This window comes from Pistacia vera, unplaced genomic scaffold (genome assembly GCF_008641045.1).
Source record: "Pistacia vera cultivar Batoury unplaced genomic scaffold, PisVer_v2 Contig233, whole genome shotgun sequence".
Lineage (NCBI taxonomy): Eukaryota > Viridiplantae > Streptophyta > Magnoliopsida > Sapindales > Anacardiaceae > Pistacia > Pistacia vera.
Window position 1 is genome coordinate 1051762 of NW_022196039.1, and position 141464 is coordinate 1193225.

At 35.4% G+C, this 141464-nt stretch overlaps 15 protein-coding genes and 1 pseudogene across 22 annotated transcripts; 9 read left to right on the plus strand and 7 right to left on the minus strand.

The window, feature by feature from the left end:
- The first annotated feature begins 1673 nt into the window (after positions 1-1673).
- On the plus strand, positions 1674-4579 carry LOC116131394 (annotated as a pseudogene).
- A 1652-nt stretch (positions 4580-6231) lies between these two features.
- Positions 6232-9665, minus strand: LOC116131352 (putative glycosyltransferase 7). Its single transcript, XM_031417012.1, has 2 exons — positions 8161-9665; positions 6232-6553 (listed from the first exon to the last, which is right to left on the minus strand). The coding sequence occupies exon 1, from the start codon at positions 9509-9511 to the stop codon at positions 8162-8164; it is 1350 nt and encodes a 449-aa protein (XP_031272872.1). The 5' UTR covers positions 9512-9665; the 3' UTR covers positions 6232-6553; position 8161.
- Positions 9666-10961: 1296 nt separating this feature from the next.
- LOC116131422 (heptahelical transmembrane protein 4-like) lies at positions 10962-16208 on the minus strand. 3 transcript variants are annotated; one of them, XM_031417069.1, is made up of 5 exons: positions 15935-16208; positions 15781-15818; positions 15122-15381; positions 13567-13891; positions 10962-11953 (listed from the first exon to the last, which is right to left on the minus strand). In XM_031417069.1, exons 3-5 carry the CDS (start codon positions 15376-15378, stop codon positions 11297-11299), a joined length of 1239 nt encoding a protein of 412 aa, XP_031272929.1. In that variant the 5' UTR covers positions 15379-15381; positions 15781-15818; positions 15935-16208; the 3' UTR covers positions 10962-11296. The 3 variants fall into 3 exon arrangements, with proteins under 3 accessions (XP_031272929.1, XP_031272928.1, XP_031272930.1); XM_031417068.1 differs by having other exon boundaries at positions 15781-16208; XM_031417070.1 differs by having other exon boundaries at positions 10962-11950; positions 15781-16204.
- A 16819-nt stretch (positions 16209-33027) lies between these two features.
- On the minus strand, positions 33028-34602 carry LOC116131466 (cyclin-D4-1-like). Its single transcript, XM_031417115.1, has 4 exons — positions 34269-34602; positions 33792-34191; positions 33598-33713; positions 33028-33414 (listed from the first exon to the last, which is right to left on the minus strand). The coding sequence occupies exons 1-4, from the start codon at positions 34524-34526 to the stop codon at positions 33214-33216; spliced, it is 975 nt and encodes a 324-aa protein (XP_031272975.1). The 5' UTR covers positions 34527-34602; the 3' UTR covers positions 33028-33213.
- Positions 34603-45472: 10870 nt separating this feature from the next.
- Positions 45473-46580, plus strand: LOC116131395. The gene is made up of 3 exons (XM_031417041.1): positions 45473-45770; positions 46021-46284; positions 46405-46580. Exons 1-3 carry the CDS (start codon positions 45662-45664, stop codon positions 46578-46580), a joined length of 549 nt encoding a protein of 182 aa, XP_031272901.1. The 5' UTR covers positions 45473-45661.
- On the plus strand, positions 46546-47876 carry LOC116131396. The gene is made up of 4 exons (XM_031417042.1): positions 46546-46629; positions 46729-47003; positions 47121-47281; positions 47748-47876. Exons 2-4 carry the CDS (start codon positions 46754-46756, stop codon positions 47874-47876), a joined length of 540 nt encoding a protein of 179 aa, XP_031272902.1. The 5' UTR covers positions 46546-46629; positions 46729-46753.
- A 2523-nt stretch (positions 47877-50399) lies between these two features.
- LOC116131431 lies at positions 50400-55189 on the plus strand. 3 transcript variants are annotated; one of them, XM_031417081.1, is made up of 11 exons: positions 50400-50512; positions 50679-50895; positions 51137-51294; positions 51390-51535; positions 52268-52330; positions 52416-52508; positions 53370-53531; positions 53628-53734; positions 54111-54280; positions 54374-54628; positions 54780-55189. In XM_031417081.1, the coding sequence occupies exons 1-11, from the start codon at positions 50410-50412 to the stop codon at positions 54818-54820; spliced, it is 1515 nt and encodes a 504-aa protein (XP_031272941.1). In that variant the 5' UTR covers positions 50400-50409; the 3' UTR covers positions 54821-55189. The 3 variants fall into 3 exon arrangements, with proteins under 3 accessions (XP_031272941.1, XP_031272942.1, XP_031272943.1); XM_031417082.1 differs by having other exon boundaries at positions 54377-54628; positions 54780-55188; XM_031417083.1 differs by having other exon boundaries at positions 54374-55188.
- Positions 55190-57735: 2546 nt separating this feature from the next.
- On the plus strand, positions 57736-59492 carry LOC116131451 (cysteine-rich and transmembrane domain-containing protein WIH2-like). The gene is made up of 3 exons (XM_031417104.1): positions 57736-58098; positions 58186-58324; positions 59273-59492. The coding sequence occupies exons 1-3, from the start codon at positions 58044-58046 to the stop codon at positions 59316-59318; spliced, it is 240 nt and encodes a 79-aa protein (XP_031272964.1). The 5' UTR covers positions 57736-58043; the 3' UTR covers positions 59319-59492.
- A 2243-nt stretch (positions 59493-61735) lies between these two features.
- Positions 61736-70102, plus strand: LOC116131427 (probable amino-acid acetyltransferase NAGS2, chloroplastic). Of its 3 annotated transcripts, none has more exons than XM_031417076.1 (10): positions 61736-62249; positions 64553-64640; positions 64827-65035; positions 65207-65358; positions 66112-66532; positions 67633-67730; positions 68048-68159; positions 68255-68414; positions 68899-68971; positions 69626-69776. In XM_031417076.1, exons 1-10 carry the CDS (start codon positions 61911-61913, stop codon positions 69774-69776), a joined length of 1803 nt encoding a protein of 600 aa, XP_031272936.1. In that variant the 5' UTR covers positions 61736-61910. The 3 variants fall into 3 exon arrangements, with proteins under 3 accessions (XP_031272936.1, XP_031272935.1, XP_031272937.1); XM_031417075.1 differs by lacking the exon at positions 61736-62249 and adding an exon at positions 63866-64443 and having other exon boundaries at positions 69626-70102; XM_031417077.1 differs by lacking the exon at positions 61736-62249 and having other exon boundaries at positions 64591-64736; positions 69626-70102.
- A 2053-nt stretch (positions 70103-72155) lies between these two features.
- On the minus strand, positions 72156-75185 carry LOC116131437 (NADH dehydrogenase [ubiquinone] iron-sulfur protein 4, mitochondrial). Its single transcript, XM_031417087.1, has 5 exons — positions 74941-75185; positions 74596-74684; positions 74066-74195; positions 73650-73679; positions 72156-72392 (listed from the first exon to the last, which is right to left on the minus strand). Exons 1-5 carry the CDS (start codon positions 75097-75099, stop codon positions 72333-72335), a joined length of 468 nt encoding a protein of 155 aa, XP_031272947.1. The 5' UTR covers positions 75100-75185; the 3' UTR covers positions 72156-72332.
- A 1529-nt stretch (positions 75186-76714) lies between these two features.
- LOC116131420 (telomere repeat-binding factor 2-like) lies at positions 76715-84280 on the plus strand. Of its 2 annotated transcripts, none has more exons than XM_031417064.1 (7): positions 76715-76883; positions 77446-77614; positions 77821-78185; positions 78641-78725; positions 79322-79405; positions 80025-80396; positions 84142-84280. In XM_031417064.1, the coding sequence occupies exons 2-6, from the start codon at positions 77465-77467 to the stop codon at positions 80373-80375; spliced, it is 1035 nt and encodes a 344-aa protein (XP_031272924.1). In that variant the 5' UTR covers positions 76715-76883; positions 77446-77464; the 3' UTR covers positions 80376-80396; positions 84142-84280. The 2 variants fall into 2 exon arrangements, with proteins under 2 accessions (XP_031272924.1, XP_031272926.1); XM_031417066.1 differs by having other exon boundaries at positions 77454-77614.
- Positions 80437-84270, plus strand: LOC116131398 (telomere repeat-binding factor 2-like). The gene is made up of 7 exons (XM_031417043.1): positions 80437-80485; positions 80620-80696; positions 80905-81269; positions 81725-81809; positions 82406-82489; positions 83109-83480; positions 84142-84270. Exons 1-6 carry the CDS (start codon positions 80437-80439, stop codon positions 83457-83459), a joined length of 1011 nt encoding a protein of 336 aa, XP_031272903.1. The 3' UTR covers positions 83460-83480; positions 84142-84270.
- Positions 84281-85697: 1417 nt separating the features above from the next.
- LOC116131444 (50S ribosomal protein L7/L12-like) lies at positions 85698-86703 on the minus strand. The gene has a single exon (XM_031417098.1). It carries the CDS (start codon positions 86683-86685, stop codon positions 86167-86169), a length of 519 nt encoding a protein of 172 aa, XP_031272958.1. The 5' UTR covers positions 86686-86703; the 3' UTR covers positions 85698-86166.
- A 361-nt stretch (positions 86704-87064) lies between these two features.
- LOC116131354 (pentatricopeptide repeat-containing protein At5g67570, chloroplastic) lies at positions 87065-93980 on the minus strand. The gene is made up of 9 exons (XM_031417013.1): positions 93398-93980; positions 93113-93304; positions 92540-92621; positions 92235-92426; positions 92034-92147; positions 91640-91733; positions 91405-91562; positions 88712-89146; positions 87065-88201 (listed from the first exon to the last, which is right to left on the minus strand). Exons 1-9 carry the CDS (start codon positions 93946-93948, stop codon positions 87338-87340), a joined length of 2682 nt encoding a protein of 893 aa, XP_031272873.1. The 5' UTR covers positions 93949-93980; the 3' UTR covers positions 87065-87337.
- Positions 93981-96900: 2920 nt separating this feature from the next.
- Positions 96901-101793, minus strand: LOC116131355 (ADP-ribosylation factor-like protein 8a). Its single transcript, XM_031417014.1, has 6 exons — positions 101562-101793; positions 99565-99646; positions 99444-99476; positions 99182-99303; positions 97591-97752; positions 96901-97438 (listed from the first exon to the last, which is right to left on the minus strand). The coding sequence occupies exons 1-6, from the start codon at positions 101597-101599 to the stop codon at positions 97321-97323; spliced, it is 555 nt and encodes a 184-aa protein (XP_031272874.1). The 5' UTR covers positions 101600-101793; the 3' UTR covers positions 96901-97320.
- A 1570-nt stretch (positions 101794-103363) lies between these two features.
- LOC116131399 lies at positions 103364-107109 on the plus strand. Its single transcript, XM_031417044.1, has 9 exons — positions 103364-103572; positions 104753-104940; positions 105200-105475; positions 105564-105622; positions 105727-105763; positions 105920-105991; positions 106086-106236; positions 106331-106498; positions 106636-107109. The coding sequence occupies exons 1-9, from the start codon at positions 103378-103380 to the stop codon at positions 106996-106998; spliced, it is 1509 nt and encodes a 502-aa protein (XP_031272904.1). The 5' UTR covers positions 103364-103377; the 3' UTR covers positions 106999-107109.
- The last annotated feature ends 34355 nt before the right edge of the window (positions 107110-141464 follow it).

The following is a 141464-nucleotide window of genomic DNA, read 5'->3' on the forward strand; positions in this document are numbered from 1 at the left end:
CCTGACAGACACTGCAGAGCGCTTACAGCGTGGATGCAGATTCATTGAATCCTCCAAGGCACGGAAAAAGTGTCCGAAGATCCAGGTCGCTAAAATGATGATTGTCAGGTCGTTTGGGTAAATTGTGCGAGGTCGTGTTCCAAAAGTTCCTGTCCCGAGCTCCTTCCATTCAGTCGAAACTACTAGAACCTCAAATCCGGCATGACTTAGTTTCCAAGGTTCGATCCTCAAACCTTAAAAACTAGGGGACTTCTGTTATCCTGGGAATCAAGGGCTGACGTGAGTCGCGTGGCAAAACGTGGCCTGCTCCCGTCAGAACGGTAAGCGCACGTCAAGCCTGCCAAGCGCCCTGGAGCTCCCACGTGTCCGCTCCCCTGCTCCAAATCGCGTGAATCAGCTTGGATGAGCATGGGATGTAAAATCAGATAGTGTCCTGACATTCACCCAATCCAAGGATTTAATGATGATTACACGTATCAACTGGGTATAGAAGAGGAACCCCTTCATTAGAGGATTCGATCATTTCCATTGGAACTCTCTCTCTCTAAAACTTGATATTTACTTTTCAATCATTTGTAAGTCATCCGCTTTAGCACCTGACCCACCATATCAATACAATCAGTGGATGTAGGACTTGCTACCTTAGCATCCGAACCACTTTAAAAGCTCTCATTGCTATTTCATATTGATATCCATATTCATGTGCGTTCCTTGTCCAATCAATGCTGCACAATGTCGATTAGTTGGTGTCTAAATCTTGCACAACAATACTAAAGTTTGATTAGAGCATATGGGCTTACGAGGGTTGCAACTCCAACAAACAAATGCCTAACCCGCTTTGGATCAGGTTTCGTGCTTATATGGTAATTGCCATGGCTATATCAGAACTTATTATTTTTACTAATAATTAAACCGATTAATATTCATGCAGTTATGTTGGAGATTCAACTTTTACAAAAAAATGTTATATTTTTATTAATTTAATATCGGTGTATTTAGAAAGTGTTACGAAGGTTTCCTTTCTTTTATGCAACTGCCCCCACCCATATTTAAATTACATAGAAACAAAAAAAAAAAAAAAAACGAAGGTATTTATACCTTTAAAAGGTGTTTATGACACTCATTTTCTTAAAAAAATTGCTTTGATTATATTCCTATAATTTTACACAAAAAATCAGTCACTAATCCATATCAAATGTAATAGTATACTTAATAAATCATATAAATTGTTAAAATTGATGTGAAATTTTAATTATTAAATATATTAAATATTTTGTTTGTTCTTTATGAATAATATTACAGTCAACAATCCTCTCTTGTAAATTTCTTCATAATCTTAACGTGATAGTTCGTATTTGATCAGTTTATAATAAATTTTATATAAATTTATATAGATCTTACTATTAATTATATGTTTATTTACGAACTATTACGTAAATTGTGAAAAAATATATACGAGAGAATGTTTTCGTATAGATTTACTTTTAAAATGGTTGCTCGTGTCTGAGGACAACCAATTTGGCTATAAAAACACGGCGTACCCATTTACGTTCCGCCCTTTTTCTCAGCTGCATCTACATTCACCTTTTTGTCCAATCATTCCCTCAGCGCTGGTAGTTACACAGAACTACAAAACCCTAAACCCTAACCAGATTTCTGTGTCTTCGCTAACGATGGCTGAGCTGAAGCTCTCAGAATCACGAGACTTAACTCGAATCGAGCGTATAGGCGCACACTCCCACATCCGTGGTCTGGTCTTGACACACCTTAAACCGCGGGATATATCGAGGGCATGGTGGGCCAAGTTGGCCCGCAAAGCTGCTGTTGTTATCCTTCAGATGATTAGAGATGGAAAAATCGCCGGTCGGGCCATCCTCATACGGGCCAACCCGGAACCGGAAAACCGCCATAGCAATGGGCATGGCAAAATCCCTCGACTCGAAACCCCCTTCGCCATGATCACTGGCTCGGAGATTTTCTCCCTCGAAATGTCGAAAACAGAAGCTTTAACGCAATCCTTTCAAAGGCTAGTGAGTCAATTAAAAAGAAACGAGAGTCATTGAAGGGGAAGTTGTTGAGGTCCAAATTGACGCCCTGCCAGCAGGAGTTGCAGCGAGACGGGAAAGTTGACCCTCAAAACGACGGAGATGGAGACCGTTTATGATTTGGGGACGAGATGATGAGGCTTGGGAAGGAGAAGGTACAGAGTGGGGACGTGATTGCGATTGATAAAGTTTCTGGGAAGATTACGAAGCTTGGAGATCGTTTTCGAGGTCCAGAGACTATGATGCTATGGGACCTCAAACTAAGTTTGTTCAGTGTCCTGATGGGGAGCTGCAGAAGAGGAAAGAGGTTGTGCATTGTGTACGCTTCATGAGATTGTGTAATCAACAGCAGTATTTCTATCTTATTTGCTGTTTTATGCTTTGAAGTTAAAATTTTATTTGAATTGATTTGGTTGCTGTAGCTTTAGATAGTTTTAGTTTTTTTTAAGTGTTAGTATCTATAAATTAATCAGAGACCTTGGAAATTGTGGACACTCTAAAAATAAAGTTAGACTATGTTTTTAAGGTCTAATAAACAAAATAAAAGATGAGGAAAGAAAAGCTTTAAGAGATTTTGATGTGGCATCGAAATTGGAGGTAAGAGATTGGTGTTTTTGGGGTTGTTGCAGAGTTGAGCGTAATAAGATGGGTAATGCTGGGTGAGAGCAATAGGGATATCAATTTCTCTTGGTGTGTATTGACTTTAAGATTGGGCCTAGGCTGGAAGAAGATGCGAAGATGATTTAGTGTTTGTCAGTGCAAGAGAGATGGAGAAAGCGAAAAGCAAAGTTGGATAGAGATTTAATTATAATAAGGTAGTGGGGTAAATGTTGAAATATTGGAACACTAGCAGAGGATGTTGAAGAAATATTTTGCAAATGTTGATAAATAGGATAACAAAACCTTGCTAATAATCTAGAATCCCTTTGCAGTGCTTTGAGTTTGAACGAAGACATCACTGTGCCATGCAACTTTTGTAGTTAGGACTTGGTTCAAATTGGTGGACAATTGAAATATTGAAGATACATTATTGTTGAAAGTGAACAGCTTGCTTGAGAATGCACACTAACTTGGGACCATGGATAAAAGTCTAGCTGGTTAAAAATTCATAAGCATATCTTTATATTCAGAGTAATTCTATGTGCATAACAATGTGTACTATCCATACTAACTAAAATTGAAATTTTTATTCTATATTTAAATTGTCATTACTGTAGATATCAGTTTAAAGAAACAGTTAAGAAGTGACCCCCTACCAAATTGAGTCATTAAAACACTGATAGGTCCTGGGATTTTGTACATAACTGTGTGCTCAATAAATATGAAGCTCAAATTGCACAGTGACCTGAAATGAATAACGTTTTGCTGGTAAAGCTTTAACATTCCTTATTGACAGAAAGAATACGTCATAAAGTGGAGGTTAATTAAATAGACAAAATTCTGCTCTATGGATGCCTTGAAAGAACTAATTCAAACATCAAGAAAGAAAACATTGGATACCTGAGATAACAGATTCTTTAGTTTTTCTTTTGCTTACAACCTTTCCAGGTAGCTTTCTTTTACTAATAGAGCATCAGCGCTCAAGGTTCTTAAGTTGTTAGTTGCTAGGGTACTCATCAACTTAATTTCTTAAGGCAACGATGAAAGCACAGATTGACAGTGCTTAATTTATGTGATAGCTGTTTTACAATGGAATGTCAACTTTTAATGGTCACTTTAACTTTTTGTTATTCCTTCTTAACTCTATAAACTAACGATTAACAGTTATATTGTTCAACTCTCTCTGGCATGACTGTTGTAGAGGAGATATTTTGTCTAAAGTTGTTATTGTTTGACATTTGGACATAATTTTTTTGTCAGCCTAGTGTACAAGCTTCTTAATATTTAGATTTCCAGGCAGTATAGATGAGAGTCTTTGAACTGTTGAGGGCTTATTATTTTCCATAATCTTTTCTTTAACTCATTACTCTTTTTTCCAGAACACAGGGATTTTTGGCTCTCTTCCTGGTGACACTGGTGAAATTCGTGCAGAAGTACGAGACCAAATTGACACGAAGGTAGCGGAGTGGAGGAGGAAGGAAGGCAGAAATTGTGCCAGGTGTCCTGTTCATTGATGAGGTGCACATGCTTGACGTTGAGTGCTTTTCCTTCCTGAACGTGCTCTGGAGAATGAGATGGCTCCAATATTTGTTGCTACCAACAAGGGATTACTAGAATCAGGTTACTAACTACAAAGCTGCTCATGGAATTCCAATGGATCTCCTCGATCGCCTACTCTCATCTCAACTAAACCTTATACAAGGGATGAAATGCGCAAAATTCTAGACATCAGGTGCCAGGAGGAAATGTGAAATGACCGAAGATGCAAAGCAATTGCTGACTCGTGTTTGGTGAAGGAACATCCTTGAGATATGCTTCATCTCATCTCCGCTGCTGCTTTAGCATGTCAGAAACGGAAGGGAAAGATGTGGAGATTCAGGACATTGATCGTGTTACGCTTATTTTTGGATGTGCAGAGATCAACACGTATTTGATGGGTACCAGAGTCAGTACATGAATGAAGTGTCCCTCGGAATGGTGATGATGATGATGTGAATGCCATGGTTACAGAATAGTTCCTTTATACTTGGAGATTTTGTGATGATGCTTCTCTCCTGCTTTAATATGGTTAGCACCGACCTTACGAATGGACACCTGTGATAAAAGTGTAATCAGTATTCGTGGACTTTCCATGTCTTGGTATGATTCTGTAATCATTTGCAGATTTTTGCTTCAATATAATTATGTGACAGACTCGAAATTGGTGAAAATTAGGACGGGCTTTGATGTTATTTACTCTTCCTTGTGAACGTAATTGCATAATTGATGATATTAACCTCTTTTCTCTCTTTTTAAATATTTTGCAATGTGTACATCATGCATTTTATTTTGGTCAATGTTTTGAAACCAATCTGGCGCTAAGCCGTCAAAGTAGCTGGGTCTTGAGTTAACAGGTTTGACCGGCAGGTCAAATTGGTGACAACATAAAAAATTAATTTTTATTTCAGCGCATGTTAGCATGTGTGGACGCCGGCCTTTTTGCCCTTTTTCTGGTTGTTTTCTCAACCAAAATCACCCCCTCACCATCATTGGAATCCTCATTCTCTCCTCTCAAAACCTACCCTTTATCCTCTTTCATCACTTGCCGATCGTCGACCACGCAACCATGTCTATCGGCTGTATTTTGCTTAATTTTGACTGTTTTGAGCTATGACAACTCCAACAACCACCACCCTTAGACTCAGTGCCTACTCCCTTACAAACTCCCAAAGTTCACTACCATTCCCCCCACTAATTGCTGGCAATCAAAAGCTAGGGTTTCACCATTTTTTGGCCAAATTCTGGCGACTCTAGGTACTAAAACTTAATTGACAACACCGCCCGACTCACCATAATCCACCCCTCAAAACCCCCTAACCCCGATTCTTGTTTGACAATCGAATTCTGCCAAAGTCGTCGTGATTTGAAATTGGGATTCACCCGTTTCCCCCAAAACTGGTTGGACCGATAAGTTGCTACAGTAAACCTGGTCCAACCGCAGGTCATACGGGTGAATTCACACTCTGTTTTAAGGCTAGTTTCTGATCGAATCAATTCAAACCGCCCACCGGCTGGTTTTAAAACATTGATTTTAATATTACAAATACTAACGCCCAAGTGGAACTTGTGAAAGAGAGATTGTGAGCTCTGTTGAAAGGTAATAATAACTCGCTTATTATATTAAACGATGTGACTTGGATGATGATTGATGAGTACTTTTATACTAGTTAAAATTTCATCAACTGGGATATGAGACTTGAGTTAAACAAATTTAGAAAGGCAAGCACCACTCTTATTCAAAAGATGTTAATGGAGGAATTTGAGTAATATCTTAATTTGAAATCATAGAAGTTATCGTAAATAATTTATAATTAAGATTTCTTTATTTCTAATTATTATTTATAATAACAATTTGAAATGGTGATGGTCCATTTTATGCGCAGCTGAGATGATGTAATTATCATCCCATTCCCTATTCTGCCAACGATTTTTTAAGTATTGGTTAAAAGAAATATTTGTTTCACGATGATGAATCCTTCATTTCAACTAGAGTTATTGCATCTTTTATGTAGGGAGAGCAAGAGAGACTTACTACTTTCATGCAAAAGTTATAGCTGCTTCTAAGGTGAACTTTTATTAATCAGAGTCTGCATCTTCATGTTACACAAGGTGACAATTATTTTAGACGCTGAAATCTTTTATAATCTAACTGGCTACACTTCTATACATCTTTCAGCATTTAAACAACCATGCCCCATAAAGCATTACAATCGAAATAATTAACCAGAAATCCGGAAGTAAAAAGCAACTAAAAGTTGCGGGATAACCTCGTTATGCAGATGTTGATGAAGTGAAACAGGTTTTGGAAATTCTACTGCTTATATGCATCAAATTCCATGATCGTCTAGCTTAGCTCTTCTGTGATTAATCTGTCATGATTTTCAACAAGTTAAAGACCATTAAGGTTTTAAGATTTTAATACCAAAGGCCCCAGCACCTGATCATAAGATAAAAGGTGCTTCACCCAAAAAAAAAAAAAAATTGAAAAAAATGTAGCCATGAAGCGAAATAAACATAATATATTATTCCTATAGTTACAAAAAACAAGTAATACTTCACCTTTTGTATAGTTTAAGTTAAGTTTGCAGGTACTTTAGTGATATTTATAGGCTTCAGGATCAAGGGGAAGGATGATCTTCATTTGGTGATCAATGTATGTTTCTAAAAAGATATCTTGCTTTCAAACCAACAATAAATACATGTTGACAAACGAATCTCACAAATCTGACATGGTAGTTGATAATTGGTAAAATTTATCAGAAACCAATTATCAGTTGTCACGTCGGGTTTGTAGGAGAAAATTTGTGAAATTCGTTTGTCAACGTAGTATTACCCTCAAACCAATTCAAAGCAATATGAGCATGGCAAGAAATGTACATGGAGGAGCATGATCCTATGCCAATTTTGACATGAAGAGAAGAGTTGATATGTCGTTTCATTATATAACTTAATCTCCACTACCAACTTAGGCAATGCTGAATATAAATGATGGTGCGTGCTTAGTCAAGTCAAGTACCAGCAAAAGCCATTAATATGCCATTCTTTATTTACCCACCCAACATCATCATTCTTCCATCATGCAAAAGTGTTAACACATGAAGAATTATCCTTCAATCAAGCACTTTTTTATGCCCCCAAAAGAGAAGATAATAGACTACTTTTATATGTAAAGTGAAAAAAGCTAAAGCTAAAGAAAATCAAACAATTGATAATTAATCCAAGATGCTAATACTCTGTCGACACTCATACTCTTTAACTCCCATAACCTTCAACTAAAATTGAAGAATCTTATCAGTTTTTACCATCATTATTAACTCCCCACATTTTTTTCTTTTTTTCACTTGATTTGTTGTCAAAAGTAATTACCATGTGCATTATGATATATATATATATTTTTTTTTATAATCCGGTGCTCAAATCAGTTTACACACATTTCAACTAATCTTCAAAACCTATTAAACATCTTATAAACTCAATATTTCAGGTAAGCTAGAACATGGTAAGTAGACTAAGGTGGTTTGAACCTAAAGGGAGCCCCTTGGGGTTCATTATGATGCATTCAGCAACTGTAATTTATGAAATGCCACTCCTTGATGGTGTCATAACTATCATTTCTTATGAGATCTTAATAGAGATTAAATTATTAATATAAAATCACTCTCGCCTCTCTTCAGCTCCAATTTTGACAACTTCACCCATCATAACAAAGAAAAGATTAATGATATCTAGGCCCCACTCCCCACTTATAAACCCAATATCACAGTAGTAACTTAATTTAATACAACCTTAACTCTACCCAAGGGACCATAAATATTTTACCTAAACCTATTCAAACATTATATTAAGCTGTTTTTCATGAAATAGGTAAAATAATAAGAAATTCCCATTTGGGTGAAAAAACCTGTTCATAATTTTAAATGTTTTCAATACATCCCTACCTAGAATAAAATAAAACTACAAACATACAAATATTTACCTTATCCCCAGGGACCTTGATCAGGATAATCGAACGGCACAGGAGACACCAAGCTCGAATCACGTAAATTCGGGTGCACGAAACCATATTTTTTAAGCACCTGATTATCCGCAAAATTTAACGCCTTCACCATCCCGCTCCAACACGTCTCTCCAGAATACATCTGATTGTGGTCCCCACTGCACGGTTGGCACCCCGTAAAGTGCGTGATAAACGGCCTCCTCCAGCTCCATCTCCCGCTCCCGGCGTCCTTCAGATACTGTTCCCTCTCCGCACCGTAGAACTCACTCACCTTCTCCGCGTGCCTCCTCCTTAACGTGCGCGACCCTCGCTCTATCTCTATATATTTCTCCGTTATATTATCATACGTCGGCAGTATCTCTACCCAATAACCTTCGAAATAAAATACGCCTTCTAAATAAATATTGTCATAATATTTTTCTTTCTCTTTGTATAGTAAATAAATCAGAGCCGCCTGATCGTCTGATTCCGGGAAGAGTTTGTCCTTGAACGTTGATCGTTGAATATGACCCCATTTCGAGTAATCCGGGCTGATGGGACCCATGTTAGCCCATGTCTCCAAGAAATCCATAGACCATTGACAGTTCCTTATGAGAAAAACGCCGGCGTTTAAGCTGGTCCAACTTTTATCCTCGTATATCATCCGAGGCCACCCGTGAACGACGACGTTGTGGTTCTTGTACCTATGTAAGGGGAGCTTGAACTCCATGTCGGAGAACAACGCATCCGAGTCCACCCACCAGATCCACTCGGCTTCCGGGTGAGCCAGCATCGCCGCTTTGACTATCGGTATCTTGGCCCAGAACGAGTTCATCTTCGGATTCAGTAACACGTTGTTGTAAAAAATATCATATCCGTGGATCCTACAGTAATCAACCTTGTTTTTAAAGAACCTCAAAAGTAAATGATCACCAATGGGATTCGTACACGGCGACGGCTGTGATCCCGTCACCATAACAATCCTCTCAGCCGCTCCGGCGGCGAACGACGGATGATACTTCAGCCACTCTCTTCTTTTCTCGTCCCAGTTTTTAACTTTCTTCCCAATAGTGTAACTCAACTGCGGGTCGTCGTAGAACGTTTCATCCGGAGGGTCGTATCGTAAATTAACACCTCCCATATCGCAGCCTCCTTGTTGTCGATCACTTGCAGCCTTTGATTCGGAGAGAGCATCAAAACGCTGAATAGAGGAAGAAAAAGTGGAGAAAGACCAGACAAGTAGTAGAGCCACAAATGCTCCGGAAAGAAAGAGACAGCCATCTGAAAGTGAGGATTTGTGACGTGTACTTGGTTTCGCCATTGAAGAAGAAGAGTACTCTTGAGAGAACATTCTTCAGTGTAGTAAACTATATAAATCTTTGACTCAGTGAGTGGCTCGCTCAGTTGTAGAGTGACATCTGTGTTCTTTGTCTTTGCTTGACCTAAATTTAGGGGGATTTGCAGACAAGATTGGTGTGGCTAAGTGGCTAAAGTTTGGTTGTGCTATTTAAGTAGGAAGCGTCGGTTTAGTGGCGCCGTGGGTGCTAAAATGCGCGGGATGTGATTAAAAGGTTAAAGTATGGCGTGAACTCCGTTGGACTATAACTTACGTGTGGGTCAGCGGGAATGACACGTTGAAGTGGAGTGCCGACAGTTTGGACTAGGTTTTCTTCATGAACTTTGTGTTTTGCCGTTCTTTACGGTTAATTGTCTGCTTAATTGATGTGTTATTGAAATTAATTAAAACTGTGAAACATATGACTCTCTGATACACAACAAATTAATAAAATATTTATCTAAAGATTTTGTCAGTAAGAGTCGACAAAGATAATGTTTAAAAATAATCAATCAAAATCTCAATCAATGAATTTATTTATTTATTGTTACCCCCGACCCGCAGGGAATTCCAGGATTATATATTACTTTTACTCTACTTATTTTTGGACTCAAATTTTTTAATTTACAAGAATATATATATATATATAAGGTAATTATGGGGGCATAAAAAGGTAATTGAAAATAGGTTATGTAAATGGGTAGGGATATAATTATAAATAATATATAAAGATAATGACTCCATTAAGTGAAAAGTAAAAAACTATAGCTCTTTCAATTAACTGAATTTTAAGAAAAATGACTGAAAATAGAAATTAAGTTGAAAAAACTAATAAGTTGAATAAGTTTTTATCAACTAAATAAATGGAATTACACGGATTTCAAAAAACCAAATAAATTCCAATATTTGCTTCTTTAATGGTAATTTCAACAAGTTAGTCATAAATTTCATACTCCATTGTTGAAATCCAGTTCTTTTATCATCCAAGCGGGAGTCACGGTTTTATTTAATATCAGAATCTCAATCTCTACCAGAATGAGCTCATAAACCTGAGGAAAAGCACTTTGCATTACCAAGTGACCTCTTCTCAAATTGAGTTAGAAACTATTGCTTTGTCAGTTTTTTAACATCTGATAATTGAATATGTTAATAACTCAAATTAAACTATGCTATATTTTTAAAATTTGAACGTCCTGATATTGTTTTGCAGGCGTCACTTTCATTTTCAATATTGAAAACTATCACACTATCTTATTAGAGCTCCTTTAAATCTCTCCACTTATCAAACATAAAAAACGTGACTCATAATATGTCAACCATAACATTCACTCAAAAATGGTTATGTGAAATTTATTTGTATATGACGTGCATGAATCATTTAACTCCATAAAATTCCAATAAAACACAGCGGCCCAGTTTAATTTTCCATATTTCTTGATTGATTTTGCATGCAATAAACAAAACATTTCGATATAAAATGGGTGCGATTTATTTATTTAAAAAAGTCTAATCAGAGGCAGGCATCCATGTTGAGTCAATTTAATTGCAGGAAGGGTCCTTGTAGGCACCCACAGACAAAGCGACGGCTCAGAGCCTCAGACAACATTTGGGCCCCCATCATGTGATCCTCTGACAATTCTGGCTCAACTATGATATACAATTAAATTTACTTGATCAAGTCATCAAGTACTGTAATTACAGTGACAATGGGGATCCATCCACTAACAAGTTATTGCAAGATATATTTTTACTCCCTAGTTCCCAATTCAGCTACTGATCAATTATTCTAACTGCACTTCTTCAACATCCTCCCATGTCCCGCCACTTCAAGTAAACCAGGCCTGCACGATAATGAGTGTATGCCCCGGCCACAACCAATATGTGAAAGAGCTGATGGCTATGCCCAGCAATGTCAAATTTCCCAGGCATCCATCGTTCTGGAATCCTTGTGGCATAAACCAGTGCTCCAATCCCATATAATACCCCCATTAGAATCTCATACCCAGTTGTGTGGAGAGCCTCAGGCTGGTGCCAGAACATGATAACCTTGTGCAGAATTGGTGCCACCCCGGATAAGCCCATGCCGAAGAAGAGTGATGCACGAATGGTACGGAATTCAGGATTCTGAAATACTGGTAGGAGAGAAAACAAGACTGTAGCAATTCCCAGAACTGTTATAAATCCCATGTAGAGGTTGCAAAAGAAGGGATTACACATAAAAGAATAGTAGACAGGAGGGTAGAAGGAGGTAGATATAAGAGCTGCTATTCCTGCATAATCAAGCCTGAGCATAATGTATGATAATCGCTCGGAGTGGCATGAGAGAAGGTGGCACGTGCTGCTTGACAGCAAGCAAAACATGGCCCCACCCATGAAAGCAAAAAATGGCCACCTTGTTATCGGTCTGACCATCAAAGGTGCTATTATGTTCGCTACATCCTCCTTCACGGTGCGCTGCTTTAGTCAAAAGTAAAAGAGTAATTAGCTGCATGAAACTCCCTGGATGAAATAACTGAATCAATAGTAAAAAGTTCGATTTTTAAGACTAAGATCGGTTCAATAAACATGGAACCCAAAAACAATACTAAAACTCTTAACATGTCCTTTTGTATGTAACATGGATCCAAATATAATCAAAAGTACGGATACCAATGCAGACACATTCTATGAGAGCAGATTTGAGCACAAGATTTCTCAGTCAAACTGACTGGAACACCATGTAAGTAACAACTACATCAAAAAACTTAAAAGTTAGTAGATAAGTGCCGACACTAGTATATTTCTACACTAACAAGAACTCCAACTACAGAAGCAAAATTACTAGAAGGCACAAACTGCACGGGCAAGCATATCTTTCAAAGAAATTAGACACTCTTCGCATGATCCTTTAGATACATAAGCAGAAAGGTCAAAGTTGTAGCCTCAAATGACAAAGAGATCTTGCATCCAAACATCACCATTGGTAACACTTGATTAGATCTTCACATAATATCAATTCAGTAAAAGCTTCTACTAATAGTATCCAACTCCGAGCTCATAATGCCCTTACTAGAAATCATAAAGCTTCAAGTATGTGTCAATCAACACAGCCTTAATTTAAAATGCTGAAAGACTTCAATATCAGAATTAAAATGCATCCCCAATATTTCAGGATTGATTAAAAATGCCTTTCAAGCCCTTAATCATGAGAAGTTCCAAAGTCAGAAGGCTCAGACAGATGGAAAGGCACAGTTTTACACACACTTTTAGAACACAACTAATGTAACATCAGCAATACTTCAAGAGAAAAGTTACTGAGACAATGCCTACACTCTCATACAACATCAAGAAGATAAAGAATAAGATTCTTCACAGATTTGCAACTCTGATGTTGTACAATGCATGGACAGCAATCAAAAGAATTTCAACAATAAGTGACACAGCTGTTATATGCACACACCAAAGGAGACTTTAGGTAAACCTCTCAAAAGTATGCATGCACAACTCTGTGAGAAAATACAAGTTGAACTCTACATTTCCTCCAACCAATGTGTAATGCCTTAACACATCAACAAGGGCACAGTAACTCAACCTTTCCAGGCCATTTCTTCAAGTTAAAAGTCATGTTTTCCATTAAAGCATGCAATCCATGACTAATTATACAATATATAAATATTGCAAATATTATGGCACCGAATAAGCAGCAGAATGGATAACCCTGCCTGTGCTGAGTTGAAGAAATTTAGGCATGAAACCTTTTTACTATACAATAATGTTACACTGATAAAGTTGGGATCCTAATTATTCATTCCGGCTTATGTGTGGTCGTTAATATGGGAACAACACAAAGGATGATACCATAAGTGATATAGCTAGCCAAATTAGCTACCACATCATTTGGACAGAAAGTTCGATCCAAATTTTGTAAGTATTAACATTATCTTTTGCTATATTCCGCCACATCGCCAGTTTCTACAACTAAAAAGGATAATACGGAAAGTTAAAACATAAAGAATCGCAATGAATAAAATACCAAAATCATGCAACTGTATAGTAATCTCAAAAATTAGCCATCAGCCTTGAAGCATTACCAGAACACAAACTTCAGTGTTGTTTCCATGGGAGAATCTCTCGGGCAAACAATTATATAAATGTTCCATGACATGCCAACTCAAAAGTGATGGAAGTAAATCCATTGAAGGCAATGTAGTCTTTAACTCTTCCCTAAGTTTATGCAGATTGGGCATATTTGGTAAAGAAGGAAGGCATGTTGAGAGTTCTGTGCGCAATTTGTGCAGATCTGTATTTTTCAACACCTCAGGAAAATGTTGTAGAGAATGAAGATCAACCACCCTTGGAACCTTCATTGCAGTATATATAGTAAGAGCAAGGAAAATGAAGAATCCAATCAAATGCCTGCAACACATAACAAAATTATGCTTCAAAAAAGCTATAGTAGGAAAACTCATTCCCTAAACCAAGTATCAAGTAATGAGTAGTCCAACAACTTGTTTTTTAAAGTTTAAGATTACGTGTCATTGGAAGAGACACATACATCTCAATATCTCATAGCTGTTAATCCTTGGATAGCTTAAAAACTAATCTCATAGCAACATTTTAACAACATTCAACTTATAAACAAGTATATTAAATCACAAGTTTATTAAAAAAAGAAAAAAACTACAGTAGTGTTTTGTTAGAAATAACTGGAATACTTCAACCCAAAATTTTTTAGTAAAATAATTTCCTCCTAACCGTAGTTTCAGTGAGATTTTCTAGTTTCCAAGGAATCACTGAAACAAAGATTGCAAGATAAACATTCTGAACCACAATTTTTTATCTAATTTTTCATTTTAATCAATTTGAAAAATAAACAAAACTTAACATGATATGATATCTACAAATTAAGTTTCCAATTGCAGAGCGAGCAGGGGGTCCAAGTTATCTCTTATAACTTAGCCTTACAGATAAAGGTAACCAAGACCTTTGGATTCTCATAGTAATTACAAATGGTATGATATCTGGAACCAAAGACATATAAATAAAAATAAGTTGGAGCAAATGAGTGATTTGGATACAACAGTTTTCTTTTTCTTTTCTTTATGAATAAATACAAGTCACTCGAAAATTTGTTGCCACACAGAAGTTAGAGTAGGTTTCTTCCAACATTAATAGCGTAGCAGATAATGTTTAAAGATAGTCTCTGTTTCCAGCACTGAATATATCCACATTTATTTAAAGTAATGGAGGGGAAATCAATTTCCTTCACTTCCCTTGTATTATCTTACCCTCCTATGATTATCTTCTAATGTCTGATTCATCTTCCCAAACATATGTTGAAGAAGTATGAAGAAGCATAAGTAAAAGCAAAAGTAGAGTTTTTCTTTTCTTTCGGAAAATTCATTCCTTTTCTCTTGCAAATGGAAACATTCAACACAAAATTAATAAATAAATTCCTGTCCTCGTAAGAAGAGCAGAAATTAAAACTATTTGACAGATCTACCATGCCTCTTAGCTTATTATGAAATATTTTTAACAGAAAAGAATCCAATCAATTCAGATATAACAAGCAAAAAAACTTACAAGATAAATCATCCTCAATTCTGTTATAAACTGAAAATACAGATGAATAGAAGAGAAACTTACGTCCAAACGTTCAATGTCTCATTATGGATGGTGAATATACTAAGCAAAATCTGCTTCAAAGGCCACTCTGATCTATAATGACCCACAATGTACTCATTATCCCTTAAATACCCAGGCAAAGAATGATATTCTACCAGCTGGTACTTCACTTTGTTCCACAATCTTCTCGTTTTCCCTTCCTTTGAAGAAGATTCTCCATTGTGAATTGTTTTACCTGACACTTCCCTGTGCTCACAACTTTGTTGCACACCACTCATTCTCTGTTCACAATTATCAATGAAAGGCATTAGCTAAAACAAAATTACTCTCAGCTTGTAAGCTGAAAAATGTCAAAATCAGAACTAAAAAAGAAAATTAAAAATTTGAACTCCAGATTTTTTATATGTAACAAATTCGTGGCTCCCAAAAGCTTCATTTAACTAATCATCATATGCAACTTCACAGCTAGGTGTAATCAAGTTAGGATTGTCAATAATTTACAAAATCCAACTGTTTTCATCTTCAATGTAACATAAATTTATAATCAATGGAAGAATGAAATATACGAAGTATAAATGTTCTGCTTTCCAATTTACAGTATTTTTTTTTCTAATTTTCCTTGTCTTTTCAAACAACCAAACATATGATCAGCAAATAAAGAAATGGTTGAAAGAAAGTACCTAAATTGAAGAAGAAGAACAAGAACAAGAAGCTGAAACTGAAAACCCAGACGGGGTCTATTCAGAGATCATATAATAACATATATAATAAAGAAAAGAAAAGAACGTTATAGAAAGTAGAAAATATCTTGGGGCTAGATTGCAAACAACGCACGCTATTGGTATCTTAGACTGTAATCAAAGAAAAATCAAAAACAGGAGCACAATATTGAATTGTCGACGTTATGAGAGTGACAGCTTCTTCTGAAGAAAAGAGAGAGGGACAGAAAGATCCGATGACGAGATGCGGAGATGCCAATGATGTTCTTGTTCTTGTTTTAATTCTTTATTAGAGAGAGATTTTTAATTAATCAGCGTGAGATTTGCTGGACCCCTCCAAATTTGGATAATTGCAGTTCATCTCACCAAATTTGGAAGCAATTTATGAGCAGTGGGGTGCATGCATTACAGAAATCAAACATATAAGGATTAAATAAAAATCTTGGGCGTACACAAAATGGAGGTATTTTTTTTTTTCAGTTATCTCCACTGTCTCTTGCGTATGATTTTATTAATTAATACGTGTATGGCTACGAGATGCCCACCAACATCCTTATAATTTCAACCTAAATGATTGGAATGGATTAAGTTTTCCGAATTATAATAAAATATTTATTATTGGGACATTTTGTGCTCACATTGTATGTGTAATGGTGGGCTTTTGACGCATCAAGATTGTTATCATATTATAAAAATTATTTTTAAAAAATATGTTATATATTGCTTGTAAAACATAATCTGCTAGCTGCGTTATAAGAGATTATGAGTTGTAACAAAACTTCTTGGATTAACACGTACACCCTGCCACATACTGCCATCAGTGTCGTGTCGTGTCGTGTTTATAAATTAGTTTGGATGTTCTCAAAAAATAAAAACTTAAGCATATTCTGAATAGGGATGAGCCTTTCCACCAGCCCATGGGGATCTGGCCCAAATGAGGGCCGAGAATCCCCAAAAATGTTAGGGATGGTAATAAAAAAATCTATGCCATTAAGGACGGGGCCGGGAGAGGGGATTATGCAATCCCTGTCTCGTCTTTTTTTATTGAGGATTTTATGTTTTTTTTTTTTATGGGGTTGTATATAAAGTTAAAATTTAAATCATAATTTTAACTTTTAAGTAATGTATTTAAATTTATAATATTTACTTTTATAATACTTTATAATGTTTGTATTAAATTTATAGAAAAAATAATTTAAATGAGGGAGTCTAATAATTAAATATATGTATTATTACTTTGTGAGCTTCACAAAATAATAATACGTGCCTAAAAAATAAATTTGATTAGATTATTATAATTTACTAAACCAGTATAAGAATATACACAATTGCTTAACGACTTACAAATTACACAAATTCAATTATCATTATAATTGATTAATTGAAATGTTTCCCATTCGAGGATAAATCCCTTCGAAGCCTCGGTCATCGGGTTGGGTCGAGATAGAGATGGGAGTGATTTCATCCCCACGGGCTGGGCACAGTCATGAGAATTGTCCTCGCCACGGAGGATGGTCATGGGAGTGGATATCAAGGACGGGGAACAAGGTCCTCGGCGCTGACCTGGCCTGTGCCCATCCCTATTTCTGAATATACTCGGTATTATATTTTAAAAATAATATTATGAAAATGAAAATACTAAATGCATTCAGATGTAGTAGAGTTTTAGTACAATGACTATTATGCCTAAAAATAAGAGTTGACACGTGCTGACTTCATCTCCAAGGGCTGACACGCGTTGATGTCATCTCCACCAATTAGGACTGATCTCTCCACCAACCAGAATTCGACATGCACCCAAAGACAATAAGAATATTAGCTGCACATCTATCCAAGCCCTATTTAATTTAAAGATGTACATGAGAGTTCTCAACGAATGAGAAGGCATGAATAATCTTCACAACATCGGGCCACTTACAAAAACCACTCATTACCTTGAACAAAAGGGGTATAAATAGGCAGCTCTCCCTCATAAAATAGAGGTTAGAAGCAGACGAATTTCACAAAGTGATGAATTATGGAATGTTGAGGATATCTATGCTAGAATCAAGCAGTCATTGATTCTCAAATCATTTGATTGATTATTGTAATATTTTGTAATTAAGAGTTTATTGTATTTCCTTTACAGTATTATTTCCTTTCCTTTATTGTATTCAAAGCCACTGTATAAATTGGCTGATCAAATACAATTCTCTCTCTTGGCTTGATATTCTTTGGTCTTCATTTTTGCCCTTTTATCAAGCTTTCTTGTAGGCATTCTTCGATAGTCCTCTGCCTCTTTTGCCACCTTCAATCTCAAACTCTGACATGGTATCAGAGCAATCCTTTGCTTCCGCTACAAAGCCATTGTTTCTCTAAACCTGCAAAACAAGGCAACAGAATTAGTTCTTCTAAACATCACAAATGGACCCAACCAAAATACCAATTGAACCAGAATCAGCATCCACAGCCACAAGTGAAGGCCCACACAACCAAACTCCACCAGGCCCAAACACCCACATTGGTCAACATTCTCCACCATAGCCCAACCAACAACCCGGATCCAATTTTTAACCCCGTTCATTCTCATTCGGGTTTATGGGTCCAAACTCTAACCCAACAGGTCAAAATCAACCCGGATCCAATTTTCAACCTGGACCATTCCTATTCGGGTTTATGGGTCAAAACCCTAACCCGATGGGTCAAAATCCCTACCCGATTTTCCAAATTCTTCTAACCTCCACCGGTCGATCGAAACCAGGGGATGCCCTTTTCTCGCCGGTTTCCGATGGATCTGAACTCATGCTCGTCAAACAACCGTTGGCCAGATCTCAAAATTACGCCACTTGGGCCAGAGATTTTTGGTGCGCTCTGGTAACCAAAAACAAGGAAGGGTTCATCGATGGAACCCTTCCCCAACCCACTGAATCGCATTTGATCCAACATTGGATTTGATGCAACACCCTCGTTCGCGCCTGGATCAGCAACTCCCTGACCCAGGAGATTACTGTCGGCTTGCCTTAGATAAAAAACTCTCATGAAATGTGGACGAACATCCGAGAGATGTACAGCCAACTCAATCTCGCAAAGATTTTTACTTTGCGTAAAAACCTTCTTGAAATCAAACAAAACAATCAGCCAGTCACAGTTTATTTCAATCGTCTTTCAACGATTTGGAATGAGCTCGATGCCGTTGAGGAACCGATTGAAGGGCCATCCACGATTCTTCACCAGATCAAACACCTGAAAGATCAAAACAGGTTAATACAATTTTAAATTGGTTTAAATGACAATTTTTTGGCTTTTCGAATGCAGATGTTGGCTATGTCCCCTACGCCATCTCTCCGACGCACCTACCAACTGGCCGTACAAGACGAAAGCCAGAGATCGGCTTCGTCAGAACCCAAATCCAGTACTAAAGCAGCTGCCTTCGTTGTCGATTCCCAACGGCGGTAGAGTGGACAATCTGAAATGAAAGCTAGAAATGACAAGGGGAGGCTAGGGCACACTGATGGTGAAAATCATAATTTATATGGAGGATTCAACGGCCCAGATTTGACCTCCTCATCCTACGGCTCACACACAACTGGGCTTAATAACTGTTTGGGCTCAAACTCAATTACTAGCCCAAATTCCAGAAATAGCTAAATATTTGTAGCTGGCCCAAACTCAGGCAATAACCCAGTCCACTCCACAAAGTTTAATTCCTCCCATGGGCCTTTCAAGTCCAACAAAAATCGTTATTGCGATTTTTGCAAAAGGAGAAACCACACAAGAGACACTTGTTGGAAACTCCATGGCCGCACCCAAAATCAACAGTCTGGATCTACCACTGCCAATCAAGTAAGTCACCCTGTTAATTCTAAGAGTACCGCTATGGTCCCTATGTTTAGCCAAGAACAATATTGTCAGATCCTGCAACTGCCCAATCAAAGTCCGCAGCCCAATACCACATCCTATGCAGGTACATCTTTTTGTTCCAATATTACAAAAGAAAATTTTTGGATAATTGATTCAGGGGCCGATGACCACATTGGTTGCGATCCCAAACATTTTTCCAACACATTTGCCATACCCTACACATCAGTTCGCATGCCAAATGGTACACATGCACCAGCCATCAAATTAGGAACTATTCATCTAAATAAACATTTAATTCTTCATAACGTCTTGTTTGTTCCTGCTTTCCATTTCAATCTCATCTCTGTTTCAAACTTTGTCAAGATAATGTCTGTATCTTAAAATTTTTTCCTAACAGATGTGAATTTCAGGACCGTTTAACTGGGAAACTGATGGGCTCGAGTAAAGTTCATCAAGGCCTTTATTACTGGATAGGTGCTTCTGATGCTAAAAATTCAATGTCTTGTATTTCTGAAAATAAAAGTTCTTTTAATACAAACAGTAATAAAACTTATTTTATTTTGCATCAAAGTCTAGGTCATAGTGCATCTATTCCACAACCCCATTGTCCTATTTGTCCCCTTGCAAAACAGTCCCGCACAAAATTTCCCAAACACACGCCTTTCACAAACCGTAAATTTTCCTTAGTTCATATGGACATTTAGGTTCCATATCACACAGCCAATCACGATGGCTCTAGATATTTTCTTACAATCATAGATGATTACTCTCGGGGAACCTGGGTCTATCTCATGCACTCTAAAACCCAGACACTCACTCATATTAGACATTTTTTGTCCATGGTCAAAACCCAATTTGATGTTTTGGTTCAACGAATCCGGACAGATAATGCTAGGGATTTTTTCAACACCCAATGTTCGGAAATTTTTTCCTCTCTTAGTATTATCCATGAAAGCTCTTGTGTCTATACCCCTCAACAGAAGGCTAGTTGAACGGAAACATTGACATCTTTTAGAGGTCGTCTGTGCCCTTAAACACCAAGCCAACATCCCTACTACCCTCTAGGGCGAATGTGGTCACGGCCACCTACCTGATCAATAGGATGCCGAGTCGGACTCTAGATGGCAAGACATCTTATGAAGTTCTTTTTGGTAAACCACCTATAGTTATTCATCTCCTCGGGCTATTCCATGTGTTTTTATGGGTTACCCAATGTATCAGAAAGGTTATCGACTGTATGATATCACTACAGAGAAATTCCTGGTTTCTAGGAATGTGGTTTTTCCTGAAGATTCTTTTCCTTTTTTAGACAGGTCCCCCTCTAATGACTCCCTGCAGTCTCCCAATTTTTTAGAAGATCCTTCAGCAGCGGACTTATCCAGCTCCTATTACACCATGCATCTCATTCAAGACATGGGACCCTCCAAGTCATCCTTTGAACCAGTTTCTACAGAGACGCAGCTTCCTAGTCCTATCCGTAATTGGTCCCTTCATTAAATAGATGTCCATAATGCCTTTCTTCATGTAGATCTTCATGAAAAAATTTATATAGACCTTCCTCCCGGACTTAGTAGACTGGGGGAGAATATGGTATGTCGTCTATGCAAGTTCTTATATGGTTTGAAACAAGCATCACGTCAAGGGAATGAAATTCACAGAGGCTCTGACTAACATGGGAGTCACTCAATCCAAGCATGACTACTCTTTCTTTACATGGCACAAAGGTAGCACTGTCATTGCTCTTATTATTTATGTTGATGATATTTTAATCACTGGGAACAATGAGAGTGGCATTCGCACCCTAAAAGAGCATCTCAACAAACATTTCCGTATAAAAGATCTAGAGGAACCAAAATATTTCTTGGGCATTGAGATTGCACGATCCCAAGCAGGTGTTTCTCTAAGTCAACGGAAATATGTTTTAGAACTTGCATCAGATTCTGGTCTATCAGCATGCAAACCTAGCATCATTCCTGTGGATCAAAACATCAAACTCACATCACAACACTATGACCATGAGACAACCTCTTCAGAAAATGATCCTCTGTTACAAGACCCATCTCCTTACCAGAGACTCGTAGGAAGACTTATCTATCTCACTATGACAAGGCCTGACATAAGTTATGCGGTCCATATACTAAGTTAGTTCATGCATCAACCCAAACAATCCCATATGGACGTAGTAGTCAAGGTGCTTAAATATTTAAAAGGTTGTCCTGGATTAGGACTTCTCTTACCTCGAGATGGGAATTTCGACATCACAACATACTGCGATTCAGATTGGGGTACTTGTCCTATGACTAGAAAGTCCCTTACAGGATTTTGCATTAAAATTGGAGGATATCTTATATCATGGAAAACAAAAAGGCAATCAACAATATCACTTTCTTCAGTTGAAGCAGAATATAGAGCAATGACAAAAACAACTTGTGAGATTATCTGGATTCTTGGATTAGTCAAAGATTTAGGAGTAAAAACAGAAAAACCAATCACTCTATACTGCGATAACAAAGCTACTAATGATATCATGGCAAATCCAGTTTTCCACGAAAGAACCAAACATATAGAAATTGACTATCATTTCGTCAGGGAGAAAATTCAGTAAGGGATTATCAGGACTAGGCACATACGAACATCAGAAAAACCAGCAGACATATTCATGAAGCCTTTATGTAGTTGTCAGCATTCTCATTTATTACACAAGCTTGGGGTTTTTGATATCTACAAACCACCAACTTTGAGGGAGAGTGATGAAATATGGAATGTTGAGGATATCTATGCTGGAATCAAGCAGTCTTTGATTCTCAAATCATTTGATTGATTATTGTAATATTTTATAATTAAGAGCTTAATGTATTTCCTTTACAGTATTATTTCCTTTCCTTTATTGTATTCAAAGCCACTGTATAAATTGGCTGATGTATACATTACAAAATACATAGTACAAATACAATTCTCTCTTTCTCTACTTGATATTCTTTGGTCTTCATTTCTGCCCTTTTATCAAGCTTTCTTGTAGGCATTCTTCGGCAATCCTCTACCTCTTTTGCCACCTTCAATCTCAAACTCTGACACAAAGCAAATAGCAAGAACACACTAATAGAAAGACACTGACTTAACATTCTCTTAGAACACAAACACTTGTAATCCTAGATCGCAAATCGCATCTTTTGTAAACTTGTGCAATGATAAAAAATGAACACTCATATAAACAAACACAGTGGATGTAGAAATCGCTTTTAAGCATCTGAACCACTATAAAAACTCTCATTTATAATCTACTCATGTGTAATTTCTTAACACTTTATACGTGCGAAGTCGTTAGTATCAAAATCAAGCATCAACAGTAACAAAATTACATTTTTGATATATAATTATTAAAACATTTTAATTGTATTATTAATAACTTTTAAAAATATATTCAAATTGTTGATACGAAATAATAATTCAATGTTTTGATAATAATTTTTGAAAAATAAAAAATTGAGAAAGTAATATTAAAAATGCTGTAACTGCTTTCAATATTTTATTTGTTAAGTTGAAAAAACATGGTGATTTTATGAAAACAAAGAAACAAGTAATACTAACGCTCTCCTCTTCGATGGACTGCTGAGGTGATCGCAGTTTTGGCTGGCTGGGGCACGGCTTTCCTGGTTTCTGTTTTGTAAGGTCCTTCGCTGCTGCGGTGATGTTGGATCCATTTGTTTCGCTGAATGTTTGGCCGTTTTATGCGATGTCCTGTCTGAGGGATTTTTGTATAGGTACCATCGGCTAATTTTGTTTTCCTTGCGTATGTGAAGCTTTATAAAGGATTGTATATTCTTGCTCCTAATTTTGTTTCCTACAGTTAGCGTCTCCCCCTTGTTTCAAGGGTTGCTTCACTTAGGGTCTATTTAAAAGTTTTTTTTTTCACTGGTTTTGAGGGATTTTTAATTAGACTGGTTTTGAGGTATTTAAAAACCATTACTTGTTAAATTTTTTATGGACTGGTTTTAACTAGTTTAAAAACCCCCCAAAACCAGTGTAGTATATTTTTTAGGGATTTATAAAACACCCCAAATCGGGGTGTTTTGGTTGGTTTAAAAATTTTATCCCAAAAAAACCCCTTTCCACTATTATTCATATACAATAATCCCTTTGCTAGTTTAAAAAATTCTTTAAACCCCATTCAATCTTCAACTTTTAGATCATTGTTACAATGCTTTTGAATCTTTTATCTTAGGCTTTCTAATCCTTTATTAGAGATATGAAGGTTTTTCTTTCTTCTTCATTTTCCCCTTCAACTTTTTGTTCTTTTAATCTGGTAAACTCCTCTGCAGGCTGTATACAATTTAATTGCATTTCTTTACCAGTTGTTTTACAAAATTACGTGGTTTTTCCACTATTTGATTCTTTCTATTTACGTTTAGATGATTGATTGAATCCTTGTCAATTTGTTAAATAAAGATTGTTCTTTATGGCTTTGCTTCACTCATTGAAGAAAAGAACAAAAAACTGTTTTTTAGAAATGCTGTTGCGGCTGTTATATTGATAATTTGCGAAGTCCAACATTGTGGCAGCATATTTATTCTCTTAAAATGACAGATTTCGAATGATTGTGTGATAAATTAAATAATATACAATGAAAGAACTTACAAATAAATTAAACTTGGAAGGAACTTTGATACTAAGTATTGGTAATTGAAAAAAAAAAACTCCCAAATACTAGTTGAAGTTTGAGTATTTTTGTGGGCATATATGTAAATTTATCATTTTAAAAAACGGTCAGAATCGTTGGAAAATAAATTCCCAAGCATAGGTTTGGTGTTTTAAAACCGCTACTAAAACCCCTCAAAACTGTTACAGTGGTTTACCCTCAAAACCGCTACGATGGTTTATCCTCATAACCAGTACCATAAAACTCTCAAGCAGACCCTAAGATTCCCTTGCTTAAATAATGTATATTCATTTATCTTTATAAAATTATCAGTTACTTAAAAAAAGGATTATTAAGATTAAGTTTAATAATTTAATCCAATTACAGAGATAAATACAACTATTCATATTTAAGATAAATACAACTAGACCTAGCAATACACTACCCATACCCATGGGTAAACGCGTATCCGCACCCAACGGGCGGATACGGTTATCTCATAACATAACCGCATAAAATCGACCCATACTCGACCCCCCCTGAAATTTGCAAGTGGGTCGAGTAATACCCACGGATACCCACGATTGAATTTTAAAAAAAAAAAAAAAATTAAAATATCATAAACTCAAATAAAATAACTAAACAAAACAAACCCTAAGTGAAAAAATTTCACTGAAAACGCAACTCTCACTCTCTCAGACTCACAGACACAATACACACTCATCACTCAAGTCACTCAACTCTCTTCTCTCAGACTCTCACGCGGCAGTTCAACACGGTAGCGGCAGCACACGCCGACGAACTCAACTCTCTTCTCTCTCAGACTCACAGTACACACTCATCACTCAACTCTCTTCTCTCACGCAGGCGACACAGCACGACAGCAACAGCACGCTCAATCGCTCACGACTGCCTCAGAGCTGACTGTCACCGACGAACTCAGCTCTCTTCTCTCACGCAGCAGCAGGTCAACCACACGCTCACGGCTCCCTCACAGCTCACTCAAGCAGGATGCAGCCACGGTCAGATCAGAGCTCATTGTCGCCGACGAACGATAGCTCCCAAACCCAATCCTCTTGACTCTTGAGTGGGTACGTGTAATCACATGCATTTGACTAAAATATTAGCAATAAATATTAAAAATGTAATCACATGCAACTCGACTCAACTCACCGATCTGCTACTTAGTCATCGTGATGGAAATGCCGGAGAAACTTTGAGTCAGTCTTCAAACTCAAGAATTAGAAAGAAAAGAGAGAAAATAAAAAATAGAGAGAGAAAAAGGAAACCAAACACACAGTGTAAATTTATTTTTTATTTTAAATATGAAAATAATAATTAATAAATAAATGAATGAATTTACTTGTTTGGGCACTCCTTCGTGTTTTTATAATTTGCCAAACACACCCTTTCGCATTTTGTTGTCACATGGTTCTTATGCTTCATAAAATTTATGTGAAATTAAACAATAAATAAATAAATAAAAAATATCATTTTTCTCGGATGACCCGCAGGTTGACCCGTATCCGCACAAGTTGGTATGGGTTATACATATATTGACCTGTACGAAAAATCTACTCGTAAATCTGTACCCGTTGATACCCGACATGTACCCGTCGGACCTGCCCGTTTGCCAGGTCTTAATTCAACCACTCATATTTAAGATAAACACGATCCTTCATTGGACCCGCTCCTTTGTGCAAGCCAATTTTCATTCTTCCACGGTTCCACCAGGCCCAGCCAGGCAGCCAATTTTTAGTCTTGGGCCGGAAGTCAGGCCTGGTCTGCAATCAACCTAGCGGCCCAATTTGCCTTCATGCGGGCTTGAAAGCGATCTGTTCCCTGTCGCACCAGCGCCTCAAACTACAGGCATGCTATGGCCCAATTTGCTAAAAAAAATTGTTTAAAGTGGAGATTTGGGAATACAACTATACATGTTTGCTAAAATAAGGAGAAAACTAATAGGTAACGTTTGGTTGAGGATAGTAAAAGATAACTTTGGTAATCTGTCTTTTAATTCGACTATTACTATGTTTGATTGTTAAGAAATAAAATATTTTGGTATTCTTTCAATAACAATAGTGATTATTATAGGTAATATGGGAGGTCATCTGATTACTTATTAAAAAAAAAAATTTTTATTATCGTGATAATCCACTGTTCAAACCAATTTTACCCATAATTAATAAATATTTTAGACACAAATATCCTCATATGTCTACCAAATAATAATTAGCCCCAATGTGCAAAATAACTTATGTAAACTCATAAATTAATTTTTTGGACAAAAATACCCTCACTATTTACATGAATAATATCCAAATACCCTCAACCACCCAAGATAATTGTCGGTCGCCAACAACTACCACTAGCCACCGACAATCGTCTTGGGTGGCTAGAGGTATTTTGTTAAATTTTAAACTTTTGTTGTGGCTATAGTGTTTTAGCTAAATTATCAAATGTAAGAAGGTGCTTAAATATTTAAAAGGTTGTCCTGGATTAGGACTTCTCTTACCTCGAGATGGGAATTTCGACATCACAACATACTGCGATTCAGATTGGGGTACTTGTCCTATGACTAGAAAGTCCCTTACAGGATTTTGCATTAAAATTGGAGGATATCTTATATCATGGAAAACAAAAAGGCAATCAACAATATCACTTTCTTCAGTTGAAGCAGAATATAGAGCAATGACAAAAACAACTTGTGAGATTATCTGGATTCTTGGATTAGTCAAAGATTTAGGAGTAAAAACAGAAAAACCAATCACTCTATACTGCGATAACAAAGCTACTAATGATATCATGGCAAATCCAGTTTTCCACGAAAGAACCAAACATATAGAAATTGACTATCATTTCGTCAGGGAGAAAATTCAGTAAGGGATTATCAGGACTAGGCACATACGAACATCAGAAAAACCAGCAGACATATTCATGAAGCCTTTATGTAGTTGTCAGCATTCTCATTTATTACACAAGCTTGGGGTTTTTGATATCTACAAACCACCAACTTTGAGGGAGAGTGATGAAATATGGAATGTTGAGGATATCTATGCTGGAATCAAGCAGTCTTTGATTCTCAAATCATTTGATTGATTATTGTAATATTTTATAATTAAGAGCTTAATGTATTTCCTTTACAGTATTATTTCCTTTCCTTTATTGTATTCAAAGCCACTGTATAAATTGGCTGATGTATACATTACAAAATACATAGTACAAATACAATTCTCTCTTTCTCTACTTGATATTCTTTGGTCTTCATTTCTGCCCTTTTATCAAGCTTTCTTGTAGGCATTCTTCGGCAATCCTCTACCTCTTTTGCCACCTTCAATCTCAAACTCTGACACAAAGCAAATAGCAAGAACACACTAATAGAAAGACACTGACTTAACATTCTCTTAGAACACAAACACTTGTAATCCTAGATCGCAAATCGCATCTTTTGTAAACTTGTGCAATGATAAAAAATGAACACTCATATAAACAAACACAGTGGATGTAGAAATCGCTTTTAAGCATCTGAACCACTATAAAAACTCTCATTTATAATCTACTCATGTGTAATTTCTTAACACTTTATACGTGCGAAGTCGTTAGTATCAAAATCAAGCATCAACAGTAACAAAATTACATTTTTGATATATAATTATTAAAACATTTTAATTGTATTATTAATAACTTTTAAAAATATATTCAAATTGTTGATACGAAATAATAATTCAATGTTTTGATAATAATTTTTGAAAAATAAAAAATTGAGAAAGTAATATTAAAAATGCTGTAACTGCTTTCAATATTTTATTTGTTAAGTTGAAAAAACATGGTGATTTTATGAAAACAAAGAAACAAGTAATACTAACGCTCTCCTCTTCGATGGACTGCTGAGGTGATTGCAGTTTTTGCTGGCTGGGGCACGGCTTTCCTGGTTTCTGTTTTGTAAGGTCCTTCGCTGCTGCGGTGATGTTGGATCCATTTGTTTCGCTGAATGTTTGGCCGTTTTATGCGATGTCCTGTCTGAGGGATTTTTGTATAGGTACCATCGGCTAATTTTGTTTTCCTTGCGTATGTGAAGCTTTATAAAGGATTGTATATTCTTGCTCCTAATTTTGTTTCCTACAGTTAGCGTCTCCCCCTTGTTTCAAGGGTTGCTTCACTTAGGGTCTATTTAAAAGTTTTTTTTTTCACTGGTTTTGAGGGATTTTTAATTAGACTGGTTTTGAGGTATTTAAAAACCATTACTTGTTAAATTTTTTATGGACTGGTTTTAACTAGTTTAAAAACCCCCCAAAACCAGTGTAGTATATTTTTTAGGGATTTATAAAACACCCCAAATCGGGGTGTTTTGGTTGGTTTAAAAATTTTATCCCAAAAAAACCCCTTTCCACTATTATTCATATACAATAATCCCTTTGCTAGTTTAAAAAATTCTTTAAACCCCATTCAATCTTCAACTTTTAGATCATTGTTACAATGCTTTTGAATCTTTTATCTTAGGCTTTCTAATCCTTTATTAGAGATATGAAGGTTTTTCTTTCTTCTTCATTTTCCCCTTCAACTTTTTGTTCTTTTAATCTGGTAAACTCCTCTGCAGGCTGTATACAATTTAATTGCATTTCTTTACCAGTTGTTTTACAAAATTACGTGGTTTTTCCACTATTTGATTCTTTCTATTTACGTTTAGATGATTGATTGAATCCTTGTCAATTTGTTAAATAAAGATTGTTCTTTATGGCTTTGCTTCACTCATTGAAGAAAAGAACAAAAAACTGTTTTTTAGAAATGCTGTTGCGGCTGTTATATTGATAATTTGCGAAGTCCAACATTGTGGCAGCATATTTATTCTCTTAAAATGACAGATTTCGAATGATTGTGTGATAAATTAAATAATATACAATGAAAGAACTTACAAATAAATTAAACTTGGAAGGAACTTTGATACTAAGTATTGGTAATTGAAAAAAAAAAACTCCCAAATACTAGTTGAAGTTTGAGTATTTTTGTGGGCATATATGTAAATTTATCATTTTAAAAAACGGTCAGAATCGTTGGAAAATAAATTCCCAAGCATAGGTTTGGTGTTTTAAAACCGCTACTAAAACCCCTCAAAACTGTTACAGTGGTTTACCCTCAAAACCGCTACGATGGTTTATCCTCATAACCAGTACCATAAAACTCTCAAGCAGACCCTAAGATTCCCTTGCTTAAATAATGTATATTCATTTATCTTTATAAAATTATCAGTTACTTAAAAAAAGGATTATTAAGATTAAGTTTAATAATTTAATCCAATTACAGAGATAAATACAACTATTCATATTTAAGATAAATACAACTAGACCTAGCAATACACTACCCATACCCATGGGTAAACGCGTATCCGCACCCAACGGGCGGATACGGTTATCTCATAACATAACCGCATAAAATCGACCCATACTCGACCCCCCCTGAAATTTGCAAGTGGGTCGAGTAATACCCACGGATACCCACGATTGAATTTTAAAAAAAAAAAAAAAATTAAAATATCATAAACTCAAATAAAATAACTAAACAAAACAAACCCTAAGTGAAAAAATTTCACTGAAAACGCAACTCTCACTCTCTCAGACTCACAGACACAATACACACTCATCACTCAAGTCACTCAACTCTCTTCTCTCAGACTCTCACGCGGCAGTTCAACACGGTAGCGGCAGCACACGCCGACGAACTCAACTCTCTTCTCTCTCAGACTCACAGTACACACTCATCACTCAACTCTCTTCTCTCACGCAGGCGACACAGCACGACAGCAACAGCACGCTCAATCGCTCACGACTGCCTCAGAGCTGACTGTCACCGACGAACTCAGCTCTCTTCTCTCACGCAGCAGCAGGTCAACCACACGCTCACGGCTCCCTCACAGCTCACTCAAGCAGGATGCAGCCACGGTCAGATCAGAGCTCATTGTCGCCGACGAACGATAGCTCCCAAACCCAATCCTCTTGACTCTTGAGTGGGTACGTGTAATCACATGCATTTGACTAAAATATTAGCAATAAATATTAAAAATGTAATCACATGCAACTCGACTCAACTCACCGATCTGCTACTTAGTCATCGTGATGGAAATGCCGGAGAAACTTTGAGTCAGTCTTCAAACTCAAGAATTAGAAAGAAAAGAGAGAAAATAAAAAATAGAGAGAGAAAAAGGAAACCAAACACACAGTGTAAATTTATTTTTTATTTTAAATATGAAAATAATAATTAATAAATAAATGAATGAATTTACTTGTTTGGGCACTCCTTCGTGTTTTTATAATTTGCCAAACACACCCTTTCGCATTTTGTTGTCACATGGTTCTTATGCTTCATAAAATTTATGTGAAATTAAACAATAAATAAATAAATAAAAAATATCATTTTTCTCGGATGACCCGCAGGTTGACCCGTATCCGCACAAGTTGGTATGGGTTATACATATATTGACCTGTACGAAAAATCTACTCGTAAATCTGTACCCGTTGATACCCGACATGTACCCGTCGGACCTGCCCGTTTGCCAGGTCTTAATTCAACCACTCATATTTAAGATAAACACGATCCTTCATTGGACCCGCTCCTTTGTGCAAGCCAATTTTCATTCTTCCACGGTTCCACCAGGCCCAGCCAGGCAGCCAATTTTTAGTCTTGGGCCGGAAGTCAGGCCTGGTCTGCAATCAACCTAGCGGCCCAATTTGCCTTCATGCGGGCTTGAAAGCGATCTGTTCCCTGTCGCACCAGCGCCTCAAACTACAGGCATGCTATGGCCCAATTTGCTAAAAAAAATTGTTTAAAGTGGAGATTTGGGAATACAACTATACATGTTTGCTAAAATAAGGAGAAAACTAATAGGTAACGTTTGGTTGAGGATAGTAAAAGATAACTTTGGTAATCTGTCTTTTAATTCGACTATTACTATGTTTGATTGTTAAGAAATAAAATATTTTGGTATTCTTTCAATAACAATAGTGATTATTATAGGTAATATGGGAGGTCATCTGATTACTTATTAAAAAAAAAAATTTTTATTATCGTGATAATCCACTGTTCAAACCAATTTTACCCATAATTAATAAATATTTTAGACACAAATATCCTCATATGTCTACCAAATAATAATTAGCCCCAATGTGCAAAATAACTTATGTAAACTCATAAATTAATTTTTTGGACAAAAATACCCTCACTATTTACATGAATAATATCCAAATACCCTCAACCACCCAAGATAATTGTCGGTCGCCAACAACTACCACTAGCCACCGACAATCGTCTTGGGTGGCTAGAGGTATTTTGTTAAATTTTAAACTTTTGTTGTGGCTATAGTGTTTTAGCTAAATTATCAAATGTAAGAAGTTAAGAGTAATATTCTAAATAACAATAATAACAATATTAAAAATGAAAGACAATTTAATAAAAGCCTTTTTGATAATATTTTATTCCTTCGAATCAAATATATTAATTATTTATATCCACCTATATAATCAAATATATTAATATAATATTCTTAATTAATTTTTAAGATAATTTATCCCGATATTATAATATTTTCTAACCAAAAGCTACCTGGTCATGAGATATAATTGGAGATAAAAATTTGGGTAATTTTTCCTCTCCGTTTTTGTGAAATATTCCCCTTTTTCCATGTTACATCTTGTCAGTTAGCCCTTGAGTTTTGTCACATCCATGTCTGATTAGGCTTGTCTTATTGCTAGAACCAGTAAATCTATCTCTTGTTTGGAAGGAAGTCTGAATCAGACCTTGATTTTAAATTTTAAACGGCTAGTGTTAAAAGATCATAACACGAGAGATCATAACACGAGAAAAATTGTAAAAGTAACCTCTTTCTAAATTAAAATTGGATCCAAAAATCTATTATAAGTTTGCAAATAATGATGATGAAATAATTGTAGATAATACTGTCAGAGTAGCCCCACCACCACCTTATGTGAAAATGAACTTCCGATTGAGGACCTGAATTTTGACTCATCAAACACTATCCATGCAAAGAGAAACTTCCTATTTCACATCAATCTTTGTACAAAACCAACGTACACTCGTGACAGAATAAAGTGCAGTCTAAACAAGCAAAAAGGACCTTTAGATCATCATTAATCGTTGGCTCTTTACCCACGATCCTTCCTTGTTTCTGTCTTTTACTTCTCATATGTTTCATGTTTCCATCTAAATAATTTGAAACAATACCAACTTACATGATTAAACATAAACTTTTTAGTCCAAATTATTGATGCATGCAACTGTTTCTTGGTATATTGCCATAATCTTAAACGTCAGAAATTTCTGTTGTATCAGAACGCACCAATAACTGTGTACGATAATCACATATAGCACAATTTTTTTTCTGTCAGAAATGTGGATGTTTGGTCAGTTTCTTAACATTTGCCGGAACTTTGGAATAATTCATACTAACATTATTGATCATATATATGGAGAAGCATATATATGTACAGGTACCGAATTGATTTGCATAACTTTCTTGTTAATATTAGTTGTTTTCAAACATATTCATTATGTGGAAGACATCAATTTTCATGAAGTAAAACTGGTCAAGCATCAAGTGAAAAATGGCAAGCATAATAATTGTTTAATGGCAATCACCAGTTTCACTATGTCAAGTCCAACACAATCCAACACTCAAAGGTACACCAAGAAAAAAAATAAAAAAAAAATGGAGTAATACTACTGAAAGATGCACACCGAATGACGTGACGTAATCCTAATCGTTTATTTATTTTAAGTTAATATTAATCAATGATCAGGATTTTGCTGTCATTCGGTGTATAGATAATTTTCGGTAACTCTATCACTTTCCCAAAAAAAAAAAAAAAAAAATTGCAACTTTTTGGTGAAAGAATAAAACCAAATACAGACTAGATATTTATCTTCCCCAGAGTTTTAGCACTTATTTCTGAGCAAGCCTTTGTCGATTTTGTCTCATCATCACCCCTTCCCAGGAGAGACACGCCGAGCTTATCATTTGACGGTACACAATGCTCCAGTTTTTGTAGTTTAATATGCAGCAGTTGGGACATGTTCCTTTTTACAAGACTGTAACATCTTTTCACCATATCCTGTTACAATGAGATTAGGACAAAGAATTTTTATATCTGGTTAAAAGTGAAAAATAAACCAAACACATCATTGAAACAGTCTTCTTGTTTGGTCAAATTTAGTACAAACAATCAAGAATGCAACAAAACTATATGTTACTTTTGATTTTACATATAGAAACTGAAGCATAGTAGATGACTTACTTTGTTCAGTCTTTTGTGCAGGCACTCCAACTTGTGATCATCAACAGGCTGATTTGTGACCCACAGCACCACAGCTGCAGCGGTTGTAGATGGAGGATAATCCAAGAAATCAATCACTGTTTAAAAATAGCCACATTATTGAGTCTTGAGAATGAAGGACAGAAAGATTTAAATCAGTCTGGGAATTAAATCACCTCTACTTGTACTGATAATAAGATCCGAGGCAGCAGAGATCACAGAGCTGAATCCATTACTATGTTGGGGACTCGAACAATATGAAATTTTAGAAATGAAATAATGTAAAAAATCGAAAGGTGTTATGCTGCGCAATCGCCACTTGAGACTGCTCCCAACAAGAAGCTCCATCCTTTGAACCGTTTTGGGCTTGAACAAGAATCTGGGTTCTATTAGTTGCAGGTCTAAGAGAAGTGGGACACTTGTTTCCTCCATTTTTGCAGCTAGAGATAGACACGCTACTGATAAAAGCCGCCAGTGCCATTCTTTCCCAGTCAAATTATGGGACAAGACGAAACGATCCAAATAATTCACAGAAAGATACGCGGTTTCAGGCTGAAATCGATAATGAGAATGCACCTGCAATGTATATAATTTACAAAAACAAAAAGAATTCCATTCGAGGTACACAATAAATGAAGCGAAATAGCACGTACCTTCAACATCCATTTGATTGCCTCTTGACGAGAAGTGACAATCCCTGGAAGTTTACCATACTTGGAAAATAATTCATGTCCTTGCAATTGATCAAGCTCAGAGTCGAAAATACTAACAATGTAATTCTCTTCGTCGTCATCAACGTGAACAAAAGAACCACAAGATTCAAAGTCGTCACAAATGTCAGCATCTAATGAAACCAAGTCGCCGGCTTCTTCTGTGCAGTACAAGAAGTTACAAGTTGGGGACAGAGACATTGAAGATGATATGGTGAATGTGAATCTCTAGTAAATAAATATCATCTTCAATTACTTCTCTATCTTTCAGAAAAAGTTCAGAGATTTATGCAGTGATAGTTGTGTCGGGTTCCTAGCTATTTGTAGTGGAGCTTTGTTAGTCAAAATCAGAGTTACACTTAGGTTAGGTGCTGATGTGGCAGGAAGAGTAGGCCTCTACTGATTTTTGTACGAAACTTCGTTGCACTGATGCCATGTGATGTAGGGACGTCATCAATCCTGAGATGTGGGTGTTATGTAAATTCCATATCATTATCTGCTAACACAAACACAATTAACCCAAGCAACACACAATACCAATCCAACGCATCAACTCAAGAACACCAAAATACCGTGGTTCACCTTTCCACAAAGGAAAGATTACATCCACTTGAGCTCCACATGATTTTGGGCTCACTGCCTATGGAATAAAGTGTTTTACAGATTTAGAAAACTCTCACCGATTTTACCCAAAGATCAATCAGAAACTCACGTCACACAAAACCTGCCAACAATCCCGAGATGACTTGACCCAATCTCTAAAAACTTGAAGGAACAACCTGCCCTCACCCAGGATTACATAGATTTGCAACTCCAAAACAAGATTGAAACAAACTCCAACACTCAAAGGTAAACAATCTGATGCGTAAAGAGAAGAAGCAAAAAAAACTGTTTCTGTGTAAAAAGCTCTCCCTTTTATAGTTTGACCTTGTGCACTCATTTCTGCCCTTGATCTACTTATTTCAGTGGCTTGTCTGCTCCAATCTTGAGTGAAACTGCAAAGCGAGCGTTTTGCTTAATGAATTCTGCAGAAACTTGTGGTTTTGAGCTTCAATATACAATCTCCCACTTGAAGCTTAAACTTCTACAACCCAAATTCCCCTAAGTGCAGCTCACCATCCTAACTCCCTTCATAGCTCAGTTCTACCTGTCCTTGACCAACTAGGTTCAAGCAATGCTTGAACTGGCACATGACATCTTGGTACCCATACATAGGATTATCTTCTGTTGGGACTTTCTTCAAGATGATCAATCCTTGGGCAACTAGATCTCTAGCGAAATGATCTCACATCCACATGTTCGGTCCTGTCATGATAGACAAGATTCTTGCTCAGGTGAATGCGCTTTGGCTGCCTAATAAATTTTGGCTACTCCCTCATCAAATTCACTTCAGTTAGTATTCTTGGAGCCACAGTGCTTCCTTGAATACATCAGCAACAGCACATACTCTGCCTCATGAGGAGAGTGCCACACATAGGTAGCTGGGATTTCCAGCTCACACAGTTTCCTCCATGTGAGACATAAGCATGGTTGATTTCTTGTGTCTTTATCCCCTGCAAAATCAGAATCTACAAAACTCACAAGATCAGTGAATTATATCTTTACAATATTTCCAAACAATATGTGAAGTGCCATTAATATACCTAAGAACCCATTAAAGGCTGACCAGTTTTCTGACCCAGGATTTGACATAAACGACTCAACAATGACATAGAAAGGTAGGTCAGGTCTGGTGCTAATCATGGCATACATAGTTGACCCATTACATTGCATAGGGGACTTGTTCCATCTTTATTAACTCAGAATCTGTTTGGGACATTGGTGTGTTTTACTAAGTGTGAAATGACTTGCTAAGGCATAGATACAACCTTTGTCAGCCATATTAACCTTAGAAACTAATTTTTCAAGTAGGAGTTTTGAGTAATCTTAATTCATGACAGTTTCTACTCCTATGTATACCATTCTTATATCCTTTTAGCACATCCTAAGTCTTTCATGTCACAACTCGCCTTAATTTTACTCTTTAGCCCATCTATCCTAGATTTAGATTGTTAATCAAGAGCATGTCATCCACATATAAGAGTAAATACAAAGCATATCATTATCCAAAGCAAATAAAAGCAACTATCATATTTGTCCCTATTAAACCCAATCTTAAAATAAATGCATCAAACCTTTTGTACCACTGCCTAGGGGACTGTTTCAGTCCAACAATGACTTATGAAGCAAACCACATAATTTGGAGTCTTTATCAATAAATCCAGTAGTTGTCTCCTATATATTTTTCTCTTCTAGGTTTCCATGTAGAAAAGCAGTCTTAACATCTAGTTGCTTTCTAGTCTAGTCTAATGTGCAACTATACCAACATAATCCTAATTGTTTTATACAACTACTGGTGAGAAATTCATTAAAATCAATGCCTTCCCTTTGGTGTGTAACCTTTAACTACAGTCTAGCCTTATACCTAGGAGGTCAGAGAGTTTATACCTTCTTTTACCTTGAATACCATCGACTTCAACTGGTTTTGTGATCTGAGTTGGGACTAAGGACCAGGTTCTGTTAACCTTCAAAGACTTGCATTTCTTCCCCATTGCAGCCTGCCATTTGTCCTTGTCCTTTGATCTGATTGTTTCCTCATAGCTATCAGGTTCTGATCTTAGTACTTCGCTCTAGTCACCAGTCAGTGAAGATCAAATTAGCATAGGAATATCTTGCTGGAGGTCTGATCTCTCTACGAGTCCTCTCTCTAGTTAGCTGATACTGTGCTAGGGACTCTTCTTGGGTTGGTTCTAAGTTCTCAGCTGGTTCACCCTCCTGGTCATGATCCAGGCTGCCATTTCAGTTTCTTCATCTGATTTTTCTTCATCAGGTTGAATACTTAGGGGTCCACCTCATTTGTGTCCCTGCATTTGGTTCTTGACTCATAGGATCAATGCTTAGGTACCTGCATCGGTTGTAGTTTTGCAAGGAAAAATATTTTCATTAAAAATACATCCCTACTGATTATACTTTAACCCCTGGTGATGTTCTTTACTATAATCTACCCCTTTGTCCCTTCTTGTAACCGAAAGACCACTTTAGTTCCCTTCATTTGTGTGTGCATAGGTGCACACCCAAAGACCCTAAGGTGGTTTATGTTGGCTTTCTTTTGGACCATCTCTCATCGGGACAGGTGAAACCTATTGCAAAAGGGCTTCTGTTGACTAATATACTGCAGTGTTGAGGGCTTCTCCCCAAATGGTCTTAGGTAATCCTGATGTGAACAGTAATCATCTCACATTTTCTAACAATGTCCTACATTCTCCTCAGCTACTCCATTGCTGAGGAGTTCCCCTGACTTTCTGTGTCTCAAAATACCCTGATCACTACAGTATCTATCAAACCTAAATTGCAAAACTCTAGCCCATTATCTGTCCTAAGGGCTTTAAACCTTTCGGTCCATTTGGTTTTCTACATGTTTTTGCCAATTCTGGAACCTATCTAAGGCCTCATTTTTAAATCTAAGCAGAAAAACTCACACTTTCCTACTGTAGTCATCACTATCGATAGAATAGTTGCTGCCCCCTTGAGATTTTATCTTTTCTGGCCCCCAAAGACCAGCATGTAAGTATTCTAAACAGTTAGTGGCCTGTTGGGTCCCTTATGAAAACTTAGCTTTTGTTGCTTCCCCATTATACATGTTTCACAAAACTTCAGATCACTAATGACTCCCTACCAAACAACCCCTGTTTACTTAAGATTTAGGCCTTTTTTGCTCATATGCCTTAACCTTAAATGCCATTTTTCAGTGTCTCTCAGATTTGTAGTAACAAACATCAGAACAGTAACCCCCACTCAGATGTAAACCCATTCTTCTTTACCCCACTAAGTACTATGCTGTTACCCTTATAGACATTTAAGCAATCGTTTTTCTCCTTATAACAACACCCAGATTCATCAAGGTTCCTAAAGAATCAAGTTTCTCTAAAGATCTAATGTATCTAACTTTAGTAAGTTTGACTAATTTTCCATTATTCATCCTCAAGATATGCTACCACAACTCCCTGAACCTTACAAGCATCGTTATTTCCCATAAACACAGTCTCACAGTCATTTGGTTCAAAATCTGGGAACCAATTTTGTTTGGGCTCAGTGGAAAGCAACCAGATCTAACACTCATTCCCCTATGTATTAGTCTTAGACACTGTTCGACCTCTGATTCTTCAATGCTATGTTTGGTGGTGGCTAAATTGCTCTCAGTTGGATTGTTTCTGTTTCCTAATCCCATCAAAACAGTTTTTCTTTAGATACCAGCCTTATTGCAATAGAAACATTTTCGGGTTTCCCCTTTGGATTTATTAGTGTTTTTTACCCTTCTTTTTGTTCCTAGCCACTGCCGTGATGAGGATTACTATCGACCTAACTATTTCGCCCTACCCTTAACAAATAGGCTATTCCCACTCATTTTCTAACCCTAGTTTCTAACTCCCTAGCTTTTTTAAATCTACACTAAGTACAGTGCCAGTGTACTGCAAATCATTCTTTACTACCATATATTCATCATTCAAAGAATTTAAAAGAATCATGGCAAGGTTGGAATCACTGAGTTCTTGTCAGTACCCTTGAGAACCAGGGTCATTTTCAAGACCATCAAGGTTCTCCTCATAGTCCTATTACTATCCATTTATACGAAAATAAGGCACCTTTTAAGTGTCTGATAGTGGGACTGATTGCAAAGCAGGAGAGTTTCAAGCTTACCCCAGAGGCCGATTGGGGTTTTAACCCATCGACCTTACACAACACATGTTGGCAAGGTCATGATGATTAAATTGTAGGCCTCTTCATCCACTTCGACTTCTTCTCCGGCCACTTGGTGGAATCCTTCTCCAGCGCGATAGACCACTTTGTGTGGGACAACAAAGCTTTCATCTTCTTCTTCCACTGTCGCAATCGATTTTTCCATCATACTGGGTGATCTCAACCTAGTTGTACTCATGACTGAATGTGTTTGTTTGTTGTTTGTTTTTTTTTTTTTTTTTTTTTTTTTTTTTTTTTTTTTTTTTGTTTGGTAATTACTAACCAGAACAAAAGAAACCAAGATTGTCCTCTCCTTCTCAATTGATATCCCGAATTTTCAGAATTTCTAATCCTAGACTCTCCCAGCCTTTACAAGACACCCAATTTATGACCAAACCCTAGATTTCGAAAATCAAGAACCCTAGGATTGACAACACTAACCTTGCTCTGATACCACTGTTATGTAAATTCACTATCAATTATTGTCTAATCACAAACACAATTAACCCAAAGCACACACACAATACCAATCCAAAACGCAATCACTCAGAATACACAAATATACCGTGGTTCACCTTTCCACAGGAATTACATCCATGTTGAGCTCTAGAATTTTGGGGCTCACTGCACTAGGAAAAGTGTTATTACATATTACAGAAGAACTCTCACTGATTTACCCAAGGATCAATCAAGAAACTCACTCACACAAACCTGACAAAAATCCCTAAGATGACTTCACCCATTCCTCTAAACCTGAAGGAACAACCTGCCCTCCCCCAGGATTACACAGATTTGCAACTCAAAACAAGATTGAAACAAACTCTCAACACTCAAAGGTAAAACAGATCTGATGCGTAAAAGAGAAGAAGCAAAAAAAACTGTTTCTGTTTAAAAGCTCTCCCTTTTATATTTTGACCTTGTGCACTCATTCTGGCCCTTGGATCTACTTGATTTCAGCGGCTGTGATCTGCTCCAATCTTGAGTGAACTGCAGCGTTTTGCTTAATGAATTCTGCAAAGGTTGCGTTTGTGAGCTTCAATATTATAGTGGGATTAAAATTATTATTGCCGTTCGTTAATTCATTTGTGCTAATATCTGGTTCAATTTCTAGTTTTATACCGAAGTTTGATAAAACTTGTAGATTAACATTATCGAACTTGTTTTTCATCTAACATTTTTGCTAATAATTCCAGGCAAGATTCATAGAGGAGAAATTAGAAATGATGTAACATTTCATAGAAATATGATTTTAACTTTAATGATGACTTGATGGTAAAAGCAAAGGAGGATTTAATATGTTTCTCCAAGTTCGACTCCTTGATGGTAAGAGAGCAGAAGGATCTAACATGATCTTTTGAGTTCAATCTCTGGTTGCTATATGGGTAGTTATTGAGCTTTTACCCTGTCAATGTTTCAAGGTTTCAGGGAATTAGTTGAGATGCGTGCAAATTAACCTTACCCTCCCGGTCATCAAAAAAAAAAAAAATTGTGATCTCAATTCTCAATGCGATAAAATGAAGGTCTTTTGCTTAATTCAAATTCAATTCTCTGTTTGTGAAGTTAAAGAACTAGAAATTCTTGAAATATTTGATTGAGGCGTTTCTGTTTGTTTTAGTTCTGACTTACACAAACAATAAATGATTCCAAAAAACATTGTCATTTTTTTCTTGAAAGGAAACAAAGAGAAATTGTTTATTGATAAAACAAAACAAGTCCGTTTGTTTCATTATTTCCTATCCTATTTCCTCCTATCCTTAAAATAACTGTTTGTTTCATTATCCTCAAAACCTATTATATTTTTCTCAACGTTTTTAAATCCCTTAGTTTATTAATTTAACTAAACACCCTCAGAAAAAAGTTTAAAAATTAACAAAAACACCCCCACCCACCCACATTTCAGATTCCGGCCCCCACCGTCGGAAGGTGGCCAGAATCTGGTATAATGGCACTTACCCCACCGGCTGGATCTAGGTGGTAGTGTGCCAATCTGGCCTTTTCCGACCAGATCTGTGGTGGATCTGGCTAGAAAAGGTCATATTGGCACACAAACGGCCAGATCCGGTCGGTCGTGCACCGTAACTCCAGATTCCAATGGTGGTGGCCAGAATTTGGCAACTGTAGGTGGGAGTGTTTTTGTCATTTTATAAAAATTTTATATATTGGGGTGTTTAGTAAATTAGCAAACCTAGAAGGGTGTTTTTGTTAATTTTTAAATCTTACCTCGTTATTCCCACCCAACTCTAAAAATATCAAAAATCTTATCCAAAATAATGAAATAAACGGACCCAAATACGATGGTTTTAACAAGTACTACTTGAATGTACAACATAAACAAGTGCAAGCTGTTGATCTTTTGATTATAGCCCTTCCTCTGTAAACAGAACTGGAAATACAAATAGTTGTATTCCAATACACATATGGTGGTTTTAACAATTCTTGGGGCTTCACTCAATCCCACTTTTATACTTGTAAAGCTGCCAATCTGCTAAATGCCACACCAAATGATATTTACTTGTATAAAAAATTGTATCAATTAAATGATATATGAGAATCGTTAGGGTTTAGGATTTAGGGTTTAGCATTTTTGCCTCAATATCATAGTATTGTACCCTTGGTTTATATGGATAAAAGGGTCATACAAAATTAGTTTTGGGTAACCAAGGTGTTCGGACTAATTTGTGCATATCTCAACTAATCATTGGAGTCTATTGAACACCCTACAAACCCAAAAGATCAGATAAGCCACAATATTATTGTTAATGATAGTTAGATTAGATTTGATGGTGTCGATATTTGCCAATCCACCTTTTTGTTATTAATTTAATAAAATAAGTTATCTAACAATTTTCTACAAAGAGAGGGAGTAAACGTATCATGTTTTATACAATGCATCAGTAAATTTCTCATATGATAATAATTTTTAGTAATAAATTAGCATCACATCTTATACTCGGTTTCATTTACTTTTTTGATAAAGGATTTATTTTATACACCCCACTGCAGGATCATTTTGTCTTGTACAGACACCTATAATTTTCGAAAGATGTGATTTCGCACCAATGAGAAGTATGCTGGTGAGGTTCGCGCAAGGGTATGTGAGACCGAAAATATGATACTGAACCAATGAGAAAATAAGAATAATGCCAATATAAATAAAATGAATTTTTAAAGTGGTTCGTGTAAAATACAATCTTACTTCACTGTTATCTTATTACTTTACTTGTGTGTTTTTAATGTGTTTATAATTCTATTTGCTCTCAAATGAGCAATGTTATCGTTATTGAGGGAAATGAATTTTGAATTTTTTTCTTTAAGGTAAGAGACCCATTTATATTGTTGCATGACGACTTGCTCATGAAGTAAGCCTCTCATGGCCTAACATGGCTGCCAAATCGCTCTTATCGAGAATTACTAGTAAAACAATCCTTTTATGGAATGACACGCGACCTGGATGACAACTCAACCTAAACCTTCCTGTTGAAACAACCTATGACAACCTTATAAATGAAGTAATCCTTCACAGTGACATACGACTTGGACAGATGCACCGTCACAGAACACTTGATGAGAACTTATACTCAAATTGCATATTCATAGGCACCATGGCATAGTTCATGCCTCACGAAATTAGACATGACAAAAGTTATTAAGAACCTCTCTTGAGATAAAGATTTTAATAATTCAATGGGATTATTTAATAATTAAACTAATATATAAGGGTTTTGATAACGAAATTAGGTAATCTTCCGGCAACTCCTTCGCCGTGATGTCTTCAAACTATTGTAGAAGCTCTCCGATTCGTCCAGGAAGCGTTGCTGGGGGTACGTCATCTTTTGCCACCAAGGCATAGAGTCGTCCCGTCCCTCAGCCTTCTAGCGGACGAAATACGCGTTTGTCACTTCTATGAGTCGAATGGGGAGTCTTTAGGATAAGCGAAAAAAAATTCCTGTTCAGAATGACATGACAAAAGTTATTAAGAACCTCTCTTGCGATAGGAAGATTTTAATAATTCAATGGGATTATTTAATAATTAAACTAATATAGAAGGGTTTTGATAGTTTTTCGACAAGTTTATGAATGCTTTAAAACAATCCGTTTCTGTTTCTGGCAGAAAGTCGGATTATCAATATGTTCTGGATTATAGCTTTGGTTCCAATTCCACCCACAAGGTGGGCTAATTCACATAATGGGGCAACAATGTTGATCCACATCTACAACCCAGCTTTCAACCTTGAGACATATGGGGCAATTAATTTTGGTCACAAAGATGAGTTTGGGTACATCTCGCACACACATTTCCTTTCTGTTTTCAAGTCAATAATCCAACTCATTTTTTTGCCTACTCTCATATTTATCTTAATTTACTTTGACCAACCAAATTTAATAAACGCCATAAATCTTAAATATTCGTGAAACAGAAATGTCACAATCACAGTGGGGACGTTGGTAGTTAAATATGACGGCACTGATCATGCAGTGGCGGGGCGGCGTCAACGTGGCGTGATTCAGTTGTAATTGCAACAACTAATTAGGTACAACTTCATAATTGTAAATCCATCCACTGACCTTTTATCTTCCAATTAATCGATGTTTGAGTTTGACTACCATTATTTTTATTTATTTATAGTACTCAAAAACAAGTTATAACAACCTCCATTACTGAGTCTTTCACCATCTTGGACAATTTGAGAATATGACTATAAAAAATCAGTTGCAATTCCACCTCTTTCTTTCCTCCAAACACGAAACAACACTCCTCATACATCACACGCCATTGGAACTATAGTTATGTATACTACCGAATTTTATATTAAAAAAATGCAAACTAGTTAGTGTAAGATATTGAAGAGTATCTGTAAATTATAAGTTGTTAGAAAGCTAGACTGTCTTCAGAATATAACTTTGTACTCGAGGTCATAGGCGTGTTGCAACTGGGAGCTTCTAGTATTTTTATTATATCTAAAGTTTAAATTATTTTTTCTTAGATTGTATCAATAATCAAAATATAAATATTTTCAGTACTTTGTTTTGAAATTTGAAGAATTATCATCGTACTGCAAATCCAATTTACCTTGAGTGAAAAGTAAAACAAGAGAGTTGGTGAAATGAGATGTAATTTATCCATCAATTTATAGCTGGAAGGAATTTAATACGACCAAAATCATATTGAGAATGGCTGATTAAGTACACTTCATTAATTATTAAAAGATCACCAAATTAAGCAAGTGAATGCTTCGTTGACACGTTGAAATTCAATAATCATATTAACATAATTGCCTGTTGGCAATCTTTTTGTTTAAGAAAAGAAAAAAAAAAAATCATTTTTCATCAATAAGCGGTAGATAGGGGCTTGTTTTAACACAAATTTCATATGTATGGTCGATCATGCAAATACAAAAATATCTGGAATCAGTTTTTCATCAACAAAAGATAAATGTGATAAATCACCTCAGAATGATCGAGTGATTCGATAAGGGCTCTTAAGTTTATTACTTAAGAGTTTTTAAGTTTCGATCATTTTTTAATTGTTAATAGGGATAGTCACTGGAGTTCTTACTTGGTCGGTAATTCCAAGATCTCAAGAGATTAGTTAAGGTGCGCGTAATCTAGTTTGGACACCCCTGGTTAAAAAAAAAAAAAAAGATAAATGTGATATAAATTATAAAAATTTCAAGTGTAAAGTTAACTCTCCATAAAATAATTTGACAGGAGTCACGATTTTTTTTGACCCTTTTTGCATATATAATTGCAGATGTTGACTAGAATATGGAGTAAAAAACAAATAATGTGAATGCATTATGCATGGATACAGTGTAAATAGTTATCATATAATGGCAATCAGGAAGCAGCCGTGTAATTGTGTATAGAAAACAATAAGAAGTGACAGCAGCCTGCAAGGTGAAGTTGAAAGAGGGAGATAAAATAGAGACAAATATGTGAATAAAAGCAGCATAGGCGTGGAAGTGGAATCTCCCACCCTTTGAGTCACATCTCAAATTCATTTGTTCACGTCTGTACAATACCAAACATCGATCTGGGTGAGAGAGGTGACCTGAAATTTGATTCCTTTTCACACCAGTAAGTAAACCCACCAGCCATCAGCATTTTAGGTTTAGGTTTAGGTTTAGCCCACCACCATGTGAGGAATCGGTCCATAATCATCATCCTTCACAGACCCCACTCGCTGTGAAATTAGTAATTTTACTGTTTAGGTTTCTGATTATTTTCATTTAAATATATACATTTAGCTCTCCCAGCCTTTCTGATCAGATCATTAAAGATCCCAGTATGAGACCCCACGCTAGCTAGCTCTTTTCTTTCTTTCTCCTTTACAGTGTTAGACGCAACCCACCCAGGTTATTTTCGCAACTTTGCAGATCTAACACGTCTCCACAAACCAAACCACTGTCTTCGTACTCTGTTTACGCTATAGCAGTTAGCTGATTCTAGCTTATTTTATATAATAGAAAACAAGTTAACCCAACTCACGTATCATCATTTCTCTCTGAATCATTTCATCTTTGTTTCAACTTCAAGCTATAGGCTAGGCAGACTCATATATGCTATCTTCAACCTTGAAGTTAAAGGTCAAAACTCAGAACAGTAGTTTAGCTATCATGTTGACATTGTTTATCGGTCATTGGAGTTGGAGAAATTTTTGTGAACTAGTTTAGGTGTTTCAGTTTTTTTTTTTTTTTTTATCTCGATTCTCGCTTTACCTTTTGGTCACATCCCTGGATTCTTGCTTACATATAGGTGAAATTGAAGCCTGAAGGGCGTCAGGGTTTCAGAACTGGGTTTTTGTGCAAGTAATTACATATATAAATTTTCACATTGTCAACTATCGACGAATTAAATTAATAGATTAAATGTTCACTTTTAGTTGACATATATTGAAGTGTGATCAGTTTGGTTGTAGCTGCGACGTCCGAGATGGGGAACTGTCAAGCGGCAGAAGCGGCAACGGTGGTGATTCAACATCCGTCGAACAAGATCGAGAGGATTTATTGGTCTGTTAGCGCTAATGAGATTATGAACTCCAATCCAGGCCATTATGTGGCACTTGTTGTCACTTCACCCACGTTGAAGTCAGAGAACGGTTTGCCATTGAAGCAACTTAAGCTCTTGAGACCCGATGATACTCTCTCAATCGGAAATGTTTATCATCTCATCAGCTTTGAAGGTAAAATTAATTCATATTAGTTATTACTTGACAAGATTAAATTTTGTTAGAGCTTTTTATTAAAGTTTATTTTTTTTTATTTTTTTTTGGATTTTATCATGGTCTATTGCTTATTTGCAGATGTGTTGAAGGAGTTTGCGGCAAAGAAGTGCATGAAACTTGGGAGATTGCTCAAGGAGAGAGGCGGGCGTGATCGTTTGGAGGTGAAAACTAACATTTCTAGTGGTCCGAAACCAAACCCGACCCAGAACTCNCCTTTTGGTCACATCCCTGGATTCTTGCTTACATATAGGTGAAATTGAAGCCTGAAGGGCGTCAGGGTTTCAGAACTGGGTTTTTGTGCAAGTAATTACATATATAAATTTTCACATTGTCAACTATCGACGAATTAAATTAATAGATTAAATGTTCACTTTTAGTTGACATATATTGAAGTGTGATCAGTTTGGTTGTAGCTGCGACGTCCGAGATGGGGAACTGTCAAGCGGCAGAAGCGGCAACGGTGGTGATTCAACATCCGTCGAACAAGATCGAGAGGATTTATTGGTCTGTTAGCGCTAATGAGATTATGAACTCCAATCCAGGCTATTATGTGGCACTTGTTGTCACTTCACCCACGTTGAAGTCAGAGAACGGTTTGCCATTGAAGCAACTTAAGCTCTTGAGACCCGATGATACTCTCTCAATCGGAAATGTTTATCACCTTATCAGCTTTGAAGGTAAAATTAATTCATATTAGTTATTACTTGACAAGATTAAATTTTGTTAGAGCTTTTTATTAAAGTTTATTTATTTATTTTTTTTGGATTTTATCATGGTCTATTGCTTATTTGCAGATGTGTTGAAGGAATTTGCGGCAAAGAAGTGCATGAAACTTGGGAGATTGCTCAAGGAGAGAGGCGGGCGTGATCGTTTGGAGGTGAAAACTAACATTTCTAGTGGTCCGAAACCAAACCCGACCCAGAACTCGAAATCTGAGAGCTGCGGTTTTGTTAAGGTACGTAAAAATACACCGCGAAAACTTTAGGCTCCGTTTGTTACATTTATTGCGACCCATGTCAGGGCCTGTTGCTAAGAAAAATAAATTAGTGTTTGATGATTAAAAGCTCAAAATATGAATTAAGTGCTGAGATTGGATTCGTGCCTCGGGTCCTTTCTTTATTATTTAACAGGGACGGGGCATCTGCTTTTCTTTGTCAATTCAAACCATTTAAGCATCTTTACTATCCAAAAAGTGTCGTTTTATTTGAATTCAAAAAATTATTTTTCTGAAGTTAATTTGAAGAATCTGAACTTTGTTTCAGCTACAGATCTCGGGGCATTCATAATACCGCAATATGAGTTCATAGCTTGTTTAGAACCTTAATTACTGATTAGCGTTATTAGGGAAGTGATTACTTTTACAATATAGAAGCATGAACCATGAAGGTCTGATGTGTGTAAATAATTTGCAGGTGGAGCAGGGGGTAGTAGGGAGCAGCGGCAGTAGCAGAAACAGAGTTGTGGGAAGGCAACATGGAGTTGGTGGTGGTAGTGGTGGTGGTGGACAGTGGAAGCCAGCCTTACAGAGCATAGCAGAAATTGGAACTTGAAAGCACTTCACTTTTCACCCCACGCCAAAAATCTCTGTGTCTTACTCTGCCATTCTGTCCTGACCAAATAAAAACAAAACTACAACCTATATGTCTCCAGTCCACCCTCTCTTGTCTTTTCTAGATATATCAATTAGTAGGCTGTAGCCAGTACTTACAGGGTTTGTGTTAGATATTGTAATGTATGAATTTTAAGACTTAATTAATTAGATGTACTAAAACAACACAAGATCTGGCTTCTTTTGCATCTATATATCCTTTCCTTAGCCTGTATAAATTTGTGTGGGTATCCTTGAAAATACTTTTGATGCCATCATCAAAAAACTGTGTTTGATACTATCTTCATAAGGTAGTTGTAAACTTGTAATCACTTTTGGTTGAAATTCCTTGTTGTATACATACTCTAACACTGATGGTCCAGAGAATTCCCAAACATTTTCATTGAGGTAATAATTAAAGGGAGATTAAGAAAGATTTGTAATGATATAAACTAATATACTCTCAAGACACTGAAAAAGTTGCAGCTTCATTCCTAAATGTATGGAAATTAATTAAGTCTTAATTCATATTGCTTTTTTTTTTTTTTCACTCTCAATTAATCTTTGGGGGGTTTTTGGAAATGGCAGCTAGATATAAGAATCTCAATAACTATCTCTATTACTCTTTTGCTATCAGGTCATCTATGGGTGGTCGAACACAATTGCCTTTGCGTTCCCTGATTAGAGATGCATGCATGTGGCTGCTCCCTCTGGCACTGATCAGCTTACTAGTCTACCATTTCTGATATTGTTGAGTGGTGGAAAGAGAAAGCATTATTTAATTTTAGTGGTATCATCATTAAGCACTATAACTTAAAAAATTTAAAAGTCGTTGAATAATTGATCAATTATGCAAAATTGCCTTTTTTTTCCCTTCTTTTCATACATGTCTTATGTCTATATATATTGTTATGGATGAATTTTGCCTTTCAGCTGCCAAAAAATGGATTTGGTTAAAGTCAGTAATTAACAGGATTCATGGTCGGCCACTTTTCACCACGTGTGGGTGTGTATTAAATTTATCAACAAAATCATACAAAAAGAGGAATTGAATTATTGAAATGTTACCCACCGCACAGCCTATAGTTGGGATAAAATTACCATTATATTGATTAGCACTTTTCCATGATTTGAGACATATTGTTCATTACTAATTATCTCAATACCTAATCCTTCACAGCCGTCCACAAATTTTATCACTGCAACGAAAACAATTAAAATTTAAAAAAATCTTGGTTAAAATAATATTTTACTTTTTATTAATTATATTTCCTTGTAGTTCTTATTAACTAAATGTCATCCTGGGTTAAATACCTATGAGTAATACTACACATACATCATTTTCATACAACATTTTTTATACAATATTATGTGACAAGATATAATTGGCTAATTTAAAGTTAAAATTAAACTTTCACCCAATCACATCTTGCCACATAATGTTGTATGAGAAATGTTGTATGGGAATGATGTATGTGTAGTATTATTCAATGCGGTATATATTTGATTAATAGCCTTCAGTTCAAAAATCCCGTCAGTACAGGTCCACCGTCCACCACAAACTTTTTTATTTAACTTCACATTTCTTTTTTTTTTTTATGACAAAAGTGTTCGAACCAGTTTACAGACATCTCAACTAATCTTTCAGAACCTTAAAACTATCGGTCGGGTAAGAAGTCAAGTGGCTACACTATTAGTAACTGAGGAAGAACTCTAACTCAAGACTTATTGAGTAATATACCTAAGAGTTCCTATCAAACCACTTGATAATTCAGAGATAATTAAATTTTTATTTTCATCCCCGTTGCAAAGAATAGTTTACATTAACTACACGTTTCAAGCACATCCACTGAAATTCTCGAAGTTGGATAATTATTACATTTATTTTCATAATTATATTACAAATCAACAATTTAATGCTTGATTTAATTGATACTCAAAATTATGTTGAAAGTGAAAAAAAAAAAAAAAGAAATCATTCATAGACTTTTAATAAGGTATGCATTTAGGAAAGATATATGACATTAACACCTTTAAAGAGCTCCACTTTTTTTAGTGGGGTAGAGCAGTAGTTTAGAAAGGTTATTATTAATTGGAAGACTTTGATAATTTTGTTTAATTTTTTATTTTCGTTTTGGACAATCAAGAGGGGAGGAGGTTGGCAGTTGGCTTGGTTTCGGAAACTAGAATGGAAAAGACGTGTTATGCTTCTGCTCAACTAAAATAAAGAAGGCGAAGAAACCGGTGAGGGATTTTGCAATTATATTCATTTAAAGGAACTAAAATTATATGCATTAAAAAAATTATTTAATAATTTTTGTAATTTTGAAAACGACATTGGAGTTTAGAAAGAGCATTATAGCTACCACAACACTACTTTGGGCTAAGCCCACTACGTCCTTTACTTTGGCCCAAAGAAAGGATTTCAGAAAATAGCATATAAATTCCCTCAGCCTTACCTCGTTTTTTCAAAATCGCGCCTTCTTCTTTATTCCATGGGTACAACATCGTTTCGGAGCTTCCACTTCATTATATGGGTCCTCTTCGTTGCATTCTCAATTTTTCACCCCATCGTCTCCGCCAATCAACTCTCTATAGGTACTGCAACTTATATCTTTTCTCTTTTAATTGCGCGCGCATTTATGTGATCACATTGAGATCTTGAAATCTAGGGTTTAGTTTAGTTATAATCATGAATATATGTTCAAATGCATTTTTGTTTTACAATTTACATTGTTGATTATTTGTTGTGATGGATGTGCAGTTATTGGTCAATCTACTTCACTGCTAGTATCTCCCAGCTTGGCTGTGGAGAACTCTCCTGGTTTAAAGCCGGGCACTAAAGTTGTTTGTGAAAGAGTAGATATTCGTGGATTGTCGAGGCTTCATGATTTGAAGAAGTTTGCTCACTCAGTGAAGGTGAAAGTTTTGCAAAATAGTTCAAGCTTACGGCGGCCCAATGTGGAGGTTTGCTTTCATAGGTGGGTCGTTTTGTAAATGGTTTTTATGGATGAATAGTTTGAATAATTAGTTTAGTAGTTCTGCTAATAAGTCTCTTGATTACAAATGTCTACTAACTAACAAATTATCAAATTCTAACTAAGTAGTTATTCTCACGTTGTTGTAATTTAAGCTTTGTGAATTCTAAATTTTCCTGACTGTTGAAGCATATGATTCCAATATTATCTTTTTGTTGCTTAGATCATTGCCTTTCCTTTGCAGAAATGCATCCCTTGGGGTTGGAATGTGCCCTCATGGGCGTTGGGAGAAAGTCTCTAAGGGTTCATGGTTTAAATCCATGTCACCTTTTGATCATAAAATCTTAGATATACGGATGGCCGGTTCATCTTTAGAAACAGTTGAGGTGGCTATTGAAGAAGGTAAGATATTTCAAGAATAATGTGGTGGATACTTCTCTCTGTGCTACAATCCTTACGACAGTAACTTATGTATCCACCGTCTTCTCTTGTTCCAGAATTCTTTCTATATCGAATTATTTTTTTGATTTCGGGCATCATTCTATTGAGCATTGCTTCAACTCTGAGCAAGTCATTGGTATTTTACTATGGGAGCGCTATGGCTGTTGGCGTCATCCTTGTTATATTGGTTGTCCTTTTCCAGGTAATATAGTTTTCAAGGTTCCGTTACTTGATTTTTCTTAAAATTTGGAAGCTAGGTGTGCTATTGTAAATCTTGGGAATCATTGAGATATATTGTTTGGTTAAGCAGTCTCTATCTTTTTTTTTTTTATTAATAGATTTTACCTAATAAATATAGGACATTATGGTGACCTGGACTTTTTGTTCATGGTTTTTCCTTTTGTGATGTCCATTTATAGTATTCATTTTTTCCTATCTTTGTATCTTAGTAAATAGTTATAGGATCACAATAACAGCTGCTCTGAACTTTGATGTCTAAAGAGTATTACTTTGACGGCAGTTGAATTTCAATAATTTCACTTGCAAATTTTTATATGCTATGGTTTATTTCTGATTTTCAATTTACTATTTCTCTTAAATTGCTTGTCTCAGTTTTGTTACATGTATGGTTATTATAATAGGATGAGGCTTTTAATAGTGTGTAGAACCTACTAATTATGTTACAAATTTGGGTTGATTTGTATATGCTTTCCTCAAAGTATATTTTCTAGTAGCCTTCCTGCCCACATTGTTTATATCAGTTCAGTTACTGCAATCAACATTCACAATCATCCTTGTACTTAAATAATTTGTCGGCCTTAATATTATTGTGGAAAATGTTGCCTTGGTGTCCTTTTATGCTATCTAAATATACTATTATTCTGGTTCAATTGGATGTTTTGGTTTAACTAAAGTCATTCTGGATTATTTACAGGGAATGAAGCTTCTCCCAACTGGCCGAAAGAACTCACTTGCTATATTTATGTATTCATCTCTTGTGAGTATTAACCTTCACCTGTTCAATCTCTCTCTTTCTCTGTGATTAAAGAATATATGCTAATCTTGCAATCAATATTTTTTAGGTTGGCTTGGGATCTTTTTTTCTGCGGTACTTGCCAGGGTTGTTGCGATCATTACTTGCAGAGATCGGAATCAACGAAGACATGTACAATCCTGTATGTAAGTTATCTTATAATTATGGTGATTATCGCTTTTGTATAATTTATGATGCAGATTATAGATTCATTTTATATTACCTAAGACTCTTGTGACTGAAAATTGTTGTCATGTTGAACAGGAATATCTTGTTTTAGTGGTATATTGAACTAGTATGTTTATGTCAAAAGTTAGCACTTGGTGGACCTCATGAGTCCATTTTATGTTAAATATCTGTGTACTGATGTAACAGCTTTTACTTGTACCATATTTTTCAACCTAGATAATGGTAGTGTAGTTTTATCCTCAATTTAAAAAAACTATCTCAATCAACTGTCACAAGGAATAAGGTGTACCTTATGTTTTATCTGAAACAGACAAATGTTTTTCATTTTCGTTTTCCTTGGTAAATCTTTTGGATATAATGTTTTATGAGAGAATCTGAAGTTCACTTTCTTCTTCCTTTTTTTTTTTTCTTTTTAATTTTTTTTTAAGAAACTAACGAAGATTTGCTCTTTAACCCTGGGATGATTGATAGCGCAGTTAAGAATGAGATCCTCTTCTGCAAATCCCTTCTTATTTATGGAGCCATTTATTAATAGATACTTCTATTGTTACTCGGTGATGGTGATAATGCTGATGTTTTCTTTTTTTCTTTTGGTTTGTAGAACTTATGTCCTATTCTTCACTTTGCATTTTAACATTAAAACGTGGCCGTTAATATTTTGTCTTATTTTGCTGCATCATTTAAATTTGCTTGTCGCGCTAGATTTCTACTGATAAATGTTATATACATTGCTTATGATTGTATGTAGTGACTAATTTTTTAACAAATTTTGTTGTACCAAGAAACTAAATTGCTTTGAAATTATATATTGCAGTTGGCAATCTTTCTTCTGGCATTTGTTGTTCTAGCTGGAGCATGGTTGGGCTTCTGGGTTGTCCACAAATTTGTCCTTGCCGAAGATGGATCAATTGATACAAGCACAGCTAATTTTGTTGCTTGGTCCATCCGCATTTTGGCTGTTATCATGATTCTTCAGGTCCTTTCCCCCCAATCCCAATTCTCGTGTATCTTTTGTTTATGGTTTCATGCTATGAAATATGAATGAATTTGATCAAAGTGTTTGTTGTTTTAGAGCTCTCTGGATCCCCTATTGGCCGCTGAAGCGTTAATATCTGGAATGGTAGTTTCATCAGTTTTAAGGAAAGTCACAAGATTGAGATTCTTGCGTCGTGTGTTCAAGTAAGTACTATTAATCTGGAGCTTGATTTTTTTTTTTTATCACCAAGATCTGCTTCCAGTCAAACATTAAGAATTGCAACGTAGTATTGTATTAGATACATGTCTGACAATTGATGATGTTCAAATTTCAATCAACTGTTTTCATTAAAATAGCAATAAAACCAATTTTTCTATTCTGGTATTGCAATGATATTGTGTGATACACAACTAATTAGTTTGTTTGTTGAAGCTGTAAAATTTTGGAGCACGTTTTCAATTTTCTACAGTTTCACTGTGCACTTCTCCCTGATTCCCTCCTTACATGTGAAATATATTTTTTTAATGTCAGTGCCTTTTATCACATTGGATTCATGATTTTCATTATATACTTTTGCAGGAAGTTATTCAAATTAGTCAAAAACTGCCGTGGGCTTGCTGAGGTTATTGATTTATCTCCGTTACGAGATTCTTATGAAGAATTTACATATAAGAGGCCGCAAGACTTTAAGTTTGTCTTGCGTCGGTCCAAAGACTTCTCTTTGGCTCCATGTGATTCTCCTAAGCAAGGTTTGCTGCAATTTTTATTTTATTTATTCCTAGCGGCTCAAAAAAGTTAGGATTACTGTCTCTTAACTGCAATGTGTTGTTCCTGCATTCTAGCAGTTACTCCAGGAATAACCAGGACATCTCCTAGACAGCTGTCAGATTCAGAGATTTACCCTTCTGCCTTCCATACCACTCCTGAAAGAAGAAAATTCTCAAAAGAAGATTGGGAAAAATTCACCAAAGATTCAACAGATAAAGCTGTTAAAGAACTTGTTTCATCGCCTGACTTCAATAAATGGGTTGCTGCGAATGCAGATAGAATCACTGTAACTCCTAGAAAAGTTTCCTCTCATTCTTCTGGTCAGCGTCGTAAGTGGTTCCTTTTATTTTAAGCATCTAGGGTTTCTGTTATAACGTAAAAAGTCTCTATGATATTTATAAGGTAACCCATCACGAGCTGCTAAATGTTGGTTGGCATAGCGTGGAAGTTTAGAGCATGACAGGTGTGTTTTTTTCCCAGCATCATGGTTGTATGCAGTATTTCACCAGTTTGGCATATGAAAAGAACAAAGCTGCATTGACTCAAGCTGAGGGACGTGAGGAAGTTGTGCTTAATGCATGCATTTAGGAGACTAACCTTTGCGATAATTTGTATAGAATTTTTTTTAGTAGTATCAGCACGGTTGGTAGTAGGAGAAGAAATTTGAGGCGTAGAAATTGCCAATGCACTACTAGTCACACTGTAAATGATGATGTTGTTGATTAGTTTCAAAGCAAAGATAGTGTAGACAACTGACAAAGCATAGATGCAGATAAAGTGAGCTTGAACTTTTTATTTTCTGGGAAACTAGTTTTAATATTACTTTTTTTGGGTTAAAAAATTGCACAATCCATAGAAGTGCAAGTCCATTAGCCTTTTCTTTCTTATATAATTTTACTATCTGTTTTACATTTAAGTTAATGAATTGATTGCTATCTTATCATTTAGTAACATTCCTCCATTGTTTTTGCCTGTCTTTTAAGGGTTTCTTTTCTTTCTAGTTTCTACAAACATATGATGAGCTAGATGTGGATTTAGGATTCAGAACGGTGATTTTTACAGTAAAACGCAATTACTAATTATTAGTGATGTGGATGATTTCGGTCCTACGTATATGATGTGCAATTATTGAAATCAGACAGGTGTAGTGTTGTTTGTCAAACAAGGTGATGCTCTTTTATTTCGAAAAGATCGAGGCAACGGAACGACCTTCACGGAGTGAAAACTTTTTGACATTTCTCGTCTGCTTGTCTCATAGGATTCCATTTTTCAAAAGCGACCTTTTTATCCTGAAACCTACTTTTTATTTTTTAATAATTTCATCTATATCATAAAAGAAGATATTTCCAATTTCATTATATCAAAAACCAATGTACGGTATCTTAATAATAGGCAATTAAACATTCTATTTGATATTGAATTCCTTTTACGCCCCACATTATCAGTTATTTAAACGATACCCTATGCCTAAATATGAGGGTTTCGTTTGTTTCAATTCTCAGAATACTACTTTTAGTATTCCTAAAAAAGTTAAACAGTAAAATATCTAAAAGCTTTAATTTTTGGGAATACTACTCTCAATATTATTCAATTTTTTTTAAACCCCTTAAATTTGATAATTTAATTAAATACCCCTAAATATTTTTTTAAAAATTACAAAACACCTCAGTAATTCATATTTACCAGATTCCGGCCACCACTGCCAGAAATGGCCGGAATCTGTTAGGATGGCACACTACCGGCTGAATCTGGTCGGTAGTGTGCCGATCTAGCCTTTTTCGGTCAGATCCACGGTGGATCTGACCAGAAAAGGCCAGATCTAAGGCCAAAGATCTGGCCGTTGACGGCCAGATCTTTGGCCGTAACAGTTTATAACGACGGCCAACAAACGTCGTCGTTGACCATCAACGACGACCAATTGACCAACTATAACGACGGCCAACAAACGTCGTCGTTGTTGGTCGTCGTTGATGGTCAACGACGACGTTTGTTGGCCGTCGTTATAGTTGGTTGTCGTTGACGAGCAAATACGGTCAGATCTGGCCGTTGACGGCCAGATCTGGCGTGGATTTGGCCGGCAAAGGCCATATCGGTGCATGACCGGCAAGATCCAGCCGCTCATGCGTCAATACGGTGAACCCGGCCACACTCCGGCGGTGGTGGCCGGATGTCCGTATTTGATATTGGGTTGGGGGTGTTTTTGTTAACTTTTAAGATTTTATTATAGGGGGTGTTTTGTAAATAAACAAATATAGAGGGTATTTAATTAATTTATAAATTCTACATCGTAATACCCGCCCAATTCAACTTTTTTTAACTTTTTTCAGAAAACTTTTCTCAAAAACACCCAATTGTGAACCAAACAAAGCCGAGATTATTTCATGCACTCTTCATAACAGTATTTTTTTGCTGGGCGATGAGGGTGAAGTTTGACCAACAACTTCCTTTTAAGTTTTAAATATTGCAGCAATAATAGGTGTGTTTGCTTTAATTAGAAGAAGATCTTCACCCTCCTTTTCTAAAATGTTCCTGATATCGTTTTTCTTTTCAGAAAAAAATAAAATATTTTAATCAAATAATGTAAGCTAGATATGAATATTTTGATTATTAAAAAAAAAAAAAAAAAAAAAATAAAATATTTTAATCAAATAATGTAAGCTAGATATGAATATTTTGATTATTAAAAAAAAAAAAAAAAAACTACCCTATTATCCGATGTACACGGCATATACTAAATTAAAAATTCAAATTGACTATTTATGTGTCGAATATAAACATGATTGTTTAAACATATTTGTTTTATGAATTACAAACTCAGCATAATTCATAAATGAATATGTTTGGAAAATAAAAATCAAAATAAATGATCTAAAATCATATATTATTATTATTTTTTTCATCTGGGTGTCCAGACCAGTTTGTGCACACTTCAACTAATCTCTCGAGTTGTAAAAACTGTTGATCGGATAAGAACCCCATACCACTACTATTAGTGTTTAAAGAGACTCGAACTTAAGAATTCATGAAATCTCTTTTTATTTATTTACCATTATACCACGCCGTGGTTAATCATATATTAGTTAATTTTAAGAGTTTAAACATTTAGAATTACTGCAATACTATTGTTTATAAGACCATAGTTTTGATTATCCAATTAACCCTGGTATGTCAGGCCGTTCTCAATTTTGGATCTTTTTCTCCAAGCATTTACTCAACTTTAATGGATGACGACCAAGAGCATGCTACTTTCTTTATATTCAATTTTTATAAAGTAATTTCTGAAATTATTGACAACTTATAAACAGTTTTTAAGCTTCAAAGTAAATCTCGTTCAATTGAACCAGTTACAGCCTACAAAAAACAAAAAAACTAGAAAGTTCTAGCGGTGCATTGAACGGTAGAAGGGGCCTAAGAAACAAGACACTATTAAAGATTCTTTCTTTACACTATTGGGTTTCTTCTTTAACGCTTTATTTCCATCTTTATCTTTGTGTTGTTGTAAAAGCTGTAAAGCGCGTTCATTAATGCGAGTCCTCTGAGGCGAAGCCTTAAAGACTCAAGAGTCCTTTTGTTTATGTTTTATTCTTCAAAGAAGCTTCTACTTACCTCACACTTGCCGCCTTTATCAAAACCTCCCCTCTATAGATATTCTGCTTTTTGTACCTCATTTTGATTTCTTCATCACAAGGCAACGCAATAATATTTTTCTATTGCGAGTAAGCTACAACAGACAAAATTAAAGAAATGAGTTACTACGATCAGCATCAGCAGCCTCCGGTTGGGGTACCTCCTCCTCAAGGTATGCATTTTTTTTAAGCTATACAAGATGTCGTTGTTGCATCAAAATCTTATTATTGATGGTAAGTTCGTGAAAAAAACTTTGTAGGGTATCCGCCAAAAGATGCATACCCTCCACCAGGGTACCCAGTTGAAGGGTATCCGCAGGGGGGTTACGCTCCTCAAGCTTATCCTCCTCAGTACGCTCAGCAGCCTCCTCGCCAAGAGACTGGTTTTCTTGAAGGATGGTATGTTTATCTTCTCTCTTACATCCAACTATAATTTAATTATTATCTTATTATGACTATCCTATTAAAAAAAACAAAACAAAACAAAACAAAACAAGAATCTGTCTGTATATAGCGTTAAAAGTAGTATCAGTGTATCCATTCTATTTTGTCAAAAAAGATTATATCCTTTTGAGAGACTTGGTTTGAGATATGGTAACATAATAATCTTTATAATTGAAGGCGCTGCATTTTAGTTTGCTTCCAGAAAAGTTTGCAGTTTTTACCGGTTACTTCACATTGAAGAAATTGCTGTTGATTTATGCGAACAAATCCCAAAAGTTTAGCTGCAATTTGCTATCTTAGTTTAACTATTTATTGTGGTTATAATTACTTTAGTATAAAATTGTATGGAGTTGATTGTCAACCGAGTGGTGCTTATGGAGTTGGATCAAAGTTGAGGTTAATTAGGCGGCTGTTAATCTTAATGATCTACTGTAGTTTCAACTGGTGCTTCATAAGCCCAGTAATAGGGTTTGCTTTTCTCTGGTTAGTGAATGAATATCTCTTTTGAAATGGGACGATCAATAAGGTTCAGATTTTGTTATTGAAGAAGGCCTTGAATTTGGAATCTTGAGTCGGGTTATGGGCAGGTTTATCAAAAACTTACTCGATATAATTCCCTGTATTGGGGCAGGCTTATTACAGGGTTGCATATACATAATAAAAACAGAGGACGGGTCCTCCCTATATAGGGGCAGGTTTATCAAAAAGTTGCATTCACATAATAAGAACTTAGGATGGTCTCCCTCCCCTATATCGGGGAAGGTTTTACTTAATCAAAAGTTACATTTACATAATGGGAAAATTTGATCTCTTTCAAAAAGGCTTAAATTTTTATGTTGGCATTTTATACTAAGACATTCGCAACCCTAAGAGTTCTGTTGACATATGATTTTGCATGTGCAGTTTAGCGGCGCTGTGTTGCTGTTGCCTTCTGGACGCATGCTTTTGAGGAGAACCTTCACCAATTCAACGGTGCTTTGATTGTTCATTGTTTACAACTCTTGGATTGGAGCATCTCTGTTATATGTTCATGCTTTAGATGGGAATTGTTTAATTAGTAACACCAAAAGGTTCCATGTGACTTTGTTTTAATTATAAATTAATTTCCCAATTGAAAAGAGCATGTGATTCTTTTGGCCCTTTTTTTATTTTGTCGAAGTATGTATTGCTGAATGAATTAAGTAGAACACTAAAATGGACAAATTATTGATGGGAATCTCATCATGGATGTTTAATATTTTAACCAGATTATAATTTTATAGATAGTGTATATTAAACAAATTTAACTATTTCTGGTAGTCAATAGTTCGATAAGACTTTTGATATATTATTCATGAGGTTTTGAGTTCGAGTTTCTTCTCAAGTGCTAATAGGATTGGAGCTCTTACCTGATTGGTAATCTCAGGGTCTTGGAAGATTAGTTAAGTGTGCGTAAGCTGGTTTGGACACTCCGATCATTAAACAAAAAAAAAAAAAAAAAAATTAACCCATTCTATTTTACTTCAAATCTGGCACCTTGCCATTAATCAAATACATAATAGTTTCTTTGGAGCTATTAATACATATACCTTCTGCACCTACCGGCTTTGCCATAGAGTGATGCTAGGTACTAATGGATGAGTACAAATTTGTGTACTAACTAAGCATAGTACCCGTACTATACACATATTACGGGTACTATGCTTTAGTTACACATTAGTACCCATCCATTAGTACCCAAAGTATTATTCTTTGGGTACAATGAATAAAGAAATCCAAAAACGGCTCTATCATACAATATCCTAGGAAATGTTTTGGGCTTTTAATGAGGGGCCCATGTCATCAATCAGCCCAACATGCCTTAGGCCCAATTAGGCACTCTTTCTTGCCAATCATTTTTGAGCCCACAATTTACTCCCAAATTAATAATAATTTCATCTAAATTTTCGTTATGCAACCTAAATTTTCCCCTTTTTTCTTCAAACATTTAATAATTAATTTATGAACTCTATAACAATGAGACAGCATCTACAAGATACACTAATATTTTATCATTTATACTATCAAAACCTTTTCCACCAGCACTTGTCTTTAAGTATCTTTATCAAAAAACTTTCTGCTAAATAATTTGTTATTTATTGGGTAAATAATTATTTACAATGTGATCTTTTTTAACTTAACATTTTACATAAATCTTCAATCGTGGATTCAATACATTCATGGTGCTTTTTCACATCCTTGGATTGTAAAATATTATAATTGAAAATTTGTGTTCAATTTAAGTCAAATTTTAAGTTAAAAGATCCCAAGTATTTAACCAACCGATATTTGTTTAAACATTTATTCAATTGCCTTTTTTTTTTTTTTTTTTTTTTTTCAATTTTGTAAATGATTTTACATTTGTTATTTATTGGTCGATCATATAGCGTAGGTGTATTTTTAACATTGAATTTTGACCTCTTTTTAGAAAAAGGTTATAAAAAAATTCACACATATTGGAAGTGATTACAATAATTTCAAGTGATGATAATTAATAATTAAAATTATTAAATAAACATGGTTCTTTTTTTTTTTTTTTTTTTTTTTTTTTTGGTAACCGGTGTGTCCGGGTCAACTTGTAAACATCTCAACTAATCATCGGGGTCTACTGAACATTCAAAAAGCCTAAATAATCATGTAAGCCACAATATTATTATGGTATATAATTCTAAAGTTTGAAATGAATAACTCAAGAAAGAGAGTAAACCTCTTTAATTACGAGATCGATCGTTCAGGGTTCTAAAAGAGTGGTTATTAAATAGCATCGCAGCTTGTCATAAGAAAGAAAGACATATTCGATTGGATTATAATTATGGGCCAAAGGAATCTGGTAAATTAACAGAACATAATTCTTACAATTCAACTATTCTTCATCATTCATATGAAATGAAGGACCCGACCTGACCCACTTTGTCTTGTTCTTTTCAACTTTTTTATGAACGGCTCTCCACTCTCTACTGACCACACGCTTATCCAAACTTGATGTTTTATTAGAATCCATATAACTAAATTCAACTCAATTTTCTAAAAACTTTATTGTAAACAAATCTCTGCCTATTTCTGTCAAATTAACTTTTCCGTAAAGCGGGTACCTTTCATGAGTTCATCGCTAGACCATATCAATTTCAGTTAGATTATAGCTCTTATATATTTTCGGTTTCTCTAAATCATTAGTAAAAACTTCGCTAAATTTTATGAATTTACTCAAAATACAAAAACAATAAGAGAGGTTTTGATGGTGTTTTTATGAAATTTTATAAACCTGAATGCCCAGCAAAGTAACTAAACCATTAAAATTAAGGGCATCTGCAGTATTCAGTAAGAAGAAACTCATTGGTTATTCTTTTGTCTCCATTATTATTTTGTCTTTGTCGACCATGCCCACATCTCTTACTAGTCACCTCAACTATCGTTTCGCCGCGTTTCACACTCATCCAATCATCTGTCCCTCCTAACCCTATGTGTCTCTCTTCTGCAAAATCAATTCATCACTTCGCTTAATATCCTTATCATCATTTAATTCATGGCCACACCCAAGCCAGCAATGCCATTGATTTGCCTGCAGCAGCAAAACCATGGAGGCAAACAAATTCTCTGCAATTACTACGCCTACCAGAGGAAGATCCAAGTCTTTACTCATGGTTTGACCGTAAAGGGCACGAGTAAAAGCCAAGGGTTGGTTGTCAAAGGTGGCGGAGTGCAGGGTGGAGAGAGCTTTTATGTAGTTTCGGAGGAAGACTCCCGGTTTGTGGAGGTGTTCCGGGAGGCCCAGCCTTATATTTTTATGCACAGGGGCAGCACATTTGTTGTTGTTTTATCTGCAGAAGTCGTTGCTAGTCCCTACTTGGGCGCCATCCTCGAGGTAGGTCTCTTCTCGATTCACGGCAAGCTCCGTTTGGTTCAGATTTTAATGCTTTTCAAAATAATATTTTTTTTTAAAATATAGTTAAATTGAGATATTTTTATAAAAAAGTTAATTATTAACATTTTAAATTGAATAAAATATGGTTAAATTTTAAAAATATTGAAACAAATATATTTTAGGGTTTTTAGGATAAGATAATAAAATAAAATAGTAAAAAAATAGTGAAACAAAGGCATATTATAATAATTTTGTTTACAAAGGTCTATTAGTTTTAGTTAAATATAGCTAAATATGCGAGATAATTATATTTATCCATGGGTTTGGGTTTACTATCCAGACCTGAGACTAACCCATAATTCTGACGTACATTAAACTATGGTTATATATATATATTTTTTTTTAATGAAGTTAGGTTAATGTCATCATAAGGTTTTAGAATTGGATGATGATTTGAGGAGATATTTAAAAGGATAGAATCTTGATACTGGATCGAAAACTCCAGATGAGTTAAGTCTTTCTCTTAATCATATGCAATTATTATTAACTTAATGTGANGTTTATTAGTTTTAGTTAAATATAGCTAAATATGCGAGATAATTATATTTATCCATGGGTTTGGGTTTACTATCCAGACCTGAGACTAACCCATAATTCTGACGTACATTAAACTATGGTTATATATATATATTTTTTTTTAATAAAGTTAGGTTAATGTCATCATAAGGTTTTAGAGTGGATGCTGATTTGAGGAGATATTTAGAAGGATGGAATCTTGATATTGGATCGAAAACTCCAGATGAGTTAAGTCTTTCTCTTAATCATATGCAATTATTATTAACTTAATGTGAGTAGAATATATACTTTCTGATAATTTCAAAACAGTTCGAGGAAAAAAAATATTTTTAGAGTAACACTATCTTACAAAGAAATTTTACAAAAACTTTCATACAAAGTGATGTGACAAAAAATAAATAAAAGAGTGAATTTAATGAGTTTGATTTTTTGCTTCACTATTCCATTCAATTTTTAACACCACACTTTGTATGCAAATTTTTGTAAGATTTCTTTGTAAATATAGTATTATTGATATTTTTATAACAATAATGTTAAATCCATATTTCAATCTCACAATTTAACATTACCGATAAGAATATATTAGAAATATTTTATTATACAAAACGACAAAAGAGTTTAATACAATAAAACCTCTTTATAGTGATACTCTTTGTAAAATTAATCTTTAGGTAGTTATAAAAAAATTTAATCCCAATTTAGAATAGATATAGATAAGAATAAACTTTATATTGTAATAAGTTATAATTTTTCAAATTATCAAAGTTATCTTCACTTAGGAATAATTATCTTAAAAAAATATTATATTATATTAAAAGTTTAAAATAAAATAAAATATTTGTTTAAAACATAAATTATATAATAAGAAATTAAGTAATATAAAAAATAAATAAAAAATCCTAATACTACTAAAACAATAAATTAAAATCCTAATACATAATTCTAAAATGGATAAAATAAAAAATTAATAATCTTTAAAAATTACACCCCTATTAAATTATAATTTTTTCATACTGACAAATTAGTTTGATTTTACTGTATAACTGTAAAATGGTTTTACCGTAATACAATCGTGACATGTAACTTTTCCTATTTTGACTAATTTAACGCTCAAAAAGCGGACCGTCGCCGTTGCTGGAGTCCTACAGGGCAAAACAAAACAGAACACCAGTCTTGACTCTTTAAGAATTCAAAACTACAATAATCTCTCCAACAAAGACTGTGGCGGTTACCTCACAATTTCCCTCCAATTTTGCCTTCTATGGCCGTTTCCTCTTGTTCCCTATCACCATCTACCACTAAAGCCAAGCTCTTTCCCTGTCCACGCCGGTATGATTTCCAAAAACCCACACAGATTCTTCAATTTGGAAACAGATTTTACAAGGGTTTATCTCTGGGTTTGAAGGGTAAAACTGAGTTTGTAAGAAAAGAATGCCGTGTGTTTAGCGAATCAGAGATTGGATATGTTGAAGATGCCTATAATGGTGAGGAGGACCAGCAGTTTGTTAAGTGGTTTCGTGAAGCTTGGCCGTACTTGTGGGCTCATAGAGGGGGGACTTTTGTTGTTATTATTTCTGGTGAAATTGTTTCTAGTCCTTTCTTGGACCCCATTTTAAAGGCAATTGTTTTGTTTTTCCTTATATTTTTTCTGTTTGGTTTGTGGGAAATGGCAGGAAAATTGTTTGGTTTAGTTTTACTTAGTAATGTTTATTTTATGGTGGATGCAGGATATCGCGTTTCTTCATCACTTGGGGATTAGGTTTGTTCTTGTTCCGGGGACTCATGTGCAAATTGACAAACTTTTGTCTGAGAGAGGCAAGTGAAAGTGAAAGCTTGTGCCTTTATTTAGATTCTCTCATATTGGAATTCTTATGATTCATCATATTATCATATCATGATATATATATTTGGGTATGTTATCTTATTGTCGTTCTGTTATTGTTGATTTTTATGGTTCCATGAAATGCTATAGATAGCGCTAACCCAGGTATGTTTTTGCAGGACATGAACCGAAGTATGTAGGCCGATATAGGATTACTGACTCTGAATCACTAGCGGCTGCTATGGAAGCTGCTGGGGGGATTCGTATGATGATAGAGGCAAAACTTTCTCCTGGACCCCCAACATGCAATATCCGCCGGCATGGTGATAGTAGTCGTTGGCATGAAGTTGGTGTCAGTGTAGCTAGTGGTAACTTCCTTGCCTCCAAGGTATGAATTTACTGTTTCGAATATAATTTTCAGCATGGTGGAGTGTTGTAGTCAATTCTGCTTTCATATATCTATAATAGGATACGTGGTCTAATTGCTTATTTTATATGTGATTTTCTATCATTGTTTTAATTTTGTTGCAACTGTGGTTTCTGTTAATTTCTTTTTCAGAGAAGAGGAGTTGTTGATGGTGTTGATTATGGAGCAACAGGTGAAGTAAAGAAAGTAGATGTCACTCGCATGCGCGAGCGACTTGATGGTGGTTGTTTAGTTATATTAAGCAACCTTGGGTATTCCAGCTCTGGAGAAGTTTTGAATTGCAAGTATGCCATATAGTTTCTGATAATCATTGTGTACTGTAACTTGGATTATTTGATCGCTAAATGTTAGTTATTCTGATTTACCGTGGTCTGAAAAGCGAAGATCTGTTTCTTCTTTAACTTGTACTGGTTTCCACTTATGGGTTATTTCTTCCTTACATGCACATATATGTCTTGCTTATTTTTATCTTTTTTATAACCTTCTTTCCATCCTTATCTTGTCACAATGACATTAATAGCTAAAAATGGCACCTTGCGTGAGATTTTTCTGATATGTGTTTTAGGCATTTTTACTTTAGTTGAGTGACACTTGAGTCAACTGAGTAGTCTGATTGAGTTTGCTAATGGAAGAATGAGTCTCTCATGGTTTCTAGTCTACAGATTCTAATTTCGTAATTTTTTTTTACCTTATCAAGTCAATGGTTAGATTCAGGTTTTTGGAAAGAAATTATAGGACTAACTGCTACAATTTTCAGCAGAGATGGTATGGTTTATTTGTCTTGCTTTCATAAAGGGTTGTGCAATTTTGGAGCCTTTTCGTGTATATATATATATATATATTTTGATCTGCTTGAGCTTTGGTGCCGCACAGTATTTTGATTTTAATTGTTTTTCTATTTTTTTGACCTTTTACATCTCTTGATTACTCCTAATGCATCCCACTGAAAAAAGGAAAAAAAAAAAAAAGATTTTGGATTAGATAATTGCAAAACTTCAATCTTAATCACTAATATTTTATGCTTTTGTGAATTTCAGCATGTATGAAGTAGCTACAGCTTGTGCTTTAGCAATTGGAGCAGATAAGCTTATCTGCGTTATAGATGGTCCAATCTTGGATGAGAGTGGACGCCTAATTCATTTCTTGCCTCTTCATGAAGCAGACATGTTAATCCGTGAACGGGCAAAACAAAGTGAGATAGCTGCTAACTATGTGAAAGCTGTTGGTGAAGAAGATCTGATTTTGCTTGGAAAGGATTCTAGTGGAAGTCTCCATGCTCATCAAAATGGGAAAGCTCCTGGTGAAAGGCATAATGCAACTTTTCTTAATGGTGTTGGTTTTGATAATGGCAATGGACTGTGGTCTGGTGAACAGGGTTTTGCAATTGGAGGTCAAGAACGGCTAAGTCGATTAAATGGTTACCTTTCAGAATTAGCTGCTGCAGCTTTTGTTTGCAGAGTAAGTCCATGATATGTTCGTTATCTTTATGTAAATTTTACTAAATACGATTGTTTTCTTAACAGACACCTTCGCCTGCATTTCATTTAGTCTTCTTGTTTATTATTTTATGGATATTTACTTCAGCAAGTCTCATGTTTGGTTAAGTCATAAGTGCTTGGTGCAAATTCCAATTTGTTCAGAATCTAAGTAGTGTGGATTTATTTCTACTTTGGAAAGTTGAATCTATCTGTGGATTTATTTCTACATTGGAAAGTTGAATCTATCTTTAACTTTACCCTTTTTATGTCTTTCAACTTATTCCTAGATTTTTGTTTAGTTTATCTAACTTGGAAATCGGTAAATTTGACCTTTCTGCTCATTTGCTCTGCTCATTTGCTGCTAATAGCCTCAATTTGCAAAAGGCAACTCTCATTTTTTAATTAAGGGGAACGTTTCATGTCAATATTGTCTGTTGTATCAAGAACTCAAAGAAAATATGATATATTCGAGGTTAAAAGACCATTATGGTATTGGAAAAGGAAAGAAAATACTCAAAATAATGACTGATAAAAAGGAGAATAGTCAGGCTACTATATTTTTTAGAGAAGGTTCTTGTTCTGAAACACATGATCTGAGGTTATTCACTGAAACAACTTTCTAGAAGTGGAGAACTCTGTAGCCTGTAGGACATATTGAGGCCATGTTTTGTTGGACACCTCTCTGGACTAATTCATGTAGGGATGATAATTTTAAATGTTAATTAGCCATTAAAATTGTAGTTTAAGAGTATCTGAAATGATTTCTGAAAATATAAGTTGAGAAACTGATTAACTGCCTAAAACCTGGCCAAGAAAGTATGAGGAGCTGCTGCTTATTTACATCCTCTTCTGTTAATAAATGGATGAAAGAATTTAATTTTCTTCAGTGGAAAGTTGCAGAATACCGTCATTATGTATAACTTTGTTGTGATGTTAAGTTCCCTGATAAAATGGCTCAGTAAATTCTGGCATCTTTGAAAATTGCCTGTGATATATTTTTTGGTTCTTAGAAGTTTCAATTCTTTAATATTGGGTTACTAGCATGCACGCAGTCTGTTCTATTTTCTTCTTTGTAATCAGGGAGGTGTTCAAAGGGTTCATTTGTTAGATGGCACCATTGGTGGAGTTTTATTATTGGAACTTTTTAAGAGAGATGGAATGGGGACAATGGTGGCTAGGTATGCAATTTTTTTTTTTTTTTTTTTTTGATGATTAATGTGTACAAAAGGAAACTAATATCTCAAACTACATTTCTAAGGTTTCCATTTGGCTTACAGTTCACTGTCAATAATATAGCAGTTTCTTTTAGACAAACCCTTGTATTCATGATGCATGCAATTCCCTAACTATTTACATTTACAAGTTTTTTAGTGCATTTGTTGATATAGGTGTTAAATAGCCTGGTCATTGGCATATGGCATGAGTAATGATTGTACCTTTTATGAACTGGTTTTCATCCCATTCATTCACTTGGGCATTTAATTGTTTATTTTAGCGATCTTTACGAAGGAACGCGGATGGCTAGCTTGACAGATCTGTCTGGAATAAGACAACTTATACAACCTCTAGAAGAATCTGGTGTATTGATCCGGAGAAGTGATGAAGAGGTTTGGGCTCCCATTTTTTTTAAACACCAAATTGACTCTACTTGGTTATCATTTATTTGCTTGGACAGAGTTTCTCACTTGTCTTGTGTTAACAGCTACTTAAAGCATTAGATTCATTCTATGTTGTGGAACGAGAGGGTCAGATCATTGCTTGTGCTGCTCTTTTTCCATTTTTTGAGGAGAAGTGTGGGGAGGTTGCTTGTATTGCAGTTTCTCCTGAATGCCGTGGTGAAGGACAGGGTGATAAATTACTTGGTATGATATTAGTCTATCATAAAAGTATATTGCTTGTGCTTCAGTTAAAGTTCAAAATGTGTAATCATAGATTGGACATGAGCTTGGTTTCTCATCTCATATTCCGAAGTTCATAGATATAAGAAAACAGCTTGGCAGGTGTTATCATATCAAATATATTTTTTAGATGCTTGAAGTGGTGCTGAAACTTTATACCTTTTCAGCTTTTTCCCTTCTGACTGTAATTCCAATTCTATGTTCTTTGTGTCTATTTCCCAAGCAAACAAAAGCAGATGTGATTGCATATTTACAGAAATTGCTTCCCAATATTTGGATAGAAATTATAGGATCCCCTAAACAGCCTTTGCCTTTGTGATGTGGTCTTAAATTTCTTCTTAGGTTAACTGTTATTTTTAAGTATCCATAAGTATTTTTATGTCACCTATTATATTTTCTTCCGGCATTGATGGACAATAATTTCTTAATTGCAATCAAATATCTGCAGATTATATTGAGAAGAAGGCATCGTCTCTTGGATTGGACATGCTCTTCCTGCTGACGACCCGTACTGCAGATTGGTTTGATACCTAACTTCTTGAAATACTTGTGACAAATCTATTGCTAGTTGTGTCCATATCTAATGGGTTTGAAATACACATAATAAGTTAAAAATTTAGTTGAGACCTTGTGGATGCTACATCACATTTATTACTCCTGATCCTTTTGGTTAGTTAATTTTCTAAGGTTTTTATGGAAAATTGGTTCTTTTCAATTTTAGTTATTCTGTTTCTAAAATGATTTTTTTTTTCAGTATTCCATTATAGATTTGTGTTATTCTACATAAAATTTTGAATTTTGGTGCCAAAATAAACACACACACACGTAGACTGATACACGGTTGTCTTTCTTGAGTGAAAATTGATTACTAGTAACACTGAGAGGTTGGTTGAGTGATCTCGGACTGTGGTTTGTTCCAAGGTCTAGAGTTTAATTCCTCGGTCAAATTACCTGGCAAAAAGCCATAAATGTTGTACTTTTGGACATTCCAAAAATCGTAGGCTTTGATTAGAACTCAAGTTTTGTAGTTATCTTTGGTATGAGAGTTCAGGTAATTTTGGGTTTGTTAAAAATAAAATTGTTGGTCATTTAGTCACTTTATGGCCATTGCATGAAGATTACAGCTACTCAGTGCTTGGCGATATTATTATCTAAAAGTAGATTTTCGATTGCAGGTTTAAGAGCCGTGGTTTCAAGGAATGTTCCATTGAAATGATACCGCGAGAAAGGAGGAAAAGGATCAATCTTTCCCGTAAGTCTAAGTATTATGTGAAGAAATTGCTACCTGATAGAAGTGGAATTAGCGTTGATAGGGCATTTCGATGACTGGATGAGGCTCCTCGAAGTCTGAAGCATTAAGTTCTTTAGAGATTGCCTCCGTCGGTTGCCTGATTTTGCTGTGTTGATCCTAGTCATACCTGTCATCAAATTTTTTGAATTGTTAGTTAGCTGAACATGATTATCTCAAATCATCAGAGGTTAGTGTTTTTGTAGGTTAATAATCGCAAAAGCTTTATCAAGGAAATGTAACATTTATTTATGAAATGTGTGTTAGTGTATGTCCTAGGAATCAATCGTGTTATCGGTTTAAGGACATTATATCTTGTAAATGTATTATGAATAAAAGAAAGTGTTCTTATTTCATATGTTGATTTACTGCTTCATTTATATTATAATTAATATTGCATGTGAAATATCCGGATGACACGGATCTTCAAAAGATTAGATCATTGAAGAATTCCCTACACAAGTAATGTTAATTGGGTAATAACATTGCATAGTAGACATGCTGAATGTCTCCATTGAATATTATGTGATGGTATTAGTGTGAGTGATTACAAGAGGTATGTCACTAAGATATTAGTATAGATAAACGGTTAGTGAACTATTTATCGAAAACGACCGATTACGATGAATCACATAAACGTGGTCAATGATACATCGTAGGATTGTGCTAGTGTACCACTGATCCTTAGACTTGAGACATCACGGTTGAATTTAACATAGGATGCATATAGTTCATACGATGTATAAGCGCGAGACTAGTCATGTCTTGTGTAATAAGCTGGTTTGGTCATATGTTATTCATGTGCAAAGACAAGTGATGGTCAAGATGAGATTCGTTAACTCAAAATAGTCCAATCTCGAGTTCCCAGATGAATGTCAATAAACATTGGAAAAATGAAATCTCTAGCTAGAGTATAATGAATGTCAGATGAAAAGTAGTTTCATGTTGACACCTTCCATTGTATCGATTGACAATTCGATTAAAGATTAAGTCAAAGATTTTGACATACTATGAATCATTCTTAACGATTAGATAACAAATGGATTTTACTACACGGTACGTACGATCAGAATAGTTCATTGCAGTTTACACTTCATTGTGGTTTAGAGGTTATAGAACATTGTTAGACGTTTACCATAATCAGTGGGAGTTTTGATTATAAAGAATTATAATAAAACATATCAGAATTTGATATTGGACCCACGGCTAGATTACAGTGAACCAAAATGGTCACACATAAAACCAAGCTCAAGAAGAGAGAGTAATACATATCATTGATTGGATTAATGATGTTCGGACGTAAACAGTTGCATCAAAATAGTGTATTGGTGAGAAATGATTATCTATGGATAGCTAGCAATAACCAAGGGTAATAAGAATTTATTAAATATTATTATTGAATTGGATTCAATGACAGGGACAAAAGTGCATTGATTTTATTCTAAAGAGTTAGAATAATTAATAGGATTAAAATTGGGTTAATTATGAATTAACCATAAAACTAAAGACTTTGACATAAATGCTCTTTTCCAAGATTAATTTTAAATTGTTTGAAGACTTCTCAAGACAATTTAAAATTACACTTTGTGCCCATGGTATATAAACAAAGTGTTATACTATTTTCATTCAATTTGAAACAATTGAAAACAAAAGACACTTTCTCACTCTCGGCTCTCTCTCATCTTTGGCTTGGGTGGATTATATTTTAAGTTTCTTCATTCTTTTTTGAAGAATCTACTCTAAGTTTCAACATCAAGCATTTAATAGCAAAAAAGTAGGTAATATATTATTCTTTTAAAAAAAAAAAGATTGTCATTGATGTTATGTTTGTTTTCTACCTTGCATCCATTATCTTGTTCATCCATTTTACACCATTTTCATGTCTAAAATGCATGAATCCCAACAATGTGTAGTGTAGATGTTATTGTGTAGTTTTAGGGTTACATAGGGGTTGGACTTACTGTGATCCAATAAGGTTTTTACAGTTTTATATAAATTGCATTTTCCTTTTTTTAACATTTGTTTATTAAATCAATTGGTATGATGTAAATTCAGTTTGATTAATCTGTTACGGTGTTACCCCAATTCAAACGCATTCATGGGATGTTGTTCTTATAGTTATAAATATAGAGTTGGATTTTGAAGTTCGTATACTGAGAGCTTAAGTAACTTCAGTGGTATTGTCCCCCTTTACTTGGAGGGGAATGTTTTTCGGGCTTCTCTGTTAATAATAGTGGCGTGGGCCGCATTAATATTGCCTCTAGGAGTAGTGATGCAGCACTTAACGAGTTTTGGGAGAGAAAGCCAAAGGGATCTCACTTGAGTCATTGCTTGCTATCTGATAAATGCAGATCCTAGCAAGTTTCAGTATAATCATTAGGAAAAGAATAAATGTGCAATATTCTTTCATGGAGGGATAAAAGAACAAAAGGGTACAACCCATCAGTCTCATTTTATTATAATCAAAGAATTCGTTCGGGATATGACTGGAAATACTACATTGTTGCCATTTGCAGAAAATGTGCAATAAAAGAAAATCACAATCCTCAGTCGCATGACTTATCTTATGATGCAAGAAATGTGAGACGTTACTATCAGTTTTCATCGGATTTTGGAAGACCCTTCCACTTGAAGTTGTCTGCATATGCCTTCACCTGACAAACAGAACACAAAATAAGCTCCACAATGTAAGACTTGGAAAGACTCGGACTCATGCAAACCAAATATGGCATCTTGAACAATATATAAACACCTTCAGACTCTCATTGAACACTTCAATGCAAAACTAACAAAATTCTGACATACCAATCTAAATCTGCTGGTTAATGTGGTCACACAATTTTTAGCATAAGATACTAGCAGTCCTATTTTGCACTTCAAATATGCTAACAAAATTTACAATTATTGCTGCAAACAACTCATTCAAGTAGCTAGTAAGATTTCTTGCAAGAGATCTTTCAAATTTGTCTTACACCAAGGTTAGAGAGTGAGGGTAAGGGTACTGAAAAAGAAAAGTTGTCTAAAGGCAGTTATGAACACACTGTGATTATATATCACCTATCATCTCTCTTATATCATATTTCAGATCAGCTTTGATAGACCTTCATGACTACAGTAAAGCAATAAAATTGCACTGCCACTTTGGAAACATCCAACATGAGAATGAAATGTACTTTAACAGGAAGAAAAAGAAAAAAATCAACAAGATAGACTTCGGAAGCATTGGAATTTCTTCCAGGGATTTTGAAGATTAAACAATTGTCTCAACGATATTAACACTTTAAGGGCAAAGCATTTTAGTTGGGTTTCTGTAGCACTGCCTTCTGATCCTACAACATTTTATTAAATTCGGTTATTGTTTGTTGTTAATTTGATCTCAATTAGAAGACATTTCATCTGTTTGGTCCACTGATGGCAATTGCATGGGGCAGGACCAAGTTTGCCATCTCATACCCACCCCACAACTGGGGTAGGGAGTCAGATATGTCCTGGACAATCGAATAGAGAGTTCTTATGTTACTGCTTTTTCGCTGTTTACGTCAGTACACCCAATGTTCAAAGTGCAGCAAGGTCTATCATCTTAAAAACTGGTTAGCTGAAATAAATTTGATTAAAATTTCTTCCATAATTTATAAGTTAAACTTGTAAATAGTACTTCTATCATCATATAACCAATTGGAATACCAACTATATAATTTCTCATTTAATATGGTAATGCATAATTGTAACTGATACTGGATAAATATAGTTACTTCAATTCAGTAGCTACAACTCTAATCAATTGCATGACTTATTCTTCTTCCTAGATGAAACAAGTGTCAGAATGGAACACAGTTTATGCACCCGACTATAATATGGAGAAGCAAATAGCTAAAAAGCCAATAAAAAATGGTTAGTTAAGAGTATCAAACCTTCAGCAATGGTGTATGGCGCTTCCTGACCTGAAAATTAGTAAAAGAAGTATCATCGATAATCGATAAGGTGGAATTTAAGAATGAACAGAAAAAAGAAATAAGTAACTTCACATGAAGGAACCGAGTGAAGGTTTCATTAAATAATTGAAAATTATGAAAGTAAGCACGCAGATAAATAGTAACTAGTCTATGGAAACTCAATAATTGAGACACAAAAACATTTAGGATAAAGAAATACTAGGTGCTAGCAAAATCTTCCAATTTGAAGGGAAAGAAAGATGATGGAATAAAATTCCCAAAACATATCCTTAGCTTCAAGCAAGAAATATTTAAATTGCAAAGCAAAACATAGAGAGAGTGAACAAACTAATCTCAATAGTAAGACTTCAATACAAAAATTAAACAACACGTACCACATACTCCCAACCGTGTCTCTCAGCAAATGCCTTTGCAGCTTCTTCACTATCAAAACTCAATCCAGCATCACCTACATTAGCATATGGGTCTCCTGTGGATGTCCAACCCATCAAAGGATTTTCCCACCTACAGCATTTTACTAAAACTTGTGAAACAGGTAAAAGAAACTTATAATATTAAAATAATTGCATGACTTGCACTAGTTCAAGAAAGTAGCTAGATATTTCTATTATCTTTAAAGTATCACTAATTAAAGGCCATTCCAGTAGCACAGCCAGAAGCTAAAGAGATTGCATTCAGCTAAAGGCCTTATAAGAAAAGATCCCCACAACAATGTATTGTTGAAAATAAAAGAATTCAGATTATACCGAAAGAAGCCATGTTGGAGAGACCACTTCAATTGTTATGACCGCCAATTCTAATTCTATAGTCAAATTCCATGCCACTAAATACAACCCAACTAAGTTGATAGTCTTTAGTAAACTTGAGATAAAAATGAATAAATAAGTAAATAAAATATACATACTTTTGAGTGGACATAAAATTGATTTTCCACCTCCCAACTTTTCCATATCCTTGCTGAGTAGCAGTTCTAGCTGGTGAGTAAATTACAACCTGCCATGAGTATCGAAACATGAAGAGAAAATCTTCATAACACGATCAATCAATCACAATATATTAACTTCATTAAAAACAAAAGTAAAAGCCCTAATTAATGTTCGTGTTTAAGAATTTCAAGACCCTAATTAACCAAATAAATCTACCATCTTATCATTTTATAAAACACCAATTCTCTCAGAAAAGAAAACGTTATTCATCATATGTAAGCCAATAGTGAATCAAAATGACGCGAAGGAATAGAGAGATGTACCCTTCTACGGAGATGTTCTTCGGGAATTCCAGAGACCATGCCGATCTCGCCTGTCTTGACCTCAACCAATGCGTCTGCAGAGAATGGTCTAGAGAGAGGGCAGAGAGCGGTGCGCACGGAGCGACCCTGGCTCCATATACGTTGCAGAGGGTGAGCCATCTTAAAATCTTAAAACCAGAGAGTCTGTCACTTGATTGTTCTTTGTGGCCTGTAAATGGAGTTTTCTTCAACAAAAATATTTGATATTTTTCAGAGAATTACATTTTATCTCTATTATTTTTGCATATATTAAATGGCCCCTAATGTTTGTGATTTCCGTTTCTTGAGTTAAAGATACTTCGCGTTTCGAATCTTTTCGATTCTTTCCGTACTTTTATATTGAAAATTATATATTATCTGTTTCTTTAATCCTTTTTATTTTTGTTTTTAAAAATTAATAATAATAATCCCTTTTAAGTCTTGTGATTATATTAATAAGTATTTAATGTTAAAATAGACGTAAAGGAGCAATAAGTATATTCATTAATCAATCTATTAAAATTTTTCACGTATATTTGATTACACTTTGTAATGAATCAAGCCAAAAAAATTGAGATTCATATTTATAAATAAAATAAAATACCATAAAACATAAACAAAATATTTGTTTTATTTTCATTTTTTATATTATTAACACTTTCATATCCTTGTAAGATATAAAAAAAATCAAAATTAAAAAAAAATAATCCCATTTACCTACGTGAATTACAAGTAACACAGCTCATCATTTGTCTTCTTTTTCCATTTACCGTTACAGCACATCTTTGGTGAAGAATGGCAACATCCCTGCAATATTCTAATCTTATTATTTATTAACACAACATTAATAAAAAACTGTCTAAAAATCTACTACCAAAATATCTTTTTAACTTTGTTTTCAATATAATTTCAAAAGGAAAACGTAAACTTTTATTTTTACAAAGAGCGGTCACAATGATTAAAGGATTACTATAGAAAACCCCTTATGTTTCGTGAAATAGTATTAGCCACATGCTATTTTGGAAAATTGGCTTTAGCCCTGTGCATTAAAGTTAGCGGTTGAAACATGTATTATCTATTAATAAAGAAATTATTGGACTTTTAATTTTTTTTTTTTTAAGAAAACTTTAATTATTTTTCTTTCTTCTACTCCCTTCTTTATCTTCTTTATCATCCTTCTTTCTGCCTTCTCCTTGACCATTTCTCTCTTGGATTTAATCATTTTTTTAATCTATAACCAAATTTGATTAGACATAATAACAAAGTATTATTGCTATTATAATGCAAGACTTTGAAAGCTTATTACAAAGGTTGTGTCACCTTGAAGGTCTCCAATAATTCCACGGGGGCCTTTAGGGTTTTTAGCAATCAAAATTCAATAAATTCGTGATTTTATGAAAGAAATGTAACAAACGTTATACCCTTTTTTTTTTTTTCAATTTGAATTTTATAATCCAACATGTTATTGGTGAAGACAAAGAGACTGGTTTATTTACAGAAACAAACGTTATTTCTACTTTAATTGATTTAAATTTTTAACTTCTCTGATTATATTACAACAAATCAGTGTATACCAGCAATTTGTTGTGTTCGGATAGTATTATTGTTTGACCATTAATAAAACAGGGAACTCATTTCATTTTAAAAAGGATGGGGTAATTTTTTAATTTCTACAAACATAGGGTTAGCAATAAATAATTTTCCAAAAATGAAAAATAAAAGAGAGTAATTTCTACGGACGAAGACCATGTCAGTGAACTCCAAATATTTTCGTTCTTTCTTTCTTGCTTCTCTCCGTACTGAAAAATTGTCAGATAATCGAAATTTGAGCAACGCGTGAAATCTCACACTCCTCATCCTCTCGAACTCACCCGCAATCTCTTGCATCAGTATTCATGCTTTGATTCACGATTGAGTGGGTTCTGGTATGATCTTCACTTAATTTCGTTGTTTTGTTAAATCAGGTTTATCAATGTAAATGGACGAGTTTCGCTTTTTTTAGAGATGAGTTTTTGCTCTTGTTCATGTCAACTAGGCTGCTGAAGAACTAACATTCATCCATTTCAGACAGAAATTTTACTGCTTTAGCTGATTTTGCACTGATTTTTGGCAATATTCATGTTGATATTGTAAATTTGATGAATTTCGTGGTTCTTAGTTTAATTAAGCTTATTTCACTCATGGTTACAAAAAAATTTAGCGGAAAAATTATTTTATTATACTTGTTACGGTGTTATGCCCGCAATTCTTCGCTGTGGATTGTGTCAAATAACGAATTTGTGCCGTGTTTTTTTCATGGAAGTTGAGTGGGCGTATGTGTAATCGGTTTCCCTTCTTTCAAAACTATCTTAAAAGGTTCTTATGTATATTGAAAGCTGAGTTTTTGATTACGGTCAGTTAATATATTTGGGGTTCAATGGTGTTAATTCTATTAAGCGTTTTGTTATTTGTAAGTAGGATGATGTGCTAACGGTTGGAAGAATTCAGTTGTGTAGGGAGGGGATCGATGGGTGCGCCAAAGCAGAAGTGGACTGCAGAAGAAGAAGCTGCCCTTAAAGCTGGAGTGCTTAAGCATGGGACTGGCAAATGGCGAACTATACTTTCAGATCCCGAGTTTAGCGTTGTTTTGCAGTCACGTTCAAATGTAGATCTGAAGGTATGCAATAATAGAGGTATTCTTCAGTTTTAGAGAAAGGAACTGCATCTTTTCTTTTTTAAGTCAGATGATTTGGTATTTCTCGTTTAATAGCATTTTGTTTGTTGCATCCTTATGCGTCAAAACAGCTCTCTATGCTTAATTTGACACTAATGTTCTACAATGCATTGTGATATAGTAATTTGTGTTATGATTACTATGGATAGGATAAATGGAGAAATATAAATGTCACAGCAATATGGGGATCGAGGCAGAAGGCTAAGCTTGCACTTAAAAAGACTTCACTGACCCCTAAGCATGATGGTCGGACTCTTCTGACCCCTAAACACGATGCTCAGACTCTTCTGACCCCTAAACACGATGCTCAGACTCTGATGATCCTTAAACACAATGCTCAGACTCTTACGACCCCTAAACATGATGCTCAGACTCAGCTGACACCTGAACTTGATAATAATCCCATGGCTTTGAGCACTTTACCTCAGAATCATGAAGAAGTTGTTGATGCTAAGCCTCTAGCAATATCTGGAGGAACATTCCGATCTTCTGGTTCCAAAGAAGCAGTTGCAAGGTTAACATCCTTTACCAATATATAAAACTGCTGTTGCTTTACTATTGAACTTGGTTGTTATGTGCATGGCATGTTGGTCAGAAGTTATTATTATTAAGCTGGGGTTCAATCTTGGAAAAGTATGGAAGTGAATGATCAGTTTACTCCAACAACATTATATTTGTTTCATTGTTCCTACTGATTTCACCACATGTGTGCACTACTGAGCACCCTAAATCTTAAATCATTTACCCAGAATAATCCCCTGAAAAGTTAGATGTTTTGCACAATATCATATTCTGCATAATATTTTTAAGAAATGATCTGGAAAAAAGCAAGTATCTCATTAAATGATAGTGGATGTTTTCAATTGTTTATAGGCCATTAAAGTCTTGGACTATGAGTCATGCTATCCTGCTGTTGCATAATACATGATTATTCACTTACTCTGTTGTTGACTTGTCTGTTTATTGTAGGTTGGACAAACTTATATTAGAGGCAATTGCCAAATTGAAGGAGCCAAATGGTTCTGACAGGGCTTCAATTGCTAATTACATAGAGGTATTCAACCTGTGCATGAATTCTGCAAACCTTTTATGTTTATAGAAAAATACTAAACTAATTAAAGTGCAGGACAAATATTAGTGATTATAATTGTGAAGATTTTCTCTTCAATTTCCTTCTTGAAAAGATCTTCTCCATTCTACCATTTCTTTTCTTAATTGGTTACTTATCCAGAAAAAGAGATATTGCAAAAGATTTCCCTACAACAGGATTACTGATGCTACCTACGTAGAACCATTGTAAGATTGAAATTTTTTTCTCTGCAATTCTTTTGAATATATATTTAAAGGGTCTTGATTGCTTGCTTATTCATTATCATGTTACTATTTCCAACTAGCTAAGACTGAAAACTCTGGTAAATGTTAATAGCAATAACATACTGCTTTTGAGACTGTTAAACGTTAACAAAATATTCATCAAATTTCATGCAATTTTGTTGATTTGTCAGAGTTGTCGGAGTTGTTAGAATATCACTCATTCAATGATCAATTTAGAGTGGTATGCAAGGAAATGTCTGGAAGTTGCTTACATGTATAAATTATCGTTTTTGAATATTTTGATTTGGTTTTGACATTGTTAATTTTCTTTTGCAGAAGCAATACTGTGCGCCTGAAAACCTCAGAAAGCTATTAGCAACAAAATTAAAGCTTATGACAGCAAATGGCTCATTGATGAAGGTAATCACCTGGTCAAGTACTAGATGAAAACTGATAATCCGATCATGCACATTAATTGTAAGTTCCATGGCCTTGAATATGGTGAAATTGTAGTTCACATTAATTGATCAAGGTAATCACTCAGCCAACTTAGTTAAAAACTGATATGCACATGACTTTCATTGATCGTAACATCCATGGACTCCAAGCTGATGAAATTATGGTTGATATCTATTTTTTCCAAGGTATTACGGAAGGTCTATAATGTATGAGTGAATTTACTTACCCTGAATTTTTCCCAACCATGAGTCCAATAATGATAGATAACTCAAGAAGTGCCTGCATAAAATGGTTTGAAATATTTTGATGACATGCTTAAAACGGATAATACTGATTGTAAACTGTTGAGAAACAGAGGGTGAAAAGACGGAAATCACCCAGAAAGATTCATTTTTACTGTTCTCATGGATTCATTTAAATGTTGATTTAGTTGTTCCAATTTGGATTTGTATACATGGCAGGAAGTGAAAATACATATCAGCTTAAGATCAAAAAAAGTAGGGAGATATATACCGAAAAGAAACTAAGCGCAATAAATGTAATTTGGGATTATATGATTTTTATGATCTTCTTTCAACAGGTAAAGCATAAGTACAGTATTGCACCCAGTGCAGCAGCTTCTATAGCTAAAAGGTCTCCCAAGTTACTCCTGGAGGGAAGGCAAAAGGTTTCGCCCAAGCCACATAAAAAAGACATCACCATTCTTACCAAGTCCCAGGTTGAAGCTGATCTATCAAGGATGAGGGGCATGACAGCACAGGAGGCTGCTGCCGCTGCTGCACAGGCTATAGCAGAGGCAGAAGTCGCAATTGCAGAGGCTGAAGAGGCTGCTAGGGAGGCTGAGAAAGCAGAAGCTGAAGCAGAAGCAGCACAAGTTTTTGCGAAAGCAGCAATGAAGGCACTGAAATGTAGGACACTTCGTGCCTGGTGAAGTCCTTCAGCTTTTGCAATCGTAAGTACTTTATCTGAAAACTATCTATGTATAATAATAAATGCACAAGCCATCTTTGGAGGATGCTGACCCCTTGCTTGGACTCTCAGGTAATTAATGTAGTGAGTACTTTGATAGGCGTTGGTGTTGATTTGGGCAGAGTCTCATTAGTTTATGCTTTACTTGGTATACAATTTTGCACGCGTAAATGAATCTTTTCAAAATCTTTTGGTTTCAACTATAGAATTTTTTATTCACTTTCATCATCTCTGGGAGCCTATAGGTAGCCCTGTTTCTCCATCATTGGGACTGATTCTAAAAGTAAAACTCTTTCATATTTACAGTGATCGCAGATTTTCCATTTTAACCTGTAAGCTGTTAAGTGTAGCCATCTCAAATGTTTGGAAAAATCCCTCTATGATGCGTCCTTCTCTGATACATTTGACTTTCAAACCTAGAGCCAAGAAAGATAAAAGCCTTCTACAATGCATTGTGATATAGTAATTTGTGTTATGATTACTATGGATAGGATAAATGGAGAAATATAAATGTCACAGCAATATGGGGATCGAGGCAGAAGGCTAAGCTTGCACTTAAAAAGACTTCACTGACCCCTAAGCATGATGGTCGGACTCTTCTGACCCCTAAACACGATGCTCAGACTCTTTTGACCCCTAAACACGATGCTCAGACTCTGATGATCCTTAAACACAATGCTCAGACTCTTACGACCCCTAAACATGATGCTCAGACTCAGCTGACACCTGAACTTGATAATAATCCCATGGCTTTGAGCACTTTACCTCAGAATCATGAAGAAGTTGTTGATGCTAAGCCTCTAGCAATATCTGGAGGAACATTCCGATCTTCTGGTTCCAAAGAAGCAGTTGCAAGGTTAACATCCTTTACCAATATATAAAACTGCTGTTGCTTTACTATTGAACTTGGTTGTTATGTGCATGGCATGTTGGTCAGAAGTTATTATTATTAAGCTGGGGTTCAATCTTGGAAAAGTATGGAAGTGAATGATCAGTTTACTCCAACAACATTATATTTGTTTCATTGTTCCTACTGATTTCACCACATGTGTGCACTACTGAGCACCCTAAATCTTAAATCATTTACCCAGAATAATCCCCTGAAAAGTTAGATGTTTTGCACAATATCATATTCTGCATAATATTTTTAAGAAATGATCTGGAAAAAAGCAAGTATCTCATTAAATGATAGTGGATGTTTTCAATTGTTTATAGGCCATTAAAGTCTTGGACTATGAGTCATGTTATCCTGCTGTTGCATAATACATGATTATTCACTTACTCTGTTGTTGACTTGTCTGTTTATTGTAGGTTGGACAAACTTATATTAGAGGCAATTGCCAAATTGAAGGAGCCAAATGGTTCTGACAGGGCTTCAATTGCTAATTACATAGAGGTATTCAACCTGTGCATGAATTCTGCAAAACTTTTATGTTTATAGACAAATACTAAACTAATTAAAGTGCAGGACAAATATTAGTGATTATAATTGTGAAGATTTTCTCTTCAATTCCCTTCTTGAAAAGATCTTCTCCATTCTACCATTTCTTTTCTTAATTGGTTACTTATCCAGAAAAAGAGATATTGCAAAAGATTTCCCTACAACAGGATTACTGATGCTACCTACGTAGAACCATTGTAAGATTGAAATTTTTTTCTCTGCAATTCTTTTGAATATATATTTAAAGGGTCTTGATTGCTTGCTTATTCATTATCATGTTACTATTTCCAACTAGCTAAGACTGAAAACTCTGGTAAATGTTAATAGCAATAACATACTGCTTTTGAGACTGTTAAACGTTAACAAAATATTCATCAAATTTCATGCAATTTTGTTGATTTGTCAGAGTTGTCGGAGTTGTTAGAATATCACTCATTCAATGATCAATTTAGAGTGGTATGCAAGGAAATGTCTGGAAGTTGCTTACATGTATAAATTATCGTTTTTGAATATTTTGATTTGGTTTTGACATTGTTAATTTTCTTTTGCAGAAGCAATACTGTGCGCCTGAAAACCTCAGAAAGCTATTAGCAACAAAATTAAAGCTTATGACAGCAAATGGCTCATTGATGAAGGTAATCACCTGGTCAAGTACTAGATGAAAACTGATAATCCGATCATGCACATTAATTGTAAGTTCCATGGCCTTGAATATGGTGAAATTGTAGTTCACATTAATTGATCAAGGTAATCACTCAGCCAACTTAGTTAAAAACTGATATGCACATGACTTTCATTGATCGTAACATCCATGGACTCCAAGCTGATGAAATTATGGTTGATATCTATTTTTTCCAAGGTATTACGGAAGGTCTATAATGTATGAGTGAATTTACTTACCCTGAATTTTTCCCAACCATGAGTCCAATAATGATAGATAACTCAAGAAGTGCCTGCATAAAATGGTTTGAAATATTTTGATGACATGCTTAAAACGGATAATACTGATTGTAAACTGTTGAGAAACAGAGGGTGAAAAGACGGAAATCACCCAGAAAGATTCATTTTTACTGTTCTCATGGATTCATTTAAATGTTGATTTAGTTGTTCCAATTTGGATTTGTATACATGGCAGGAAGTGAAAATACATATCAGCTTAAGATCAAAAAAAGTAGGGAGATATATACCGAAAAGAAACTAAGCGCAATAAATGTGATTTGGGATTATATGATTTTTATGATCTTCTTTCAACAGGTAAAGCATAAGTACAGTATTGCACCCAGTGCAGCAGCTTCTATAGCTAAAAGGTCTCCCAAGTTACTCCTGGAGGGAAGGCAAAAGGTTTCGCCCAAGCCACATAAAAAAGACATCACCATTCTTACCAAGTCCCAGGTTGAAGCTGATCTATCAAGGATGAGGGGCATGACAGCACAGGAGGCTGCTGCCGCTGCTGCACAGGCTATAGCAGAGGCAGAAGTCGCAATTGCAGAGGCTGAAGAGGCCGCTAGGGAGGCTGAGAAAGCAGAAGCTGAAGCTGAAGCAGCACAAGTTTTTGCGAAAGCAGCAATGAAGGCACTGAAATGTAGGACACTTCGTGCCTGGTGAAGTCCTTCAGCTGTTGCAATCGTAAGTACTTTATCTAAAAACTATCTATGTATAATAATAAATGCACAAGCCATCTTTGGAGGATGCTGACCCCTTGCTTGGACTCCCAGGTAATTAATATAGTGAGTACTTTGAGAGGCGTTGGTGTTGATTTGGGCAGAGTCTCATTAGTTTAAGCTTTACTTGGTATACAATTTTGCACGCGTAAATGAATCTTTTCAAAATCTTTTGGTTTCAGCTACAGAATTTTTTATTCACTTTCATCATCTCTGGGAGCCTATAGGTAGCCCTGTTTCTCCATCATTGGGACTGATTCTAAAAGTAAAACTCTTTCATATTTACAGTGATCGCAGATTTTCCATTTTAACCTGTAAGCTGTTAAGTGTAGCCATCTCAAATGTTTGGAAAAATCCCTCTATGATGCGTCCTTCTCTGATACATTTGACTTTCAAACCTAGAGCCAAGAAAGATAACATGTATCCGCAGGTCATTTCTGACATCCGTCTATTTCATATTTTTAAAAACAGTATGTGATATTTTAACTATTCTGATTCCCCTGTTTTCATTTGTTGAAGATAGTAAAGTTTTGATGCAACATGCAATGTTGTAGGTTACTGAATATTCGTCCTATTTTCGGTTTTAATAGTTGTCAATCTTATTGATATCTTTCAAACTTGTGCAGATGACTTGATAAATAAATGGATTTGTAGAGAGATAAGTGTGGAACTGAAATATCGTACTGAAAAGTGAAAACATCATTCGGGTTCAACGTCTATTGCCATAGTGCCTATGTGATGTATAAAGTTAGGCTTGTAAATCCAGATATTAAATAACAGACGTGAAAGATACAAAATCAATATCTGGTGCCGAGCTAGATATATAATCCAACTCTTTTCCTTATTTTATTTGATGATGGGTTAAACCATGATAAAAAGAACAACTGCATTTGACTAGCGGGGCTTAGTGGCAATATTGCTTTATTATTCAATGGTGGTGCGATTTAGGCCACTGTTTTTTCGTCCCTTGTTGCTTCATATGCGGGTGTTCACTGGAAAAACGGATAGAAACCATGTGGTAACACTTGGAAAATATATGCAAGAATTACCTTAGTCTGTCTCGATCGTTCCTTGATTATGAAGTGATGAATAGGAAATCATTCATTCTTTCTAGGCCTTCTCGCGGCAAGCTATCAGAAAATTTATGAATTGACGCTGCAAAATTCGAGTTTTTTTGTGAGTTTGCTCGCAACAAAGTGTGGTGAAAACAACTAAGAAGTGCGTAGCCAAAAGTTTCAAAAACAACTCCCTACACCTACTTACCTACGTATGCCCACTCGCACTCCCAATTTCATAATATGTTTTTATGTAATTATGTATGTTTCAATTCTTTATTCTTATTAATTAGGCACAAATTGTATAAGATTGAAAGTAGAAAGCCTACCAGTACACCGAAGAAGCTGAAGCGCTTAAATAAGACAACATCTACATCTAGTATGCAACTAAAGCCAACCAAGAAACGTCACACAAGACAAGAAAAATTTGATTGGGGTGCAAGGATCCAGTGGACTGAAACTGAAATTAAGCAACTGTTAGTCACCTCATTAACTGAAAGTGTCCCTCACCATGCCCAAACTAATATAAACATATATTGATCTTTTTAAGGCACACTTTTGAGATAGGGTTTAAATGAAGCATTAATATAGCCTGTCTTCGTGCGCCAATCCCTTTTCAGCTTGGGGTTACATTGCCCAACAAAGATTCAAACCAAGCAACTCACCGCAATGCAATATAGCAATACTCCCTCTAGAAATTTGTTAGTCACTTAAACTCATGAAAAACAAAAACAAAAAAGATTTTAACTTTCAAATTCAGTTCTCTTATTCTTCCCCAGCATTTACATACAGACTTCAATCAAATTGGCATCAGCCAAGTGCAATCTTTTAGTTCCAGATAATAAAAACTGATGAAAACTTACGCAATGACATCCTCAAGGCGGAATCAATCTTATTTCTAGATTAAACTCAAATCCTGATGAATCTATTAACAGGATGGCTTTTACATTCTGAAAGTCATGCCCCCTTTTAATTACCAAGGTATTCAACATTATTGCAATTACAAAGTATCCAACATCAGCACAGTTAAAGAATACAATCAAAGCATCAAATACCTAATATTACACAAGAATTCAAAAGCAACCCCTCACCAAAACTACGTACCAAGGTAACCAGGGAAAACATTTTCCAGAAACAGAGCTTTCAACTGAAAAACAAAACCCCAGCAATAATTATATACGCCAAACTTCTCCTTAAGTGTTCATTTGAAACTAAAAGAAGCCACTATCTCCTCTTTAAGTGTTCATTAAGAAACCACTTCAAAAGGTAATTACTGAGCACATTAATCACATACTAACCCAAATTTAGCTACCAATGGAACTTAGTACCCATTTAATAAAACTCAACCTCGAAACTCCTCCCAAATTTTCATTTGTCTTGACACTAAACGACTCTAAAAGCACGTTAATCAAATAAATAAACACCAAAATTCAGCTACTACTCTAAACCAACAAAAACGTCAGCAACAAATTCCATTTCCAAAGAGAAGTAATTTTCCACTTTTCTTTCTTTTTTTTTTTTTTTGGGTATCATTAAGATGATCAATGATTATTCTACATCAAAACCAAAAATCACATTCAACCAAAAATAAACAATTCATTCCAATACCACAGTAGCGCCCAGCTCTTTGAGTTTCTGAGCGATCGAATCGGCCTCTTCTTTGGTGGCTCCTTTCTTGACAACAACAGGCACTTTCTCCACCATATCTTTAGCTTCTTTTAAACCCAAATCTGTGAACGTTCTCACCTCTTTTATAATCTTGATTTTAGCAGATGCATCGAACTTCTCAAGTTTTACATCAAACACCGTCTTCTCCGCGGCGGCCTTGGCCTCCGGTGGGCCGGATCCAGCGGCTGCCGCTCCGGCCGAGCTAGGCCCGGAAAGAGCTGGACCGTAACGGTTGAGACCCATTTTGTGACGGAACAAGATTGAGTAGTCATATCGTTCAAGCTTTGTGAGGTCCAGAAGTTCGTCGGCGATACGTTCGAGCTTCTGGGTTCGGGTTTCGGTGGTGGTAGATAAAGAACGAGAAAGGGTAATTGGTTGGGTTAGTTTTAGAGTGGTCATGAATCTGGTGAGGGACTTGTAGGGAATTTTCGTGGTTACTGAGGACATTTTTGAGGAAGGAGAGAGTTTCGACTTTCGAGTGGTGCGTTTGTTCTTGTTTTAGTGTAGCTAGATTTAATGGTGGTAGCTCTTTAAACACGAGTTGAGGAGAGGGTTTTGTTTATTCTTTGTTAGGGTTTAGGGATAGAGGGAAGTAGAAAGCAATATTGACAAATATTTTGTTTAATTCTGATGATGTTTCTAAAGTTTTAACTATGCAATATAGGTGGGTGCATAATTTTATTTGAAATTTTTTGGGGTTCAAAAGAGTTTTAGTGAGGCTTCAATAATAACACTCTTAATCCTGCAACTCCAATGAAAAATGTTCGGCTTAAAATAAAAATTAATGGACGAGAATTTGATCACATTAAACTTATCAAAAGATTTTCCTTCTCCTACAAATGCGACTCAAAGTTGATATCAAGTTCTTACAATATCAGAAGATATATATTGATATATTTAACTAATTTTTTTTATCTTGATTAGGAATTTGCAATAACTAAAGGAGTGGTACAAGGAGCTAGTTTATACCTATGATCCATTACTATACATCAATACATCTTTTACAAACATAAATTATGCTATTTCATCAAATATCTTTGGGATGGCCATTTAAGGTTGCAGTTGCATTCACCCAAATGAAGTGAGTAGTGATTTGCACTCACTTCTTCTGCCCAAGTTCAAAGGGAAAGCAGATCCCATCTTTATTTTGGCTTTCCTTCCATGCTTCTAGTATTTCATTTGCATTAGGCAGCTCCAAACCATGGGAATCATCAACTTTGTTTCTTGGCATTTCAAGTTCTATCTCATCAATTTCTCTGGAATGTCCATTAAGATACAGATTTGAGAGCTCGTTATCCAAGTACACACCAGATGCTGCATCATCAGCAAAACTGTCCAGGCTAATGCATGCGCTAGATAGTTGGTTATTGCTACAACTGAGAGTAGGTGGCTTTGACACCACATCTGTATCATCATCCTCCCAATCCTTTCTGGAGTGGTTAATAGAACATGTATCAGATGCAACCTCAGTCCTGCGGGCAAGAGGTTCTGCACCCATGTTGGCAATTCCAACCTTCATACTTACGGCTGAACTTGGAACATTTTCTGTATTGTTGAAATCAAATCCGCCATTGTTGCCATCCGAGGGTGAAATATCTGTGGCCTTGCTGCCACAATGGGTGGAACTTGACAAGTCTCTCTCTTTGCTTGATACACAAAGCGCATGCAATGATCTTGACAAATTTGAGACAGTGACTTCAGATGCTACATTGCAATTACTGAGAGCATTCAACAATTTCTCTAAACTTTCCTGATTAATCCTGTCTCCATTTTTCTCGAAAAGGTCTTTCCACTGTCTTTCACTGACTTGGAACGGTGCAAGAGCCATGGTGTTGACAAGGGTGACAGCTTTCTCATAATTATTTTGAGCAGTAGCTTGAATTAACATTTCAGTGAAGAGCATTTGATGAGGAATTTCTCCACCTTCCAAAAGTATGTCAAAAGCATGCTCTAGGAGATACCACTACATTCAAAAGAAAACAAGCTTAGTTACAATTCTCCATTCCTCTTTGAGCACATCCAATAACATATATGATGAGAACACTGACTGATAATGTGAAAATACTAAAGAAACATTAAGCTATTTAGCCTGTTAAAACTGTTTTTCTCTAAAATGATAATGCTTAAGTATTTAGCGGCTGCCTCCCAGCAGTTTCCACTGCAGTTAACAATGACAAATTGGAATAAAATTAATAGAATTTCTGAATTTGATCATTAAATTAAACAAAAAAACGATACCATGATAGTAAAAAAGTTCTTGATATTTCCAAATATCTGTTCGTGAGGAAATTCACAGCATAATTAATGCAACCAGAGAAAGAAATCAAGAGATATATTTTCCTTTTCTTTTTGGTGCCAGGTCGTATAGAGTTTCATCATTTTAGAAAAGGGCCCTAACAGATCTAGTACAATTACTATTTCAACCAGAAAGAAGAAAAAATACAATTTGAAGTAGAAAGAAGACAAAACTTACTTTCCCAGCTCTGGATGCTTCAACTAGTAGCCATGCATTTTTTGTTTGATCTAACTGATACCCAGAGAGAGCCATTCCCTTGTACACATATTCAAAGTATTCCCATTGGTGTGCACTAGCAGATGCCTCAAGCATTAAGCTATAAGTGTAATTGTCTGGTTTAAGGGAAGTTGCATTACTACCAGGAGTGTAACGACCAGAGTTAGTTCTCATAGTTTCTTCAAATAACTCTTTAGCTTCAGAAAACATATCATTCCGGCCATAAACTTTAAGCATGGTATTTACAGTCCCTATATTGGGTTCACAATGCTCTTTCATATGTTCATATATAGATATGCAGTCATCAACATATCCTCCATCCAAGGAAGACATTATCAGGCCAGTGAAGGTAACCTCTAGAGGTTTTCTATGACGAAGTTTTTTCATCTTCTCCACCTGCAGGCATGTCTTAGAATTAGAGAAAGTTGTACGTCTCAGATCTACTGTCAATATCAAGTACACAATGCATATAGAGGCCACAATATGACAGTTGGATGAAAAAAATTTAACCCAGCAAGTAAAATGAATCAGTAAGTGTTACTTCTGACAGTTACCATGGCATTCATTGTCACTTTTATGCATGTTTAGCATAAGTAGAAGATAAAAACCATCAATGTCAAACTGAATCATCTACTTGAATCATCAATCAGACAGGCACATTCTTTCTCAATGAAATAATGTATGGGTAATGCTACATATACAAAGTTGGAATTCCCACTTTTATGCATGTTTAGCATAAGTAGAAGATAAAAACCATCAATGTCAAACTGAATCATCAATCAGACAGGCACATTCTTTCTCAATGAAATAATGTATGTGTAGCATTACTGATAATGTATTTCATTTCAATTGTTCACATTTATTAAGGTCCAGCATCAGTAGAACATGTGTAAACCACCAACAACACAAATAACCAAATGACAGGCAACACCAGGATGACTCTCGTTCCACATGGTTCCTACATGTCTGCCAATAAAAGAAACATGCTACAATTATAGTCGTTTCTGTACCATAAATTTCTGTAAGTAGTACTGAAAATAACACTAATGATAACTGTGGTATTCAGTGCTGGAAATTTCACTAAAATAATAACTCTTCCAATTCTTACCCCAGAGCTTTTTGCTTCCCTTTGGGTCCCTTCAAAGGAATTCCAAGACATCTCATTCTTTTTTATTCATCTTGGGAAGAGGTTTTAGGGTTGTACTGGCTACAGGGGTCTTTTTGTCATAGGTGTACAGACAGCTATGGAAATTCTGTATATCATTTTACTTTGTTTTTGTTCTAATTGGTCCACATGGTTTAACCTCTCTTTTTATTAATATAATATATGTTCATCATTCTTATAAAAAAAAGATGAGACCAGAATATCATGCTTAACAAAAGCAGTTACAAAAATAAGCTTACAAGATTACTAATAACAGCTGGCATCTATTTAAATCGGGCAGGACATACAGCATCCAAACAAATAGCTTGTAATTCAAATATTGATGATATATGCGTATCTGATATAAGGGGTAAAAATCACTAACCTCCCAAGCTTTATTTGAAATCATCACCTAAATGGCAACTATTGCCATATTAATCAAACTCCCTCCAGAACTATTAAAAAAATGAATCACTCAGACCCCCAAATGTCAACTCTGTTAGATTTCTGTTAGGTTTTAAAGGGCAAAATTGTCATTTAGCACTTTTAACTTAAAACAAAACTTAACTTAATTCAAGTCAGACCCTTAACTTAAACCTTCTTTCCTTTTAGCCCCAGAAGCTCCACCCAAACCCATCACTTTCAAATTCTTTCACTTCCACCCCCACCTTTCCCAACAACTCACCCAACTATCACACAAACACAACCTCCATCACCTGCATCTAATGCCTTAACAAACACAAACACTGCAATATCGCCACCTCTAGAGGCCAAGGCGGCCTCAATCGCAAGTCCAAGGAGGCCTCAAGCTGGGCCAAGGCAACAACTAAATCAATGGAGGAGGCGGCGACCTCACGAAAGAGGCCAAGACAGCTTCAAGCACTAGGTTGTCGCCACCTTGCAAAGCCACCGCCTTAGTTGAGGCCACCACTGCGAGATAGAATGTAAGGAAGGTGGAGGTTGGCAAGGGGTTAGGATTTGGATTTGGGGCATTTGGTAATTTCAGTAAATTTTAGGGTATTTTGATAATTATAATAGATACAAATTGGTAAAATTGTTGTTAAATTTCACTTTGGGGTAAAATGAGAAATGTTTACTTAAAACCTAACAGAAGTCTAACAGAGTTGGCAATGGGGGATCTAAGTGTTGCATTTTTCAACAGTTATGGAGGGGGTTTGATTAAATGGCAATAGTTGCCATCTGAGTGTGATTTCCAATAAAACTGGGGAGGTTAGTGATTTTTGCCCGAGTATAATTAGTGTGATTTCTACCAGAAGAACAACTCCTTTTTTTTCTAGCTGAGAAAATGAAGAAACAAAAGAAATAAAGAAAGAGGACTGCTCTGAATTATACATGAAAAAAATCAGATTAAAAAGGAAAAGGAAAGCAATACTAGATTATGTAATTGATGCCAGAGTAATATTCATAACTAGAGTCCTTCATGAGTATCAGGGAAACCAAATAACAATCACAATAAAACCAAGCTCCGCAGAAAGACAAAGAAACTCACCACAACCATAGCCTCTTGCCACCTCCCACTATTGCAAAGGCAGCAAGCAAGCTCATAGTACACACTGGCAGTTCCAACAACTCCCCTTTGTTCCATATCCCTTACTACTTCCACAGCTTCATTAATTTTACCTTCCTCCCAAAAAGCTTTGACAAGAACTGGAAAAACACAAATTAAACTGGTATGAGCAACCCAACATCAGTGACTGTTAGAGAAAAGGAAGACAGAAAGCTACCTCTATAAGTAAGTGCCCTTAGGCCCTCTCCGCTTTTCTTCATTTTCCTAAAGAACTCGTGGACAAGGTCATATCTTCCAGATTGCAGCATTACCTTTCAAGAAGCACCTCCTGTAAGACTTGAATACAAATATATTTTGAGGATAAACAACATTTTGCAATTAGAAAGTCTTTCTAGACACCCACCGACCTAAATTTTCCATGAATTGCAAAGTGCAAACGGCTTCAATAAAATTAATGTAATGTCTAATTTGCAGCAAGTTAATTATGTTTAAGATTAAACAATATATCAGAGCATACAACTATCAAAAGTACAAATCACTTTTACAAATAAAATTAAACATTAAACTTGAGAGATAACTTTCTAATTCAGAAAGATGGATTTAGTGTTTACCTCCATAGCCAGTCCATATGTTGCTCCATTAGGTTTCAGACCACTCTTCCTCAACTGCTTGAAGACCCAAAACACACCCTTCCACTGATGGGAAGGAACACATGCGTTCAATACCTGAAAAGCAATTTGGCTGATGTTGAATTAATTAAGTTATGCACCACTGGAAGTAAAATTAGTTATAACATAGTAATACTCCCTTACAGCATTATATACAACTATATCAGGTTCAAGGACGGGATCCCAATTCTTGCGGCGCATATTTTTAATTCGTTTGGAAGGTTTTAGCCTCATGCACTCAATTAATTTAAGCAATTCTTTCAGGAAACCAGCTTGACCAAGCGTAACAGCAGCACTATGATACGCAGCTATATCAGGATATATATTGCAATCTTCCTGAATGACATCAGTGTGAGATTCAATTCAGTAACACTAGACATATTTAAAAAATAATATTTAATTAATTAGAAAGAATAAAGCGTGAAGTAACAAAACTAGTGGAATATTACAAGCATCAGATTGAAAATGAGAAGAGTTTCCTGCGGCCTCCTAGCCTTTCCAAGAACTGCCAAAAGTTTTGTGTAAACAAACCTGCAATGCAATTAACTTGTTGCATGATAATAGAGCAACACTTTGAAAGTATACACATTTTCAAGCATATATAAACAGACACAATAATTTTATAGAACAAAACCAAACAAATGCAATTAGTAGAATGAGCTAGAAAAAAAGAAGTCAACCACAAAATCACTGCCCCAGGATCTGAAGTACAATTTACAGATGAAATAACACTGCCTGCATCAACAAAGCAACAATCTCCATGTTGAGCGTTTTCATCTATAGTCTCTAGTATTGAGAATTACAAATATTTACAGCACATAAAACCACTTAATTGAATAAAAATTATATCCTTAACAATGAGTTCAGCTGAAGTTTCATAGAAAATGGGCTATACTCCATTTATACCCCTCTGGCCTAAGAAGATGTGACCTTTTAGTCTTCATTTGGACAAAATTTTGAACAAGAAATACTAACACAAATAACTAATAGTTCTGGAACCAGAATAAATAACCAAATTATACCTGCTTTTTGAATCTCTTATCTCCTTACGTCCATAAACCCATTCAACAACAGACATAGCCTGTCTCCAACTTCCCTTATCTCCAAGCCCCTGTACAATTTTCAGCAACTGACCCTCTGTAAACAACAATCCTGACTGCTTCATTATCCTCACAAACTTCCAGTTCTTCACAGTCATTTCTCTTTCGCCCAACCTAACACCACCAACAAAGCCAAAGCAGATAAAAATAATAATAAGAAACATCATACATAGTTACAGATTAACAATGAGAATTCCAACTCAAAACCTATCAACAAGAACCCGAATAGCCTCAGCCTCATTGCGCCACCGTTTTTCTGGGTCCCACCCCCGATTTTCACTCCCTGATTCATCTTCGATGTCGTTATCAAGAACCCAATTCAAATCTTCCTCGAACATTTCCTTCAATTCTCTCAAATTCTCTCTTTTCAAATTATGCCCAACAAACTCTTTGCTTTCAGAGGCGAGTTCTCTGAACTTGAGCCTCTCAATTCTCTCCCAGGGCTTTCCTATAAGTGGGTCTCCGGTTTTTGCAGCTAGGGCTCTGGTGAAGTGCTTGTACTCGCGTTTGAGAGTATGGAAGTGTTGCTCTTCGGCCAGAGCCTGTTGTTGGGACTGTGTGAGTGGTGGGGTTAGGGACTGGGATTGGGTTTTGGCTTGCTTGCGTTTATGTTTTTGGAGTTGTTTTTTGTGAAGAGTTCTGAGGATTTTGGGAGTGGGGAAGACTCCATTTTGAAGAAGTTTCTGTTTGATTTTTTGGGTGTTGGGTTCAGATTGTGCGGGTGCTGGGAGTTTAAGAGGCACTGGTTGGGCTTCCATGGCGGGAGTAGCAAGCTATGGCTAAGGTTTTGAGTTTTAGATATCTTATATTACAATAAAAAATCTCGTCCTATAAATATCCAGGGATAGTATGGTACAACCGTACAAGAAAATCCAATATCGTAAAAGGAGTATATTATTAATTAATTATGGACAATTTAAAATTATAAATATTTGGTAAATCTCCTAATTACATTTTTACCTTTTGTGTACGTTTGTTCCAGGGACATAAAAGATAATACCAGTAATCTATCTTATTTTCCAGTAATTACTATGCATGAATGTCAAGTAATGAAAAGTTACGGTAAACTTTCAATGCCAATAGTAGTAATTTTAGGTAAAAACGAGAGTAATTCGATTACCGTCTGGGAGGGTGTTATTTTTCCATTACTGGGTAATCAACTGCTCATACTAATTTTACCTTTAATTAATAAATATTTTGGACACAAATGTCCTTATATGTCTCCTAAATAACAATTAGCCTAAATGTGCAAGATGACTTCTTTAACCTCGTATATTAATTTTTTGGACAGAGATACCCTTACTATTTACATGGATAATACCCAAAATACCTCTAACCACCCAAGACAACTACCAGTTGTTGGCCACCACCGTTGGCCACTGTCGACCACCACCACTGGCCGTTGTCGACAATCATCAGAACAGCGAACGACCGACTGGATTTGGCCGATTGTGCACTGATCTAGTTGTTTATAGCCGGATCGAAGGGTGAAAATGGCCAGATGGTTATGGATCTGGTTGATCATGATGGCCATTTCTGGCTAGATCCATGGCTGTAAACGGCTACAGATATGGTCATTAATGGCCAAAATAGATCTGGCTGTTTTCGACCAGATCCATGACCATTAACGGCCAGAATAGCGCAAGGCAAGCTAGATCCTATCGGTTGTGCGCCGTTCCGACGACTATCAACGGTGGCCAGCAGTCGATAATCGTCTTGAGCGATTGGGTGTATTTTGTTAAATTTTACACTTTTATTGTTCGAGTGTTTTAACTAAATTCTCAAATGTAGGAGGTTAAAATTAATGTTCTAAATAATAATAATAAATATAATAATAATATTAACAAGGAAGGACAATTCAATAAAAACCCCACCGATAATATTTTATTCCTCCCAACCAAACATATTAATTATTTATACTCATCAATCTAACCAAACATATTAGTATAACATTTCTCCATTAATCTTTAAGATAATCTATCTCAGTGATAATCCTATATTTTCAGTGATAAAAATTCCCCGAAACAAACGCTACCTTTATCTAACAATGCCTAAATGATTTATGAACTTTTCATATATTTTTCAATTCCCTTCCTCATCACTTCTTTTTAGAGTAAATGACGTTTTCCTACACATATAATGGCTTATGACACTTTTCCACCCACAGATTTTTAAAATACCACTTTACTATCCAAACGTTATATTCAGTTAATAATTTCAGTTAAATACAATAATATTCTTTGTGAAGACGAAATACCCTTTACTCTTCTTCTTAGCCTCTATCGTGGTTGTTGGTCGGCACCGACAAACGGCCTAATTCCGACTCCCATGTCGACCTCAACCCCACCATATCACTCCCCTTTGCCAACACACTTAAACCCTCTTGACCCCACACTAAATACTTTGCCAATCATCGGCCACTGCAACTCTCAACAACGACAACCCTCTCCAACCACACCATTTGACTCACTGACACCACCCAACCAAAAACCCCAACATCTCCCAACCCAATTAACCATTGATTGCCATTGCCTACCTATTAGGTTTTTGCAAGAACGTTGCCTCTTCTTAGCACAATTCTCATTAATTGCCTCACCGGAAACTTCCCCAACTGCCAACTTTCGCACTGTTGGCATCCCCCCTCCAAAACCCCTAACCTCTCTGACCTTGATTGCCCAATGACGGTCATAAAGAACTAGGGTTTCATGTTCAAGCCCACCTGGTAGAGTGTGTTTTGGCTGGTTGGGACATTTTATCAAACAGTTGGTGGGCGAGTGTTTCGGTGTTGTTCTGGGTCAATTGAGGGTTGGAAAAGTGGGTAGGGATAGTGTAGAGGCTATTGGAGTAGTGGTTGTGACCGTTGGAAGGGATAGGAAGCAGTGGGAGGTGGTTTACGAGCACCCTGCAAGGGTAGGCTGTAGGTGTGCACGCTCATAGGCAGGAGAGGGGCAGGTTGGTTGGGGAATTTTTATGAGTAGGTAGTAGGCACCCAAAAAACGACCGGTGGACTTCAAATAGAGAGTGGGCAGAGCCGATTGGATGATGAGTTTTGAAGAGGTGGTGATGAAGGTTCTAGTGGTGGTGGAAGGGTGAACTTTTGGTGTGCCAATTGACCAGAAACAAGCCTGAAAGATAGGTGTTCGCCGGAAAAAAAAGTGGATGTTTTCCGACGATTAGAAGGTGAAAATGGGTGGGGTGAGGTCGATTATTAAGAGAAAGGCCCGGGGGTGGGGGGGTGGAAGGAGGGAAGATGATACCGGTGACCCTTTTTATGATTGCCTTTGCTCATCGACGAGAAATTAGGTGAGAGGGGCCGACGATTGGTGGTGCAAACTGGTTGGGGTGATGGGGTTTTTTTTAATTGATCATCCTACCCTTACTTATAACGAATTTTTGGCCATCATATCCTTCTTCATAACGAAATTTATTAATAGAATTGTGCTTTGCATAGTAATGTGGTATTTTAAAAGTCCGTGAATGAAAAACTATCGTTAGACCATTATTTGGGTGGGACAAAGTTGTTTACTCCTTTTAAATGTCAAACTGAGATTAAAATTCAAGTGCTCACATTTTAGACTTCCACTCAATTGCGTCAAAGTTATTCACTTATTTGCAAGTGCAGTTGTCTATTCTAAAATTAATCGCCTTTCGAAGAGATATTTTAGCAATGCAGGTTTACTGCAACAGCTGACTGGAAATCTGAGAACCACTTAAGAAGCAAAATCAAACTTTTCAAATACATTAGGTGAATGGGGATAAGAGAACAATGCCTCATACAAGCTCTAGCCTCAAAAAGCGAATAATTAGGAATAAGGGCAATACTACACTTACCGATCAAGCTACCGATTTTCATATACCGACCCACCTGCCCAATTACCCAAATCTCAAAATTTAACTCAATTCACATGAGTCAGTATGTCAAATCGGTAGTTTAATCGGTAACTCAAGCATTATTGTAGGAATAAACTATCTAATATACAGTACAAAGCAGCTCATGAGAAAAGAAGACAATAATTTAACAATCAGCAACCGGATCAATTGAGTGAAAATCTCCATCGTCAACCAAGAAACTCACCCTTCTGGAATTATCACACATATCCACACAAAAAATGAAAGATTGTTGGGCCTTCTCAGCTCTTTGATTTGGAATGCTTCACAAGCCAATCAATAACAGAGTCAATGTTTGTCGAGTTCTTGCATGAGATCATAAAGCAGCAAACTTCTCTGTCAACAATTGATTTCAGTCCCCTGTACATTTAATTCCTGTTCAGTCCCTAAACATTGCATATAATACTTTTGAAAAAACATTCAAGAAACCATTCACCAGAATTCATTATCATTGCAAATATACTTCTGAAAATTCTCATTACCAAAGTAAACAGAAGTAAAGTGCATCTTACATTTGATCAGTCAAAGCCTCTTTAGATAAAGCTCCCGGCTTGTCAATCTTGTTTCCTAGCACCAGCAAAGGGATGCCATTAAGGGAGGGTTTACTCAGCAAATCATGAAGTTCACTTTTTGAGATGCTCAGGTTTTCAGGATCAGCAGCGTCAACCACATAACTGCATGAAAGATCAGGTTGTAACAACTTTCATAATCAACATAAAGCTAAATATTGTCTCATTTCAATGCTGAATTAAATTAAAAGAGAACTATAGCATTCATGTATCATTCAACATCGTTGTCTCAAGAAATAAGGACCATGAATGAAAAATGTTTGATTGACAGATAAAGGTTCAATTTGAATGAGAAAATTCACTCATGAAACCAGTATTTACAAGATTCACGAAGTCTTACCAACATTAATAGCAAATAAAGGAAGAGAAGCATATAACAGAGGCCAAAACAAGTCTTACGAAAAAATCTTATGGAAGCCACAGTAGCAACAACCAAACGGAAGAACAAGTCTGGTGCACATGCCATCAACAGAGTGCCTCATGATACCAGGATTCAGTAGTAGATGTTTAACTTATTCCTTACCTTACTGTGATACTAACCTGGTTATCCAATTGATACAAATTGTGACAAGTAAAATTGTCTACAGAATATCTTATGAAAAGAAAAGGCTGCTTGTTCCATCAGTAATTCAGAATATTTAAAGTAATTCATAAGAGGAAACAGCTTTCAGAATGGAAGAGCTCACTGAGGCTCAAGTGATTATTTAGTTCAATCATTACACTGCAAAAATACAAATCTATCCTCACTTTCAGGTGCATTAGCATAGCTTTCTCCTATTATATTTCGATTGACAGAATGGTGACTGAGCAGTATAAATTAAATTAAGAGAACTCTCCACCCAAATATGTAAAGTATCCACTTATAAAATTGGAACCATACTAGCCTCAGTGTAAATTGAAACTCATTTAATCTCTAGCAAACAGTAATCACAGTTTCCAAACTTCAGTTTTTCTAACCACATTATTCTTTCAACAAATGTCAGAGTTTATGAATAAATGAACAATGATCACTAGCACTGTTTTTGCACAGAACTTATAGGGGAAAAAAAGAATTAGCAAACAATCATAGATGCATTCAGGTTCTGAATTCCCTCATCACAAACAAATATTGGAATATTGATATAATATATATTCCCCCGTGAGTAAAAAGATTCTTAAAATCAAACAAGCTGCTCAAAAGTCAAAACTGATAGTACGAAACATGAACTTGCCTCATGACTCATGAAAACATACCATATGCAGTTAAACTTGTAAATCTCTTTCTGTAACATAAATGAGAATTGTGCAAATGACCAAGCACAAATAGATTTTACCTCTCCAAAGAATTTAGGCAAGAAAAAAGACCAAGGAGGAAAAAAAAAAGTGTATCTCTAACTTCCAACTTACAACCATGGTAAGCCCAAAAATTAAGCAAAAATGTAGCATTTGAAGGCTACAGAAATGAAAAAGAGCCAACTAGAAGAATTCGCTACAGTATAAATAAAAGTAGATGGTCAACCAACAAGACAATTGACATGGAGGATTAGGTTCTTACACAATAGCAGAAACTGCACGACAGTATCTCTCCCACATACTGCGGAACCTTGGTTGACCTCCAAGATCCCATAACTTAATTGTAACATTTCCTTTTGTCACTTTTCTCATATTGAATCCAACCTGAAAATTATGAAATTAATTGTCTTAATGTTGCCTCTAAGAGATTAAAGGTCATTGAATGCATAGAAATAAAATGTGAAAAATGTTATTTTTTAGCATAATAAGCGGCCAGAATAGAATTCTTAAAAGATATTACTCACAGTAGGGATCATGTCCTCACTATATCCACCAGTCTACAAACAATTTTTGGTGCATCAGTCCACGGAAATGCATAAAAAGAAACACATACTGGTAGCATAATTTCCATTACAATGTACTTACTGCAACAACATTTACAAGTGAGGTCTTTCCAGCATTCTGAAGTCCAATCAGGGACAGCTCCATTTCTTGTTTAAAAAAGAGGCTGCAACCACATATAGAGTAAAGTAAGACAACATAATGTGAGCATTTGCTAATGGCAACAAGAAAAAGAAAAATTGGAAAACCAAAAAAAAAAAAGAGAAGTTATTAGCCAGAATGCCAGACCAGGTGTGATAGGAAAAACCGAAAAGCTCTGTTAAAAAATTAGTATCTTCAGAATCAGCAGTGTTCACTCAAAAAATTTTAATAGATACACCCTTGTAAAAGCCATTTCACACTAAAAGTAAACAAGTTTCTAACTCCGTAACAAAGCTACTAACAGAGCTAAGAACTTGGTAAGCTTGATTAATACTTACGCATATAAAACCCCAAAATAGATATCAATTACCTACATGAAACCCATAATTCTCATGCCTAATCCATTCAACGAAATAACATTAATATTTTACTATTTTCCTCTTCCAACTCCTTGGGATGTATTGCTATCATCAGATTGACTTCTGTTTCCCATTGGTATCCAAAATAAAATACATCTATATGCATTGATACATGCACTGCCATTATACAAATTGGAATACAAGTATATATATAAATGTTCACTTTTTTAGCAGGGGCCATCATTATCCATTAGTAAGCAGAATAAGAATGTTTTTTAGGTTTCAGATGAGAGAAGCAGTAAAAATAGAGGTAACAATAGCCCATCATAGAAAGCAGTCATGCACGTGGGTTTTCTTCTACCCTTTTCTTTGTGAAATAACTTCAGGTGGAAATTAATCCTCAGCGCTACTGCAGATTTTTCTTGCATGAAAAGAACTAACATAAAAACATTTTTTTTTAATAAATTATACATACATCAACATGAACCTTATGGAAACAAAATGGCTATCCTATATTATAGAACAAAGTTGCTTCACTTTACTATGTGGGAATATTTACTTCATTTGCAATATCATCTACGTAAGCTGAATCTAATTTATCTAATGGATGATTGACAAATAAAGACTAGGTAAGCATCAGGTCAGGAAATACACCACTTTATCTAAGTAAAACATTGGGAATACATAATATCCCACATAACTTCCACATGTTACACCACTCATCCTCTATAACTTAATTTACTATCTATCTTAACAAGCAATGTAGAATATTTTCATCCACTTAAACATAACAAAACGGAACCTTTGTATGATTGACTCTAATTGAACTCCAACTTCAGAGCAGCTTCCATGGACATTTGTTAGATATTCAATGCAGCATTTTCTTGAACATGTCATAGAATGCTGAATGAACCAGTATAATCAATCTTATGCATGTTCAGTGTTACAAAGGTTTGACAATACAAAATTTAAATAACCTGGTTTCCTAAATGCCAAACCCTAGAATCACTAATTCCAAGATTAGCTGTCAAATATTGACAATGATTGTGGCAACCACTCCGCTGGAAGAATAAGTCAATAACTAGCCTCTTTTCCTCCTAAATTATTCTTACCATTTGATGTTTTATGTCACTTAAATCTCTGTCCCTGTCTATTAATTGATATCATCATCTTCAACGCCATTCCATGACAAAATATTGCAGTTCAGTTATTTCAGGAAATTGAATACGTTTAAAAAATCTATAAGTCAAATCCAATAAACATAACACAAATTACACAATCTTTGGCGAATGGCAAGACTAAAAACAGAATAAATTTGAAAACAAAAACAGGAACTTCTGTTTGGTTCCCAGGAAATAAATTCAAAACAATTCCCAAAAAATAAAGCAAACAAATAAAAATATTAAAAAAAAAAAAAATCCACCAGCATTGCTACAAACCAAAATACATGCTCAAACGAACTAAGAAGGATAACTACAAATAAAAAGTAAGCTTCCACTTCTAATATGCATATCAAATTATTAGCATTGCAATCAAAAACTCCATCAACAAAACATAACAAGAAGAATTCAAAGTTGTAACCTGCGGAGCCAATTCAGAAATGCTTCCCACAATCCCATTGTTGACGATCAGAAAATCACAAAAAAAAGGGATAAAGAGATCTAAGCGTCTGGCTGGCTGTCCTCGATTGGACTCTTCTGGAGATGAACCTTCGTTGGCGTTGCCTCTACTAATTTGCCTGTATTCGTACCAACCACAAACTGACCAAATATACGGAACATGGAATTGCAATTATTACAACGCCGCGATGATTAAGGGGTTAAATTGGGATTAATTATTTGGGTGATATAAATTAGAGCATAAATCAAAACCTGCTTCAGAATCTTGACCGTTAATCTCAAGTGAGTCAAACGTAGCAGTGCTGACTGGGTATTCTATTAACGGCCGTGATCTTTCTGGCGGCGTAAGTTTTGCAAAAGTGTGTGTTTTATGCGTAAAAATGATGAGAAGTTTCCATAGAAAGTGAGAGCAATTTCGAAATTTCGAAAAGGTCGAGCGAGTTGGCCCCACGCTCGTTTGAAAGGAGTTAAGGGAACGAACCAATCATGGTGAAAATAGTAAGGTGTTGCTGAAACGTGGGAGGTAATGATTGGTGTGTTGAGTTAAATATGCAAGATGGCTGTTACCTTTTTAACTGGCACAGCTGGCTGTGCCAACGGTGCCATGTACAAACGCCTGAACTAGGAAGCAATGACTCACTTCCATTATAACATGTATTATAATTTGTTTGTTTGTTATACATAAAGAAGTTCTCTCATTTTTCATATTTGGGTCTAAATAAATTTTCAAAATATAAGAGAAATGTTGAAAATTTGAGTTCATATTATTTCAATCAATAAAGTTGTAACGTTGTGTTAATTATAAATTTTAAATAATGTGATGATATGTCAAATGTCGATAACCTCATTAGATATGATATTTTGTATGTATAATGTTTACTAATACAGGGAGCGAAAATAGAAGGATATCATTACTACTTCTTTTTATTTGATTGAGGGTGTTTGGGTCAATTTACATATATCTCAATTAATTTACTTGGACCTTAAAACTACCGGCTAGATAAGAGTTATAGTGGCTACCCTTATTAGTACCCAATGAAAAACTTGAACTTAAGATCTTTTGAATAATACATTTAATAATTTCTATCAAACAACCACCCAAAGGTAGTTATTATTAATAATTTTGATTGAATTCAAAGCTGTAAGTGTGGAGAAGAGACTAATTTCCAATATGAACAATATTGGTAATACTAGAATTAATCATATCCTATGATTATTGGGCTCAAGCCCATCTCTATGTATTAGAATCTGAGGCTGCTGCAGCCCATAAAATTGTTTTTCATACAAAAGTCCAGCCATTGAACCCGAAATATAAAACCGAGGTCTAAGGGGCCCAACCATGCTACAAGCCTAGACCAAACCGTTGCTCTGAATGTAAAAATTTCGTAGTGTATTCTAAAGTTTGAACTCTCGAAAATTCTTTCTTCTATTAGAGCCAATAGAATATTGTCAAAGTCACTTGAGAAAAATATGACGAAACGAAAAAGATCAGAAACTTATTTAGAAAGACATGAAAGGTCAAATTCATTATTCATCAACTTAATTTGTTAGAACCCGAAATTTCGGTTCTGATTCCTCTCAAAAGAAGAAATATTCACAAAACCATAGCCACAAGCTATCCTTAACTTACTCTCGAAGTCAGCTTTGTACAGAAACCTCTTCTTCTTTTTTGTTCTAAAGTTTAAATGATTTTGAATTGATCAAGGCACCATTGACTACCCTTTTTATTTTAGCATGCTCTAGCAAATATATCCAAACGGCTTCTTAATAAACTGCAAATGTCTCACCCAAATGGAGTTGCATCTCCATTATTTATTTTCATCTTGGTTTTCACTTCTTTGTTTTTTCCCAAGTTTGTTTTAGTGTTTGGGTCGTCACCTGCTGAGGAACGCAGCTTCAAGAGATCAGATCCTTTGCCTCATTCCAAGTACTACAATGGCACCTACGATGTTACAAACAAACACTATTGGGCTGTAAGTTTCATGCATCCTTTTTTTCTGTTAATTAAAGAGAAAACAAATTCATGATCACAGTTTCACCAACATGCAACTAAATTAAGCCATATTTATTATTATTTTTTTTATATGTTTTATTACTGCAAGCTGCATTGTGTAGGTATACTAAGACATACATTCATGCATACCCTCTTAGACTTTATGATGGATCAATACAGTTTGATATGTAAACTGTACACACACAGAAAAGACATGTTATGCATAGTTTAAGTATTTTTTTGGTGAAACCTCTACTCAATATAAGATATATTTAGTATAACATTTATTAGATGAGATTGATGTATGATACTATGATATTATACGTATGTTTGTTCAATAATATTATGTCATGTGTATGTTCATTTTAAAACCAACCTATCATAATTGTGGGTAGTTAAAACTAAAACTAAATATATATGTAGGTTATATTATACTTATAATTCAATTTCACAAACTTTCTCTCGCAATTCCGACATGATAACTCGCAATGGCTCTTGTCTGTTCAATTGTGAGCTACCACTTCAGGGTTGTAAGGAAAAATTTGTAAGATTTGGTTGTAAGTCAATTTTTATTGTATATATGTGGTATGGTATTATATGATAAACACACATGTTAAGTCTTTCTGAAAAATTATAATATATAGCCTTTACTAAATAGATGTACAGTACTGGTAAGATTATACTTATACCTTGGTCATAACTAATTCTTTCTAATGTATAAATTTGGCTATTTCCTTTGCATTAGGCCATATTTAACCCTCGTAGATTGCTATCCTTACAAAAACCCATACAAAGAGGGTTACAAAGTGGAATCATTAAGAAGAAAAAAACAAAGAAAAAACAGAAAAAAAGAGAGAGAGAGAGAAAGAAATCATGAAAATTAAGAGTGTAAATTATCTTTGTATACCTTCATATGTGTCTTTGTAAAACTAATATTGCTCTTAAGCCTGATACGGGCATACTCTTAGTAGACTCAGCGCAACAATTGGATCTTATATGTTCTTATTAATTATTATACAGAAGAAGTGAAGTCCAAGTATTGATAGTTCGGGCCAATTAAAAATTTAATGGGCCTAGTCTGACGCCTAATACAAGATCGGACTATCGGTTGAATCATTTACACATAGAATTGATGAAGTTATTTTTAAATGATGTTTCAGTCTGCCGCATTTACAGGAGTCCATGGATATGTAATAGCGGGCATTTGGATGTTATCTGGGCTTGGTTTTGGCATTTCCATGATTTTCAAGACCCTAAAGAGTACTGCTTCTTCTCCGGCTATTCACCTTTTGGATGGCTACTATGTCTTTATGTTCCTGCTGGTCCTCCTGTTTACCTTTCTCGCCATGTAAGTACAAATTTTAATGATTCTCTTCTCACATTGAACTCCGAATGCTGTCAATACAATTAATGTAGAGGTTCAGCGATGTAAATAGCAATCAACTTTGACTGAACATGACAGAATTTTGAGTTATTCTTAAGTTAACCTAGACATTGTGAACCCAATCACAATATGATTGCAGTTAAATCTTTGCTTAGATTTAAACTTCAAACTGATTTTAACTGATAAAATCATTTTATATGCGTGCATGTGCTTCAATTCAAAGTCTTGCCACCAGTTTCGTACTCGCAGAAAATCACAACTTCTTGAACAAGACACAAAAATTGAAGAATACGATTATGAAATCAGGCCAGGATGTGCGAACAACCATCAAAAAAGTGATTAACTCCATGCGAATAATACAACACCTATTACATCCGTATGAACTAAATACTACCCGCGAATTGAGTGTAACCTCTCATAGACTTGGAAATGCTTCACGAGCCATCCGAAGATTTGTTCTCAAGAATGGTCACACGATCGACCTCACAATTCGTTCTTCGTAAGAAGCTACACAATTTCCATAACTTCTCCTCTATGTCCATTGATATCTGTTTTATAGCATCAAGATTGTTTGTGTATTGATGCAGGTACAAATTACATTTGGTAGGGATAATCTTCAATTTGGTATTGGTGGTCACGGGGCTAGGTATAAATTAGTCATACACAGGCTGTATTATCTCGTTGATTCTGACAAAGATTGATTAAAACTAACTTGGTTACACTAATTAATGTATTGCTGCTTTGGCTCAGTTCTTCTCCTGTTGCATTGGCATCCCGGATTCATCACGTAAGTACGATTATTTAAAAATCAGGGAATGAAGATTCCCTCATCCTTATTCGAATATTCTTTAACTCGCTAATTTAGATTGAAATCTAAACAAGAGGGTAGTAATTTTAAATGTCAATTCGAGGGTTGATCGATTAATTTTCTGCTGTTATTCAGTATAATTGTCCTCTGCTGGATCTTAACAACTCTATTCTGGGTTATGACAGGCTTTGATTTCTTCCTCCATACGTGAGTATATTCTTTGAACTTCAATATTTGTTACCCTGCATTCCATTACTCAAAGATCATAAATAATTTGTTAAATTCTCCAAGTGTAATGCAGTTTTTCAGAAGATACTTGTTCAGCTTTTGAGAATTTTATTCAAAATCCTCAAAATAACAGTCTGAAATCTATCTTACCATGCATTGATTCCTCCAATTCAGATGGAATATTAACAGACATTGGCCGCATTATTCATACTTCTATAGCCAAGGTAAATTAATACATGGAACTGTATAATATTTTATTCGCACGGACAGACTTAAATTAATTTCCTGCGACATATCATGTCTACATTTTACTTGCAGATGAACTCAAAAATAACAAATGTATATCGAGTGCTCGGGTTAAACAGACAAAATAATGATATATCAGAGTTTGGCAAGATCTGTAACCCTTTCTCAGAAGGGCCTAATTACACCTATAATCCTGGAAAGTGCCCCAGGAGTGCCATTCCAATCGGTGAATTATCACTGGTAAGTAAATAAATTTGCTGATTGATTTTTAACCCTTAACTTTTTTGAAAATGAATCATTCTTTTTCATAAGATTTCTATAATTAAAATGTTTAAAATCATTGCCTTTCCTTGTGTTCGAATAAAACTGAATTGTAGGTTCTTTCAAGATTCACATGCTACAAAGAGAATTCAACTAAATCATGCAGAAGACAGAGAAAAATTATTCCCCAGAAGGCGTATGACAAGGCTCTGGCTTATAGTCAATCTCTACAAGACATGCTGAAAATATACCCAGACTTGAAAAGCTTGACAGAATGCACCATTTTGAAAGACACATTTGCTGATGTTGTTATGAATCAATGCAAGTCGTTCAAGGTTTCAATTCAATTGTTATGGTCATCAATGTTGTCTCTTTCCATTTTCATGGTGACTTTAGTAGTAATTTGGGTGGTAAGAGCTTTTCAAGAGAAGGGAAGATGCTTCTCTAGATGCTCCATCGTCCCTAACTCTTCTGGATAGTTTATCAATTAGGATTGACTGTACATAAGTTTTAGGAAAATTTGAGGCTGGGGAAGTTGTATTTTTTATTTTATTTAAAACCAGTTCAAAAATAGCAGTCCATGACTGTCGTAAGACATTTATATCATGAGAGAAATGCTAATGTCCAGTAATTTTACACAACATTTTCTTTCCGTTCACGTGTAGGAGATGGAGATTATTGGCTAGTTGGTGATTGAGCTTATTAACTAAGAGATAACAATTAATGAGGGTAAAATAGGTGTTTTGATAGTCAAGGCCGGTCAGCACTAAATTTAAATAGACGTTGATTATCAAGTCTAGAGTGAGTGAGGTTTGCTAATGCTGCCAGCCTTTATTAGAATTAAGTATTTTTTTTTTTTTTTTTGGATAATACTATAATTTTAATCCAATTTCACAAATTTTCTCTCATAACCTTGATGTAACAACTCACAAATAAGTCCCGTCTATCTATTTGCTTGCCGTTATGTCAGGCTTATAAGATTAGATTGTGAGCTAATCTTTATCTTTTTTTTTTTTTCTCCGAGAGAATGCATTGAACTCAAAGACAATTAACATGCAATTTGATGGTGCCATATTAGGCCTGCATACGAACCGAGTCAAGCCGAACACCTTCGTCTTCGAGTTCGATTCGTGAAAATATGAAGGAGTGCGAGTTCAAATTCGTTGAGCCCAAGAAAACCCTATTCGAATTCGAGCTTGGGGAATTGACTGGAGTTCGAGATCGGTTTGAGTTTGGTTCGTTTGTTATCTGATTCATCTTCGAGCTCGAGAAGGAGTTCGAATTTGTGCTCGCATCAGAGTTCGAATTTGAGCTCGAAAAAAATAAAAAAGATGTGAAGAAATATGTTTAGGGTTATTTGGGAATTATTTTAGAGATGAGTACAAGGATTATTTTATTTTTTTAATATATATATATGATTGGATATTTAGAAAGTTAGATAAAATTTATCAAAAACTCCCTCTAGATTTTGTGAAAAACTTTCTAAATAGATCCGGTCAATAAAATTTATATTCAATTAATAATATTATATCCAACCAACAAAAAGTAAGTTAAGAAAAAGTCTTTTGTTTTTTTATTTTATGTTATTTTTTATGAAAATCAATGTAAAGAAAACTAATCTTATATAAACTAGCACACATATCAACAAAGTAAGAACAATAAGATCTTGAACTTTATTATTATTTGACTTGTTCGAATTTGATTTACATTTTAATAAATTAAAACCATTTATGCTACACATTTATGGAATCCTATATATATATATAAAGAACGTGTGGCCTGAATGTCTAACATTTTATCAAGCACATAATTTATAATTATCCTAAATATATCTTGTAGATTTGTTTCTTCGTATACATCACACTCTATTATAAAAGATCTCATCAATTAAAATACATCAAATTATTTGCTTTTCACACCCATTTTGATAAATATAAGTATTTATTAGATATTAATAAAATAAGTCATTAAATCATATGAACTAAAAATGAATTTCCAATATTCGGCGGATCCTTTGCCTGAACCCATATGAGTTTTAGTGGGCCTTACTATAACTAGTTTATTTAGAAATACATGTACCTATATTTTTCTTCCACGGTGTACCTTTCATGTCATTGGGCGTCGCCTTGCTTCGATTTTTCTAGATGTGATTGAAGCGAGTCCCAACTGATGTTGAAAAATTAGCGGATGTATTGTGGTTACGGGTGAAATGCCACTCAACAATTAAGATGAAGCAAGATCAAGAACAACAAATCTCTTTATGAATTATGATAAATATTAAATAAATCTATTTTACAAGTTCGTTATTTCGGGTAAGAATTTTCATATACATATAAAAAATGAGTGTTGAGAATACATGTACAATTGTACATCATATATATGTATTTATTTTCTCCTTAATGTACATGACATAGCTAAAGCTAATAAGTATTATTATTATAATTTGCTGTATTTGTAATAGAGATGGTCAAGGACCGGTCCCAAGCGGGCCCGGGCCTAGTCCCTTAAATGGGACCAGTCGCTCATGGGCCTGAGACCGGTCCTTGGCCCATGAACAATTTTAGGACCTGGACCTAAACCCTAAACCCTAGGTTAAATAATGCCAATCACAGTAAGCAAACACAACGTTGTTACATACAATTAATTGAATACTAATTAATTTCACTTACATATTTTGCCTCAGCTTCTAGGGGCATATAACCCTTTCCTTCTTTAAAATGAGTGAATTTAAAAAAGCTAATTTGATCACATTCCTCTCCATTAAGTTCCTTCTCCTCCTGATTTCATGTACATCCAAATTGGTCACAATACAATTTCAAATTCCAAATATCTAAATTTAAATGATTAATCAAATTTGATTTATATATGTTTGTACTAAACTAATGAAAACAATCTAGGTTAAAAATAAAGGCTATTCAGAGTACTTACAATCTCATTGTGGACCACCACGAAAGCCATAGATCCTTGGTTGTGTGGCATAGTATGCTTTGTTCTATTCTCAGAATTTTTTCACATATTGTCCACATTAGACAAAATCGGTAAAATTAGAGTGCTCACCATGATAGATCCATCTAGTGTAGTCGGTATCTATCCCTCCAATAAGTAGGTGATCGCAAACAACATTTTGCCTTTGGATGTAAAAATTCAGACAATCTGTACATGGACATCTAATATCACATTCCCCACCTAAGTTGTTCTCCACAAATTTCAAAAAAGATCTTACTCCTTCCACATATCTTTTCGACCATTTTTTTTCCTTCATCCAAGTCTTATCCATGATTTAATAACTATAAGGTGACAAAAATATAACCACTTACTGAAATAATCACATCAACTAAATTTAGAGACGAATAAGTATGGAAAATAAAGATTAAGAACTCACCTAACCAGAGACTAAAAAAGGTGGACAACCGCTAGAATGGGTTGTTGAAGCTAATAAGTTGTTGGATAGAATTGAAATGGTCACGTATGTGAAATGGAAGTCAAATTGTAGCCGAGGATCACTGTGGAATTACAATTTCTATAATTAACGTATGTAAGATATGTTAATTTTCAACGATCAAATTATTTCATTCAATGCATAGATAATATTATTTGTTTGTGAACTCACTGAAAACTTTAGAACCTATTGGGTTTGGTTGGGTGTATTTAGTGTTTTTTATTTTATTTTATTAAGTGTATTTAGTAAATATATTGGGTTGGGTTGGGTTGAGTGTATTTAGTAACTCACAAGATCTACCACCATAAAACAATAAACTCACACCATTTCAAAAATTGCTATCACACACAAACATTAAATAGATTTAAAAAATTCATATCATAAAACAATCAAACCAATAATAAATTTCATATTTAGAACAAATAAAATCTGTTTGCTAAAACTATAATTGAGAGTTTCTATTCCATGTCATAAATCATTTCTAAAAGAAACATAATAGCATCATTTTTATCTGATCCCATGCCATTTTCATTCAGTAAAAAACAATCGTTAATGCAAACCAACTCTCAATCAACCATCACGACAACTCTCAATCAAATTCATGCCAGCTCTCAAACTCAAACCACCTCTTAATCAAACTCACTCCATCTCTGAAACCTAAACCAGCTCTCAATCAAACATCACGCCATCTCTCAATGAAACTCATGTTATCTCTCAAAATTAAACCACCTCTCAATCAAACTCATGCCATCTCTGAAACCAGCTCTCAATCAAACTCATGGCAGCTCTCAAACTCAAACCAGCTCTCAATTCGACTCTTGCCATCTCTCAAACCCAAACCAACTCTTAATCAAACTCATGCCAGCTGGTCCAACTCTCACGCTCGAACCAGAGAAACAAAATCAACTATTAGATGGAAACAAGGATGAATTGAAGAATTGTACCTTGGATGGCGACTTAAGGTGTTGCCAAAGATGAAACACGGTGCTATCGAAGTGAAATGAACAGCTGCCCTTGTGAAATAAAGATTTGATTAAATGAGATGAAGAAATTGCAAAAGGAAAGAGAGAAAAATGGGAGTAAACTCGATTGTGATTGAAATGAATGAGAAAACTAGAAAGAAAATGGGTTTTAGGGCTTGAAAACTGGAAAGAAAGTTTGGGTTTTGTTTCAAATGAAATAGAAAAGGAATTGGGTGTTTTAACATTTACCTAGAACTAATAATATTTCCTCCCTAATAAGTTTTTCAAATTTCTTCCCTAAAAATGTATTATTCACAATCAAGGACAAAATCATATTTCATTCCTAATAAGTTCTCCAAATTTTGTACAATTAGAGAAAAAAATTTTCGTCCCCCACCAAAAAAGAAGGTTTTTTAGCTACAAAATTTTTCGTCGAAAAATAATAAATTTCGTCCCAAAATGATATCCCTTCATATTATTTCATGCATCCCTCCATATGGCTGATGAAATCAATTGTTGGCGCGGGTTGGAAATCGAGTGCTAAGCATTTTTATTGAATGCTAAGCATTTTTTGATGAAATTTCAATTTTGTCCCCTAAAATGACCATTATGGGATGAAACTGAATTCGTCCCTAAATTAAAAATTTATTGTAGTGTGGTGGCAAATTACTGTTGGGCCTGCAAGGAAGAGAAAAAGATTTGTAGATGTTAACAACTTAGCTTTCAATCTAATAAAATTAGACCATAAAGGTTAAGGCATGGGTAGGTCTAAGCATACTTCTACTGCTCGTATACTCCATGTTTAAGACAAGAAAATCTAATGGAAAATATAGTTCCTTAACCTTAACTAACACGTCCTCAATTAGGCCCCTATGCATTTTGATCGATTGGTCAGTTATTTGCAAGATGACTTCAGTAGACTTGAGCTCCCCTAAGTTAAACTGTTCATATACGGAAGTGGATAATAAGTTCACGCTCGCTCCTAAGTCTAAGAGTGCTCTATCAATAGTGACATTACCTATTACACAGGAAATAATAGGAGCTCCAGGATCCTTTAACTTTGGGGGGATGTGGTTTGAGATAGTTGCACTTACATTTTCTGGTAAATGTACAGTCTTGGGTGTGTGAGATTTCATTCGTCTCTTTTGCGTGCACAAGTCTTTGAGGAATTTGGCATAAGCATGTACTTGCTTAATGGCATCTAAAAGTGGAATGTTAATTTGTACCTACTTAAATAACTCAATCATTTCCTCCATCCTAGCGCTTTTCCTAGTAGCGGGAACATTTTGGGGCTCTAAGCACTGAGGAAAAGGTGCTCTCGGTATGTAAGATGCAGGGGATGGTTCCTTCTCCCCAACTTTCTCTTTACCTAGTCTCTAAACACTTGACTCTACAAGTGGCTCATTCTCACTCTCTTTGGGTAAGTCCCCACCTAGACTTTCCTCTTCTCTACCATGGACTTTTACTTCTCTCTCATGCTTAATTAGCTATTGACCGCTCCGAAGAGTCATCACGACCTTAGCTTGTTTGGAATGCCCTCTTTGTTGAGAATAACCACTAGGGTTACCTACGACTTGACTAGGCAATTAGCCTTGTTCCCTCTTATTAACTGCTTCAGCTATTTGACCAATCTAGGTCTCTAGCTTATTGATGGATTGGGAATGGGAATGTATTAGTTGGTTACTTTGCTCTAAGTCTCGAAACCTAGCATTCATGTCAACTTTGTGTTCCTGTATGGTTTGAAGTATGCCAGCATTTTGTTCCTACATGGTTTGGAGTATTTGAGTCATCATTGATTCCAGTGAACTAGGCACTGGAGTGGACTGCTGGACAGGGGGTGAGATCCTAGTTTGGGTGGGTGGTTGGATTGAAAGTTGCTCCCTATAATTGCCTTGCTGATTGGAAGGATTATTCCTGTATGACATATTGTTAGGGGCATTCTGAGGTGGTGTGCCTTCCATGAAAAATTAGGGTGGTTATGCCACCCAAGATTGTACGTGTTCGAGTATGGATCGTTCCATCTCTGGAAGCGTTGTGCAACCTGCACTTGCTCCTTACAAGGTATAGGGGTAGGTTCCTTAGTTGGATGGTCAAGAGTGCAGTGCATGGCAAAAACATATTGGTTTGCCCTATTCTAATATGATTGTTGTTGTGCAAATTTAATACTCGCAAGCGCACGAATCACTAATAGCTAGCAATAAGTTTACTCCCAAGGTTGATCTCTTACGGAATTGTAGTGGTCTAAATTCTTAATTATTTTCTTTAACAACTAAACTAAACAAGTAATAAAATCCTAAACTCTCTAACCAAAAGTTGGATCAAATTAATCTAAAATAAAACTATAAATTAATAAAAACTAATGAACGCAATCTGTTGAATGTTAATTAAACCAATGACAGTGATAGCGGGGATTTAGCTAACTTCTCAATCATGTATTGGGATAGTTGGCAAATAAAACAATGAAACCCTAAATTCAAATTGTTGATTTTTCCTCTAAACCATAGAGAATTCCAATGATCACGTTTATTCTCCATTTATAGTTAACTAATTAACTTCTATGATCAAGTTGTTAACTAATTAATCGTAATCTGCACTAGGAAATCACACAACCATCCAAATCGAAACAATGATCATGTATTCAATTTGAACTCTTGTTTAATAAAGCTTAATTAAGGCAAGATGATCACTAGAACCTTAATTCTCAATTTTAATTATAAAAAGTAGCTAGCTAGTCAACAAATTATAATTAATATCATGAAGAACAATTAAACAAGAAACAATCTAAAATCTTCATAAAAACAAATCACCAAATACCCAATACAATCATGATAGTTAAACTAAACTCCCACAATATATTTACTTGTTCATAATCAAACTCAAACCCATAAACTCAATGAATGAAAAACTAATCATATTGCAAAATAAGATGTAACTAAAAAGAAATCACCTAGGAATTGAAGTAGATTGACCCTCTTCCTTCTCTCCCTTGTTGAGATCTCACAATTCCTCTCAATAAAGCAACACTCTCAAAAGCATAAAACTCTCAAATTAGGTCAAAGAGAATCCTCCCTAAAATAAATTGCATGTCCTATTTATAGCTTTTCTTTGCTAGGGTTGTTTTGGGGAAAGTACAAATTCAAGTCGGAGTTGGAAAAGTTGAGAATTTTATTTTCTCCGCAATTTGCGCCACGGCGCCAAATCTTCCCACAAACCTTAAACTCTTCAGTGTTGTGGCATTGAATTTTTTATGCCGCGGCATCAAGTTTTTGCCTAGATAACCTTTTCATGCCGCAACACAGAAAAACTATGCTCGGCGTAAAAATACTATGTTGCGGCGCCATCTAGTTGCTTCACATTTTTCTTCCTCTTTTCAACTCCGATTCTCGACCCATTTTACATGATTTCTTGCAAATGCATTCCAAAAGCTCATGTACCTTCAAAATAGTAAAAACCACCTCAAAGTAACATATTCTTAAGGTAAAACAGATAAATAACAACAAAAAACATAACAAAATACTAGGACAAATATTGGTTCATCAATTGTGTAGAGGGCTGCCCTTGTATAGATACAAACTTGTCAAATCGGTGGGCCAGCACCTCTAGTTTGGAACTAATATCATTTAACTGTGACACCTTATACACGCCACCTTTCTTGGATGGCTTTCTTGAGATAGGCATTTTAGACGCAAAAATGTGGAGCATTGAATTTTCACTTAAGGTCTCGAAGAGTTGCCATAACTCATTCTCATCCTTGTGCATAAATGGTCCTCCACAAGAGGCGTCTACCATATTCCTATGCCTTTCGGTTAGTCCGTCATAAAAAATATAAACTAATTGCCACCTAGAGACTGTGTGATAGGGAAACTTCCTAAGCATTTCCTTCAAACGTTCCCAATTCTCACAAAATTCCTCACTATCTAGTTGAGTGAAACTAGTGATGGCTCATCTTATGTTGGTTTTACCAATGGGATAATACTTTTTGAGAAATCCTTGTTGCATTTGGGCCTAAGATGTAATAGACCCTGCTGCCAAAGATTTAAGCCATTGTTTGGCTTGATCCTTAAGTGAGAATGGGAATAAAATTAAGCGCACGACATCCTCATTTACATTTTGAAGTCTAATTGTGGAGCAAACCTCTAAAAAATCATCTAATTGTTTGTACGGCTCCTCATTTAAATTCCTATAATAAATTGGCAGCAATTGGATGACACTAGTTTTGATCTCATAGTGTTGTGTCTGGACGTTGGGGATACGAATACATGAGGCTGAAGTATAGGTGGTAGGTGCAAAATGTTAGCTAAGGGGCACATGCTTGGGTGCCTCTTGATTTGCCATCCTACGTGCTTGTTTTCTATTCCTCTTACAAGTGCACTCAATTTCAAGATTCAAAGGTAACAACCCTTCATTACAAGACCTTCTAGTTTGCATTCATCAATCAAACACACAAGAGGCTCAACAAACAATCGCAACAACAATTTCCAAGAAAAATAGCTAAATGCAAATCCTAAGAAGCAAATTCAATAAGCACACAAAACAAAACTAAAACAAATCTAAAATTTAATAAAACTTTACCCAACAAAAATTCACACAAACAAATATACTTAATCAAAACTAAAGCTATCAATGCAACCTAAAAGAAATTAATACTAAGAACAAAAATTAAACCCTAAGAATATGCCAAGACAATAGGAAAACTAACAATTACCCAACTAATACTATAAACATGCAATCAACCACACAAATGATTAACCAAAAATAAAAAGAGCATAAAACTAAAAAGGTGAAAGAATTTCACAATCGGTTCACGCCAACACTTCACTTCACACGAGACGCTGCAACATTTCTCCAATTGCAAACTTCCTGCAAACACAAAATAACATGAATGAATCTATTCGATTGAAACTAAGATGAAAATTAAATGAAGTAAAATAAAATAAAATAAATGCAGAAAACTTAAAGTAAAAAGAACAAATCACAACTTAGAAACACACAAGATCAAAATCACATAAAATTTGTCGAGCCGGTCATCACGGCCACAAAATTAATCCTAATTACTATAGTTAGCTGTAAGCAGGGTCGAATCCACAGGGAACAAAGACTCATAACTAATACGTATTTGAGTAAACAAACATAAAATGACAAAGTGATTGATTAAAACTAGGGAAACTAATTGCTAATATTGAAGAACTTAATTAAAACTAAACAAACTAAATGCAAATAATAAAAGCTTGAAATTAAAATGAATTAAGACTTTATAATAAAAATTTTGCCGCTACGGTTTTGGTTTAACATGAGACCAACTCTCACAATTCTCCTCCACACTCTACGATCCCTTAAACCTATAAGGCAAGGTAAACCAATGAAATCACTTTCTAACACTCTAGGTATAATCTATCCTATCTCACCCGATCACTCAAGTTCGATTGGTTAAAGACTGTCATTGAATACTGACAAACGCTACAAGACAATGCCATTAGTTGGTACGCAATTAATAAATACAATATGTCAACACGTATCATACAATCAACCAACTACATAATCAATGCAACATAAGTAGAAATGAATTAAGTGCGAATGTAACTCGATTACAACGATGTGATGGACCCGTTTTGCCAACGAGTTAGGCAGGTAAACCTGCGGGTACCCGCTTGTTTTATATATATATAACGAGTTAGGCAGGTAAACCTGCGGGTACCCGCTTGTTTTATATATATATATATATATATATATAGTTTGCCCCCCCAAATCTGAAATCCCTAACTATTTTCCCTTTTCAATTTTGCCTAGCTTGAACTCACTCTCAATCTCTCATCAATTTGCTCTCCACTCCAACGTCACTCTCAAAGTCATTGGAATCTCTCATCAATCTTCTCTCCACTCTCAATGTTTGCTCATCCAAGGTATGTCACAAACACTCTCGTCTCTAACTCTCACACCCACTCACTCTCGTCCTTTGTTTAGGCATTTAGCTCAATCACACTCATAAGTCATCTGTAGACTCCTATCTCATCTCTAGTTCTCCACGTCTTGCTTCTGTTTTGCTCCTCAAGGCTGCCGGTATGTTTCTATTCTCCTTAGTTTTACTTTTTATCAATAAGTAATTGTTATGAAGTAGTTTCATTGCACATTTAAAAGCAAATTATTCATTCAATAAGAAGCATGATTGAGTTTACTGGGTTGTCTTGTTTTGCTGGGTTTTTTTTGTCTATTCTTGTCTGTAAGGTTGTGGCTATCACAACTCTAAACTTAGTAATTTAGTATTGTGTTCCCATGTCATTCGATTTGGATGTACCAAACAATGCAATTGAATAAGTAATATGGTTGTGATTCTGTTTTTGTGTTCACTACGATGTACAAAATGTTCTTTTTAGTGTTAGAGGTAAAAATGCATTTCAGGTTTTACTTTGTCCTATAATTCATGTGCTTGTATAATTTTTTTTTTTTTTTAAAGATGGCGTAGAGACATAAGCATAACATCTCCAATCAAAGTTTAAATTCTCTATAATTGGTTTTCTCCATGTCAGTTCTCTTATAAAGTTATAATTAGTGTGATGGGGACACTAGACTGGTATCATTTATTTTGGTCACATTTTACCATTTGTGTGCTACATTCTCAATTCATACTTGGCAAAATTGGGGCTATTGTTTATTTTTCCTATGATTTGAATGTTACTGCTTGGATTTTGATATTGTTAGATAGTTTGCACAAGTTATAAGATTTTAGCTTTGTAAAAATTTTGGGTAAGCGCCCTATACTATGTTATCTATATATTTGCATAATACATCATGCACCATATGCAATTGGGAAATCAAGTTTATCCAATATGTATGCTACTGAAGATGGGTTAACAACTCTTTTTGTATTGTAAAACTACTTGTCTACAAAGGAGGTGTGCAGTTTCAATGTTTGTTTTGTTTTGTTTTAAATTTGCATACTCCTATCCTAAGTCAATACTAATAGCATATAGCTTATTGAGAATTAGATACATTCATGTGTTTGATTGTTTTTAAGTTTATGGTGTTTGACATGCCTTTAAATTATTGATTTTTTTTATTTTTTATTTTTTTATTTTTTTGTAGTCTCAAGCATTGACATGTCTCAAGCATTGACATGGTAGATTCTGAGACTATAGATATGGATATGGTTAATGTGAGAGCAAGTGACGATGCTTCTAAGCTAATGCCATCTCCTTCCAATTCTAGTATTCCTACAACTAGTTCTAGAAGTAAATGTAAAACATCAGAAGTTTGGAATTACTTTGATACATATTTTGATGAGAATAAGAATGAGAGGGCTAGGTGTAAAGGGTGCAATAAAACTTATGGATATGGTAGTTCCACTCATGGGACTAAAAATTTGAAGCGTCATATAGGAGATTGTCCAAAACATGGCAACACTGATGTAAGGCAATTATTGATTGATCATGATCATAAATTGCAAAGTAGAAAGATTAGTCAAGAGACTTATCGTGAGTATATGGCATTATCAATTATTCAACATAATTATCCATATTCATATGTGGAGAATCAAGGAACTAGGAGAGTCTTTTCGTATGTGTGTAAGGAGCTTAAGCATTATACTAGGAATACCGATAAGGTGGGTTGCTTAAAAATATATGAAAGGATGAAGGAAAAAACTAAGCTTGAATTAGAGAGACTTACTAGTAGAATATGCTTAACTTTTGATATTCGGACTTTTGGTACAACTGAGGGATATATTTTTTTGACCACTCATTACATAGATGAGAAGTGGGAGTTACAAAGTAAAATAATAAACTTTTGCCAAATTCCTCTTCCACACTCAGGGATTGTTATGGCAGATAATGTTATGACTTTCTTGCAAGAATGGGCAATTGAAAAGAAAGTTTTCTCAATTACTTTGGATAATGCAAGTAGTAATGATAGGATGGAGGATATCTTAAGGAATTAGCTTTGTGTGCAGAATGCTTTGTTATGTAGGGGTGAATTTTTCTTGTATGATGTTCTGCATATATCTTGAATCTTATTGTTCAAGAACGGTTAAAAGCTACTAGTGTCGCTTTAAATAAGATTCGAGATAGTGTGAAATATATTAAAGCAACTGAGGCTAGAAGAATCAAGTTTGGAGATCTTGTTGTACAAATGGGTGTGAAAAGCTCAAAGGGGTTGAGATTGGATGTTTCCACTAAATGGAATTCAACTTTTTTAATGCTTGAAACGACATTAATATATCGTCTCATGTTTGTGGCTTTATCAACAATAGATCTCAATTATAAATTTTGTCCATCAAATGAAGAATCGGATAGGGGGGAGAGGATATACAAGTTCTTGGAACCATTTTATGATATTACAACTTTATTCTCGGGTTCCAAATATCCTACAGCAAACTTGTACATTAAATGTGTGTGGAAAATTCAATTGCGTTTAATTGAAGAGAGGATGAGTGAGGATGAAGTTGTTAGGAGCATGGCGGAACAAATGATCCCAAAATTTGCAAAATATTGGGATTCTTATAGTCTTGTGTTGACGATTGCAACTATTCTTGATCCACGTCTTAAGTTTTAGTTTGTGGAGTATGCTTTCAAAAAAGTTTCTAATTTAACTACTGCAACACGAAAGATGAAGGTTGTTGAGAATAACTTGCATAAGCTTTTTCAAGCTTACAAGGGTCAATGTTCCAAAGAAGTTCCTGCCTCACCTTCAGTTGTTTCTCCTATGAGTGGTCCTACTCTTGGTAGGCGTGTAGATCATTAATGTGTAAGTCACTATACTTTTTATATTCTTGTGATAAATAAAATATTGTTTATTGTTTAATTTTAACTTTTGACACTTAACTATTTAAATGGTGTAGGATTTTGACAACTATGAGAGTGAATTTATTACCACTAAAAAATCTGAATTATATCTTTATTTGGAATAGACAAGGTTTGATTGTGTCAAATATCAGAATTTGGATATCCTCAAGCATTGGAAGAACAATTGTGATAGTTATCCAATACTTGTCATGATGGCTTGTGATATCATGACAATACCACTAACATCCATTGCTTTGGAGTCCGCTTTTATTATTGGCAGTAAAGTGCTCAACAAATATCGAAGCTCACTTCGACCAAAAAATGTAAAATCTTTGATATGCACTCAGACTTGGCTATATGGATATGAGTTTACAGGTAACATGTTAACATAATATTTCATACGTTTTATTATGTACATTTATTAAGATTTGTGGTTGATCATTGTTTTGTAGATGATGATGTGAATGATGATTCGGATGAGGATCTTGATGTGCCATTAACTAATCCCGGGATTGTCGAATCAAAAGACTCTACCACCCCCACTGTGGGATGAACATCTGCTGCCCAAGAATGTTTTTTGTTGAACATTTGATTATGTATTTGTTTATTTTGGTTGGTATTTGTAGTTTTGTATTTTACGTTATTGACTTATTGTGTTTGTTTATGTGTATTAGTGATTATGTATTTGTTTATTTCGGTTGGTATTTATAGTTTTGTATTTTATGTTATTGACTTATTGTATTTGTTTATGTGTATTAGTGATTATGTATTTGTTTATTTTGGTTCGTATTTGTTTATATTGTGAATTAAATTGAATTTAGAGTAGTTGATTGTGGAGGTGTGATTGTAAAAAATTAAAACTACAGGAAATTTGGGAATGTAACTATCATAATTGAAAATTGTTGGGGTTGAAACTTCAAAAATTGAAAATTGGAGAGAGAAAAAAGGGCACCCGTGGGTCCACTCGTACCCACATAGGGTTGAGTACAGGTCCAATATTTTGGACTCGTTTAGATCAACCCGTTTAAGGCTTGTACCCGTGAGACCTGCACCCACACCCACACCCATACCCATACCCACACCCATACCCGACCCACCCCTCCATTTTGCCAGGTCTACCCATAAGCAACAAAGCCAGGTAGTTGCTCCATATAGATTTCTTTCTGAAGCTCACCATAAAGAAGTGCATTCTTAATGTCCAATTGGTATAGAGGCCAATGTCAGATGGCAGCCATAGATAAGACCAAGCGGACAAAAGACATCTTAGCCACAGGGGAAAATGTATCATAATAATCGAACCCATAAATCTAAGTGTACCCCTTTGTTATCAAACGTGCCTTTAATCGATCAACCTGACCGTCCTAACCAATTTTGGTAGTATAAATCCAGCGACAACCAACAGTTGATTGGCCTGGAGGCAATGGAACTAATTCCCAAGTGTTATTATTATGTAGAGTAGTCATCTCTTCAACCATTGCCTAACGCCATTCAAGATAAAAAAAAAAAATGCCTCATGAATATTGGAAGGAACAGAAGTAGACAAAATTGTGGACACAAAAGCAAAATATGATGAAGATAATTGATGATAACTAAGGAAATTATAGATTAGATGAGGGTTGCAAGTGGATCGCATACCTTTACGAATGGCAATGGGAAGCTGATCATTAGGAGGTAGGATTTCAACATGGGAGGAATCTAGAGTAGAAAGTGCATTAATAGGAGCCTCAAGAACATTATTAAGAACAATGTTAGTACCTGTAAGAGGAACAAAACCATCATCTACAGGAGGAGACTCTCCCATAGGGGAAAGACATTGTGGTATAAGGAGAAACTCACAAGGTTGCCCAGGAAGGGCAGCAATGTAAGGTACGAGAAGGACTTCTGTTATAAAGTCACGTTCTGGTAAAGATGAAGAGAAGAAAGGAGAAGACTAAAAAAAAGTAACAGCAGTGGATATGAAATATTGATGTGCTGCTAGAGAATAACATTTATTACCTTTTTTAAGACGCGAATAACCTAGGAAAATACATTTGGTAGACTTGCCAGACAGTTTGTCCTGACCAAGGGAGCAGACATGGACAAAACATGTGCAACCAAAGACACGTGGAGGAAGAGAGTATAATGACTGACGAGGGAATATAACAAAATGAGCTACCTTGTTTTGTAGGATAGAAGAAGGCGTTTGATTAATCAAGAAACAAGTAGTCAGCACAATGTTTGCCCAAAACCGGAGAGGAACCTGATTGTGTAAAAGCAGGGTGCAGGCAATTTCAATTAGATGTTCATTCTTACACTCGGCAAACCCTTTTTCTTGTGGGGTATAATCACAAGATGAGTGATAGAGGATTGCCTGGGAGGACATGAATTTAGTAAAAGGGGCAGAAAAGTATTCATAAGCATTATCACTTCGCAACACATGAATAACAGTATTAAATTGTGTCTTAATTTTACAATAGAAGGAGTCAAATAAGGAAAATAACCAAGTGCAACGAGAATAATCGTTAATAAATGTAACAAAGTACTGAAAACCCAAAATAGAAGAGACATGACAAAGACCCCACACATCTGAATGAAGTAACTCAAAAGGGGATGCTGCCCGTTTATTGACACACTTTGGAAATGAACTACGAGAATGTTTTTCAAGCTGACAAAACTTACAACTTAAAGATAATAAATTAGATAGACCTAGAATCATCTTCTGAAGCTTCAATAAACTGGGATGACCCAAACGATTATGAAGGAGAACTAGAGATTCAGAGATAGTGCATGCTATAGGGGCAGAAGGAGAACTAGAGATTCAGAGATAGTGCATGCTATAGGGGCAGAAGGTAAATTGAGATGATAGAGGCCTTATGACTCATGTCCTGCGCCAATCATCCATCTCATGCCTCGGTCATGTATAACAATAGAGTCATTATCAAAAATAATAAAGAAATTTAAAGAGCGTGTAAGTTTACTGACAGACACAAGATTAAAAGGATAATTGGGAATATAAAGAACATATTCTAAAGGCAAGGAAGGAAGTGGATGTGCACGACCCACTACTTTAACAACTGTTTTGGACCTATTAGCTAATGTAACAGAAGGCAGAGATGTAACATTAGTAAGATGAGAAAGCAAATGAGGGTTACCAAAAATATGATTAGAGGCACCAGAATCAAGGGCCCAAGGCCTTATAGGGGAAAACTAAGTAAGGCATGCAACTGAATTACCTGAGTAAGCTATGGAAGCAACAGATGAGGAAGACTGCTTATTTTCCCGATACTTGAGATATTCTTCATAATCAACACCAGTGAGAGTCAAGGATGGTTGAATATGTCCTTCAGAAGATTTAGAATTAAGATCAGAGTGATCAACATTAACAACATTGGTGGCCTAAGTAGGTCATCCATGCAATTTGTAGCATTTCTCCCTGGTATGCCCCCATCGATTACAGTAACTACACTTAAGTCAACCTCCCCTGCCACCACGATCTCCTTGCTCTCCTTTAGCAAAGATTGAGAAGCCAAAATGAAAGAGTCAACAAAGAGAGATTTTGTCAAAACACTAAGGGAGGAAACACGAGGTGATCGAACGAACACTTCATCGAGAGAAGGCACAGTAGCACTAGCCAAAATCTAATCTCGTGCTGGAGTAAGATTAAGGCTAACAGCAGCAAGGGTTAAAACTATGAAAAACTTGTCTCGTTGTGCCAGATCTTTTGCTGCAGACTTACCCGCATGCGGTAATAAGTTAAATTTTGCTTTAAGAGAGGCTATTCTGCCAAGGAATTCTAACATGCTCATATCCTGCTGTTTTAGATTAACTAGGTTTGACACAACATAATACAGTCGTTGGATATCATTAGTATAAAGCAATCTAGCCTGACTCCATACCTCAACAGAGGTTTTATAAGTTTTATAGAAAAGATGAAGTTGAGAGTCAATTGTTTGTCATAACAGACTACATAATAAAACATTAGTTTTAACCAGGTAGGATTATCTGCTTTTACATCTTCAACCTTGATGGTCAAGTGATCCTCTAGGCCTTGTCCTGTACACCACAATTTGACAAAGATAGCCCAAGAAGAATAATTAGCACTCCCTATTAATTTATCAGTTGTGAATGTAAGGAGAGATAAAAAATACAAGGAACCTGATTTAGAGTTGGATCCTTTAGAAGATACCATCACGAGATAAATTGAACAGGTCTTAACAGGAAGGAAAAATAGGTCACAATGACAAGGTGTCCCACGTCGGATGACGATGAAGCTCTAGGGTTTTTTTCGTTGGTGTCGTCTAAGTTCACTGGTGCTAACGGTGAGGTATCACGCTCATCGGAGACGAAGATCGATGAAGGAAGCTGTCGAAAAATTAAGTGGCGTGTGGAAGCACATGCGAAAGTGAATAGTGATGCATTTATGAGGTTTTGTCAATAAGAAAGAGAAGTTCATGCTGGGGTTGTCAAATTGTTTTTCCGACACCAGAAGGAGGGCAGTCTGAGCTTCATCGGAAAATACACAGTTAGGATTTCTGATTTCCTCACTCTGATAACATGCTAAATCAGGAGAACTAGAGAAGATTCTTTTGTATTTCTTATCATATATTGGTGAACAAAATACATCTATATACACTATTATAATAAACTATAATTGGAAACACAATAAACTAATTTCCTATTTTACAGATTCTCGTCATAATATAGCTTTGTACAACTCAACAATACAAACCCTTCACTTTCACATTAAATATCTATATGTTTCAACTACATTCTCTCCATTTTCATTCTCATCATCTTCTTGACTACATGAATCTCTCTGCTTAAAGCTCTAAAATTGGTGGATTTTGAAATGTTGGATGATTGTTCGACATGTGGCTGCATTTAATTGGTGATGAGAGTATGTACATTTGACTACAGGTAATTGATGATGATGTGGGATATGTAGGATTTTTCATTACATGTGGCTTAATGTAATTGGTTGGTAGATGTTTTTAATTCCTTCACATTCACATTAAAAATTTTTATGTTTCAACAACTTTCTCTTCATTTTCATTCTCATCATCTTCTTGATTACATGAATCTCTCTACTTAAAGCTCTAAAAATTGGTGGATTTTGACATGTTGGACAATTATTCGACACGTGGTTGCATTTAATTGGTGATGAGAGTATTTACATTTGACTACAAGTAATTGGTAATGATGTGGGATATGTGGATGTGTAGGATTTTTTATTACATGTGGCTTAATGTGATTGGTTGGTGGATGTGTTTAATCCATTCACATTCCCATTAATACAAACCCTTCACATTCACATTAAATATTAATATGTTTCAATTACTTTCTCTCCATTTTCATTCTCATCATCTTCTTCATTACACGAATCTCTCTTTTTAAAGCTCTAAAATTGGTGGATTTTGACATGTTGGATAATGGTTCGACATGTGGCTGCATTTAATTAGTGTTGATATGGGATATGTACATTGTGCTGCATGTAATTGATTATGATGTGCGATATGTGTTAGGAAAGGTGCACTAGAGCCAATAATATTATACTCTTATAATATTATATTGAATATCAATAAAGGCATAAATTGTATATCATAGCATTCATTTTTGTATATATATTTATATATGCCCTTAGAAAGGTTGAACCATAACGAGGAAATTAAGTGTTTTAAATCTTAATTGTGAATGCTCTATAATCACATATGGTGGCCATTCTAGAATTGTCCGTAAACCCAGTATTAATATGACCAAGGATAAAGATTATACGATAAGACTATCACAGAGTTGAATGACACTACCATGTCAGTCTTCTTCTTTAAGACCCATTTACACCCCATGGGTTTGACCCCTTCTGGTGGATCCACCAAATCTCATACTTAGTTTTGGTATATGGAGTCTATTTCAGATTTCATGGCTTCAAGCTTTTTTGAGAAATCTGTATCCGACAAAGTGTTGTTGTAGGTTTTGTGCTCATTGTCTTGATAGACCAATACGTCGCCACTTTGAGTCACAAGAAAACCATACCTCTCGAGCTCACGATGTATTCTCCCAGACCTACATGACACTTGTGTTGGAGGTTTGCTTTGTTCCACTCTCTGTGGAGCGATCTCCTCATGATGCTCAACCATCTCTGATGGAACATCATCTTGTCCGTCATTTGATGCATCTTGTGGTTCTAAAACTTCATTGAGTTCTACCTTTCTTATACCATCTTTACTTAGAAGGAAATCCTTCTCTAAGAAGACTTCAGTTTGAGCAACGAAAACTTTTTGCTTAGCTAGATTGTAGAAATAGTATCCCCTTGTCTATTTAGGGTACCCTACAAAGACACATTTCTCTGACTTTGAGGCAAGCTTATTCGAAGTCAATTTCTTGACATAAGTGTCAGAACCCCAAACTCTTAGATGAGACAAAACGAGCTTATGCTTGTTCCATATTTTATATGATGTATTATTCACTGATTTCGATGGTACATGATTCAGTGCATATGTCATAGCCTTTAGGGCCTAGCCCCAGAATGATGTGGGTAAATCTGTAAAACTCATCATAGATCGAACCATATCTAACAAGGTTCGATTCCACCTTTCATACACTTCATTTTGCTGAGGTGTATAAGGAGGTGTGAGTTGAGGTATAATCCCACATTCTTTAAGGTATGCATCAAACTCTGAGCTCAAGTATTCTTCTCCTTTGTCAGATCAGAGAACCTTGACATTCTTGGTCAGTTGATTTTGTACTTCATTCTTGAATTCTTTGAACTTATTAAAGGATTCAGACTTATGTCTCATCAAGTAGACATATCCAAATCTACAAAGGTCATCGGTACACGTGATGAAGTAAGAATATCCACCTTTGGCTTGTACTGTTAGAAGTCCACATACATCACTATGGATGATACCTAATAGTTCCTTTGCCCCTTCATTGTGCTCAGTAAGGGGTAACTTGGTCATTTTGCCTACTGGGAATGACTTGCATACCTCATAAGACTTGAAGTCAAATGGGTCCAAAACTCCATCCTTGTGAAGTTTTGCTATGCAAGTCTGGTTTACATGACCAAGCCTACAATGCCAAAGGTACGTTTAATTAAAGCCATCAACCTTAGCTTTCTTATTATCTAGATTGAAAATCTCATTATTATTTAATTCTAGAACATATAAACCATTATGCAATTTAGCAGTTCCATATTGAATACCATTCAAACTAATTGACAGCAATCCTTTAGTTGTCATAAATTGATATCCAATATTGTCCAAAGTAGACACAAAATTAATATTTCTAGAAACTGACAGTACATAAAAAAAATTTGAAAGTTTTAGTACAAGGCCTAAAGGCAAATTTAAATAATAATCCCCTACAGCTAATGTAGCAATGCGTGCTCCATTCCCAACTCATAGGTCCACCTCTCCTTGACCAAGCAGTCTACTCCATCGCAGTTCTTGCACAGAAGTGCAAATATGAGAACCAAATCCTGTTTCAATAACCCAAGATGTAACAGGAGATATATTTATTTCAATCATGTACATACCTTGAGAAGAAGTCTTCTTCTCTTCCAGAAAGGCCTTGCAATGTTTCCCCCTATGTCTAGGATTTCCATAGTGAGGACAAACATACTTCCTTTTTTCAATAATTCCTTCCACCTTATTATCATCTTGATTTGCACTTGAGTCATGTTCAACTATCATCAATGCTTTGGACATTTCCATGTCTATCTCATAAGTTTCCAACAAATCCAAAACTTCTTGCAAGGTTTTAGTCTCACCTTTCTCAACAAAGTTGTTGACAAATTGATCAAATGAACTTGGCAAGGATTGTAAGATCAAATCTATTGCTAAATCTTCACTTAGTCCACAATCCAAAGCTATATCTGTATTCAAATACTCAGCAACTTAGAGTATGTAAATACCAACTTTGGTACCTTTATCCATTTTAATCTTGAATAGAATCTGTGACACCTTATACCTTTCTTTGTTCCGAAGGGTATAAATTGTGGTAAGTAAATCCATATTTTCATACTACCTTTGCAATATTGGTGTCATCGATGCTAATAAGATTTTCCTTGTGAGTTCAACCTTAGTATCATGTATGCCTTTATCATACACATACCCTATTTGTTGGATGAAACTATTCTCAAACCTTGGTAATAGAGCCTCCTTAATGGTGTATAATTCTTTGTGTGATCTTAGTACATCATTGATACTAGTATACCAATCCACAAAGTTTTCACCATCGAATTTGTTTCCTAGATTGATGATCGATCACGGTGGTTCTACCTTCATTATGAAGTTTTACAAGTACAATTAAACAGATTCAATAATCTTTTATTAATTAATAAGGCCTTTTATTAATTAATATGCTCCCACTATTTTACTCAAGCTAATAGCCCTCTTCCATTAAACTTGGGAAGGTGTGACAGTCTTCCTAGTGGCCAAAATCCCATCATTCCTAATTTGACCTCTCACTAGGGCAAGCTGATCAAATGAGTAGATAGGCCACAAACTTTAATTTACACCAATTAATAGCACCAACTTATTAAACTCAAATGTAAACTAAGCAAACAAGCCAATTACACAATCCAATGGCATCAAACCTATTGGCCTCTAGTGTAACTTTTGGATTGGCAAGTTTGGACATTACATGCCCACTCGTGCACTTTAAATCTGCACTACTCTACCATGCCAATAGTTGTACTTATCAACCCTTCACGGAGGCGAATCCAACAAATTACGATTAGTTAAGTCATAACCCATCACCATTAAGGAAAAGCTCTATTGATGATTAACCTCCCAAAGTTAGAAGTGGCTCCTCGCAAGGGCAAGTGAGACCACGACGAACGGTAGTTTGATTAATCCATGGGATGGAAGGCTCGATTTATTTTTGACTTAATATTTTTTATGAGGGGTTTATGCTTTAATCGTTCTCACCATTTTATTATCTTATTTAGCATGTTATCGTCTTGGCATTCAACCTTAGCATACTTCTACAAATAAGATACTCAAATAAACTTGTGTTGGTACATGGCCATTCTAACACCAATTTCCTTGAGCTTAGAGGAAGTTGGTAGGTCACCCAAGGTTTATTATTCTATTACAAAGAAAATAGTCTTCGAGATTCATCACGCCTTCGCCTCATCTTAACTACATTTAAATACAAAGAAACCTTGAGTTAAATTTGAGGGGATTTAGATGAGAAGAGAATTTACATTGAAAGAATAAGAGGTAAGGCAAGACATGCATGCCCTATTTTAAAATTACAAATCCATAAAATAATAAAATCCTAAGTTTGATGGCCAAGTACCAAACACCATGCATAATACACACCAATCATATAATGCATAAATTCAAATTTACCATATTTGAATTATTGGGTAAATTTCACTTTACCCACTTTAATTTTGCAGAGTTTCATATTGGTTCCTAAACTTGTAAAATTATAGTCTAGTCCCTATGTAGTTTGAAAACTAACTACGTAGTCCAGAATAGCGGCAACTTATTCTTTCTTTAGAGGCTTGGCATAAAAGTTCAAAACGCTTACTAGAATCCCTAAAACACCCTTATCTCCAACAACAGGAAATACCCTTTTCAACCTTCTAATTCCCACACGAAAGCTCGCAGGGATTCCTAATTGATGGCAATGACCATTAAACCCTACCAGCCTAAAACAGACCACTCCCACAAGGCCCACACATGTAGTGCGAGGCCCACAAATACCGAGTGGCTGGGCACGTTAATGCCCAGCCTTGGCTTACAGTGGCAAGGCATTATTGCACGCTCACATGTGCGACAGGGATAGTCTTTGGGTGCGGTAGCGGGGGGTAGCCACGCATACTTGTGACAAGCGCCATGAGTTTAGGACAGGTGCCCGCTCTAGGTTTTTGGGCGGGGAAGTGCGTTGTGAGGTGCACACCCCGTAAGAGGCCAGCCATGCATGAAGGCATAGCCAAGGGCCCTTGGAGATAGCCTGGTGGCACATAGCAACCCGCAATTAGGAGGCAATTGCTCACGGCAACTGCTCACGGCAACGCTCAGCAGAGGGATAGGCTACTGTACATGCCAGGTGCAACAAGAGGGGCAGGTTGCCCCAGGGCTATGCACGCCCACACATAGCCTTGGTCGAGTGGCTGCAGGCGGCCAAATGTAGCCCTGGTCCAGGCAGTTGTGCTTAGCAATGCACAGGCAAGGAGCATGGGCTGCGTGTGCCAATGCGTAACCATGGACAGTAGTTGCGCGCAACAATGCGTAACCCCAAAAATTCAGCCACCAAATTTAGGGTTTTCACAAACGTCATTCTAACCAATCTTCAAGAAAAACTCCTCAAAAAAATTAAAATTAAAACAGCTGGTTTAAAATAATAAAATTAAAAACCTACTTATGCCAAGTTGCCAACTAACATGCAATCACATACATGAGATTAATAGTCGAATCGAAGCTCTAATACCACCTGAAGGAATTGTGTCGTGGCAAGCGTAGAATAACAAAAAAATTTCTTGCCATGGCACGATCCCCTTACCCAAGATCACGATTTCGACATATTAATCTACATAAAATAAAACCATACAAGGTTAGATTCTTATACCTTCGTTGGCGGCTCCTTCTCTAGATCTCTCCAACTAGTCGCTATCGACCCAACGTAGGATCAAGTCTGTCGGTATCCACATGAAGGCAGGCTTAAGATCACCCTAAGATTGATTGCTAGATCAATCTGAGGCTTAAGTGAAGGTAGTGGAAATTGAGAGAGATAACTCTCTTTTGGGCTAGGGTTTTGGCATGCATTTGGGAGAGTTAGAGAGAGAGAAATAGCTCAATTTCTTTTAAACTATTTTGCCAAAAGGAATTCTCCTTTTACAAACTAAAACCCTCCTCCTTTTATAGTGCTATTCCAAATAGGAATTCAACTATTATTGCAATCCTTGAATCCCTATCTTGGGCGGATTACACTAATCCTAAAAGGAAAGAGATATTATCCTATTTAAATATTAGATACTAAATTAAATAAATAATACTATTTATTTAATTCCATAAATATATATAAACTAATTAAATAAATGCATTTATTGAATCCATATATATATGATATTTGGGTTTTTAATATATATTTAATTAAATTAAATATATATTTCCATATTAATTAAAATTAATATTATTCCAATTTTTGCTAAATCCTCTTCTAATAAATTGGATAATGGCATCAACCTCTTAGCAAAATTACCAAAGTACCCTTTTTGCCCATAATGACGAAAATGCCCCTGGATTCCCAAATTACCGCAATACCCTTTTGGCCCAAGGACAAGATTGTCCTTCCATTTCCATTTCCATTTCTCACTTAACTGCCTTCTATGTGTGTGACCCGAAGGCTCTTTACTTTCTGGTAGTGTCCCAATAACTAATTAGGCATCAACTAATTAGTGTTTTCGTACACCAATCAAGATTGGCCTCTAGCAAGGCATCATGTTTCCCCGTTAAGTAAAGAATCATTGATTAGGCTTACCTTGTCTACGATATGGTTACCGTGCAATTCGATCCATTTCATCATCTTATATCTCATCAAGGTTTGAGGTACAGAGATATTGTCTACCTCACAATGCTACCTTGACATGTTCTATATTTGGTTCTCGAATCTGATGATAATATTAAAATTAGATTTGAGCACCAACTCGATTCCATCGTGGCAACGGATTTGAGGTCGTAATTCTTAACCAAATATCTCGTTGAGATAAGATCTCCTATAACCAAGAGTGATAATTCCTTTATTGATCCATCATAACCATAATGTACCCGATGTAACCAATCACCACCGTTCTGGTAATCCCTAAGAGAGACATTGGATTGGTGTCAAATCACATCGATATTTACACATGGTGCTTGGTGATCTCAAGTCGAAAGGCCACATGCACCACCATCCATAAGAAGATATATTCCATAGACATTGGATTTACCATCTTGTATGGAATCCTCTAATGGGTCAGTCTAGTGGACTTGCACAAGCAGGCAGCCATGCATTGCACTAGGCTGATGCCCACAACCTTGATATGTGAGATCTGTCACTACCTTTCGATAAAGTCATTCAACATGATGATAATCTCTCCATATAATGTGTCCTTGGTCAAATTTATACTACGACTACGAATGGTTTAAGAAGGACCACCATTTGTGCTCATAGGGTTCTCACAATTAAGATTTATAACATTTAATTCTCTCGTCACTGGTTTCAACCTTTCGAAGGACATACACTATTTTCTTTACACGAAGTAAATAGATGTTATAGTATATATGCTCATAAACAAGTGTTGCCTTTTATTCATTTATAAAATGAGTTTACAAGAGCTAAAATGTTGGCTCTAGAGCACCTACTCTAACAGAGTTTAGTAGTGTACTTGCATTTTTCCATTCTTATGCTTGTGGTGGTCATTACAGTGGCAAGAGGACTGCTCTAAAGGTCCTCTAGTGTGGTTTTAATTGGCCTAGTCTTTTTCACGATGCATTTTTTTATTGTAGTGCTTGTACTTCATGTCAAAAAGTAGGAAATATTGGTAGATGAGATATGATGCCCCTTAGTCTTATTTTGGTTGTGGAAGTGTTTGATGTGTGGGGTATTGACTTCATGGATCCATTTTCCTCACCTTTTGGCTTTGAATATATTTTGCTCGCTGTGGATTATGTGTCTAAATGGGTAGAAGCCATTGCCACTAGGACCAATGATCACAGGGTGGTCATCAACTTTGTTCGATCACATATATTTAGTTGTTTAGGTCACCCGCGTGCCATCATCAGTGATAGTGGTTCGCATTTCACCAATAAGCACTTTGGCTCACTATTGAAAAAGTACTCAATCACCCACAGAGTTGCCAAACCTTATCACCCTCAAACTAGTGGACAAGTGGAACGTGATAATAGGAAAATTAAGATTATCTTAGAGAAAATGGTACGACCTGATTGTCAGGATTGGTCGGTGTGTCTAAATAATGCACTTTGGGTCTATTAAACTGCTTATCATACCCCTATTGGCATGTCCCCTTATCGGTTAGTTTTTTGGAAAACATGTCATTTACCTGTAGAACTTGAACAAAGAGCATATTGGACCATAAGGAAATTTAATTTTGATATGACCATGGCTGGTGACCATAGAAACCCCAACTTTTGGAGTTAGATGAGCTAAGACACAAAGCTAATGAGAACTCTCGCATCTCTAAAGAGAGGACTAAGGCTTTTCATGATAAACATGTTGTTAGGAAGTCATTCTCACCTAATCACAAAGTGTGGCTCTTTAACTCCAAGCTTCGTCTCTTTCTAGGCAAACTTCGGTGATGATGGGATGGCCCTTTTATTGTTCTTAATGTTTTCCCTCATGGAGCTGTTGAAATCCAAAACCCAAAAATGGGACAAGTTTTTAAGGTAAATTGCCAAAGACTTAAACCTTATGTTGATAGCATCAATGATGGAGAATGCTTGAGGATTGTTCTTTGCTAGAACCACATTAGCCATTTAAGTGCACTAAGTCTAGCTGAAGACTTTAAACTTAGCGCTTGTGGGAGGCAACCCACCTTTGTAAATATGTTTTTACTACTTTGATGTTTTTTTTGTTTTTGTTTTTGTAGGAATTGTCATGTTTGGAAACTCATTAACTAGTCGAAGACTACGCTTAAGCATGCTCCACAAACTCCGTTGATGACAACCCCACCATTGTTTCTTAGGTTGTATCTCTCCACCTTAAATGATGTTATTGTTAGATATTTTCTCAGATATGTTGGATGATTTTAATTGTCATTGATTTTATTCCTTTTGAGATCATTTGATGCTAAGTTAGGGAGAATGTTTGTTGTTGTGAGTCATTGAGGACAATGACGTATGAAGTTGGGGAAAAGTGTTGATTGATTTTATGAAGAGTGTTGTTGGCATATTTGTGTTGTTGATACTATTACGGAGTGTTGTGTTGCTGCGGAGGGATGTTTTGAGAAGTGTTGTTGATCATATTTTTGTAGAGATTGTTTTGATGATGTGTTTTGTGATGGAGAATGCATGCTTTTGTGATGGTTGTGTGATTGAATGGATTATGCTTAAATTGTGTGGCATTATTTTGTGCCATGATTATGTTTATGTTGAAAATATATTGATTCTTACTTTTGTAAGTCCAAAAGTGGTAAAAGTGAACTAAGTGAGCTATTAAAAAAAAAAAAAAAAATTCATGAATTCATGCATAATCACCATTTTAGAAGCAACTGAGGGAATAATTGGAAGGTTTTGTGAGGTTTTTGAAAATGGTTTGTTGCAACATGGTTTTAAACATTGAATTATTGTTTCTGTTATGTGCTAGGTTTGTCCATAATTGTGGTTAAACACCGTTTTGTGTGAATGTCATGTGTTTTAGTGTTTATGCTAGTCTCCCACATATTTTGCATTCCCATAAAGCAAATTTTCATTTATTATCTTGCATGTGTTAAAAATGTTAATCTTTGTCTTTAGAAGTGCTTAAATGTTGCTTGATGATTTGTAGCCTAGTTGACTCGAGTAACTAAGGTCGAAGGGTGTTCTACACCTAATCCCCTAAAGCTATCTAGCTTAGGAGGGGTTGGCCTAAAGCTTGTTGCACGGGTCCTCTAGAAAGCTTAATAGGTTATTACATAGATCATGAGCTTTATAAAAATAAAAAAATCTTGACTTGTAGCCTAGTTGGTTCGGGTAAGTAAGTTCGAGGGTGTTCTACACTTAGTGCCTTATAGCTGTCTGGTTTAAGAGTCATTGACCTAAAGCTCGCTACACAGACCTTCTCAAAAGCTTAAGAAGTTAAGACAAGAAAAAGAAAATAAATCAAGTGATGAATGAAAAAGAAATTATATGTCAAAATCTTGCATGGAAAATGAGCATTATGTTGCATGTACATAAGTTGGGGACTTTTGCATGACATTTTGACATTGTGATATGAACATGAAATGTGTGTTTAAGAACCTTGAATGGAGATAAGCAAATCTTGACAGAAACTTTAGTTCTTTATTTAGGATTGTGTTGTTTACTCGTTGTGTTCAAATTCTTCATGTCACCTTTTGATGAATGCACTGGTTGTTGATGAATATGGTTGTGCATGGTTTTGTGAAAATATTGAAAGAGTTCCTTTGACTTTACTTGAGGACGAGCAAAGAGTAAGTTGGGGAGTGTTTTAGAGTCATGAAAATGACTCCATTAAAGTGATTTAATACCATTTGTTATGATTTAATTGAATATATATTGAGACAATTCATAAATTTATAATTTATTGATGAAAAATCGCATTCTAATGTTTTCTTACGAATCTTGCATGTTTGGAATAATTTTGGAAATGGTGTGAGTTGATATTATTTGTGGTTTATGGATTAGGGTTGATTTTGTCTCATTTATGTTTATTAGGGGGTAAAATTCCATGTTTTCAAGGGGTTGATTTTGTCACTTTTTAAATGTGTAGGGACTAAAGTGAAATTTGTCATATTTTCTATAAAAGGAAGGTGAACAGTTGTAGAAGAGTAGCGCCTCTCATCCCAAACCCTAGCTCCATCGCCAACGATCCTTCCCCTTCCACTTTTGGTGACTCCCTAGCTCCACTTTGCACCGATCATCATCATCCTGCACTCACCATCGTGATTTGCGTGTTTGTCAGTGACGTTTCGTCTTCAAGCCATTTTTGGGCCACTTTTTAGCGACCTCCGATGACATTGACTCTGTCAAGATCCATAGCACAACCAGTCATGTCTAGTCTGGTGATTGTTCAGCTTCCAAGCAATTTTCGCTCGCTTTTTGGTGACCTTTCGTCTCCCCTAACATCTGATTCAGTCTCCCCATCACCTAAGCTTTCCATTGGTACCTTCGGATCCCATTTCCGCCACCATTTGCTAGAAAACCCACTGGAAAACTAACGTATTCTAACAAGTTGCAACGGTTCATATTTTGGGTTGTCCGTTGGTCATTTCCACCTCTTCTTCACATCATCGCGTTGTCAGTTTTGCGCTCTTGTCATGACTAGCTTTGTTGCCACCGCTCCAGCCTTCATTAGCACACCCATGAGCAGCAAAGCTTCCTATTCTCTGTTATGGTGTATGAGAGATTGAGATTGACTCCAACGCTCTCCTCATTAGCTCTTGACTAGTTGGATGAGTCCGATCTAATGACATTCGGTAGCATTGTGTATCGAACTATATTTGTTTTCAGTTCATATTTGATTATGATACTTTAATGTAGTTTGATGCATGATTTGTGATTATTGGTGTTGTCCATAGAGACTAGCTATTGATATAAAACCTATTGCATGATAAATGTTGGTTTGAGATAATTAAATGTTGAGTATTGCTTTAAATTCCAATTTCAAAGACTTGCACCCTATATTTTTTTCTCGAGTTTAGGGTCGACCTGCAGGTCTAGACTCGTTTTGCTAGGTCTACTTATGGGGAGTCCGCCTTGGTATGTAAACTTCATCGTTCACTATATGGCTTGAAACAATCTCCTCGTGCCTGGTTTGGCACTTCAGTGTTGTCATCCAAAAGTTTGGTATGGTGCGGTGTGAATCTGATCATTCTGTTTTCTATAGACATACATCACCAGGGCAATGCATCTATCTAGTTGTCCATGTCGATGATATTGTCAATATAGAAAGTGATCAAGATGGTATTGAACAGTTGAAGAAACACTTGTTCAACCACTTTTAGACCAAAGATTTGGGATTACTTAGATACTTTCTTGGTATAGAAGTTGCTCAATCCAGCTCTGGTATTGTTATCTCTCAAAGAAAGCATGAATTGGATATTCTGGAAGAAATATGGATGTTAGACTATAAACCAATAGACTCTCCTACGGATCCTAATTCAAAGCTCTCACTTGGATAGGGGAAGCCTCTTACGGACTCTGGAAGATACCGAAGACTGGTTGGTAAGCTTAATTACATCAATATCACATGACCTGATATCTCTTTCTCTATTAGTGTTGTTAGTTAGTTCCTACAGTCTCCATATGGTAGTCATTGGGATACAATTGTTATAATTTTAAGGTATATCAAGGGTGCACTTGACAAAGGTTTGTTATATGAAAACAAGGATCATACACATATTTTTGGGTATTTTGATGCTGATTGGACACGTGCTCCATGTGGTAGACATTCCACTTCAGGTTTTTGTGTTCTTGTTGAAGGAAACCTAGTATCTTAGAAAAGTAAGAAGCAAGATGTTGTTGCCAGATCGAGTGTAGAGGCAAAATATCGTGCAATGGCCTTAGCAACTTGTGAGCTCATTTGGTTGAAGCAACTGATCCAAGAGTTGAAATTTGCAGAAGCATCACAGATGAAGTTATTTTTTGATAATCAAGTTGCTCTCCATATTGCCTCCAACTCGGTGTTTCGCTAGAGGACTAGGCATATAGAAATTGATTGTCATTTTATTCGAAAGAAATTTTGTCCAGTTGTATTACCACTAGTCATGTCAGCTCAAACGGCCAGCTAACGGATATCCTCACTAAATCTCTCAGGGGTCCTCGTATTGGTTTTATTTGTAAAAGGCTTGGTGCATATGATTTATATGCTTCAGCTTGAGGGGGAGTATTGAGTTGTACAAAGCTATACTAGGACAAGAATCTATAAAATAGGAAATTAGTTTATTGTGTTCCAATTATAGTTTATTGTAACAGTATATACAGAAGTATTTTGTTCACCAATATATGATAATAAATACACAAGAATCCTCTCTTGTTCTCTTGATTTAACATGTATTAATGGGAATGGGAAGGGATTAAACACATCCACCAACCGATTGCATTAAACGACATGTAAATAAAAACCCTACACATCCCCATACCTCACATCACCACCAATTACATGCAACCAAATGTACATATCTCACATCCTCACCAATTAAATGCAGCCACTTGTTGAACAATCATCTAACATGTCAAAATCCACCAATTATAGAGCTTTAAGTAGAGAGATTCGTGTAATCAAGAAGAAGATGAGAATGAAAATGGAGAGAAAGTAGTTAAAACATATAGATATTTAATGTGACTGTGAAGGGTTTGTATTAATGGGAAAGTGAAAGGATTAAACACATCCACCAACAAAATACATTAAGCCACATGTAACCAAAAATCCTACACATTCACACATCCCACATTGTCACCAATTACATGTAGCCAAATGTATAGATGCCACATCATCACCAATTAAATGCAGACACATGTCAAACCATCATCCAACATGTCAAAATATACAAATTTTAGAGCTTTAAGCAGAGAGATTTGTGTAATCAAGAAGATGATGAGAACGAAAATAGAGAGAAAGTAGTTGAAACATATAGATTTTTAATGTGAATGTGGAGGGTTTTTATTAATTGGAATGTGAAGGGATTAAACACATCCACCAATAAAATACATTAAGCCACATGTAATCAAAAATCCTACACATTCACATATCCCGCATTGTCACCAATTACATGCAGCCAAATATACATGTGCCACATCATAAATAATTAAATGCAACCATGTGTCGAACAATCATCCAATATGTCAAAATCCAAAATTTTTAGAGTTTTAAGAAGAGAGATTTGTGCAAGAAGATGATGAGAATGCAAATGAAGAGAAAGTAGTTGAAACATAAAGATATTTAATGTGAATGTGAAGGGTTTGTATTAATAGAAATGTGAAGGGTTTGTATTAAAGGGAATTTGAAGGGATTAAACACATCCACCAACCAATTACATTAAGCCACGTGTAACCAAAAGTCCTACACATCCATATATCCCACATGTCACTAATTACATGCAGCTTGGGCTACAAATGAATCAAACACGAATGAACACCCCCATTCGAAAATTGTTCGATAAGCATAATAGGTTGTTCGAAATTGTGTTCAAACTGGAATGAACACAGAATCATCATTCGAAATCGTTCGATTAACAAAACGAGTTGTTCGAAAAATGTTCAAAATTGTTGGATTAACTCGTTCGAATAACTTGTGAATTCTTGTTTGAATAACTAGTTCGAATACCTTCCAAAAGCAATGGATGTTGAAAATGCAAAAGCAAAACACCCTCCTCTCAGCCTTCTCGATTTGATCTAGATGTCACAGTGCCATGTTGATCTCTTTTGGCCTTTGGAGTTTAGCGTAAAATGGCAAAAGGGAAAATGGAGGCTGAGCAAATTTGCAAAAGGGAAAATTAGGGTTGTCGCAATTTGCAAAAGGGAAAATGTGGAATTGGGTTTTGGATGTTTGTTTTAAATTTTGGGCTGGGCTGTGTTAGTTTGTTGGTCATTGGGTTTTTAGTTTTATATATATATAATCTGTAATTGTGTATATACAAAATTATTATCATACATATATTAATCATAAATTAAATGTGTTTAATATGCTATTAAATTATCAAAATAATAGATTATCATGTATATATTATCATTACATAAATTATCATAATAGTTTTAAATGCCTACACATATATTTTGTATCAACACCCATACATTCATAGTCGAAGGTCTATGGTAATATATGATCGATACATATATATGATTAATTTGTTATATATATAGCTATTTTCTCTCTGGTGAGCACTTTTTTGTGTGTGTGTGTGTGTGTGTGTGTGTGTGTGTGTGTGTGTGTGTGTGTGTGTGTGTATAATGCTTTTCTTTCATTTTTGTGTATTATCATTGAATTTTTTATTGAGAAAACCTTTAGGAAAAAGGGGAAGTTTTTAGATTTCAATATTTTGTGATAGGTAAATGATTGTTTTGTGGTTCCTGATGAACAATTTTACAACCTCGCAAGTACACAAATCGCTATTGTAGTCTAGTGTGCAAAAGCAAGGGTCTATCCCACAGAGATTTGTAAGCACTTAATTAATCCTAATATACTATGCCTTAATTAAACAAATAAAATAAACAAAAGAAATTAAACTAACTACTATGGAAGCAAAATAAATTCTTAACCAACTGAATTAAATAACAAAATTAAAAATTAATTGAAAACCAATGCAAGAAAAACCTAGGTATCCGATTTCACCATAACAATCTGATTCTCTGCTAATAACTAATTTATTGTTATCTCAATCAAATTCCTAGGGTTCAATCTTCCATCATTACGATATTACCGTTTGATATTCGGGTTTAACCAAGTATTCTTAACCATTAAACTCCCTATGATGTTTAGTAAAGTCTAACAATTGAGAATCCTTTAAGAACAAGAAGTACTCAAAATATCAACCAAATTGTATCCTGATGTTTGCCTCAACACAATCCAATCATTCAAAAGAGCTCTTCAAGGTTTGCATATGATGTTTACCTTACCTTGTCTCAAACAATCAACTGTTTTGTATTTAAAAGTTAGCATATAATGTTTATCATACTTATTCCATACAAAACATCAAGATCGAATTAAGTGCAATGAATGAAACTAGAAATATATTGAATCAATAGACCAATAAAATTAAGCAAAGCATAAAACTTTCATGTTAGATTACATTAGATCCCTAGAAAAGAAATTAGTTACACATAATTATAAGGAAATCAAACCTCAAACCCTTCAAAAACATGAAGTACAAGATAAAAAGATGAAACCCTAGGTAGATCTCTTCTCCTTGCCTCTCTCAAAGTTTTAGTCTCCCCAAAAAATACCTAAAGGCATCATTTTGGAAACTAATGGGAAAAATCCTATACAAAATAGGAGAATAGAATTTGGATTAATCTTAAGTTGAGTCCTTGTAGAATTAGGATTCCTCTGCTGACCCTTTTGTACTAAAACAAAAATGTCTTCCTCTAGAAATCTTAGAATAATGAACCGTAAAATTCTAGGCAAACTAGACTTCCAAAGCTTTACAAAAATATGTGGTACAGCTCCCAATTCTTGCTGAGGAATTTATGGTAGCTTTGTGAAATTTCCCTTTTTTGTCTGTTTCTCCTTAATAGCTGCTACTGGAAAATTGTGCATCGAAAGACTTCCACTTTTTAGCATGAAAAATTCTGAATCTAACGAAACCATAAGAACATTAATTGTAGATATTTAAATCATATTTCCAATGGTTTAATAATCATCCAAATCTGAGGTCTTTAGCTCAAGTTATCGTAGCAACACTAAGGCATGTTTTAGAACCACCCGTGTCTGCTTGTCTTCTATGCACTGATGTAACTTTAAGATAAAATTTTAACCATCTTCTATATTAAACTGGATCACGACCAAAACATAAAAGTTCTAGAACTATCTCTTAGATTTCAAACTCTATAGAATCAGGTCAACCCGAGTTGTGTAGCTAAAGTTACACCCATTTTAGTGCAGCATGTTCACTCATGCCACGGCACAAAAATCCTCTGTTGCCAACAATCTTCAAATATTCATAACTTTTTCGTTTGAGCTCTGATTCCCAAACCATTCATTCATGTATGATTCTGATTCATAAAACATACATGTGATTCTAGAAAACAAAACAAGTACGAAATTAAGTAAAATTAGCAAATCAAACCTAATTCCCACACAACATACCCTTAAAATCACAAAGTATGAGTGCACTTTCAAGCACTCATCAAGTCCCAAAATTTGGAAGAAAAATAATATATAGATAATAGAAATAGAAATATAGATAGAATCAAGGAGGCTTTTATTTTTATATATTGTTTAAGACTTTAAGTTGATGGTTGAAAACAAATAGAGAGGATAACAATGTGCAGGTTTATTTGGTTAACCATGAATTTTTTTATTTGCTGAAGCCTAAAATGGCGGATAAAGATTGGTAACAACACTAATAGTCTAATATTATATTTCAGATTATAATACTTCTTTCTTAATTGCTCCATTAGCTTTTATAT

Excerpts from the sequence above, each read along its gene's own strand:
- LOC116131399 (XM_031417044.1), top strand. The coding sequence starts at position 103,378 with ATGTCTCACCCAAATGGAGTTGCATCTCCATTATTTATTTTCATCTTG. Across the intron at positions 105,623-105,726 it reads ATTGGTGGTCACGGGGCTAG|TTCTTCTCCTGTTGCATTGG; the intron begins GTATAAATTAGT and ends GCTTTGGCTCAG. Across the intron at positions 106,237-106,330 it reads TTCATACTTCTATAGCCAAG|ATGAACTCAAAAATAACAAA; the intron begins GTAAATTAATAC and ends TTTTACTTGCAG.
- LOC116131396 (XM_031417042.1), top strand. The coding sequence starts at position 46,754 with ATGGGGAACTGTCAAGCGGCAGAAGCGGCAACGGTGGTGATTCAACAT. Across the intron at positions 47,004-47,120 it reads TCACCTTATCAGCTTTGAAG|ATGTGTTGAAGGAATTTGCG; the intron begins GTAAAATTAATT and ends GCTTATTTGCAG. Across the intron at positions 47,282-47,747 it reads AGAGCTGCGGTTTTGTTAAG|GGGGTAGTAGGGAGCAGCGG; the intron begins GTACGTAAAAAT and ends CAGGTGGAGCAG.
- LOC116131352 (XM_031417012.1), bottom strand. The coding sequence starts at position 9,511 with ATGTTCTCTCAAGAGTACTCTTCTTCTTCAATGGCGAAACCAAGTACA.
- LOC116131451 (XM_031417104.1), top strand. The coding sequence starts at position 58,044 with ATGAGTTACTACGATCAGCATCAGCAGCCTCCGGTTGGGGTACCTCCT. Across the intron at positions 58,099-58,185 it reads TGGGGTACCTCCTCCTCAAG|GGTATCCGCCAAAAGATGCA; the intron begins GTATGCATTTTT and ends AAAACTTTGTAG. Across the intron at positions 58,325-59,272 it reads ACTGGTTTTCTTGAAGGATG|TTTAGCGGCGCTGTGTTGCT; the intron begins GTATGTTTATCT and ends TTGCATGTGCAG.
- LOC116131422 (XM_031417069.1), bottom strand. The coding sequence starts at position 15,378 with ATGAGTGGTGTGCAACAAAGTTGTGAGCACAGGGAAGTGTCAGGTAAA. Across the intron at positions 13,892-15,121 it reads GAGACATTGAACGTTTGGAC|GCATTTGATTGGATTCTTCA; the intron begins GTAAGTTTCTCT and ends TATGTGTTGCAG. Across the intron at positions 11,954-13,566 it reads ACACTGAAGTTTGTGTTCTG|CAGCGCACCGTGAAGGAGGA; the intron begins GTAATGCTTCAA and ends TTTTGACTAAAG.
- LOC116131444 (XM_031417098.1), bottom strand. The coding sequence starts at position 86,685 with ATGTCCTCAGTAACCACGAAAATTCCCTACAAGTCCCTCACCAGATTC.
- LOC116131420 (XM_031417064.1), top strand. The coding sequence starts at position 77,465 with ATGGGTGCGCCAAAGCAGAAGTGGACTGCAGAAGAAGAAGCTGCCCTT. Across the intron at positions 77,615-77,820 it reads GTTCAAATGTAGATCTGAAG|GATAAATGGAGAAATATAAA; the intron begins GTATGCAATAAT and ends TACTATGGATAG. Across the intron at positions 79,406-80,024 it reads CAAATGGCTCATTGATGAAG|GTAAAGCATAAGTACAGTAT; the intron begins GTAATCACCTGG and ends TTCTTTCAACAG.
- LOC116131398 (XM_031417043.1), top strand. The coding sequence starts at position 80,437 with ATGCACAAGCCATCTTTGGAGGATGCTGACCCCTTGCTTGGACTCTCA. Across the intron at positions 80,697-80,904 it reads CATTGGGACTGATTCTAAAA|GATAAATGGAGAAATATAAA; the intron begins GTAAAACTCTTT and ends TACTATGGATAG. Across the intron at positions 82,490-83,108 it reads CAAATGGCTCATTGATGAAG|GTAAAGCATAAGTACAGTAT; the intron begins GTAATCACCTGG and ends TTCTTTCAACAG.
- LOC116131466 (XM_031417115.1), bottom strand. The coding sequence starts at position 34,526 with ATGTCTCTGTCCCCAACTTGTAACTTCTTGTACTGCACAGAAGAAGCC. Across the intron at positions 33,714-33,791 it reads TATTATCAGTACAAGTAGAG|TGATTGATTTCTTGGATTAT; the intron begins GTGATTTAATTC and ends ATTTTTAAACAG. Across the intron at positions 33,415-33,597 it reads TGCACAAAAGACTGAACAAA|GATATGGTGAAAAGATGTTA; the intron begins GTAAGTCATCTA and ends TCATTGTAACAG.
- LOC116131354 (XM_031417013.1), bottom strand. The coding sequence starts at position 93,948 with ATGGAAGCCCAACCAGTGCCTCTTAAACTCCCAGCACCCGCACAATCT. Across the intron at positions 91,734-92,033 it reads CATATGGACTGGCTATGGAG|GTAATGCTGCAATCTGGAAG; the intron begins GTAAACACTAAA and ends GCTTCTTGAAAG. Across the intron at positions 89,147-91,404 it reads GGCAAGAGGCTATGGTTGTG|GTGGAGAAGATGAAAAAACT; the intron begins GTGAGTTTCTTT and ends ACATGCCTGCAG.
- LOC116131431 (XM_031417081.1), top strand. The coding sequence starts at position 50,410 with ATGGGTACAACATCGTTTCGGAGCTTCCACTTCATTATATGGGTCCTC. Across the intron at positions 50,513-50,678 it reads CGCCAATCAACTCTCTATAG|TTATTGGTCAATCTACTTCA; the intron begins GTACTGCAACTT and ends ATGGATGTGCAG. Across the intron at positions 54,281-54,373 it reads ATGTGATTCTCCTAAGCAAG|CAGTTACTCCAGGAATAACC; the intron begins GTTTGCTGCAAT and ends CCTGCATTCTAG.
- LOC116131355 (XM_031417014.1), bottom strand. The coding sequence starts at position 101,599 with ATGGGATTGTGGGAAGCATTTCTGAATTGGCTCCGCAG. Across the intron at positions 99,304-99,443 it reads GTGAGGACATGATCCCTACT|GTTGGATTCAATATGAGAAA; the intron begins GTGAGTAATATC and ends CATAATTTTCAG. Across the intron at positions 97,439-97,590 it reads GAGGCTTTGACTGATCAAAT|GGGACTGAAATCAATTGTTG; the intron begins GTAAGATGCACT and ends TTAAATGTACAG.
- LOC116131437 (XM_031417087.1), bottom strand. The coding sequence starts at position 75,099 with ATGGCTCACCCTCTGCAACGTATATGGAGCCAGGGTCGCTCCGTGCGC. Across the intron at positions 73,680-74,065 it reads GACACGGTTGGGAGTATGTG|GTCAGGAAGCGCCATACACC; the intron begins GTACGTGTTGTT and ends ACTAATTTTCAG. Across the intron at positions 72,393-73,649 it reads GCCATACACCATTGCTGAAG|GTGAAGGCATATGCAGACAA; the intron begins GTTTGATACTCT and ends TCTGTTTGTCAG.
- LOC116131427 (XM_031417075.1), top strand. The coding sequence starts at position 64,087 with ATGGCCGTTTCCTCTTGTTCCCTATCACCATCTACCACTAAAGCCAAG. Across the intron at positions 65,359-66,111 it reads GGAGAAGTTTTGAATTGCAA|CATGTATGAAGTAGCTACAG; the intron begins GTATGCCATATA and ends TGTGAATTTCAG. Across the intron at positions 68,160-68,254 it reads TCCGGAGAAGTGATGAAGAG|CTACTTAAAGCATTAGATTC; the intron begins GTTTGGGCTCCC and ends TTGTGTTAACAG.